Below are 141735 nucleotides of genomic sequence, written 5' to 3' on the forward strand. Positions count from 1 at the left end.
AGATGTTGAATACCACCAGCCCCAGGACCGACCCCTAGGGCACTCTGCTTGATACTGGCTGCCAACTAGACATCGAGCCGTTGATCACTACCCATTGAGCCTGACGATATAGCCAGCTTTCCATCCACCTTATAGTCCATTCATCCAATCCATACCTCTAACTTGCTGGCAAGAATAGTGTGGGAGGCCATCTCAAAGCTTTACTAAAGTCAAGATATATTACGTCAACTGTTTTCCCCATGTCCAGAGCCAGTTATCTCATCATAGAAGGCAATGACTTGCCCTTGGTGAATCCATGTTGACTGTTCCTGATCATCTTACTCTCCTCCACGTGTTTCAAAATGGTTTCCTTGAGGACCTGCTCCACAATTTTTCCAGGGACTGAGGTGAGGCTGACCAGTCTGTAGTGTTACCAGATTTGCCCGTTACTTTGGGGTATGCTTATTTATTAGGGTTATTCTTATTGGGGGGAGGTTCTGTAATTCTATTAATGTACTGCTTACAATCACTTGTGTGTTCATATGGAGCTCTATTCCTCCCTTCCGCAAGTCCCCTCCCAACCAGCTATCCTGGTTCCTCCAGCCCTAGAACCAGAAGCGCGCACGCACGCATGCACACACACACACAGATTTCAGAGTAGCAGCCATGTTAGTCTGTATACGCAAAAAGAAAAGGAGTACTTGTGGCACCTTAGAGACTAACAAATTTATTAGAGCATAAGCTTTCGTGAGCTACAGCTCACTTCATCGGATGCATTTGGTGGAAAAAACAGAGGAGCTCCTCTGTTTTTTCCACCAAATGCATCCGATGAAGTGAGCTGTAGCTCACGAAAGCTTATGCTCTAATAAATTTGTTAGTCTCTAAGGTGCCACAAGTACTCCTTTTCTTTTTACACTCTAACAGAGCAAGTCTGAGCGGACTGGGTCAATCAACACTTTCAAGCTGTCACCCTTATATACCCCTGGGCTTGACAGTGCTGCCTGGCCTAGCCTTTCAAGCTGCAAATCTTATATGCCACAGGTTTAGCATGTCCCTATCCCCACTTTCACGTCACAGTTGTACTGGTAATAACCCACTTGATGAGCAAACCCCACAGTATTTTAGGCACTACAGGGATCTTTAGCTTAGGTAAAAGAAGCGTTGCTGCAGAGTGAATGGGGAAGCTAAAAATCACAAAAAAGTAAAGTTCAGAGAGAGTGAGACACACAACCTGCTTAACCGTAAGTTATTTATTGAATAATAGTGATAACTACACAAGGAGAGCCTAAACCAACATAACAGTTACAGTAATAAAAGGTGAATACCTGAAGTAGAAAAGAAAATACAGAGAGAGAGAGATCTCACCCACTCCATGGATCTTGAACTGGTTGTGGTTCCCAGGTGATGGTGGTAGTTCAGGGTCCTGAGTGCTGGATACAGGCAGAGCCCCCAGCACGATCAGTCAGGAGAAGATGGAGTCCCACTGGAACTGAGGCAGAGTTTGAGTCCATGCATCAGAACACTGACTGGAACATAGGTAGGGGTTTTTGGAGAGAAACAACGATTTAAGGGAGAACACTAGATTTATTTATGCGTAAACTGATGACTCAAGGGTTTTCTTTAGGCTAGATAATAGGAGCTGATCACTCTTGGCTATGGGTGGTGTTTTCTTCCAGGGAGCTCACAATGCAATTAGACTGCTTCAGTATTTTGGCTATCAAAGATTCATTACTAGAATTGTCTGATAACTGCTGAGCTGGGTGTGTGCAGGCATAAGTTCATTAACATCAGGAGCAGAGATCCCCCATGATGTAGTGCTTCTCTGCTTTTCTGGTCCCAGAAAGTTCTCTGTTCTCCATTCTGTATGCTAATGCAGATGTCCCTCTGTCCCATCTTTCATGCAGATGAGGCTAGGGGAGTTGTCCCTTGTAGCAGGCTGATGACTCCCCAGTGCGGTGCCTCCTGCTGGTCATCCTGGGAATTAGCTCTTCCAGCCCAGAGCGCCCTCTACAGGCTGGTGTCTTGCCTGCTGCTGGCCCCCCATGTCTCTCCCAGACCCCAGTGCCCCTCTACATCAGGGTTCTGCCCCCAGCAGTAACCCACAACCTGGGTCTCCCCACCCAGGGGAACCCTGAACCCTCTATCCCCTCCTTGCCTCAGTGGCTACTGCCAGTCACCATCTAGCCCCTGCTCACTGGGGCAGACTGCAGTCTGTAAACCACTCATCATCGGCAAGGGGGTAGGACCTGCTGCCTTTGCCTATCCCCAGGCTGCCCCTCTGCAGCCCCAGTACCTTTCCTGGTCTTTAGCAAGGCCTACAGCCTGGGGGTTTTCCAGGCTGGAGCTCCCCAACCGCCCTCGCCCTTCTCTCTCTACTGCTAGAAAGAGACTCTGCCTGAGCTCCTGGCTCACAGCCCTTTTATAGGGCCAGCTGTGGCCTGATTAGGGCATGGCCCCAGCTGTGGCTGTTTCCCCAATCAGCCTAGGCTTTTCTCTAGGCCTGGCCCTCTCCAAGGGCTGGTTTTTAACCCCATCTGAGCCGGAGCGGGGTGATGGCCCAGCTACACCTCTGTTCTCCATTCTGTATGCTAACGGAGATGTCTTAACCTTGTCAGGAGGGGTCTAGGAATGTCTCCCAATGCCCTTCACTGCTCTCTGCAAGCCTTTTCTCTGATCGGTTTTGGTTCAAGCAGAGACTGGGGGGGGTGTCCTTCATGAGTCAGACAGGCTAGATACTGTGCCCTGGTTCCCCAAAAACACAGAGCTGACTGGTATCAGCAGTTCCCCAGGTTCTCCTTCTTCCTTTTTTAAAGATGGGCACTATATTTGCCTTTTTCCAGTTGTCCAGGACCTCCCCTGATTGCCACAAGTTTTCAAAGATAATGGTCAATGGCGCTGAAATCACATCAGCCAATTCCCTCAGCACACTCGGATGCATTAGATCTGGACTCATGGACTTGTGCATGTCCAGCTTTTCTAAATAGTACTTAACCTGTTCTTTCATCACTGAGGGCTGCTCACTTCCTCCCCATACTGTGCTGACCAGGACAGCAGTGTGGGAGCTGACCTCGTCTGTGAAGACCGAGGCAAAAAAATCATTGAATACTTCAGTTTTTTCCACATCTGTCACTAGGTTGCCTCCCCCATTCATTAAAGGTAGACAGAGGCCAGATCCAACTCTGAATTTTTGTGAAGTTTGCCAGGGACTACAATGGAGGCAGGATCAGGCTCTTACAAGTGCCTAGGGGCAGGGGCCATGCCTCCCCCTATGATCTGATCACACGGATGGGACTCAGAAGACAAGAGTTTGAGGCAATAACACATGGACCATAGATTCATAGATACTAAGGTCAGAAGGAACCATTCTGATCATCTAGTCCAACCTCCTGCACAGCGCAGGCCACAGAATCTCACCCACCCACTCCTACGAAAAACCTCACCTATGTCTGAGATATTGAAGTCCTCTAATTGTGGTTTAAAGCTTCAAGAAGCAGAGAAGCCTCCCTCAAGTGACCCGTGCCCCATGCTACACAGGAAGGCGAAAAACCTCCAGGGCCTCTCCAATCTGCCCTGGAGGAAAATTCCTTCCCGACCCCAAATATGGCGATCAGCTAAACCCTGAGCATATGGGCAAGATTCACCAGCCAGATACTACAGAAAAATCTTTCCTGGGTAACTCAGATCCCATCCATCTAATATCCCATCTCAGGGGAGTAGTCCTATTTACCCCGAATATTTAAAGATCAATTACTTACCAAAATCCCATTATCCCATCATACCATCTCCTCCATAAACTTATTGAGCAGAATCTTAAAGCCAGATAGATCTTTTGTCCCCACTGCTTCCCTTGGAAGGCTATTCCAAAACTTCACTCCTCTGATGCTTAGAAACCTTCGTCTAATTTCAAGTCTAAACTTCCTGGTGGCCAGTTTATACCCATTTGTTCTTGTGTCCACATTGGTGCTGAGCTAAAATAATTCCTCTCCCTCTCCTGTATTTAACCCTCTGATATATTTATAGAGAGCAATCATATCTCCCCTCAACCTTCTTTTAGTTAGGCTAAACAAGCCAAGCTCCTTAAGTCTCCTTTCATAAGACAAGTTTTCCATTCCTCGGATCATCCTAGTAGCCCTTTTCTGTACCTGCTCCAGTTTGAATTCATCCTTTTTAAAACATGGGAGACCAGAACTGCACCCAGTATTGTAGGTGAGGTCTCACCAGTGCTTTGTATAATGGTACTAAAACCTCCTTATCCCTACTGGAAATGCCTCTCCTGATGCATCCCAAAACCGCATTAGCTTTTTTCACAGCCATATCACATTGGCAGCTCATAGTCATCCTATGATCAACCAATACTCCAAGGTCCTTCTCCTCTTCTGTTACTTCTAATTGATGCGTCCCCAACTAATAACTAAAATTCTTGTTATTAATCCCTAAATGCATAACCTTACACTTCTCACTATTAAATTTCATCCTATTACTATTCCTCCAGTTTACAAGGTCATCCAGATCGTCCTGTATAATATCCCGATCCTTCTCTGAATTGGCAATACCTCCCAGCTTTGTATCATCCGCAAACTTTATTAGCACACTCCCACTTTTTGTGCCACGGTCAGGAATAAAAAGATTCAATAAGATTGGTCCCAAAACCGATCCCTGAGGAATTCCACTGGTAACCTCCCTCCAACCTGACAGTTCGCCTTTCAGTAGGACCCGTTGCAGTCTCCCCTTTAACCAATTCCTTATCCACCTTTTGATGTTCATATTGATCCCCATCTTCTCCAATTTAACTAATAATTCCCCATGTGGCACGGTATCAAATGCCTTACTGAAATCTAGGTAAATTAGATCCACTGCATTTCCTTTATCTAAAAAATCTGTTCCTTTTTCAAAAAAGGAGATTAGGTTGGTTTGGCACGATCTAACTTTTGTAAAACCATGTTGTATTTTGTCCCATTTACCATTGACTTCAATGTCCTTAACTAATTTCTCCTTCAAAATTTTTTCCAGGACCTTGCATACTACAGATGTCAAACTAACTGGCCTGTAGTTACCCAGATCACTTTTTTTTCTCCTTTCTTAAAAATAGGAACTATATTAGCAATTCTCCAATCATTCGGTACTACTCCTGAGTTTACAGATTCATTAAAAATTCTTGCTAATGGGCTTGCAATTTCAGGTGCCAATTCCTTTAAATATTCTTGGATGAAGATTATCTGGGCCCCCCGATTTGGTCCCATTAAGCTGTTTCAGTTTCGCTTCTACCTCAGATATGGTAATATCTGTCTCCATATCTTCATTCCCATTTGTCATGCTACCATTATCCCTAAGATCCTCTTTAGGCTTATTAAAGACTGAGGCAAAGTATTTGTTTAGATATTGGGCCATGCCTAGATTGTCTTTAACCTCCACTCCATCCTCAGTGTTTAGCGGCCCCACTTCTTCTTTCCTAGTTTTCTTCTTATTTAGAACCTTATTTATAGAACCTTTTACTATTGGTTTTAATTCTCTTTGCAAGGTCCAACTCTACTCGACTTTTAGCCTGTCTCATTTTATCCCTACATGTTCTGACCTCAATTAGGTAGCTTTCCTTGCTGATCCCTCCCGTCTTCCACTCCCTGTATGCTTTCTGCTTCTTCTTAATCACCTCTCTAAGATGCTTGCTCATCCAGCTTGGTCTACAACTCCTTCCTATGAATTTTTTCCCCTTTCTTGGGATACAGGCTTCCAATAGCTTCTGCAGCTTTGATTTAAAGTAATCCCAGGCCTCCTCTACCTTTAGAGCCATAAATTCTTCAGTCCAATCTACTTCCCTAACTAATTTCCTTAATTTTTGAAAGTCAGCCCTTTTGAAATCAAAAACTCTAGTTGCAGATTTATTTTTGTTAATCCTTCCGTTCAGTTTGAACTGAATTAGCTCATGATCACTTGAGCCAAGATTATCCCCTATAACCATTTCTTCTATGAGGTCCTCGCTACTCACCAAAATTAAATCTAAAATGGCATCCCCTCTAGTCGGTTCAGCAACTACTTGATGAAGGAATCCATCAGCTATGGCATCTAGGAAAATCTGAGCGCTATTATTATTACTAGCACTGGTCCTCCAGTCTATATCTGGGAAGTTAAAGTCTCCCATGATCACGCAGTTTCCATTAGTATTTACTTGATTAAAAACATTAAAAAGGGCTCTATCCATATCCGGATTAGATCCTGGAGGTCTATAGCACACCCCAAGCACTATCGTAGGAGAGGCTTTACTAGTTATCTTCCCCAATGTAATTTTTGCCCAGACGGACTCTGTCTTATCCATTGCATCGCTTCTTATTTCTTTACATTCTACCTCATTGATATACAATGCTACTCCACCACCTTTACCTTTGTTTCTGTCTTTCCTAAACAGCACATACCCTTCAATACCTAAAGGAGTACTTGTGGCACCTTAGAGACTAACAAATTTATTAGAGCATAAGCTTTCGTGAGCTACAGCTCACTTCATCGGATGCATTTGGTGGAAAAAACAGAGGAGAGATTTATATACACACACAGAGAACATGAAACAATGGGTTTATCATACACACTGTAAGGAGAGTGATCACTTAAGATAAGCCATCACCCACAGCAGGGGGGGGAAAGGAGGAAAACCTTCCATGGTGACAAGCAGGTAGGCTAATTCCAGCAGTTAACAAGAATATCAGAGGAACAGTGGGGGGTGGGGTGGGGGGGAGAAATACCATGGGGAAATAGTTTTACTTTGTGTAATGACTCATCCATTCCCAGTCTCTATTCAAGCCTAAGTTAATTGTATCCAGTTTGCAAATTAATTCCAATTCAGCAGTCTCTCGTTGGAGTCTGTTTTTGAAGCTTTTTTGTTGAAGTATAGCCACTCTTAGGTCTGTGATCGAGTGACCAGAGAGATTGAAGTGTTCTCCAACTGGTTTTTGAATGTTATAATTCTTGACGTCTGATTTGTGTCCATTCATTCTTTTACGTAGAGACTGTCCAGTTTGGCCAATGTACATGGCAGAGGGGCATTGCTGGCACATGATGGCATATATCACATTGGTAGATGAGCAGGTGAACGAGCCTCTGATAGTGTGGCTGATGTGATTAGGCCCTATGATGGTATCCCCTGAATAGATATGTGGACAGAGTTGGCAATATCCTCTGATATCCTCTGATATTCTTGTTAACTGCTGGAATTAGCCTACCTGCTTGTCACCATGGAAGGTTTTCCTCCTTTCCCCCCCCTGCTGTGGGTGATGGCTTATCTTAAGTGATCACTCTCCTTACAGTGTGTATGATAAACCCATTGTTTCATGTTCTCTGTGTGTGTGTATATAAATCTCTCCTCTGTTTTTTCCACCAAATGCATCCGATGAAGTGAGCTGTAGCTCACGAAAGCTTATGCTCTAATAAATTTGTTAGTCTCTAAGGTGCCACAAGTACTCCTTTTCTTTTTGCGAATACAGACTAACACGGCTGCTACTCTGAAACCTTCAATACCTGTAGTCCAGTCATGACGACTATTCCACCATGTTTCTGTTATCCCTATACTATCTGGTTTCACTTCCTGCACCATTATTTCTAGTTCCTCCATTTTGTTACCTAGGCTCCTTGCATTGGTGTACAAACATCTTCATTTTTGCTGTTTGGCCTCGCTCACATTTTGTACCCTATTAGGCACAGTCATTCTACAGCCAGTATAACCTATTAGACTAGTATCCACACCGCCCTCGCTCCTTATATACATTCTCCTACCCACGGCTGTATCCTTTCTTACTTCGTCTTCTTCCCTCTCAATGCTAAAATCTGGCGTGGAGATTACCTGGACATCTCCCAACCATCTCCCCCAGATTCCTAGTTTAAAGCTCTCTTTATCAGTTGTGCCAGCCTTGATCCTAGAAGTCTTTTTCCTTCCCTACTCAAATGAAGTCCATCCCGAGAGAACTGTCCTCTGTCCGTGAATGCCTCCCAGTGGCCGTACATCCCAAAGCACTCCTTATAGCACCACTGCCTAAGCCATCTGTTGACAGTCATAATCTTGTCACACCTTTGTTGCCCTTCTCTAGGAACAGGAAGGATCCCACTAAAGATCACCTGAGCCTCAATTTCCTTAAGCGTCTTCCCCAGCGTAGCATAATCTCCCTTAATACTTTCCAGCGAGAATGTAGCCGTATCATTTGTTCCCACATGAAGGATAATTAGGGGATTTTTTCCCACTCCCTTTAGGATCCTTTTCAACATCCCGTATCTTAGCACCCGAAAGACAGCACACCCTTCTATTCTCTGGATCAGCTCTAATTACAGGCCTGTCTATTCTTCTCAATAAAGAGTCCCCGATCACATAGACCTGCCTTTTCCTGGTGACGGTGCTATTCTCCAGTCTCTCCCCTGTTCCCTCTGGCTGCAAGTTCTTTCCATTCCTATTTTCCCTTATAATCCTCTTCAACCCATCCTGTATCCTCCTGGGGCTCATATTTGGTGTAGTGTCCCTTGACTCTTCTGCTTTTCTTATAGGACTAGCCTCTCTTCTCTTCTTCCTTACCCTTCCACCTTCAACAAGTACCTGCTGAGCCCCTTCTTCATTTTCCAACTCTGCAAACCTGTTCCTAAGCTCTATTTCTCCTTCACTAGCCCGTCTTTCCTCTGCCTGGTTCTTTTAGTCACATGCTTCCACTGACCACTTTCCTCACCCAGTCTCCCCTCAAAATTCCCCAGCCCTGCTTCCATCTGTGAGTCTGAGCTTTTCCCTTCAGATACCTCATATCTTTGCTCCATCATCTGCTCAAACCCCTTCCTAAACTCAACAAGACTTTCCACCTGCATCTCCAAACCTCGGATCTTTTCCTCCATCAGCTCTATCAGACGGCATTTCATGCAGACAAAACTCTTACCAGGTCCCCCCTCCAGGATCATGTACATACCACAGCTTCCACATCCAGTCATCCTCAATGTGTCTTCCACTACCGGAGTCACTCTCACAGCTGCCTCCGTATCTGTCATCGCCTTCCCACCTAAGTCCTGTTAATCTGGGAAACAAGCCACACCAAAAAGACCACCCCCCCCCAGCAAAAGCAAACCCCAAACAAGCACTACAATACAAACGCCCCTTACAAACTCCCCTGTTTACAGCTCTGTTTGCTAGCTCCTGTGCCGCTGCCTGACTGGCTGGCTACCAGGACCTCTAGTCAGAAAAGCCCCGAAGTCCGCGTGGCTGTAAAGGGATTAGTTTGGGCAGAACTGGGCCCTGCGTGTCCAGGCACAGCAAACAAACAACCCCTTGCCACTCGCCATTAGAAATGGCCCCCGCCTGCCTACGTACCCATCTGCATTGGGGCAGGGGAGCAGGGGGGTTAGGCACCCCCACCAAGCAGCATGTAGGGGAAGGGCCCGTGGGGGCTCATTACCTTGTGGACATGCTGCAGGCACCTTGTCAGCTGGGCGATCTCTGAATCCGTCGGTCCTGGGGAGAAAAGAAGCATGAGACCTCCATGCTGCCTCAGCCCCGTGCCTGGAAGTGGAGCAGGCACTGGGGTCGGGTCACACTGCAAAGACACCACATCCCCTGGCCTGGCATCAGCTTCCCAGGGATGAGCCCCACCCCAGCAGTTCAAGGGACCCTGCAGCGGGGAGCACCATGCTCCAAGTGTTGCATCTCTAGCCTGGCTCAGGTTGGCTTGTGGGGAGAGCAACAGGGGCTCTCGGGGGTGGGGGGGAGGTCTGGCATTGGGGAGCTGGGGTCAGGAGAGCTGCTATATCCCCCTCTCCATGCAGGAACCTCCTGCTTCTGTGTGGGATGTGGCTGGCAGCTCCCCCAAGGCTGCTCTCCTGAATGGTCCTGGAGCAGCCAGCCACAGGAACAGCACACACGAGGGGCAGGCAGCCCTACAGCCAGGGAGCAGCTGCCTCTTAGGCCTTACGGGCAGCAGGAGGATCAGGTGCTGTTCCTGGGGGGACCATGCTGGCCCTGCAAAGGGCCTGGTGGGGGTTGTTTGTAGAGTGTAAGGTCAGAAGACCATTAGATCATCTCAGCTGACTCCCCTGCATAGCACAGGCCATTAATTTTCACCCAGTTACCCCTGCCTGGAGCTCAATAACTAGTGTCTGGCTAACGTGCATCTTCCAGAAAGGCACCATCTGGTCAGGGGTTGAAGACATCCAAAGATGGAGGCTCCCCCACGTCCCATGGGAATGTAGCCACTGGAACAGTCGCCCTGCCTGGGGAAAAACTGGGCCCAATTTCCCATTGGAATGAGTCTGGACTCAGCTCCCAGCCCCTGGGTCTAATTCTGCCTTTCTCCACGTGCTCAAAGAGCCCCCTGGTACCCGTGTTGTCTCCCCGCATTGTAATCACGTCCCCTCTCAGTCGTCCTTCTGATGGAGCCTGATCGGTTCAGTTTATCTGGCTTCCACTGTCAGGCATTTTCTTCAGCCTGGGGCTCATGTTTGTGGCTCTTCTGCATCCTCTCCTGTTTCCTGTGGGGCGCACTGTGTGCCACGGCTTCCTTGGGTGGCTGTTTTGCTATTTCCGCCTGTTCCTGACCACAACACTCATCACATCTGGCCAAGAGCAGCCAGGAAGGGAGCAGCACAGTTAACGGACTGCACCTGTTTTTGCAGCCAGAGCCCCCCTAGCCCAGCCCAGCCTTTGGGAAGCCTCAGTCAGTGGAAACTGTGGGTAACCAGTTCCCACCCGCTGCCTGGGGCAGATGAATGCCACTGGGTTGAGATCACAGCCTAAGAGGGCCCAGAGCAAGGAGCAGAGACTCCTCCAGCATTTTGGCCCAGCTCTCGCTGCCCCATGGCCCTTTTGTACCAGCTATGCCAGTGTGACATGCCACCTCCTGTGCAGGGCTCCCCACGACCCGGCACAGGGCCAGGTCTGTCCCATCTCTGCAGGAGCTGGGGAAAATTGGCATGGAATGGCGCAAAGGTGGGCTAAAGAAGAGGAATGCTGGTCAAGGGGCCTGGCCGAGGTGGATCTGCACTCTTATGGGGGAGAGATGCAAACCAGCTCCCACAGCCATAAAATAGGGTAAGCCCAACCAACTGCCTTCTGTCCCTGCATGCTGCACCACCGATGAGGGTCCAGGCTCTGAAAGGTGTTGAGGCACCTCACTCCCCTTGAAATCAGCAAGAGCTGGGCACTTAACTACCTCTGAGACTCCGGACCAAACCAAGCTCAGAAAATTTAGCCAGCAATGATGATGCAGCAGCACCAGCAGAGACCCTGACTCAGTGAGACCACCTAGACTGGCTGTGCTATCATCAGCCTCCCAAGGGGGGTTAGGTACCCAGCTAGGAAGGAGGCTCCTGCATCCCATTGGCAGCCTAACAGGTTTGATCCTGGCTTTCAGCGCTCTGGTCCCTCCCAAACAAAGCGCTGCACTGCACAGGAAACCCAGGCTGTGTTAACACCGCAATGTGGGCTCCTGAGTCCCCCAAACACTTCAGGCTTTTCTTCCACCCCACCTCCTGGAGGCCCAGGAACGGCGGAGACTCTCAGCTCTCATTTTAAAAAGTGGCAAGTTTCCAGCCCTCATGGTCATGAGGCCATGCCTCAGAGGTGACCCCTGATGGCGCTGATAGCAGTAGGCCCATAAACAGAGCCCCACATTTCAATGCTCCGTAGCTCTGACGGCCAGACATGCTAGGCACTTCCCCACCCCTGGTGCATAGGAGCTGGGCCTTTGATACTCAGCGTGTCTGTGAGCTCATACCAACACACATCAAAGTAATCCAAACTTTTTCTCATCAGGCCATCACCCAAACACTTTTCTCCCAGCTCATGCTGCTTTACCCCCCACCACCATGAAGCATCAGAGAGACACTCAAAATACCTGCAATGCAGACACACAGCAACTTGACACCTGGGTTAGAGCAGAGAGAAGCAAACTTTCAGGGCCCGGGGAAGCTACCAGGACCCTGAACCAGCTAGCAGCTCTGGGACGGTTTACCTTCACACAGCAGCAGGAACTTTGTGGTTCCTCACTCCAGAGTCACATGACTGGAGACTAGCTGGGCAGCTCTATAGCCAGAAAATGGGAGAGCTTTAGAAGTCAGATTTTAACTTGGGCAGTGGGAGTCCCCTTAGGTTTAGGGGGGCAAACGCGCTTGAACTACAGCTGTACCAAGTGACTATTCCTAGACTCCTAAAGCCCTAAATCAAGGTTGGCTCGTGCACCTGTCTGGGTGCCTAACCCAAGCCCTGGGCCAGTGCAGGCTCTCCCCACTCAGTAAGATCACAGCTTTACCAAAGAGTAAAGCCACAACAAGTGAACTCTATTCACTATTGTTTAGATTTGTTGAATTCCCCAGCAAGGTCTGTCCCCAGGTGCAATGCTCTAGGCAGGTTTGCTGCAGGGTGAGGCTCCAGCAGAGTCCTAAAGCCAGCTGAGTATGAAGCTGGGACTCCAAGATGGACCAAGTACAACAACTCTCAGAGAAACTGAGCAGGGGAGGGGGCTGCAATGCTTCGGATTGCTGTCTGGTGCCCTTCTGTGGGCCTGTTCCCTGAGATGACATAGGGCCAACAGGCTGGATGTCTTCCGCTAATTGGAAAGCCAGATGTTAATACTGAAAGAGGTATGAAAACTAATGCAATCAGTAGAGCAGTTCCAGTGTTATTTATTTTGATGCTAACCTCCCCACCTGGGGAGGCGATTTCTGACTGTGGGATAAACCTATTAGCTGGATGCTCCTGATAAAGCTATCAGCAGGGAAATAGCCAAGTGCTGATATTTGAAATAATATTTAAATTTCAGAGTCAACCTCCCTTTGTGTTCAATGGAGCAGTTCACATGCCTCAGGCTGTTGTTTCAGACTGGCTGCCAACTCAGGAAGGACTCTATGTCCTTTGCTACATTCAGTTCATGTTGCTAAGGTTTCTTTTGCCAATATGAGAGACACAGCGAGGAACAGGTTACAGCTAGGCAGTGCTGCCTAGTGGATAGCTCACCAGACTGGGCCTCAGGAGAGCTAGGATCTAGACCCAGCTTTGTTACTGCCCTGCTGGGTGACCTTGGGCAAACCACTTCCCCCACTCTGTGCCTCAGTTTCCCATCAGTAAATGGGGATAATGGTACTAACCTCCTTTGTAAAGCCCTTTCAGACCTACTGATGAAAAGTCCATGTAAGAGCTGGGTATTTGGTGTGGTCCCCAACTGCAAACCTTTGTGTTGATCTTTATAACCCTGGGAGTGGGCCCAAGAAGTTCTTGCAGGCATGCACATGTAAACTGGGTTCTATTCATGCACATGAATGTTTCGTGGGATGTCGCTTTGGTTTGTTTTAATGAAAGCCGAGACGCCAAAGCACAATTCTGTGGACTATTCAGCAACGTGAATTTGCAGCAGACACAGTAAGATTATGAATTTAGACACAAGCCAGGTCTTGAAAGGTTAATGTTTTCAGTTCCATCATCCAGCTGGAGCATGTCATGGGCCAGGTAAAACTGGATAAACAGGAGCATGAGAAGGTTCTGTTGTCAAAGGATAATAGGAACAGAAAATGCACCATCCGCCCAATGTGGCCGAAGGGATATGACCCCAAGAACTGCAGCTTTAGTACCCTGGCATGGAGGGTTTGGCTTGTTGCTAGCCTGTCCCTGAAGGGCAATGTGGGTATTTCGCCTTCCCCTTCTAGAAGACAGTGAAAGGCAGCCTGGCTGAGCCCTCCAGCTGCCATAGCACTGTGTTTATGGAGGGTCACCACCCCAAGCCCTCAGCTGGCCTGTGGGCCAGGGCTATAAACGCATCCCTGAGCCAGCTCTGGGGAGCAAGGCAGTGAGGAGCCCTGCCATGGGCTGTGCGATCACCAGCTCTGTGCTGAGCGCAGGGGCCTTCAGGAACAGCACTTCCTGGGAAACAATCCCTCCAAAACCAGCCATTGGGAATTGCTGCCACTTTGGCTCTCCCTCAGTGGTGGACACCCCCCCCCCCACCAGGCTTCTCCCCTGCAGTGTCTTCACCCAGAGACACTCCCTTTTGGTCCCTTCCCCCCCATCCCCTTGGTATCTCCCTCACCAGGGGACACTACCCCTCATGCTGCCCCTTCATTACCTCTCCTCCCCCAACACCCCCCCACGCCCCGCAACCCAGCTTGGATTTCATTCCTTAGGAGCACCATGGAACAAGACTGGAGTAGGACAAAAATAGAGCTTTATTGAGGGTAAGAGCAGCCATTGTTTGGGTCTTGTGCTCCTGGCCCCGGGCAGGGCTCAGCCATTGGCATCGGCACCCCAAGTGCAACACCACAACTGGACTCTTCACCACAATGGTGCCAGACGTGACTGCTGCAACGGTGCTGGATGACCAGAGCCCAGCTGGGTGGCATTAAAGGCTGTGGAGAGGGTCTCTAAAAAGCAGTGTGCATGTTCACGTGTGCACACCTGGGAGAGTGTGTGTGAAGACAGGTTTCAGAGTAGCAGCTGTGTTAGTCTGTATCTGCAAAAAGAACAGGAGGACTTGTGGCACCTTAGAGACTAACAAATTTATTAGAGCATAAGCTTTCATGGGCTACAGCCCACTTCATCAGATGCATAGAATGGAACATATAGTTGTCCAAACTGGACTGTCTCTATGCAAAAGAATAAATGGACACAAATCTGACATCGGGAATCATAACATTCAAAAACTGGTATGAGAACACTTCAACCTCTCTGGCCACTCAGTAAAAGATTTAAGGGTGGCAATTTTGCAACAGAAAAGCTTCAAAAACAGACTCCAACGAGAAACTGCTGAGCTTGGATTAATATGCAAACTAGATACCAGTAACTCGGGTTTGAATAGAGACTGGGAGTGGCTGGGTCATTACACATATTTAATCTATTTCGCTAAGTTAAGTATCCTCAGACCTTCTTGTCAACTGTCTAAATGGGCCATCTTGATTATCACTACAAAAGTTTTTTTCTCCTGCTGATAATAGCTCATCTTAATTAATTAGCCTCTTACAGTTTGTATGGCAACTTCCACCATCTCTGTATGTGTGTGTGTGTGTGTGTATATATCTATCTATCTTCTTACTATATGTTCCATTCTAGGCATCCGATGAAGTGGGCTGTAGCCCACAAAAGCTTATGCTCTAATAAATTTGTTAGTCTCTAAGGTGCCACGAGTACTCCTGTTCTTTTTGTGTGTGTGTGGACACTGGACCCAATTTGCATCTCAGCTGGCAGCTCTGTGCTTACCAAGAAGCTACAGAGTCAGAATCTGAGGCACCCTGGGAGTCTGACGGCATCTCAAGCTCTTAGGCTGGGATCTTCATGGGGTGGGCTCTCTGGGGCAATTGCCACTGGGCCAGGAATGCAGCCTCCCTTACAGCATTTCAGGGGTTCTGCCTTGTCCCAGCCACATCCCAGAGCCAGGAAACCTGGAAGGCCAGACCGGGTGAATCAGTCATGTAAAAAGTTAACCAAACTTACGATTTCTTCTGAAGACTACAGAACCCCACCCACCGATCCTGGACACCGCGTTTCACCCAGACCAGCTTTTGAGGAGCATGATGCTGGCACCAACCCTGCCTGCAGGCTCATAGCAACAGAACGGACACTCACCCCCAACCCATGGCACTAGGCCTCTGTAACTTCCCTTAGGACAGTCTGTGGCTGTGCTCATCCGAGGGCTCCCCACAGATGGGGGACCTAGGAACCTGAACAAGGGGTAGCTCCAAACCAAGGCTGCTCCAAGGAGCTACTCTGGCCACAAGGGAGAACTGACAGACACTGGAAGGGGACTGAGCTATTCCATCCAATACAAGGTGTATACACACACACACACACACACACACACACACACACACACACACACACACACACACACCCTGACGCACATAAATGAGCAAGTCTAACACCTTCCCTCATCCATGCAGTCCCCGCCCCAACATACACCATCCAACAGAGGACAATAGTGATACACAAACACACACACAGATCTGATCTACACCATCCAACAGAGATCAGTAGCGAGAGCACAAATACACACTCTCAGAGGAGGAGGTCTGACATTTCCATCAGTAGAAAACCAGAGTACGTATACACACACACACACACACACACACACACACACACACACACACTGGGTCTGATACACATCATCCAGCGGAGGACAAGAGTGTGCACGCACACAAACGCATGCGCACGCACACACATGCACACACACTCACACAGAACACTGCAGTCTGTACTGTTCAAGGCTTGCACTGTGCCCTAGCACAGGACTCATTCTGGTTTCACCTGGCCCTGGCCCAGAGCCAGCCTGGAACCCCAGTAGCCAGCGACGAGGTCACAGTTGTGGTACAGGAACATCCCCGAGAGCGTGAGGCCAATGCCTGCGTAGCTGAGCCCGCTCAGGTGGCTGCCGAAGAGGAGGTGCGACAGCACCAGGTTTCCCACCACATTGAAGTTGCCCAGGACATGGATGGTGAGGGCAGAGGTCAGCGAGATGACACAGAAGCTGGCCAGGTTATAGAGGACAGAGCCCAGGCAGCTGAGCAGGACACAGGCCCAGAGGGCACTGCCGTAGTGCAGCATGCCCTCCCAGGCTGCCCCCACCTCCAGCACCAGAGCCGCCGTGAAGAGGATGCAGAAGCTGGGCAGGGATGTCAGGCAGAGCAAGATGACAGAGTCCAGCTTCTTGTCCTGCAGCAGGGTACCTGGAAGCAAGACAGACAGGTGAAACCTGTGCAGTGCATGCAGCAAGGGTAGTGAGGGTAGGGTTGCCAGGTGTCTGGCTTTCGATCAGAATGCCTGGTCGAAAAGGGACCCTGGCATCTCCAGTCAGCACTGCCGACCAGGCCATTAAAAGTCCGGTCAGTGGTGCTGTGGGTCTAAGGCAGGATAGTCCCTATCTGTCCTGGCACTGCACTGTGCCCCGGAAGCAGCCAGCAGGTCTGGCTCCTAGGCGGGAGGGCCAGGAGGCTCCGCATGCTGCCCCTGCTCCGAGCACTGGCTCCACGCTCCCACTGGCTGGGAACCATGGCCAATGGGAGCTGCAGGGGTGGTGCCTGTGTGTGAGATCAGTGCACAGAGCCTCCTGGCTCCCCTGCCTAGGAGCCGGACTTGCTGGCCACTTCCAGGGTGCAGCGCGGTGCCAGGACAGGTAGGGAGCCTGCCTTAGCCCCACTGCACCACTGACCGGGAGCCGCCTGAGGTAAGCCCCCACCCCAACCTGCAGCCCCAACCCCCTGCCCCAGCTCTGAGCCTCCCGCAAACCTGGAGCCCCCTCCTGAATCCCAAATCCCTCATCCCCGGCCCCACCCCCAAGCCTGCACCCCCAGCTGTAGCCCTCCCCCCCGCATTCCAACCTCCTGCCCCATACCAGTGAAAGTGAGTGAGGGTGGGGGAGAGCGAGCCACCCAAGGGAGAGGGAATGTAGTGAGCAGGGGTGGGGCCTTGGGGAAGGGGTGGGGCATAGGGCAGCGCTAGGGTGTTCAGTTTTGTGCAATTCAAAATTTGGCAACCCTAAGCGAGGCGGTGAGTGAGGGACGCCACCGCCAGGGCAGAAGGACCCTGGCAGAGGAGACTGCCCCAGGAGCAGGGAGCCCCTGGCCTTCAGGCCCATCCCAGTGGGGTGGTCAGACTAAAGAACACAAGCAATGGAGACTTGGTACCAGCTCAGGTCTATATCAGGACCTACATCCCTCCCTGCCCACAGCATCCCATAGACACTTCACACACGGTCAGACCCACACCCATACATCACACACATATTCATCTCATAATGCATCACACAGACACACAATCAACAACCCATGCATGACACTACCCACATCACACTACACACACACAGCTAGCTACACCCGTACATCCACTTGCACAGATACGCATGCATTCCTATCAGCTCACGCTGCAATTCACATCAAACACACTCACAACACAATCACATACACTAGCCTCAGGCCCCTACACACATGCCTGCATGCACACACGCACAAAGACACAAACATGTATAACGCCAACAGACCCCGGTCCATGGGCGGGATCAAACCAGGGACCTCTGGAGCTTAGTTCATGAGCCTCTACAGCAGCGGTGGGCAAACTTTTTGGCCCGAGGACTACATCAGGGTGGGGAAATTGCATGCAGGGTCATGGAGATAGGGCTGGGGCAGGGGGTTGGCGTGCAGGAGGGCTGCAGGGTGTACAAAGAGGCTCAGGGTAGGGGGTTGGGGTGCAGGCAGGGGGCTCAGGACAGGGAGTTGGTGCAGGAGAGGTGCAGGGTGCAGCAGGGGATTGGGGTGCAGGCAGAGGGCTCAGGGCAGGGAGTTGGGGTGTAAGGTGCAGGAGGGGTTCGGACTCCAGCCCGGCGCTGCTTACCTGGATAATCTCCGGAGCATCAGCAGCATGCACCGGGACCCTGGCCCTGCTGGTTCCCCATTCCCGGCCAATGGGAGCTTTGGAGGAGGTACCCACAGGCAAGAGCAGCATGCGGTGCCCTCTGCCCCCGCTCCTCCAGGGGCCGCAGGGACATGGTGCCGGCCACTTCCCAGAGCGGCGCAGGGCTCGTGGCACCACGGGGGTGGCAGTCCTGTGGGCCAGATCCAAATCCCTGAGGGGCTGGATCCAGCCTGTGGGCCATAGTTTGCCCACCCCTGCTCTACAGCATGAGCTAAAAGCCATCTGGCTGGGGTTGGGGCAGAAAAAGCCAAAAGCCAATTGGCTGTTAGCTAAGGCCGTAGAGCACACTCATTTAACTCTCTCTCTCTAAGTGGTCTCAGTGCCACTAGATGGGACAGAACACCACACCCAGAAGGTGTGTGGGTTACACATGTGCACACACACAGAGCAGGCCCAGCTGGATTACACACACACACACACACACACGTTCAAGGGCTCAGGAACCACAACTGGGGTCAGATTTCCAAGCCTGCTCAGTTCCCAACAGCCCTGCTGGGGTCATGGCCAGATGGGCTGAAATTTTGGAAACACAGGCTCATGCTGTCCGGCCACAATCCACAACATTCAATCCACCCACATCCCCTTGTTAAGTCAACACCCCAGCTGCCTGTGCCAATGATGGTTAACTGCCACCTGTGGTACCTCTACCCCATCCCCAGTGCTGCCCTTGGGGGAGCCGTTCTGTCCTGGGGAGACCAGCCAGGGAAGAGGGGGATGCAGCAAGAGAGACCTGGGCTCTCCTACTCTCAGTCTGTGGTGAAGGGGGTTAAGGAACATTAAAGAGTTGGTGTAACGGGAACATGGAAATGACGGGCAGTCCAGTGAGTCAGCCCTTTCATGCCTCTGCTGCCTGAGATAACAATGTAAATATAGAAACTGAATGGAGAGGGCGGGGAGGGGAGCCAGAGGTCTCAGGAGATTTCAGAGCCAGGAGGATTGGGAGGTCTCTGGGGGCACTGGGAGCCCTCTGATGGGGGAATAGAAGATGTGGCGCAATTGGGAGGCCTCTGGGGAGGAGGGGAAGATCCTGGGGAAGGATCAAGGCGGGGAAGCCCTTGCCTGGGGGATGCAATCTCTCTGACACAGAACGGTATCAGAGGATGCTCACTCTTCACTAGGTCCTCCCCTGCCTCCCCCCCTCCCCGCCCTCCGGCTCCCCCAGGCGCTTTGAGTGAATAACCTGTAAAAGCCCTCCTGATTTTCCAACTATTTCCACAGAGTGGGATTCCAAAGCATTTGGCAGAATTCCCCCTGTTCCGCAGCGCCTGGAACATGCACCTCGCCCTGTCCTGCTGCAACATGCCCTCAGCAGCACTAGGTCCAGTGTCTGCTCACACTGACACAGCACGTTCAGTGCACGGGGATGCAGTTCCCCCCAGGCGGGCGAGCAATGCAGCCGGAATCGCAGTCACTTTCCCAACCTGAAACAGACACTTGCTGCCCTGGAGCCAGAGCCCTTCGTGGGGCCGCAATTCTTTGCCGCTTTCCTTGGGGAGTTACCTGTGTCCTGAGCCCAGCTGTCAAGACCGATTCCCCACTCTGGCACCTTGAGTGCAGAAGGTGGGGGCTCGTATAGATTCTAAAAATTAATACTGGCCACTCCAGGCTGGTATTAAACTTCCAAGGTTACGGTTTTTCTCTGACCTTGAATGGGTAGATGCTGCCACTATCCAAGTGCAACAAACGTCCCCCCGCTTTTGAGAACCCAGGAAGAACACTTGGGAATTCCTTCCTGTGGGGTACCCTCAAGCCCTGTCATCTCCCCTCCAGGAAAGAGCTGACAAAGAAAACAAAGGAAATCAGCTGTTGCCACCAGCTAATTAAACAACATGTGTACAAACCTTTTAGGACACACAAAAAAACCCCAATCCTGTTCTTAAAAAAGGTAAATTTTATTAAAAACAAAAAAGAAAATACATCTGGAACTTAGGCTTTTGCTAGATTTTTAAAAACCCACTTACAAAAATTAAACATCAAGAATAACCTTCTTGAAGTCCAGCTTAATGGTTACAAGCAAAACAAAAGCATTTGGGGGTTAGCACAGAGGAGTCCACAAGCCAATAAGAAATAAAATAAATAAGCCTAATCGCGTCTTCCTAAACATTCCTTGATTTACTTACATATCTGGGGGTTCCAAATAAGTAGTCTCTAGGTATGATCTGAGGACTTTCATACCTGGCTTAAAGCTTCCTACTAAGACTAGTTCAGCCCGTTCCTGCTCTGTGTCTCCTCTCTCTGGAGAGCAACAACAGACAAAGGGGAAGTTTTTTCACAATTTTAAAAAGTTCTAGTCCTCCCATTGGCTCTTTTGGTCAGGTGCCAACTCCCTTCCTTTTACCTATGGGCTTTTTTTAACTCTTTACAGGTAAAGTAAGTAGGGAACAGCTACTAACAGGGATTTTATAGCTAACTGGCTGGCTGGGTGTCCATAAAAGCGAACTGCCCCCACCCCCTTCATTTTTCACACCAGCGAATTGGGTAAGGGGAACAGTGGGAACAAAAGAGAAAAATGGGAGGAGAAGCGACAGTGAGCAAAAGAGAGAGGGGAGAAGGGGGCACCCCTTAAAGCGAGCACTGTCCTGGGGGCAGGCCTGGGATAGAACACACACAGTCCCCTGGAATAACAGAACCTGAGACCTTTTCCCCAGAGTCTCAGTAACTGTGATGATCTCCCTTGCCCCACAGCCAAAATCAAGGGATGAGTGGTTGGTAAATTGCAGCTCCCCCTTGCAAACCAGTCAGGGTGTGGGGTTTGTTGACTAAAACTACCAAGGCCACATTGCTTAATATTTGAGGTGTGAGCTCTCATTCTGATTGCAAATCCTTTGGAGGCGGGGCCTGTTTCTGTGTTGTGTCTGTACAGTACCTGGCACAATGGGGCCCTGGGCCATGACTGGGCCTTAAAGGTGAAGTGGGATGATGTTTTATAAAAACTAATAGTTTTAAGAACCAGATCCTACACGCAATGGTAATACAGATAATGAATGATAACTGGGGTGCGGCTCATTAGCCAGGGGTTTGGTTGGGGTGCTAGGAGCTTTTGGCAGCTCTGATTTTCTCTCTGGAGTTAGGGCTGCGAAAGGGGTCCCATGTAGAACCCCACCCTCCAATCCACTCAAGCAGCAGGGCTTCCCTTTGGGGACTCGGGGAGCAGGATGTAACTTTGGAGCTCAGAGCCACGCTCTAACCACTAGGCCTCACACCAGGACATGTCTGGGCCCGTGTGTGACTAAACTGTTGTCCTGATAAGAGCGGGAACAATCCCTGAAGGGCAGGATGGGGCTGGAGCGAGATGGAAACGTTCCCTTTGGAACTGACGAACAAACAGTGGCATCTGCCCCCTGCTTGCTGCCAAGGACATTTCGGCCCAAGAGGCCCCAGGGAGGATGGTGCATGATGGGCTGTTTGTGCTCTCACACCGCCTCTTGAAGCAGCAGGGCCAGCAGCGTCCCTTCAAAGGTAGTGGGAAGGAAAGGCCTGTCTCAGGCGATCAGCAATGGGCTGCAGAGTCCTTCACTGCAGGTCACAAGCTCAAGCCCAGCCCTGGCTGACACCATCTGCTGTTGGATGAGAGGAGTTTGGGAGGGAGGGGGTGTCTCATGGCAGCCCCTGGTGGAGAGGAGTCCATGATGCAGTCAGCCCTGTGTTGTCCAAGAGGCTGAGGACTGAGTGGGGTGGGGAGCTAAGGAGATTCCCCCAGTTGTGGGGGGGATGTTGGCAGGGGACGGGGGGGGGGGGGGAGGGAGCTGGGCACTGCACCAATGCTACACACTATGTGGGATTTCAGTCTCCAGCACTAAATCCCCTTTTACACTAACTAGCACCCAAAGGGACCCCTGCAGCAACCAGAAGAAGGGTAAGGCCATGCTCATTATTATTCATATTACCCTAGCACCCAGGAACCCCCTGCGTGGCCTGGCACTCCACTGTGCTAGGCGCTGTACATTGTTGATTGGGCATATTACGGTAGTACCCAGGAGCCCTCATTGCGCCAGTTGCTGCACAGACACAGACCAGAAAGATGGTCCCATTAGGATCATTAATGCCATTTCAGTAGCACTTTTCCTCCAGGAGGATCCCAGAGTCACTTGCAGATGCTGATACACCAGCCACCTCTGGGCTAAAGCACAGCCACTGCTCGCAGCACTACACAGCCTTCTAGGACAGGAAGTGCTCCATCTGGCTGAATTTAGGTGACTGGAGGTAATTCCCAGAGCTGGAATTTGGCCAGGATGCTGGGGCTTGAAGATCCCCCAGCCAGAGTACAATGACCAGAGGAGGTGGAATCCTGGCCTCAGGATGACTAAGAGGAATGGGGTGAGATGTATAGGGGGTCACTTACTTTGCTGTAAGGACTTTAATCCACGGAGGAAGGTAGCAGCGAAGAGGAAGCAGCAGCCAGCCTGGTCGAAGTGCACCTCCCCGATGATGCTGAAGGAGGCACCCAAGCAGATGGGCCCCATGGCGACGTACTGCAGCAGGTGGTGGCGCTGGCCCAGCAGCACCTTGGACAGCATTAGGGTGAAGAGGGGCGTCGTGGTGTACACCATCTGGGCAAAGTCCAGCTGCACGTAGTTGAGGCCCAGGTTTCCGAAGGCCACGCTGGCGCAGAAGGTCAAGCTCAGCAGGTAGACTCTGGCCTTAGTGCTGGTACCCAGGGCCACGCCCCCCTCCCCGCATGCCCGCAGTCTGGCCAGTGGGTAGCCCACCAGCACGGCCGTGAGCATGTGCAGGGATGACAGCAGCATGGGGTACTGGAAATTGTGGATGGCGAAGATCCACTTGTTGAGGCTGGACATGGTGGTGCCAGTGGCCAGCCAGACAAACACGGTGAGCAGGAGTGGCAGAGCATGCACAGGCGGCCCAGGGTCTGGCTTCCAGGGGTGACGTGCCCAGCCTCCATCAGGAGAGTTCATTCCTGCTTCATCTCTGTGGCAGGAGGACAGACACATTTTGGAGGGCGGCTCAGCTCCTGGCCCAGCATGAGGAGAGGCTGGTCCCTTCCCAACCTGCCTGGGGGCTTGATGCTGGGGGTGCAGAGAAGAGAGGCAAGCTCCTTGGGGTTCTACCCCAGTGCCCATGGGTGCAGCAAGGTCTTGCCTTTCAGCACTCTCCCACTGCACAGCCCATGATGCTCTCTCAAATGCCCCAGCTGGCTGCAGTGAGTGGTAGTTTTGTAGCTTCTCCTCCTGTTTCCTGCCTTGGGGTACCAGCCCAGTCACTCCCGGTGACTCATCGGTTGGTTGAGTGTCCAGCTCTGCAACCTGAGCATCCAGACGCTGCCCGTAGGATTCCCCGGGGGAGAAGAGCTGGGGTTGGAAGATGGCAGGGAGGCAGAGCTGGAAAAAGCCTGATTACTGTTGGAGACAAGCTGCAATGGCAGATTGAGGCTCCACGGTCACGCCCGGCTGCGAGTCATCATCCCTGCCCTGGAGCTGGTTAAGTGAGTAGAGATGCTGCAAGCCCTCTGCAGCAGGAAGTGCCTGCTCTCACTCTCGCCTGTCAGGCTGCGGCTGCAAGGTGCCAAGGCCATCTGCAAACCAATCCCAGCTGGTGCCCAGGAGCAAGCAGAAAGTGTGTGTGCGGAGGGGGGGGGGTTGTGCAAGGCTCCTCCCCAGCAGGGCCGCAGGGGAGGGGGACTTGCAACAACAACAGTCATCTGTGCGTGCACGCGAGTTGGTAAGATGAACACGGCCAGACAGCTGGGGCCCTGCCCAGGCCTGCTCAGAGCCAGTCGCCAGCTGCTTCCCACCGCCACAGGGAGGGGGGCGAGGGGGGCACAGATTGTAACCAAAAAAACAACGTCCTAAACATCAATGGTCTCCATAGAAACACAGGAGCTGTTGTGAGGCTGCGTCAGGGTCCCAGGCTGAGTCACTGCAGGAAACTGACTCACTGCGCTGGGAGGAGAACCCCGGCTGGCAGCATGAGGGATCCTTAGTCTGAATGCTGGGCTGGGAGCCAGGAACTCTGCATGGAAACAGGCTCAAGGGAAAGCCAGGGGAGCTACCCGGGCAATGAGAAATAGGGGCTGAGAATGGCAGAGCCGGGGGAGGGGGGAATCAGACATTGTCAGAAGCCTTACAGCAGCAGAGCGTATTCAGGTAGGGGAAAAGGAACAAGCTGGACCAGTGTAAGGCTCCTGGTGTAACTGTGTCCACACTAGCATGCTTGTACTGCGTTTGTTCTACCCCAAGAAAAATCACACCCTATCCAAAATAGCTCTGTGGATATCAGATGTGTGGGGACCAGGCCTTCTTCACCAGGGTCCCAGGCACCAGATCAGAATCACTCCTCAGTTATTCAGTTTCTTTAGGGATGTCTAGTACACTAGGGCCTAGAGGTCCCAGAACTAAACCCCAATGTGCTAGTGCTGTGCAGCCAGAGGGAGGGGCAGGCCCTGAGGACATCTCCAAGAGCTCCCAATCTCAACAGACAATGGACCCAGTAGGTGGGGGCAGAGCTGGGAATAGAATGCAGGTCTCCTGGCTCCCAGTCAGTGCACTGTCCACTAGGCTTCATTGCTTCATGGAACACAGAAAGTGCCAGACTGGATCAGAGCTAGCACCAGCATCCTGTTGACAGTGGCCAGCATCATGTGCTGCAAAGGAAGGTGTCTGAGCCCCACCGTAGCAGATGGGGGATAGTCTGCCAGACTGCCCCCACATTAGGTCTCACCCTAGTGCATGCCCTGAAGCAGAAGATTTATTACCCCGCCCACAATGTAGCTCAGCAATAATGATGGTAACTCTGGATATTCTTGTGGCACCTTAGAGACTAACAAATTTATTAGAGCATAAGCTTTCGTGAGCTACAGCTCACTTCACGAAAGCTTATGCTCTAATAAATTTGTTAGTCTCTAAGGTGCCACAAGTACTCCTTTTCTTTTTGCGAATACAGACTAACACGGCTGCTACTCTGAAATCTGGGTATTCTTGTTATCCCTATAAATCAGGGATGGGAAACGCAAGGCCACATCCAGCTTGCCAGAACATGTGATTTGACTGGCCTGCCAGAGGAGACAATGACAGAATGAGGGAGGGGGTGAGCTGAGCGGCTCTTCCAGTGCGGAGCAGAGTATAGCAAAATGGGATGAGAGGCGGCTTTTCCCACTGCCTGGTGGAGGAGAAGATGTTGCACCCTGGAACCTGCTGGAGCATGGGTAGGAGATGGCAGTTCCCTGGTTTCAGCAGGCCCACTCCAGGATGACCCTGGTGGGTTAACAAAGAGGGGAGCAGGTACTGGGGCAGGGGTGGTGTCTGGGGGTGGAGGCTCATCTCCCTTCTGGGAGATTATGGAGCTAAATGTGGGCAGGCACGGGTGTGAGCCACAGCATGGAACGGAGGTTTCAGGGCAGAACTCGCTGTCCTGGCACATGTTCTTGCAGCATCCCAGGACAGCAAGGGCCACTTCTTCCTTCACCAAAACAGCCTGCCAGAGGGGTCAGTGGATTTTGTGGCTCTCTACTACCCTAAAGTTGCCCATCCCTGATAGAAATGCCCAATCCTTTTTCAAATCTTGCTAAATTTGTGACCTCACTGATACCATGGGCAGGGAGTTCCACAATTTAACCACCCATTGTGTGAAAAAAGCATTCCCTTTGAAGTTCCTACCTGTGACGGTCTTATCCACAGTTGGACTGACTGCCTCAGTTTCCCCATTCGGGCCAGCTCACTGTCTCACAGTTTGGTGGCCCCCTGGCTCCTGGCCCTTCCATCTCTCTAACTGGAGGTACTGATTCAAGTGCTTCTCAGTGATTTATCCCTCCACCCAAACCACAAAGTCTCAGGTAAACAAAAAGACCAACAAAACAGACATTCAGCAATTGTGTTGGCTCTTCCCTGTTATTGTTATTAGGTATTTGTATTGCAGTGGTACCCAGGAGCCCTGCTCACAGTCCAGGACCCCCTTGTGCTGGGTGCTGTACAGACACAGAGCGAAACGAGGGCCTATGCCCCAAGGAGCTCATAATCACAGTCAGTCAGGGCCACTCCATATCCTCCCCCTCCCTGGGCAATAGCTCCTCTTCGAGCCCCCTCCTGGGCACAGTGGCCCATTTTCCCTCATGGCACAAGACAATACAAAGGGGATTTCCTCCCACCCTGGATACAAGTCCCAAGCTTGACCCTTAAGAAAGTGTGCCAGCTCCTGTCCACACCCACTTGCACTGCCCTGTGCAGGCTACTTCCTTCTAGAGATACCCTTCCCTAGGGCCTCCAGATCCCCTCAGACACTGCTATGGGCCCTGCCCATCCCCCTCATCCCCCAGCTCTTTCCCTCTGAGACGGGGAGCTGAGCCGGGGAACTCCATCAGTCCCACCCCATGCCTCTTTGGAGAGATCTCCTCCAAGTCCTGGTCTTCCTCTTCCTCACCCCTTCCCTTCCCACTGAGCAGGCTCATTCTTCTAGGAAGCACTGACCCAACCACTAGCCCAAGCCCAACACCAGGGGTGCAGATAACTAGGTTCCCCTTAAAGGGTCAGACCACCCCCTAACACCTCACTGCAATGTCATTGTTCTGTATAATGAAACAGGAAGAAGAGAAGATCCTGCTCTCCCTGCTCTGTCCCATTTGTTACTGGGGGAACTTACATTCTTCTGGAGGCTTTCACTTGCTTCATAAGAACAGCCATACTGGGTCAGACCAAAGGTCCATCTAGCCCAGCATCCTGTCTTCCCACAGTGGCCAATGCCAGGTGCCCCAGAGGGAGTGAACAGAAAATTCTATCTACCCCTTTCTTAATGATTCCCAACTTTCTGTATGATTTTTTGACCACCAGGCCTGATGTTCTTGGTTTGAAATCAGAGTTCCCTCCTCCCAGGTGGGCGACCTGCCCCGGCCGATGAGCTCCCCCTGCCCAAGAGAGGTGCAGTGACTTACCCTGAGCACTCTGCAGGACAGTAACAGAATGCAGGTCCTGAGTTCCACTCCAACCCTCGCCACTATGCCATGCCACCTCCCCTCCAATGGAGTCATTTCCAGGGCCAAACTAAAGCAGGATTTGGCTTACAGGGCATTTCAGCATCTGGGGGAGGAAAACGCCTAGAGGAGACCAGCGAGGGGGGTTGCATTTGTCTCACTCATGGCTCCTTGAGGTACAAAGAAGCTGTCACAAATCCAAAGCCTGAGGGTCCAGTTTGAGCCCAGCACTGCAATGGTGCTCTGCTGAGTACTTACAATACAGGCCCAGGCAGAACAGAAATCCCAAGCTTTGTCTCTAGCCCATTGCTGACAAACCCACAGACAAAGGGAGCTTTTCATTGGATTCGGAGCAACAAAACCTTCTCCTTCAGAGACAAGACCCCAACGTGTCCTGCCAGACACCATGCGTTGCCATCTCACACAAGGGGAGCAGTTATCTTTGAAAACTCGTGGCGAACGGGGGAAGTCCCGGATGACTGGAAAAAGGCTAATGTAGTGCCCATCTTTAAAAAAGGGAAGAAGGAGGATCCTGGGAACTACAGGCCGGTCAGCCTCACCTCAGTCCCTGGAAAAATCATGGAGCAGGTCCTCAAAGAATCAATCCTGAAGCACTTAGAGGAGAGGAAAGTGATCAGGAACAGTCAGCATGGATTCACCAAGGGAAGGTCATGCCTGACTAATCTAATCGCCTTTTATGATGAGATTACTGGTTCTGTGGATGAAGGGAAAGCAGTGGATGTATTGTTTCTTGACTTTAGCAAAGCTTTTGACACGGTCTCCCACAGCATTCTTGTCAGCAAGTTAAGGAAGTATGGGCTGGATGAATGCACTATAAGGTGGGTAGAAAGCTGGCTAGATTGTCGGGCTCAACGGGTAGTGATCAATGGCTCCATGTCTAGTTGGCAGCCGGTGTCAAGTGGAGTGCCCCAGGGGTCGGTCCTGGGGCCCGTTTTGTTCAATATCTTCATAAATGATCTGGAGGATGGTGTGGATTGCACTCTCAGCAAATTTGCGGATGATACTAAACTGGGAGGAGTGGTAGATACGCTGGAGGGGAGGGATAGGATACAGAAGGACCTAGACAAATTGGAAGATTGGGCCAAAAGAAATCTAATGAGGTTCAATAAGGATAAGTGCAGGGTCCTGCACTTAGGATGGAAGAATCCAATGCACCGCTACAGACTAGGGACCGAATGGCTCGGCAGCAGTTCTGCGGAAAAGGACCTAGGGGTGACAGTGGACGAGAAGCTGGATATGAGTCAGCAGTGTGCCCTTGTTGCCAAGAAGGCCAATGGCATTTTGGGATGTATAAGTAGGGGCATAGCGAGCAGATCGAGGGACGTGATCGTTCCCCTCTATTCGACACTGGTGAGGCCTCATCTGGAGTACTGTGTCCAGTTTTGGGCCCCACACTACAAGAAGGATGTGGATAAATTGGAAAGAGTACAGCGAAGGGCAACAAAAATGATTAGGGGTCTAGAGCACATGACTTATGAGGAGAGGCTGAGGGAGCTGGGATTGTTTAGTCTGCAGAAGAGAAGAATGAGGGGGGATTTGATAGCTGCTTTCAACTACCTGAAAGGGGGTTTCAAAGAGGATGGCTCTAGACTGTTCTCAATGGTAGCAGATGACAGAACGAGGAGTAATGGTCTCAAGTTGCAATGGGGGAGGTTTAGATTGGATATTAGGAAAAACTTTTTCACTAAGAGGGTGGTGAAACACTGGAATGCGTTACCTAGGGAGGTGGTAGAATCTCCTTCCTTAGAGGTTTTTAAGGTCAGGCTTGACAAAGCCCTGGCTAGGATGATTTAACTGGGACTTGGTCCTGCTTTGAGCAGGGGGTTGGACTAGATGACCTTCTGGGGTCCCTTCCAACCCTGATATTCTATGATTCTATGATTCTATGACCCATTCACTGCAGCCCACTCCATGAAGTATGTGACCAGAGCACCGGAAGAGAAGCAGCGGGTGCTTTGATGGTGCCTCATGTCCAGGGATTAGGGTGCCCCAGCAATTCATATGTAAGCCGCAGGGCCAGCAGGACACACTGAACCCTGACCCTGGTGCTCCCACTGGCACCTGACAGAAGGGTCACATAAAAGCGAGGCCTGGACCCAGTTGGTGGTAAAAGGTGGTAAAATGCCAGTGCCCCAGGCATCAAACCCAACATTATGATGTCCAAAGTGCTGACCCCCGGCTCCCTGCCAAGGACTCAGTACTGACCGAGGTACTGTGCTCCACTCGGGTTTGCTGCCACCACACCTGGTAGGGCCAAGATCTGGAAATGTGACAACTGCATGCAAATGAGTCAATGCCCTGGTCTGCATATTGCAGAATATGCATTCTCTTGTTGGCACCCAGCTGCATATCTGTGATACAAAGGCACGATCCTACCTTTCAGTGCCATGGAGCAGGTGAGAGGGGGGCCGCACCAAGAGAAATGGGGCCAGCTCTGTGTGCTAACCGAACAATGCACATGGAGTACAGAGGTCTGGGGAAGAAGACACAAGCAATTTCAAACAACATACCAGGCTGTTGGGAGCATGTGCAGTGGGGAGAGGCATTGGCCCCAGAGCCTGCAGGGATCGGCTTTGCCCTCAGCCCTGGTAACCGCATTCCCCAGGCAAGTGCCCAGGGCCAGAGAGCCTCGCAGGGACGCCGACCACTGCAGCATTCTGTGTCTGTACCCAAGCAGTGCCTGACCATCTTCATCTGTTCTTGCTGTTGCCCCGCTGTGAACTGCATCCACCAATTCACTAAGCCAGCTGGCCCTCAGCATGGGGCTCCTGGCCCACTAGCGCTGCTCTGCTGGGTGGCACATGCTGTTCCTCAGTGCCAGGGCTGCCTAGCAAGTGGGGCTTTCTCTAGCCTGTTTTTCTTTGGTGTCCTGTTGTGACCAGCTTTCCCTGCAGTGCCAAGCCCCTGCCCCATCTCCGCCGGGGCTCACGACCCTTATGCTGTTGTGTTCATTTCCCTCTGGGCAGAAGATATGGCCCTGGGTATGCACCAGCCTTGGAGGGCAACTTTCCACTGGCACACTTCTGTGGCCAGTGCAGGGGCCTGTGCGGGGAGTTGTTCAAGGTAACAAAAGTCCAGCTCAGCCTGTCAGATAAAATTACTTAGGGAAGCCAGTACAAGCTGAAGACAAATAGACGGATACAAACTGGATTTGTTTGGGGTTAAGAGCTGTGATAAGGGGCTTCAAGGCTCCTGGGAAGGGCATGGGTTGGCATGGCAACAGGATGAAAGAGCATAGAAACAGGTTACAGTTGAAATCAGTGAAATGTGTTCTGTCTGGTTGTTAATGGAGTGAGGTTGCCCCGCCCCTTGGACACTGTTTGATTGGCATGAGGCTGCCCCATCCCTCGGACACTGTTTATTCCGAGGGTCAGAGGGATCCCCAAGGGGGGCATGAGGACTGAAAGGAGCGAGTTTCACCGTCAAGGCTGCCTCCCCACCCTCCAGGTAGCCATCATGACACTGTTAGGCCTTTGTCATCCTGATCCTGAGACAGGTCCAGGCCAGACAGAGCAAACCAACAGCATCGTGCTTTCTGCCGCCCAAACAGCACCTGAACTGTGAGACACGGGTTCCTGCTCTCCCCTGCTTCCCTGGGCGTCCTTTTCCTTCCCCACCTCAATGCTTCCCTCTTTTGCCTCTGCCTAATTAGAATCAGGCATAGCCAGCCAAGACAGCATCTTGTGCAATGCTGCTGTGAGCCCGGACCAGAGAGGCAGCTACAGGCAATTCTCTAAACAGGGAGATGCCGGTTCAAATTGCAGGGTCTCAGTGCAGCTGATCAGACCCCACGCTGGGCATGTGTGTCTCCAGCAGTGAGAGTTAGCACCAGTGACAGATGCTGCATTTTCTATCTTCACTGTTCTTTTCTGTCCCCTTTTGCACTTGTGTCATTTCGTCTTCAAGGCAACAGGCTCAGATGCCAATAACAACAGCTCCAGCCATCTTAACTAACTTTCTCTTCTGTCCCAAAGGATAGTTAACACCATCTAGACTGCAAAAACTCACAACAGCTAAAGGGAAAGAGAGTAACAGCTTTGGTTACAATAAAGGCCTTAATGCTTTTCATTTCAAATGCTTGAATCAATTTTCCTTCTTTTTCCTGTCTCTTCCCTTTTATAGAGCTCTTTCGTGGTGGTTTTTACAATGGGAATCGCCAGCGATAACTTGTTACCAAACCCTGGACCACAATGAACAAGAGTTTTACTAACATCTTGTCCCTTACTGGGCCTGAGACCTCCTGTTCTCAGCAAAGAGCTAGAAGAGGGATGGCTAGCATAGCGTATAGCCTCCCTCCAGGGGGAACATGGAAGTCTCCTTGGCCAAGGTGAAACACTGTCTGCTATCCCTATGCTAAGTCATGGGCACGGCTGGCTTATCCTGCATTCAGCGCCCCCGCCCCCAGGGTTACTCAGTGGGACCAATGTCTATTTAACAGCCACTCTCCCTTCATTTAGGATATGTTCCCATGGCAGAAAAACAACTAATAGCAATTAACATCATCAAACCATTGACCGTAAGGTGGTGTGATGGGGTGTGCTCCCCACACTCATCCTGAAATGTAGGCCAGACTGGCCAATTAACCTATTAGGCTGCAAGCTGGCAGATATTTTGGGGGAGAGCAGAGTCCTAATTCAGAGAAGCTCACCTGTGAATGAACAGGCATTGCTTCTATAAAACCAGGGAACTGGTAGCAGAAGGAGGACTGCTGGGAAGAAAGCTGCAGTTACTCCTTTGGGACAAGGGAAAGAAAGAGCTTGAGACCCAAGAGGAAGGATTTGCCTAGCAAACCCAAAGGAAAAGGGGTTTGGCTAGAGGGGTGGAGGGTGCAAGCCAGGGATAGGCAAGGTGGGAAGTAGTCCAGGGGAGTGGCAGGAAGGTTTGGAGTTGCCCATCCCTTCGCTGTTGGAGATAGGGCCCTGACTTTGAAGAGTGTCCAGAACCATTCATCCCAGTCACCGAGGCAGTGACTCAGCCAGGCCAGAGGATTAGGGTGACCAGATGTCCTGTTTTTAAAGGGATAGTCCCGTTTTTGGAGACTTTTTCTTATATAGGCGCCTATTACCCCTCACCCCGTCCCGTTTTTTCACAGTTACTATCTGGTCACTCTATAGAGGACTTAAGGACTGCCTGGGACACTGTGGAGACTTTGCTAGAACCTCAGAAGGCATGGACAATTGTGACTTAGGCAGAGGACTAAGCCATGAAGACAAGGTGCTGCAGCTCCTGAGGAGCAAGAGATGGGCTGCAGAGTGACGAAGCGAGACCCCAGGCCAAGGAACCGCAAGAAGAGGGTGTCAGGCTGAAAGATCTAATCCCCAGATTGGCTTTGAGGACACAGGCGCCAACATTCCAAAGTGCCGGGGAGTGCTCGATTCCCGGCTCTGCCACAGGCCCCGCCCCCACACCACCCCATTCCCCAAGGCCCCACTCCTGCTCTGCCTCTTCCTGCCCCTGCTCCACCCCTCCTCCACCTCTTTCCTCCCAGTTCCACCTCCTCCCCCGCGCGTGCCGTGTCCTCACTCCTCCGCCCTCCCTCCCAGCCTCCTGCATGCTGCAAAACAGCTGATTGTGGCAGGCGGGAGATCCAGGGAGGGAGGAGGAAGTGCTGATCTGCAGGGCCTGTGAATGGGCAGGAGCCACTGGGGGGAGCTGATATGGGGGCTGCCAGTGGGTGCTCAGCACCCACCATTTTTTCCCCATGGGTTCTCCAGCCCCAGAGCATCCTATGCTTGAGGAGGCGCAATGAGCCCCTGTGCCAGGTGGACCAGGACAGCTCTGTCCATTGCTCAGCAGGATCCAATAGTGCAGCTTGTTGCATGGGAGAGGTATCATTTTCACATGTCTGTTCCTTTACCGGATACCCGACTGACTGGAGACAAAGGTCACGTCTCGCACTGGGGAAGGGGAGAAAACAGGATAAAACCAGAGAACAATCCCATGTCCCCAATCCCTTCGACTTGCTCCTCAAACCCTCCATTTCCTGCCTCCACTTCTCCCTCTGCACAGGATCTCACCAACGTCTCCCAAGTGCAAACGGACAAAATACACTGTGACCTGCTCTCCTACAACGCTAGTCTCCTTCTCCCCTCTCATGGACTCAGGAGTTCTTTGTCTGCTCTCCTCATCTAATGCCTCCACTTGTCCCATGACCCCATCGCATCCTCTCCCCTAATCTCCCCCATGCCCATTCTCATCCTCTGCTTTACTCATCTCCGTAGCCTCTCGCTCTCCTCCCTCATGATACAAACATGCTTTAGTCTCTCATCTTAAAAATCCATCTTGGCCTGGCTTCTCCAGCTACTGCCCCATCTCCTGTCATCTCTACACTCATTGAACATGGTCTGCAATCCCTGCCTGGAATTCCTCTCCTCCAATCTCATCCTAGTCCCTCCCCCATCTGGCTTCTGCCCCTTGCACTCCACTGAAACTACTCTCACCGAAGTCTCTAATGACCTTTCTAGCCAAAGCTCAGACCCAGTCCTCCAGCCTCACCCTTCTTGATCTGTCAAGCAGCTTTGACACAGTCAGCCATGCTTTTCCTCTTGAAATAGTGTCCTCCCTTGGCTTCCGTGACTCTGTCCTCCCTGGTTCTCCTCCTGCCTCTCTAATCACTCCTGGAGGATCCTCCTCATCTCCTCTCCAGCTTTCTGTGGGGGTTCCACAGACTCTGTGTCACAGAGTCCCGGGGCGATGCTCTGGAACTGCTTCCTACGAAGCCAGTCAGGACTCTGGGGAAGTCTCCTTTCTGTGAGCAGACTGTCTTCAGGACACACAGCTCACCCGGCTTCCCCCTTCCTGGGTCTGACCTCGGGAGCATTCAGCATCCTCTGCCCCTCCGTATGCTTCCGACAGCGAGCCCGCCCAGGCGGGATCCTGGGGAAGCCAGAGGGTCCTGCCCCCCAACTTCGCAGTCAGACGTGACTCTCACCTGGGTCCATTTTGCGGGGGGCAGTGAGCCAGACAACCAGGTCTGCACTTCACTCCATGTCCCCAGCCAGCCCCAAACTGAAACTCTCTCCAGCCCCTCCTCCTCTGGGCTTTGTCCCTTTTCCAGGCCAGGAGGTCACCTGATTCCTTTGTTCTCCAACCCCTTTAGCTCTCACTTTGCAGGGGAGAAGGGCCAGGCCATCAGTTGCCCGGAAACAGGGTGTCGGCCATTCCGTGTCCAGACCTCTGCACACACCTGCCCTCTAGGGCTCTGCAACAATCATACACCCTTATCCCACCACCTAGATACTTAAGAACTGCATAGGGGAAACTGAGGCACCACCACACTATTCAGAGGAAACATTAAGAACAGTCCCGCTTCATCACACTCTGTCCTTGGCCCCCTTCTCCTCCTCCTCTGCACCGTACCTCTGGGTAATCTCATCACAAACACAAATTCAACAACCGTCCCTACGCTGACCACTTGCAGATCTACCTCTGCTCCAGACTTGTCTCCTTCTGGCCAAACTAATCTCTCAGCCTCTCTGTGACATCTCGTGAATGATTAGCTGTCAGCTCAAGCTCAACATGGCTAAAACAGAGCTCTGAATTTCCCCCAAACCCTCCTTGCCACCTTCTTTCTCCATCACTGGGAACAACACCATCATCCTACCTGTCACTCAGGCCCTGGGCCTCATCAACTCCAACCTCTCTCGAGGGCCTCAGATCCCAGGTAAGTCTAAATCTTCCTGATTTTTTCTGCAGAGCATCTGAGTTACAGCCTGTCAAGGTTCCCTCCTGTCATAACCATACAGCTAAGGATAGCCTAGAAGTCCTCCTTACCTGTAAGGGGTTAAGAAACTCAAATAACCTGGTTGGCACCTGACCAAAAGGACCAATGGGGAAAGAAGATATTTTCAAATCTTGGGTGGAGGGGAAGGCTTTGTTTGTGTGTGTTCTCTTAGGAAGCAGAGAAGCATCAGGTCAGAAAACTCCTTCTCCTATAACCCATCCTAAAAGTCTCTCATATTACAAAAATTTTAAGTAAAAGCCAGGCAAGGCGTGTTAGATTATCTTTTATTTTGCTTGTGAATTTTTCCTTTGCTGGAGGGAGGTTTATTCTTGTTTTTTGTAACTTTGAAACTAAGCCTAGAGGAAGTTCTGCTGTGTTTTTGAATCTTTTGTTACCTGTAAAGTTATTTTCCATCCTGATTTTACAGAGGTGATTTTTATCTTTTTTTAAAATAAAATCCTTCTGACTGATTTCTCTATTGTCCTAAGGCCCAGGGGTTTAGGTCTGTGATCACTTTGTAACCAATTGGTTAGGATATTATTCTCAAGCCTCCCCAGGAAAGGGGGTTTAAGGGTTTTTGGGGAATAAGAAAAGGAGTACTTGTGGCACCTTAGAGACTAACAAATTTATTAGAGCATAAGCTTTCGTGAGCTACAGCTCACTTCATCGGATGCATCCGATGAAGTGAGCTGTAGCTCACGAAAGCTTATGCTCTAATAAATTTGTTAGTCTCTAAGGTGCCACAAGTACTCCTTTTCTTTTTGCAAATACAGACTAACACGGCTGCTACTATGAAACCTGTCATTTGGGGGAATAGGAACTCCAAGTGGTCCTTTCCCTGATTCTTTGTTAAATCACTTAGTGGTGGCAGCGTACCCTCCAAGGGCAAAGAATTTGTGCCTTGGGGAAGTTTTAACCTAAGCTGGTAGAAATAAGCTTGGGGGGGGGGTCTTTCATGCGGGTCCCCACAAGTGTACCCTAGAGTTCAGAGTGGGGAGGTGTCAGCGTTCCCTCCCCCACTCTGAACTCCAAGGTACACAGGGGGTCTTTCATGCAGGTCCCCACATGTGTACCTTGGAGTTCAGAGTGGGGGAGGGAACGCTGACACCTCCCCACTCTGAACTCTAGGGTACACTTGTGGGGACCCGCATGAAAGACCCCCCCCCCCAAGCTTATTTCTACCAGCTTAGGTTAAAAACTTCCCCAAGGTACAAATCCTTCCTTGTCCTTGGATGGGTACTGCTGTCACTACCAAGTGAGTTAGACAAAGATTCAGGAAAAGGACCACTTGGAGTTCCTGTTTCCCTAAAATATCCCCCCCAAGCACTTTCACCCCTTTCCCAGGGAGGCTTGAGAATAATCTACCAAGCAAATAGGTAAATCAGGTGAGCACAGGCCAGACCCTTGGTTTTTAGGACACTAAAAACCAATCAGATTCTTAAAAAACAGAACTTTATTATAAAGAAAAAAAAGTAGAAGAAACACCTCTGTAAAATCAGGATGGAAGGTAATTTTACAGGGTAATATTCAAAACACAGAGGATTCCCCTCTAAGCAAAACTTTAAAGTTACAAAAAACAGAGATAAACCTCCCTCTTAGCACAGGGAAAATTCACAAGCTAAAACAAAAGATACTCTAACGCATTTTCTTGCTATTACTTACTATTTCTGTAAGTTAGATGTATCATTCAGTAGGAGCTAGATTATTTGCTTGGTCTCTCTCTTTGTCTCAGAAAGAGCACAGAGACAAAACAGGAACCTTTCCCCTCCACAGATTTGAAAGTATCTTCTCCCCTTATTGGTCCTTTTGGTCAGGTGCCAACCAGGTTATCTGAGCTTCCTAACCCTTTAGAGGTCAAAGCAAAAACCTTCCCCTTTATATTTATGACATGGCCTTTCTTCTGTAGTGCCACAGCTAAAAGTCTGATCAAGGGCCTCATCATCCTGTGCCTCATTAACTGTAACATCCTCCTCTCTGGCACTGCCAAATGCAATCTTGCCCCACTTATATCTGTCCAGAATGCAGCTGCAAAGATCATTCTTCTACCTTATTGCTTTGATCATGTCATTCCTTTCTTTGCATTCCTCCATTGGCTCCCCCTTCTCTAAGGCATCAAACACAAGCAGCTTGTCTTCTCTTTAAGTGTCCACCCCACCTATCATCTCTCATTTGCTATGAAACTGTCAACATTCCTCTCCAGTCGGTCCGTGATACCAGCTTCCTTTGCCCAGATTAAGTTTCTGAACAAGCATCTACGGGCTTTCTCTCAGGCCACTGTTCAAGCATGGGAAGAGGTCCCCATAAACATCCACAAAACTACTCATTATCTATCCCTTTCTGCGGTGCAATCGAGACCAGCAAGGGGCTGTGTCATCACATGCCCTGCAACCTTGGGTGCCTCACAGTGCTTTGCAGCTGTAGATCCCAACCTGGGCCCAACCAGCCTACCAGAAAGCAGGCCACACCCTGCGTGTCTGTGCTCTAGACAATCCTGGTTCAACAGCTGTGAGCCCCGCAGTCTTTCTACAGCCCCACTCTGACTTCCACCAGCCTTGGCTAGTACTTGGCTAGTACCAACACCCTCCCAGTCCCACTTTTCCCCAAATCATGTGCTCTGAAATGTCCAGACCTCCCCTGGACCGTTCAGAGAAATAATATGGTTTATGTGTTCCTTTAAAGACACAAAACTCATTGCACCTGATTAACTTAATGGGATAAATACATCCTTCCCTCTAAACAGTGCACTGAGTTGGTTTATAGTAAAATAAATCTGTTGACAACAGGACATAGCATAAGCGATGCCAAGTAACAGGAATAAAGTTAGGGCATGTTATAAGCAAATACAAGTGAAAGCATGTCAGACTGAGGTTGAGTGGCTGCATGGGGGCACCATCTCCCCTCGGCACAGGGCCTGGGTTCCCACCCACTGCTCTCCAGAGAACAAAGATATCAGCCACATCCTCTCCTCATAGCAGCAGTTCTGTCGCTTCAGGAACTGGGCGGGAGCAGGGAGGGGAGCCCTGGCCTGCGAGCCAGGCAGTGACTGCTATACAGAGGGATGCAATCTAGAGAATCTCCAGGACCCCAGTCATACCAGGGCACTGGTACAGTGTGTGTGTGTGTGGAGGGGGGGGGCAAAGTGTGTCCAGCAGGAGGATGCAGACACCTCCTCCCATGTACTCATTGGGTGGCAGTTTAGACAGCCACAGCATAGCAAGGGTTAAAGCTGCATTAGAAAATCAGAATTATGATGCGCTGAGTTGTCATATTGGAAGTTTTTCTTTCACACCAAATCTGCTGCTCCCCACCCCCTGACATGGTCAGTTTCCATCGAGTGGATGGTTGTGGGTGATCCACAGCAGAACAGGTCACCGGGGCAGGTGGGAATTTGCCCCTTTTGACAGACAGACATGCGCACGCACACACACACACACATCCTGCCAGGAGGGCCAGGGACTTGCATTATGGACTTCAGTCTGTGGGGAGGAAGATACCGCTCTGTGGGCACAGGGCTCACAGGTTGACAGATGCATGCTGTCCTTGCCAGCTGAGACCTCCTGCTTCCGGGGCAGAGAGAGATGCACACAGAGAGTTCACTGTGGATCGAGGTGGGGCAGGGAGCTGGAAGCAGACAGCAGGCGATCTACCACGGGCTAAACTTCAAGATGATGGACTCTCCATCCTGAGGCTGGTAATCAGAGATACCTACAAAACAAGATAGCAGAGCACAAGTCAAAGTTTTCCAATGTGCATTACTTTACATTTATCAGCATTGAATTTCATCACCTCTCGCATACAGTGATCTTATCCTGCTGTCACTCCTGCTTATCCCTGGGGTGAGAGGGCACCAGGCCCAGTGTCTTTACTCCTTTTTCTGCACTCTGTTGTTGGTCTCATTTAGGCCATGGGCTCAGACATATTAATCAGTCATTTAGTCCTTGATCAGTGGAAGCTTTGGGCTGGTCTTGGCCCTCTTGGCTCCCCAGAGGGGCTGCTATCCATGTCAAAGCGAGAGAAAGGCCCCAGCACCAGGAACCAGAAACAAATGTGTCTGCTAATTGGGAATAGAGAAGCCTGCAGCAAGAACAGTCCCAATTCCCCAGGGTCTTTTGGGACAGCACCATAGGATCAGTCAATGAGCATCTTCCCAATGCAGCAGAGGTCACCATTTTTTGTTTAAAAAAAATTTCAAAGGAAAAATGGCCTTTTTTCAAAACAAACTTTTTTGTTTATTTTGTTTTTTGGCAAAATGCCCACCTGAAACTCAGAAACTTGGGGGGGTTGCTTTTTTATTGGAAAAACTGGAAAATTTCCATGGATTTTTTTTAACGTTAAAGGTGAGTAATTGCTTATACACACCATTGACCTCACCCTGACTTCTGCAATCAAACAGAGACACTGCAGGTCCAGCACGTCACTGTGTGTGAAGTTCTGAGTGCTAGTGGCACCAAGGCCATCACACTGTGAATGCAAAACAGCCCCAACTCCAGCAGCTGGCAGCATCAGATCATCACAACCTTACACTAGTCATTACCCCCTGACCTTATCATGGCAGTCTGGAAACCTTAAAGGTGTAAAACAGCGGTTCTCAAAGTGTGAGTCAGAACCCCAAAGTGGGTTGCGACCCCATTTTAATGGGGTTGCCTTGGTGGGTGTTAGACTTGCTGGGGCCACAGGCCAAAGCCCAAGCCCAAGCTCAACTGCCCGGGACCAAAGTCTAACGTCTTGGGGCTCAGGGTTATAGGCCCCACCCCCTGCCTGAGGACTTCAGTCCTTGGTGGTGGGGCTCAGGGTTATAGGCCCTACCCCCTGCCTGAGGCTGAAGCTCTTGGGCTATGGCTTTGGCCCTCCAGCCAGGGGTGGTGGGGCTTGGGGTTTGACTGTGCCCACCTCCCACCCGCCCCCCGAAGGCGGGCTCAGGCTTCAGTCCCCTCTCCTGGGGTCATGTAGTAATTTTTGTTGTCAGAAAGGGGTCGCAATGCAATAATGTTTGAGAACCGCAGGTGTGAAACATTTAAACATTTCACTGTGCTAATGACAAATCCCAAACCAGCCAAAGTTGACAGAACCCTTGGGGATGCTGGGTTTATTTTCAAAGAAAAGCTGTTGTGCAACCTCTTATATAACGTACAACACCAGGAAGTGCGAGTGAAGCCACACAAATTCTCTGGGCTGCAACACAACCTGAACAACACACTTCTGTGGTTCCCAACTCACCAGGCCCCTGGCTTTGTGTATTCAGAGGGGTGTGGCCACGCTTAGCCTTACACTTCACACACTCACATTCCCTGTACAGTACCCTCCAGCCTACTCATATTGCTCCTACCCAGTTCTATTCCCCTTCCAATCGCAACCTGTCCCCCGACCTCTCCCATCACACTACGGATGTGCTGAGCATGGGGGGGCGGCGTCCTGGCTAAATTCATTCTGCTTGTTTCCTGAATGGGAAATGTGGATACTGGATGTTTCCCTTGGGATTTCCATAAAGGACCATGCCCCTGGGCTTAGCCGAATGTGTGGCACTACTGCTCCAGCAAAGACACTGCGAGTGCATTTCCCAGAGTGCCTTAGGGAAGGCCTCTCTTTGGACTGAGGTCTCAGTCAGCAGGCAGGCTTCTCTGCAGCACTGGGCTTCATCTGGGCAGGAGGCAGTGAGCTACTGCTGAGCCCACAGCCATGCTGAAGCTAAAGGCTAGCCAGTCTTGGCAATAGGGTGACTAGACATCCCGATTTTATCGGGACAGTCCCGATTTTAGGGGACTTGTCCAGCATCCCGACCTTACGTCGATATTGGGATAGCTCCCGGCGCTCGCCTGCCGGCAGGAGCACCACATGCTGCATGAGCGGGGCTTGCAGGCACCGGGAGTGGGCTGAGAGCCCTCCCCCTCCCCACCTGACCCGACCTGACCTGCGACTCTAGGAGCCAGAGGAACCTGCCTGCCGGATGCTTCCCGGGATGGGAGCCACCGCAGTTAAGCACCGCCAGGACTCCCCATCTCGCCCCCAGCAGGTCCCTCTGGCTCTTAGGATGGGGGGGCTCTGCAGGCTGCTCCCACCTGCAAGCCCCGCTCCGCGGCTCTGGCAGCTCCCATTGGTGCTTTTCCCAGCCAATGGGAGCCATGGGGCTCACACTTGTGGCGGGTGCAGCACATGGTGAGTCTGGAGACCCCCCCCCCGCTCTCACCCTAGGAGCCACAGACCTCCCAGCAGGGCTGGTGAGTGCAGCCAGGGAAGGGGGCAGGGTGTGATGATGAATGTCTGGGAGGTATGTGTGGGGGGCATGCTGGGCTGTGAGGGTGTGGAGGGCGCTGGGCAGTGGGTGAGGTTTGTATGTTTTGGGGTGCTAGACAGTGGGGGCCTGTTGGTGGGTGCTGGGAAGTGGGGGAGATCTGTGTGTGTCAGGGCACTGGGGGGTCTGTGTGGGGCATTGTGTATTTGTGGTGGTGGGGCTGTGGGGAAGGGCACTGGGAGAGAGGAAGGGAGGTAGGGGAAATCTGTGTGTAGTGGGAAACTAGTGAGTGGGGGGTTCTGTGTGGGGTGCTGGGCAGCAGTGGTGGGGCTGTGGGCAGGGGGGCGCTGGGTGGGGCGTGTGTGTGCACAGCACTGTGCATTTGTGGTGGAAGGGTTGTAGGGGGCCCTGGGCATATTGGATCCAGGGGGCGCTGGGCAGGGGAGCTGTGTGGCGCAGCATGGGCCCACCCCCAACAGGAAGGGGCACGCTGGTAGCACAGGGCCAGGCGGACCAGTTTGCCTCTGGCTCTGGTCGGGGCTGTGCACCTGTGTCTGTCTCTTCCCCCCCACACCCCCACTCACCCAATGTGTCCTGATATTTCTCTCTTGCGATCTGGTTACCCTACTCGGCAATGAGGCTAGATGAGGTCTAGGATTGGCAAGTGGGGCCCATGCTAATTAGGACCTTAGTCCCCCAGTTACAGGGACTGTGGACAGCAGCTGCCTCCCTCTTCCCACTGTAGGGTGGAGGCCTTATATGATGCTTGCTGGGCGGGAGGCTCTGCGGGGCTCGACCCTATGTCTGTGGGATGGCCAATATCTCCATGCCACTACTCAGCAGCTATGATAGAGCTCTCACAGCAGGCCAGACTGACAGCTTCTTTTGTGGCCTTTGATTGGTCCGGGTCCCCCAGATAAGCCCAGGAGGAGTTCCAGGAAGTGTCTATGCAACAAGGTGGGCTCCCCTGCCAGCGGTAGTGACAGATCTGCCCCTTGGCTTGCTCTCGGACTCCTGCCCCTTGGCTCTGACTCCTGCTCTGGTTTCTGACACCAGCTCTGACTTTTGGTGCGGTTCCTGGATGCTGACCACCCTGCTCCAACCACTAGGCCTGAATGCCCGAGCCCCAGTCGTGACACCAGGGCCCTCACCAAGGACACCCATGTGCTCCTTTATCTTCCCCCAGGCCCTTCCTGTGCCTCCAGCCTAGAGTGAGTCTGGCCCACCTTGCTGAGATGCATTCAGCCTATTTAGGTTCCTTTAAGAAGTATTATTGCGTCTCAAGCCACCTGCATAGCTACCTGTCCCTACACGCCCAGTCTGCTTCATGTCTGCCCCTGGGATATAAGTCACTGGTGATGTCAGGCATTATATACAGAATGGGTGGGCTTAAGGAGCCCCCTGAAAAGAGCCAATGGTGTGCTCTGTAACTGTCTTCAGTGGGGCAGCCCAGGGGTCACTGAGGGTGGGATTTGTTGATGATGCATGAGCCAGAATGGAACCCACCTCCCTCTCCAGTGCCAGGTGTGCTGCAGTGCTAACAGCAGTAACAAAGCAACCACACGCATCTCTAAAGTGGGCTGATCTGGCTGGGACACAGGGCAGGTCTAGCTTGCAATCCAAGGTGTGACAGCGGCTCAGGCAGACCTATCCTTGCTAGTTTTACCTGCACTAGCATTGCTACAAACAGTGCAGTGTAGATGCGGTGGCATGGGCTTCAGCACAGACTCGCTAAGCCAGCCTGGATCCCTGGGTGCCTACTCACAGTGCTGCTGCCCATGGCACTGCATCTACATGGCTCTGTGTAGCAATGCTGCCACGGCTATGTCTACCTGAGCTGCAGACAGCACAGACCTACCCACACACGAGCTATTTTCCCCATTGCCTGGCACCTCATGTAGCCCTATAACAGCTGTGCACAAAGCCACCAAACCAGATGGCTCAACTTGTCTCCAGCAGCAACTGTGCAGAGGGGTAGGTGACAGCACAAGGTGCTGGACAGTGGGACATCAGACCCACAGGGAGCAGCTCTGCCAAGCAAGAGTGTGCCACTTTAAAGCCACATTTTAGGCTAGAACTGCACTTTATTAGTGTGATCCCTTTGGCAGCTGCACATAATCCCTCCACAGGCTTTATGCACCATCTGGAGATATGGGACCAAATCCAGCCCTGGGGGATGCAGCTCTCACTGAAGTAATGGGAATTGCACCCACTTACACCAGCCTGAATTTGGCCCCTACGGTTTGGGTGATGCATGGAAAAGCCTTTCTTGAAGCAGGTCTATCCCTGGAAGAATCCTGAGGCCTGGGAAGAGGGGTGGAACCAGGCCAGCAGGTCCATTTCTTACAGCACTCTCCCTTTCAATGCCCAAAGCTGTACCCCTCTGCCAGGAATTCATTGCCCTTCATAGCCATGTGAGCAAACAGCCCCTGCCTGTGTTCTTTAGAGCAGCTTTTGGTGCATCGCAGCAGCAGCAGCTAGACAGAAAATTCCAGGCGTGCCTGGGGGGGCTGCAAGGGGTACTGAGGGGGCCCCAAGCACACACTGACCACATGAGGTGCCAGGCTGCACTGTTTCCCATGTGCTATTTCCCTCACCTTTCTGAAGACTGGTGTCTGGGGCCTGGAGGAGCTGCCAGTATCTCCGCTCTCCATTGCTGGCTTTCACCCCCATCACTGCAGTTAAAAATGGCCCATGCAGGGTGTTCTGGGTTTCAAACCTAGAGTTGAAGGGGAAGGAGAAGAGGGGATGTGACCTCCAGGCAGAGCAGAGAACAGGTTGTTTCCACTTTGGTTCCACTCAGGCAGCAGCAGCAGCGTGTCCCCACATCAGGGCCCTTGCACAGGGACTGATGGGCTAGGAGCACAGTCCTGACGACACATAGCTGCACCTGGAGCCAAACCTCCTGTCACAGGGAAGTGCTGGGTGTAGCCCCCACCTATGACTAACTAGCTGCCTTCCCGCTGGTGGGATAAAAGACCGACAAGCAGCACTGCAGACAGGCTCCTGAAGGAGACCCTGGGCCAGAGAATGGAGCTGGAAGGGAACTTGACACACCAGCCAGGGGAGAGACCTGTTGGGAATCCCTGGCGTGCTGGCAGCAGCAGAAGCCTCAGAGGCAGAGGCCTTAGGAGGCATCAGATAGAATCATAGAATATCAGGGCTGGAAGGGACCTCAGGAGGTCACCCTGTCTGACCCCCTGCTCAAAGCAGGACCAATCCCCAACTAAATCATCCCAGCCAGGGCTTTGTCAAGCCTGACCTTAAAAACTTCTAAGGATGGAGATTCCACCACCTCCCTAGGTAATGCATTCCAGTGCTTCACTACCCTCCTAGTGAAATAGTGTTTCCTAATATCCAACCTAAACCTCCCCCACTGCAACTTGAGACCATTACTCCTTGGCTCTGCCATCTGGTACCACTGAGAACAGCCTACATCCATCCTCTTTGGAACCCCCTTTCAGGTAGTTGAAAGCAGCTATCAAATCCCCCCTCATTCTTCTCTTCCGCAGACTAAACAATCCCAGTTCCCTCAGCCTCTCCTCATAAGTCATGTGTTCCAGTTCCCTAATCATTTTTGTTGCCCTCCGCTGGACGTTTTCCATTTTTTCACATCCTTCTTGTAGTGTGGGGCCCAAAACTGGACACAGTACTCCAGATGAGCCTCACCAATGTCGAATAGAGGGGAACGATCACGTCCCTCAATCTGCTGGCAATACCCCTACTTATACAGCCCAAAATGCCATTGGTCTTCTTGGCAACAAGGGCACACTGTTGACTTATATCCAGCTTCTCGTCCACTGTAACCCCTAGGTCCTTTTCTGCACAACTGCTGCCTAGCCATTCAGTCCCTAGTCTGTAGCGGTGCATGGGATTTTTCCGTCCTAAGTGCAAGACTCTGCACTTGTCCTTGTTGAACACCCCTCATCAGATTTCTTTTGGCCCAATCCTCTAATTTGTCTAGGTCCCTCTGTATCCTATCCCTATCCTCCAGCGTATCTACCTCTCCTCCCAGTTTAGTCTCATCTGCAAACTTGCTGAGGGTGCAATCCACACCATCCTCCAGATCATTAATGAAGATATTGAACAAAACCGGCCCGAGGACTGACCCTTGGGGCACTCCACTTGAAACTAGCTGCCAACTAGACATGGAGCCATTGATCACTACCCGTTGAGCCTGACAATCTACCCAGCTTTCTCTCCACCTTATAGTCTATTTATCCAGCCCATACTTCTTTAACTTGCTGGCAAGAATACTGTGGGAGACCATGTCAAAAGCTTTGCTAAAGTCAAGGAATAACACATCCACTGCTTTCCCCTCATCTACAGAGCCAGCAATTGAATTAGTCAGGCATGACTTGCCCTTGGTGAATCCATGCTGACTGTTCCTGATCACTTTCCTCTCTTCTAAGTGCTTCAGAATTGATTCCTTGAGGACCTGCTCCATGATTTTTCCAGGGACTGAGGTGAGGCTGACTGGCCTGTAGTTCCCCAGATCCTCCTTCTTCCCTTTTTTAAAGATGGGCGCTACATTAGCCTTTTTCCAGTCTTCTGGGACCTCCCCCAATCGACATGAGTTTTCAAAGATAATGGCCAATGGCTCTGCAATCACATCCGCCAACTCCTTTAGTACTCTCGGATGCAGCACATCCGGCCCCATGGACTTGTGCTCATCCAGCTTTTCTAAATAGTCCCGAACCACTTCTTTCTCCACAGAGGGCTGGTCACCTCCTCCCCATTCTGTGCTGCCCAGTGCAGCAGTCTGGGAGCTGACCTTGTTCATGAAGACAGAGGCAAAAAAAGCATTGAGTACATTAGCTTTTTCCACATCCTCTGTCACTAGGTTGCCTCCCTCATTCAGTAAAGGGCCCACACTTTCCTTGACTTTCTTCTTGTTGCTAACATACCTGAATAAACCCTTCCTGTTACTCTTAACATCTCTTGCTAGCTGCAACTCCAAGTGTGATTTGGCCTTCCTGATTGCACTCCTGCATGCCTGAGCAATATTTTTATACTCTTTCCTCGTCATTTGTCCAATCTTCCACTTCTTGTAAGCTTCTTACAAAATGGCAGGGCCTGATTCACCTGTCTGGACTAATGTCGCACTGAGTTTATGTGAACAATAAATCCCCCCCTTGGAGAAGGGAATGAAATGCTGACGCTGGAGGAAGCTTCCCCAATGTGCTGGCCAGTGAGCTGGTCTGTACAAGAGTGGGGAAACTGAGGCAGATGCCAGGTTTGGGGAGACCCTGTTAATCTCCCTTCAGGATCATCCCACTTGTACAGACCTTCCTCACATACCCATTAGATCCCTGCAGAAACTACAGCCTATTCGAACACAGAATGGTTGTTTCATAGTGATGGATGTCCCAGAACTGTCATAAGAATCTGACATCTGGTAACTGTCTGGAATCCCTGAGGGAGCCCGGAAAACCCAGACAAGGTCCAGGAGGAGGACGGGACACTCGTGTTGTTACTGAACTAATGGCACGTTACACTGAAGGGTCTTACGGCACTTCACAGCAGGTTGGTGGGTGTGATCATCCCCATGTTACGGTGTGGGGCGGGGGGAACTGAGGCACAGAGAGGGGCAGCAACTTATCCAAGGACATGCAGAGAATGAGTGTCAGAGCCAGGAATAGAACCCAGGAGCTCTGCCTTACAGGCCTAGGCCCGGGGCCACTCTTCCTAGCATTAGTCCTGGGGCTAGCATTGTGGGTGGGCATGCCCTGGACTGCTTCCCCTGCAGATTAGGAGACAGCACGCTCCTCTTTCTAGGCCTGCCCTGCAGCCAGGCTTCCCCATCAGTCTGTTCCCAGCACAAGCAGGAGGCTCTCACGTGAACTGCCCAGGGCCCTGCTCTGCAGCGGTTCTCAGCACGTCCAGGAGGGAGGACCCAGAGGGCATCTGGATGGAGTGGTTGTACAGTGTCTCAGGGCTCCGAGGGTGCTCCACAGCCAGCTGAACGGTGATCATCTTGGTCCCCAGAATTACTGTCCTGGATTCCTGGCACCTGGTGTCTAGCTCCAAAGTGTCTGAGAAAGAGGGAGAGGCTGTCAGAAGCACCAATAGTCATGCAGACCCCTGTGGGGAGCCCTAGCATGACAACTTGCTGTCCTAGTCCTCCCTCCTTCTCGGGGCATGTTTGCTGGGCTCCTGGGATTTTTCCACCCTAGCCTTTCCTCAGTGGCCCCCATTGCAGTGACTGTAACTCCAGGCTCCCCCCTTCCCTTTCTCTTGGTGGGATCTGCCACTAGGCATGGGAGCCAGGGCCCCCAAGCCCTGCCCCTCACTCTAGCATCCCTGTCCTTCCTGTTACCTCGCTCTGCCCGGCACTCCATGGTGGCGATGTCCAGGTAGCTCTTGCCATCCAGCACAGGAAGCAGCTGGGACATGATCATGGGGTTCTGGAAGTGACCCTGTTCCAGGCTCCCCAGCAGGGCATCCATGCCTTTGGGACACTCTGGCTTCTTGCTCATCCCGGTGGCAATCAAGAGCTAACATGAAGGGTTCAAAGGAAGGGAGAGAAGTCTCATTTCAAACATCTGACCCCCCGCTTCAAAGCCAATTGCAGGGGAAAGTGAACCATCTGGTGGGCAGGATGAGGTCCAGCTGCCACAGAGCCCCTCCCTCTGCACTCTTTATTCAACCCTGGCACAGGACTCGGTGCTGCAGGAGAAACGGTCCCCCACATGACATCCCCTGCAAGGCAGCTACTTTCCTTCATGCGAGTTGGGTGGACCGACACCTGCTCGGTTTGCTCCCACCCAGGGCAGAATGTGGGGCCAGGATAAAATGGAGCATATTTCTGTAAGAGGAAGGGAAGGGTAGTAACACCTGCAGGGGTGAAGTGTCAGCAGCCTGACACAGCTTAACATGTGGGGGCAGAGAGTTGGGGGCCTGGGGTGGTGGTGTCCCTGGGGTCAGTGACTGGCCCACGTGCGCCAAACACGCTTACAGCTAAATAACCCTGCTGATCATTAAGGCTATGATTTAGTCACGGGTATTTTTTGTAAAAGTCATGGACAGGTCACGGGCAATAAACAAAAATTCACAGCCCATGACCTCTCCATGACTTGTGCTATAAATACTCCTGACTAAATCTTAGCTGACGGCCGGCGGAGGAGAGGGGGGCAGGCACTGCTCTGGATGGGGAGGCTGGGGGCCCACTGCTGGGTGGGGGACTCAGGGGCCAGTGGCACCAGCACCAGCTGCAGCTGCTCCCACAGCCCCTGGGATCACTGTTCAGGTGGTCCCTGGGGCCAGCTGCACTGGCCGCTGCTCAGGTGGTCCCTGGGGCCAGCTGCTTGGGCAGCCCTGGTTTCTGCCACACCAGCCGCTGCAGAAGTCACAGAGGTTGCGGAAAGTCATGGAATCCATGACTTCTGCAACCTCTGTGAAAGACACAGAGCCCTACTCATCATCATTCTGAGGAGTGCTTTCCCTTAAAGGAGCAATGCCAAATAATGTTGGCCTGGCACTCAGAAAAGATTCAAATAAACCAGGTTTTCAATTTCACCCCTTCTCACCCTATGTTAGAAACTCAGAGAGGCTGGCCATGCGCTAGTGCAGGAGAACCAGGAACAACAACCGACCAACTAGTTTTTCTATCTGAGATGAGCCAAGTACAAAAAGCAAATGAACGGATAAGACATAAAACCAAGGCCTTTTCTGCTTGTAGCCCTCACGCATTGACTGGCACTTTTTCTCAGATCAGCACCCGAGTCCTGCTGCGACTTGGGTCCAACCCCTGACACTTTGCAGTGTGGATGGAGCTCAAGCCATAGACACCAGTCAGAAGGTCTGTGTAGTGCAGCATGGACGCATTAGCACAGCTGAGATCCAAGTCCTGGGAAGCTGGCAATGCTGGGATCCTGCAAACCATGCAGGAGGAGGATGTGCTCCAGAGACCCGCTCTGCCCACCTGCACAGCCAGTGGACTACTGAAGATGTTGCCAAAGGTGCCCTTGGGGGTCTGAGCCTGGAGAATCCTGTCCGTCACTCTCCGGATAGCCAGGCTGATTGCTGCCACTAGCCTGGGCTCATAGAAGTTGGCTTTCTCCAGGCAAGCGAAGGCCAAGCCTGCCATGGCCTTGGTGTCTGTGTGAGGAAAAGCAGGAGAAGGGATTACAAGGAGAACCACCCCTGCCCAAGTTACTTCAGTGGAGCTATGGCCTTGTGTGGATGGAGTGCAGAGGTGAGAATGGGAGAACCCAAACCCCTCTCGGGGGAAGATGACTTGCATGTACCTCCCAAGAGAGATGCAAAGGCTGTGCTGTCTCCAGACATAGCAGGAAGGCCAGAGAGCCTGGGGAGCTGGCACGGAGGACCATTCTGACAAGTACGTACCCATGGAGAGCTTGATGCCATGCATGAACATGTTGTGCTTCTCAGCATTCAGGAGCTTCTGGATCACATGGGTGTCGATCTTCTTGCCATGGACACACAGGGCCAAGACCCCCAGGCTGTACTGGTAGTAACTGGTGATGGGGTGGCCATTTCCTTTGAAAGCTGTGAGCAGGAGAAAGGAGTTCCTCAGGGATCAGTTTGGGGACCAATCTTATTTAATCTTTTTATTACTGACCTCGGCACAAAAAGTGGGAGTGTGCTAATAAAGTTTGCAGATGATACAAAGCTGGGAGGTATTGCCAATTCAGAGAAGGATCGGGATATTATACAGGAGGATCTGGATGACCTTGTAAACTGGAGGAATAGTAATAGGATGAAATTTAATAGTGAGAAGTGTAAGGTTATGCATTTAGGGATTAATAACAAGAATTTTAGTTATAAGCTGGGGACGCATCAATTAGAAGTAACGGAAGAGGAGAAGGACCTTGGAGTATTGGTGATCATAGGATGACTATGACCTGCCAATGTGATATGGCTGTGAAAAAAGCTAATGCGGTTTTGGGATGCATCAGGAGAGGTATTTCCAGGAGGGATAAGGAGGTTTTAGTACCATTATACAAGGCACTGGTGAGACCTCACCTAGAATACTGTGTGCAGTTCTGGTCTCCCATGTTTAAATAAATAAATGAAATAAATTAAATGAATACAAACTGGAGCAGGTACAGAGAAAGGCTACTAGGATGATCGGAGGAATGGAAAACTTGTCTTATAAAAGGAGACTCAAGGAGCTTGGCTTGTTTAGCCTAACTAAAAGAAGGTTGAGGGGAGATAGGATTGCACTCTATAAATATATCAGAGGGATAAATACCGGAGAGGGAGAGGAATTATTTAAGCTCAGCACCAATGTTGACACAAGAACAAATGGGTATAAACCAGCCACCAGGAACTTTAGACTTGAAATTAGACGAAGGTTTCTAACCATCAGAGGAGTGAAGATTTGGAATAGCCTTCCAAGGGAAGCAGTGGGGGCAAAAGATCTATCTGGCTTTAAGATTCTACTTGATAAGTTTATGGAGGAGATGGTATGATGTGAAAATGTGATTTTGGTAATTAATTGATCTTTAAATATTCAGGGTAAATAAGCCTAATCCCCTGAGATGGGATATTAGATGGGTGGGATCTGAGTTACCCAGGAAAGAATTTTCTGTAATATCTGGCTGGTGAATCTTGCCCATATGCTCAGGGTCACCATATTTGGGGTTGGGAAGGAATTTTCCTCCAGGGCAGATTGGAAGAGGCCCTGGAGGTTTTTCGCCTTCCTCTGTAGCATGGGGCACGGGTCACTTGAGGAAGGATTCTCTGCTCTTTGAAGTCTTTAAACCATGATTTGAAGACTTCAGTAGCTCAGACATAGGTGAGGTTTTTCGTAGGAGTGGGTGGGTGAGATTCTGTGGCCTGCGTTGCGCAGGAGGTTGGACTAGATGATCAGAATGGTCCCTTCTGACCTTAGTATCTATGAATCTATGAATCAGGAGGAAGAAAGCAGCTTGTGCTCCCCTCCCCACAGCACAAGCCATCCCTCCCCTTCTGTGCCCCAGGACTCTGCACCAGGGACTCTCCTCATCGCACCCTATTGGATGGAACCAACACAGCAAGCTTGTAATCCAAGCCACTGCCCCCCTTCAACTCCCCACTCAGTGCATACAGAGTTGAAGGTGGGGCTGCGGATTGGATGGACAGATGCTTCCAGGGTGTTCTCAGCGTGGCTCTTTGTTATGAATGGCTCAGGAGGGGTATTGCCGCTGAGCCTGAGCTGTGAGCAGAGAATGAGGGTTCCACTGACAGCCATTCTCTGGTAGGGACACTGAGCTAGGAAGCGGCCCAGAGATGCTGCACGCCACCCCAGGCAGCTTCCTGCCACGCTCTGCAGTAACCCTCGGTGCAAGCCCCGAGCAGCACCCTCTTACCTATCTGCTCCTTCTCCTTGTGCAGATGGTACTTCAGCCGGGTCACCAGCTGCCTCGCCAGGAGCGTGTCCATGTCCTGGCAGGCAGCCCGCAGTGCTAGGAGGTACAGAGCCACGTGGCCCATGTTGGGTTGTTTCTGCTGGCCACCTGCTACAGAGCTGAGGTGACAACACAAGCCAAATACTCACCACATGGCTCCTCCTTCCCACATGTCCCCCTCCCTGTCCTCCCCCTCCCCCAGCTGAGGGGAACTGCATCCCCAGGGGCAGCAAACACCAGCTCTGGGACAGCTCTTAAGATCCTTAGCAGAGTTTGGGGCCTGACTGACCATAGCCTTGTGCTTTTGTGTACCTGACAGGAGCTTGTAAATGCATCCAGCCCCACGCCAACTGTAAATCAGCAGAGAGTTATGCCTACCCTCATACTGTCCGGGTACCTCCCCTGCCGCATCAATGCAGCCGGGACACTGGATCCTGGGGCAAGCCTGGGAGGTCAACACACACAAGTGAGCAGGAAGCCAGCCCCTTTGAGAGGAGTCCATGACAGGAAGAAGATGGGCTTTGCAGAGGGCAGGGGGAAAGCTTGTTCATCTGGGATGCCTTTGCCCCTAGGGTGCTCCTGCAAGTGGCAAGATACAGAGGGGCTCTGCTCCTTGCGCCACTCCTAATGGTGGGATTTGGGCTCCATTGGCCGTACCTGCTGGTGCTGGGCTGGAAGACATTCTTCAGCCTCTGGAGGTACTGGGCTTCTTTCTTCAGGCTGTGGTCAGCAGAAAGACGAAGGGCCACATACACACTGGGGTTCAACTCCTCTGACAGATCCTGGCTGAGTCTCAAGAGCTCCATGTTCAGGCATTTGATCAGAGCAGAATTTCCCCTGGGGATTTCTTGGATAAAAACAACGGAAGGAAGAATGGAAGGAGAGAATGAATGCCATGGAACAGAGAGTAAAAGGAAGGCAGCTGTGTGAGAAAAACAGCAAGTCTGTAACACTCAGAGAGTACCATCCGTAGATCTCAAATCGCTTCACAAAGCAAAGTCCCCCTTTAGGAAACTGAGGCACAGAGAAGGGGAAATGACTTGTCTGAAGTCCCACAACAAATCATGCAGAGCCAGGAAGAATCATAGAATCATAGCATATCAGGGTTGGAAAGGACCTCAGGAGGTCACCTAGTCCAACCCCCTGCTCAAAGCAGGACCAATCCCCAACTAAATCATCCCAGCCAGGGTTTTGTCAAGCCTGACCTTAAAGAGAACTGAGGTCTCCCAGCAAGGAGACCAGTGCCTGTCCATTGCTTCCCATATACCGTGATTAATAAAAACAGCCTTATAGGAGATGAGATGTTGCTATATTTTCCACTAGATGCAATTTGGATAATGTGACACGAGGCCAGAAAGGGTCAAGCAGTTCATAGGCTAAATGATCCTAATTTAACCTTTAGAGACATGTTTAAAAAGTATGTAAATGGTATTTAGAGCCATTTCATATTAAATAGACTAGCGCTTTGAAATGCAAACCTGTATGGTTAGAGCATTAGAGGTAAAACTAATTGTATATGTTTACTTATATCTTGTTAGATGTTAACCATATAAACAGATGGTTCAGGTCTGTTACTATATCTATTGATTCAGAGATCAAAAGGGAATATTAGCATTTAGATGAAACCTGAATATAATAATTTCATTGTCTATATTTCTCTTTAAAGTTTGTAGTAAACTGTCTATGCACAGCTTAATGGATAATTACCTTATGCTTATGAATGCAACTAGTTACCTGTGTATACATAGGAAATAGGTAATTCTATTTCTAAGCAACTATTCTTCATCCAAGGAATATCACCTATCGAGAGACTATCATAGCCTGCCAGTGGTTTATAAAAGAATGCTTGGGCCCTGATCCTGTTACCTTAGATCTACTTAAGTTTCATCAGGGGAAGTTTGACTCGTAAGTCTGTGGTCTTCAGTTCCATTCTGGATTGCCCTAATGTTGGATATTGGACATTGGACTATAACCTGATGAACTGATTCTGGAACAAACTCTTTGCAACTCGAAAGCTCACCATCTCTACTATAAAACTGATCTATGAACTTTATTCATATCTGTATGTGTAATGATCTTTTATGCATCCGATGAAATGAGCTGTAGCTCACGAAAGCTTATGCTCAAATAAATTTGTTAGTCTCTAAGGTGCCACAAGTACGCCTTTTCTTTTTGCGAATACAGACTAACACGGTTGCTACTCTGAAACTTAACCTATATTCTCTCTCTCTCTCTCTCTTCTTTTTTATATAAATTTTAGTTTAGTTAAGAAGAACTGGCTGTAAGTGTATATTTGAGTAAGATCTGAAATATTCATTTACCTGGGGGGTAATGTGTCTGATCCTTTGGGATTGGTAGAACTTTATATATGATGAACAAGATTTTCAATAATCCTCATCATATTTGACTTGGCTGTCTGGGTGAGAGCTCAAGGCTGGGTTGCTTTAAGAGAACTGTGTTTTGGCTTCTGGGTAACCAGGAAGGTATTGTAGCTGTTTTGTTGCTGACTTGGTGAATCTAAGTATTAGAATAACCACCAGTTTTGGGGATTTTCTGCCCCATTCTTTGCAGTTTGCCCTAATTGAGCAATCTCAGCATGGCCCCCTGGCACCGATAATAATGTTGAGCAGCTACAGGAATTGAACTAGACTCAGCATTAGAAAGTTTCCATGACACCAAATGGAATTTGCTTGGGAACTGGATGGTGCAGAGGGTTTAGAACAAAAAGGCTGCTAAATTGTCCACATCTAGGTCACTGGTCCAAATTCATCCGAGGTCAGTCATGACTGATGGCTGCTGCTGCTAGGAGTTAATGAGGCTTAGATCGTCCCTCAGTGGGTGGGTGGCTAGGTTTTCATAGATTCATAGATATTAAGGTCAGAATGGACCATTCTGATCATCTAATCCGACCTCCTGCACAGCGCAGGCCACAGAATCTCACCCACCCACTCCTATGAAAAACCTCACCTATGTCTGAGCTATTGAAGTCCTTAAATCATGGTTTAAAGACTTCAAGGAGCAGAGAAGCCTCCCTCAAGTCAAACATGCCCCATGCTACAGAGGAAGGCGAAAAATCTCCAGGGCCTCTCCAATCTGCCCTGGAGGAAAATTCCTTCCCGACCCCAAATATGGTGATCAGCTAAACCCTGAGCATATGGGCAAGATTCACCAGCCAGATACTACAGAAAATTCTTTCCTGGGTAACTCAGATCCCATCCATCTAATATCCTATCTCAGGGGATTAGTCCTATTTACCCTGAATATTTAAAGATCAATTACTTACCAAAATCCCATTATCCCATCATACCATCTCCTCCATAAACTTACAAGTAGAATCTTAAAACCAGATAGATCTTTTGCCCCCACTGCTTCCCTTGGAAGGCTATTCCAAAACTTCACTCCTCTGATGGTTAAAAACCTTTGTCTGATTTCAAGTCTAAACTTCCTGGTGGCCAGTTTATACCCATTTGTTCTTGTGTCCACATTGGTGCTGAGCTGAAATAATTCCTCTCCCTCTCCTGTATTTGTCCCTCTGATATATTTATAGAGAGCAATCCTATCTCCCCTCAACCTTCTTTTAGTTAGGCTAAACAAGCCAAGCTCCTTAAGTCTGCTTTCATAAGACAAGTTTTCCATTCCTCGGATCATCCTAGTAGCCCTTCTCTGTACCTGCTCCAGTTTGAATTCATCCTTTTTAAACACGGGAGACCAGAACTGCACACAGTATTCTAGGTGAGGTCTCACCAGTGCCTTGTATAATGGTACTAAAACCTCCTTATCCCTACTGGAAATGCCTCTCCTGATGCATCCCAAAACCGCATTAGCTTTTTTCACAGCCATATCACATTGGCAGCTCATAGTCATCCTATGATCAACCAATACTCCAAGGTCCTTCTCCTCTTCCATTCCTTCTAATTGATGCGTCCCCAACTTATAACTAAAATTCTTGTTATTAATCCCTAAACGCATAACCTTACACTTCTCACTATTAAATTTCATCCTATTACTATTCCTCCAGTTTACAAGGTCATCCAGATCCTCCTGTATGATATCCCGATCCTTCTCTGAATTGGCAATACCTCCCAGCTTTGTATCATCTGCAAACTTTATTAGCACACTCCCACTTTTTGTGCCGTGGTCAGTAATAAAAAGATTAAATAAGATTGGTCCCAAAACCGATCCCTGAGGAACTCCACTGGTAACCTCCCTCCAACCTGACAGTTCGCCTTGCAGTAGGACCTGTTGCAGTCTCCCCTTTAACCAATTCCTTATCCACCTTTTGATGTTCATATTGATCCCCATCTTCTCCAATTTAACTAATAATTCCCCATGTGGCCCGGTATCAAATGCCTTACTGAAATCTAGGTAAATTAAATCCACTGCATTTCCTTTATCTAAAAAATCTGTTACTTTTTCAAAAAAGGAGATTAGGTTGGTTTGGCACGATCTACCTTTTGTAAAACCATGTTGTATTTTGTCCCATTTACCATTGACTTCAATGTCCTTAACTAATTTCTCCTTCAAATTTTTTTCCAGGACCTTGCATACTACAAATGTCAAACTAACTGGCCTGTAGTTACCCGGATCACTTTTTTTTCCTTTCTTAAAAATAGGAACTATATTAGCAATTCTCCAATCATTCGGTACTACTCCTGAGTTTACAGATTCATTAAAAATTCTTGCTAATGGGCTTGCAATTTCAGGTGACAATTCCTTTAATATTCTTGGATGAAGATTATCTGGGCCCCCCGATTTAGTCCCATTAAGCTGTTTCAGTTTCGCTTCTACCTCAGATATGGTAATATCTACCTCCATATCCTCATTCCCATTTGTCATGCTACCATTATCCCCAAGATCCTCTTTAGCCGTATTAAAGACTGAGGCAAAGTATTTGTTTAGATATTGTGCCATGCCTAGATTATCTTTAACCTCCACTCCATCCTCAGTGTTAAGCGGCCCCACTTCTTCTTTCTTAGTTCTCTTCTTATTTATATGGCTATAGAACCTTTTACTATTGGTTTTAATTCCCTTTGCAAGGTCCAACTCTACTCAACTTTTAGCCTATCTCACTTTATCCCTACATGTTCTGACCTCAATTAGGTAGCTTTCCTTGCTGATCCCTCCCATCTTCCACTCCCTGTATGCTTAATGCTTCTTCTTAATCACCTCTCTAAGATGCTTGCTCATCTAGCTTGGTCTACAACTCCTTCCTATGAATTTTTTCCCCTTTCTTGGCATACAGGCTTCCGATAGCTTCTGCAGCTTTGATTTAAAGTAATCCCAGGCCTCCTCGACCTTTAGATCCATAAGTTCTTCAGTCCAATCCACTTCCCTAACTAATATCCTTAATTTTTGAAAGTCAGCCCTTTTGAAATCAAAAACTCTAGTTGCAGATTTATTTTTGTTAATCCTTCCATTTAGTTTGAACTGAATTAGCTCATGATCACTTGAGCCAAGATTGTCCCCTACAACCATTTCTTCTATGAGGTCCTCGCTACTCACCAAAATTAAATCTAAAATGGCATCCCCTCTAGTCGGTTCAGCAACTACTTGATGAAGGAATCCATCAGTTATCGCATCTAGGAAAATCTGAGCCCTATTATTATTACTAGCACTGGTCCTCCAGTCTATATCTGGGAAGTTAAAGTCTCCCATGATCACGCAGTTTCCATTAGTATTTACTTCATTAAAGACATTAAAAAGGGCTCTATCCATATCCAAATTAGATCCCGGAGGTCTATAGCACACCTCAAGCACTATCGTAGGAGAGGCTTTACTAGTTTTCTTCCCCAATGTAATTTTTGCCCAGACGGACTCTGTCTTATCGCTTCTTATTTCTTTACATTATGTACTCTTAAATTTTCATAGAATCATAGAATATCAGGGTTGGAAGGGACCTCAGGAGGTCATCTAGTCCAACCCCTGCTCAAAGCAGGACCAATCCCCAACTAAGTCATCCCAGCCAGGGCTTTGTCAAGCCTGACCTTAAAAACGTCAAAGGAAGGAGATTCCACCACCTCCCTAGGTAACCCATTCCAGTGCTTCACCACGCTCCTAGTGAAATAGTGTTTCCTAATATCTAACCTAAACCTCCCCCACTGCAACTTGAGACCATTACTCCTTGTTCTGTCATCTGCTACCACTGAGAACAGTCTAGATCCATCCTCTTTGGAACCCCCTTTCAGGTAGCTGAAAGCAGCTATCAAATCCCCCCTCATTCTTCTCTTCTGCAGACTAAACAATCCCAGTTCCCTCAGCCTCTCCTCATAAGTCATGTGTTCCAGTTCCCTAATCATTTTTGTTGCCCTCCGCTGGACATTTTCCAATTTTTTCACATCCTTCTTGTAGTGTGGGGCCCAAAACTGGACACAGTACTCCAGATGAGGCTTCATCAATGTCAAATAGAGGGGAACAATCACGTCCCTCGATCTGCTGGCAATGCCCCTCTTATACAGCCCAAAATGCCATTGGTCTTCTTGGCAACAAGGGCACACTGTTGACTCATATCCAGCTTCTCATCCACTGTAACCCCTAGGTCCTTTTCTGCACAACTGCTGCCTAACAATTCAGTCCCTAGTCTGTAGCGGTGCATGGAATTCTTCCGTCCTAAGTGCAGGACTCTGCACTTGTCCTTGTTGAACCTCATCAGATTTCTTTTGGCCCAATCCTCTAATTTGTCTAGGTCCCTCTGTATCATATCCCTACCCTCCAGCATATGTACCTCTCCTCCCAGTTTAGTCTCTTCTGCAAACTTGCTGAGGGTGCAATCCACGCCATCCTCCAGATCATGAATATACTGAACAAAACTGGCCCGAGGACCAACCCTTGGGGCACTCCACTTGATACCAGCTGCCAACTAGACATGGAGCAATTGATCACTACCCCTTGAGACGGACAATCTAGCCAGCTTTCTATCCACCTTATAGTCCATTCATCCAGCCCATACTTCTTTAACTTCCTGGCAAGAATACTGTGGGAGACCGTGTCAAAAGCTTTGCTAAAGTCAAGGAACAACACGTTCACTGCTTTCCCCTCATCCACAGAGCCAGTTCTCTTGTCATAGCCCTGGTCTACACTAGGCGTTGAGGTCGAATTTAGCAGCGTTAAATCGATGTAACCCTGCACCCATCCACATGACGAAGCCCTTTTTTCCGACTTAAAGGGCTCTTAAAATCGATTTCCTTACTCCACCCCCGACAAGGGGATTAGTGCTGAAATCGGTTTTGCTGGGTCGAATTTGGGGTACTGTGGATGCAATTAGATGGTATTGGCCTCCGGGAGCTATCCCAGAGTGCTCTATTGTGACTGCTCTGGACAGCACTCTCAACTCAGATGCACTGACCAGGTAGACAGGAAAAGGCCCGTGAACTTTTGAATTTCAATTTCCTGTTTGGCCAGCGTGGCAAGATGCAGGTGACCATGCAGAGCTCATCAGCAGAGGTGACCACGCAGAGCTCATCAGCAGAGGTGACCATAATGGAGTCCCAGAATCGCAAAAGAGCTCCAGCATAGACCGAACGGGAGGTACAGGATCTGATCGCTGTATGGGGAGAGGAATCCGTGTTATCAGAACTACGTTCCAGTTTTCGAAATGCCAAAACATTTGTCAAAATCTCACAGGGCATGAAGGACAGAGGCCATAACAGGGACCTGAAGCAGTGCCGCGTGAAACTTAAGGAGCTGAGGCAAGCCTACCAGAAAACCAGAGAGGCGAACAGCCGCTCCGGGTCAGAGCCCAAAACATGCCGCTTCTATGATGAGCTGCATGCCATTTTAGGGGGCTCAGCCACCACTACCCCAGCCGTGTTGTTTGACTCCTTCAATGGAGATGGAGGCAACACGGAAGCAGGTTTTGGGGACGAGGAAGACGATGATGATGAGGCTGTAGATAGCTCACAGCAAACAAGCGGAGAAACCGGTTTTCCCGACAGCCAGGAACTGTTTCTCACCCTGGACCTGGAGCCAGTAACCCCCGAACCCACCCAAGGCTGCCTCCCAAACCCATCAGGCGGAGAAGGGACCTCTGGTGAGTGTATCTTTTAAAATACTATACAAGGTTTAAAAGCCAGCATGTTTAATGATTAATTTGCCCTGGCATTCGTGGCTCTCCTGGATATACTCCCAAAGCCTTTGCAAAAGGTTTCTGGGCAGCCTTATTCCATCCACCATGGTAGGACACTTTACCACTCCAGACCAGTAGCACGTACTCGGGAATCATTGTAGAACAAAGCATTGCAGTGTATGTTTGCTGGTGTTCAAACAACATCCGTTCTTTATCTTCTGTGTTATCCTCAGGAGAGTGATATCATTCATGGTCACCTGGTTGAAATAGGGTGCTTTTCTTAAGGGGACATTCAGAGGTGCCCATTCCTGCTGGGTTGTTTGCCTATGGCTGAACAGAAATGTTCCCCGCTGTTAGCCACACGGCGGGGGGGGAGGCAAAATGCGACCTTGTAATGAAAGCACATGTGCTATGTATGTAATGTTAACAGCAAGGTTTACCGTGAAAGAGTGTATCCATTGTTCTATAAAATGTGTCTTTTCAAATACCACTGTCCCTTTTTTTTTCTCCACCAGCTGCATGTGTTTCAAGGATCACAGGATCTTCTCCTTCCCAGAGGCTAGCGAAGACCAGAAGGCGAAAAAACGCACTTGCGATGAAATGTTCTCTGAGCTCATGCTGTCCTCCCACACTGACAGAGCACAGACGAATGCATGGAGGCAGACAATGTCAGAGTGCAGGAAAGCACAAAATGACTGGGAGGAGAGGTGGCGGGCTGAAGAGAGTAAGTGGTGGGCTGAAGAGAGGGCTGAAGCTGAAAGGTGGCGGCAGCATGATGAGAGGAGGCAGGATTCAATGCTGAGGCTGCTGGAGGATCAAACTAATATGCTCCAGCGTATGGTTGAGCTCCAGGAAAGGCAGCAGGAGCACAGACTGCCACTACAGCCCCTGTGTAACCAACCACCCTCCTCCCCAAGTTCCATAGCCTCCTCACCCAGAAGCCCAAAAACACGTTGTGGGGGCCTCCGGCCACCCAACCATTCCACCCCAGAGGATTGCCCAAGTAACAGAAGGCTGGCATTCAATAAGTTTTAAAATTTTAAAGTGCTGTGTGGCCTTGTCCTTCCCTCCTCCATCACTCCTCCTCGGCTACCTTGGTAATTATCCCCCTATTTGTGTGATGAATTAATAAAGAATGCATGAATTTGAAGCAACAATAACTTTATTGCCTCTGCAAGCGGTGATCAAAGGGAGGTGGGGAGGGTGGTTAGCTTACAGGGAAGTAGAGTGAACCAAGGGGTGGGGGATTTCATCAAGGAGAAACAAACAGAACTTTCACACAGTAGCCTGGCCAGTAATGAAACTGGTTTTCAAAGCTTCTCTGATGCGCACCATGCCCTCCTGTGCTCTTCTAACCGCCCAGGTGTCTGGCTGTGCGTAACCAGCAGCCAGGCGATTTGCCTCAACCTCCCACCCTGCCATAAACGTCTCCCCCTTACTCTCACACATATTGTGGAACGCATAGCAAGCAGTAATAACAGTGGGAATATTGGTTTCGCTGAGGTCTAACCGAGTCAGTAAACTGCGCCAGCGCGCTTTTAAACGTCCAAATGCACATTCTACCACCATTCGGCACTTGCTCAGCCTGCAGTTGAACAGCTCCCGACTACTCTCCAGGCTGCCTATGTATGGCTTCATGAGCCATGGCATTAAGGGGTAGGCTGGGTCCCCAAGGATAACTATAGGCATTTCAACATCCCCAACGGTTATTTTCTGGTCTGGGAAGAAAGTCTCTTGCTGCAGCTGTTGAAACAGACCAGAGTTCCTGAAGATGCGAGCGTCATGTACCTTTCCCAGCCATCCCACGTTGATGTTGGTGAAACGTCCCTTGTGATCCACCAGTGCTTGCAGCACCATTGAAAAGTACCCCTTTCGGTTTATGTACTAGCTGCCTTGATGCTCCGGTGCCAAGATAGGGATATGGGTTCCGTCTATGGCCCCACCACAGTTAGGGAATCCCATTGCAGCAAAGCCATCCACTGTGACCTGCACATTTCCCAGAGTCACTACCCTTGGTAACAGCAGCTCAGTGATTGCGGTTGGCTACTTGCATCACAGCAGCCCCCACAGTAGATTTGCCCACTCCAAATTGATTCCCGACTGACCGGTAGCTGACTGGCATTGCAAGCTTCCACAGGGCTATTGCCACTCGCTTCTCAATTGTGAGGGCTGCTCTCATCTTGGTATTCTTGCGCCTCAGGGCAGGAGAAAGCAAGTAACAAAGTTCCATGAAAATGCCCTTACGCATGCAAAAGTTTTGCAGCCCCTGGGAATCGTCCCAGACCTGCAACACTATGTGGTCCCATCAGTCTGTGCTTGTTTCCTGGGCCCAGAATCGGCGTTCCACCGCATGAACCTGCCCCATTAGCACCATGATGCCCGCGTTGCCAGGGCACGTGCTTTGAGAGAAGTCTGTGTCCATGTCCTCATCACTCTCGTCACTGTGCTGATGTCGCCTACTTGCCCGGTTTCACTTTGCCAGGTTCTGGTGCTGCATATACTGCTGGATAATGCGTGTGGTGTTTAATGTGCTCCTAATTGCCAAAGTGATCTGAGCGGGCTCCATGCTTGCCGTGGTATGGCGTCTGCACAGGTAACTCAAGAAAAAAGGTGCAAAACGATTGTCTGCCCTTGCTTTTACGGAGGGAGGGAGGGAACGGGGGCCTGACGATATGTACCCAGAACCACCCGCGACAATGTTTTAGCCCCATCAGGCACTGGGATTTCTACCCAGAATTCAAATGGGTGGTGGAGACTGCGGGAACTGTGGGATAGCTACCCACAGTGCAAAGCTCCGGAAGTCAACGGTTGCCTCGGTACTGTGGACACAGTCCGCCGACTACATGCACTTAGAGCATTTGTGTGGGGACACACACACTCGACTGTATAAAAACACTTTCTACAAAACTGACTTCTATAAATTTGACCTAATTTCATAGTGTAGACATACCCATAGAAGGCAATTAGGTTAGTCAGGCATGACATGCCCTTGGTGAATCCATGCTGACTGTTTCTGATCACTTTCCTCTCCTCTAAGTGCTTCAGAATTGATTCAGAAAGTAATCATTCCAGATTGCTACCTATTTAACTCACTTGAAACAAAGACATTATTTTAAATTAATCAGTCACAGAGGTTTAGTGTGTTCATAACAATGTTCATTGCTTTTAGAAAAAGGGAACACTCATTTACTTTGTGTGATCTCCATAACGATAGATGTGTTTATGAAATTTCACAAACTTTAAATATGTTTCCAAAGATTTTAGGCATAACAAAGGATTTTACCTCTTACTAAGGTACTGATTTTGCTGGAGGGTTCTCTTAAAACTAGTTCATCAAAAAGTCAGAAGTAAAGAAAGGGAAACTTATTTGTCCAGCTATCTGGAAGGATAGGGGTGTTGTCCCTCTAAGGCAGAGGTGGGCAAACTATAGCCCGTGGGCCACATCTGGCCCACGGGACCCTCCCACCCGGCTCCTGAGCTCCGGCTCAGTAGGCTCACCCCCCTGGCCCCTCCCCTGCTGTTCCCCTGCAGCTTCAGCTCACCATGCCGCCGGCGCAACACTCTGGGTGGCAAGGGGGGCGAGCTCCTGGGGCAACACAGCTGCAGAGCCCAGCCTGACCCAGTCTCTGGGCTGCAATGTTCGTGGCTGGCTCCAGCCACCGGTGCTCCAGACAGTGCGGTAAGGGGACAGGGAGCGGGGGGGTTGTATAGAGGGCAGGGGAGTTTGGGGTGCTGATCAGGGGGTGTGGGGGTGTGGATAGAGGTCGGGGTGGTCAGAGGGCGGGGAACAGAGGGGTTAAATGGGGGCAGCAGTCCTGGGGGGGCAGTCAGGAAGGAGTGGGGGTTGGATGGAGTGGCGGGGGGGCAGTCAGGGCAGGAGTTCTGGGGGAAGTCAGGGAGAAGGGGTGGTTGGATGGGGCAGAAGTCCCAGGGGGGCAGTCAGGAATGAGAGGAGGGGTTGGATGGGGCAGCGGGGGGCAGTCAGGGGCTGGGGTTCCGGGGGCGGTGAGGGGACAGGGAGCAGGGGGGGTGGATGGGGCAGGGGTCCCAGGGGGGCCGTCAGGGGGCCAGAAGCGGGGGGAGGAGGATGGGGGTGGGGGCCGGGCCACGCCCCCCTCCCCTAACCAGCCCTTCATACAATTTTCAAAACCCAATGGGGCCCTCAGGCCAAAAAGTTTGCCTGCCCCTGCTCTAAGGGCTCTCTTCAACAGGGAGGTGAAGGGAGAAAGGAATGGACGGAAAGGACAGGAAGACTTTGGAAGCAAGTTTTTTGTACCACAGTAATTAAAATTAACATGTGTATTTTTGATAAGGGTGGTCTTTTGAAGGATTTATTTAAAAAACTATATATCTGAAGATCCAAGCATTTAAGGCTAAAGATGAATACTCAGATTGTGCATCTAAAAAATCTATGCAAGGATTTTTTAGAGATGTGATTTTATAATCTTCAGTAACACTAATGAAATATTTTTAAAGCAAATTTTAAACTAAGGTCCTGAAGACTTACATGTTCTGAGTAAATATTACAGTAAATGCACAACTGTTTTTGTCAGTAAATTCAGAAACGGACTGTATATACCTGGGGGTTGGGGTCTATAGAATCATAGAATCATAGAATATCAGGGTTGGAAGGGACCTCAGGAGGTCATCTAGTCCAACCCCGTACTCAAAGCAGGACCAATCCCCAACTAAATCATCCCAGCCAGGGCTTTGTCAAGCCTGACCTTAAAAACTTCTAAGGAAGGAGAATCCACCACCTCCCTTGGTAACCCATTCCAGTGTTTCACAACCCTCCTAGTGAAAAAGTTTTTCCTAATATCTAACCTAAACCTCCTCCACTGCAACTGGAGACCATTACTCCTTGTTCTGTCATCTGCTACCACTGAGAACAGTCTAGATCTATCTTCTTTGGAACCCCCTTTCAGGTAGTTGAAAGCAGCTATCAAATCCCCCCTCATTCTTCTCTTCTGCAGACTAAACAATCCCAGTTCCCTCAGCCTCTCCTCATAAGTCATGTGTTCCAGTCCCCTAATCATTTTTGTTGCCCTCCGCTGGATGTTTTCCAATTTTTCCACATCCTTCTTGTAGTGTGGGGCCCAAAACTGGACACAGTACTCCAGATGAGGTCTCACGAACGTCGAATAGAGGGGAACGAACACGTCCCTCGATCTGCTGGCAATGCCCCTACTTATACAACCCAAAATGCCATTGGCCTTCTTGTCAACAAGGGCACACTGTTGACTCATATCCAGCTTCTCGTCCACTGTAACCCCTAGGTCCTTTTCTGCACAACTGCTGCAGAGCCGTTCCTGATTACATGCCTGTAAAATGGCTTCATTACCACTTGAATGGCTCTTTAACAGTTTCAGTGTTGTGCTAATAGGTCTGGCAGGCTGGAGGCTTTTTCACTTATTTTACTTTTAAGTTACTAGATCCCCTCCGGAGGAAGACTCACCAGGCTGCAGCAGCCAGCAGTGGAAGCCTGCCTGTGGGAGCCTGCAGGAAGGGTCAGAAAGAGATAGTAAGAGGCAGAAGGGTGGACACTATGGCTATGTCTACACTATGAAATTAGGTCAAATTTATAGAAGTTGTTTTTTTAGAAATCGATTTTATACAGTCAATTGTGTGTGTCCCCACTTAAGACCATTAAGTCGGTGGAGTGTGTCCACAGTACTGAGGCTAGTATCAACTTCAAGAGCATGGCACTGTGGGTAGCTATCTCACAGTTCCCGCAGTCTCCGCCGCCCATTGGAATTCTGAGTTGAGATCCCAGTGCCTGATGGGGCAAAAAACATTGTTGTGGGTTGTTCTGGGTACATGTCATCAGCCCCCCCACCCGTGAAAGCAAAGGCAGACAATCATTTCACACCTTTTTTCCTGGGTTACCTGTGCAGATGGCAAGCATGGAGCCCGCTCAGATCACCGCAGCAGTTATGACCATTCTAAACACCATGCGCATTATCCAGCACTATATGCAGAACCAGAACCAGAACCTGCAAAAGCAGGCGAGTAGACGGCAGCAGCACGGTGAGGAGAGTGATGAGGACATGGTCACAGACTTCTCTCAAAGTATGGGCCCTGGCAAAGTGGACATCATGGTGGTAATGGGGCAGGTTCATACCGAGGAACACCAATTCTGAGCCTGGGAAACAAGCACAGACTGGTGGGACCGCATAGTGTTGCAGGTCTGGGACGATTCCCAATGGCTGCGAAACTTTCGCATGCATAAGGGCACTTTCATGGAACTTTGTAACTTGCTTTCCCCTACCCTGAGGCGCAAGAATACCAAGATGAGAGCAGCCCTCACAGTTCACAAGCGAGTGGCGATGGCCCTGTGGAAGCTTGCAACACCAGACAGCTACCGGTCAGTCGGGAACCAATTTGGAGTGGGCAAATCTACTGTGGGGGCTGCTGTGATGCAAGTAGCCAACCGCAATCACTGAGCTGCTGTTACCAAGGGTAGTGACTCTGGGAAATGTGCAGGTCACAGTGGATGGCTTTGCTGCAATGGGATTCCCTAACTGTGGTGGGGCCATAGACGGAACCCATATCCCTATCTTGGCACCGGAGCATCAAGGCAGCTAGTACATAAACCGAAAGGGGTACTTTTCAATGGTGCTGCAAGCACTGGTGGATCACAAGGGACGTTTCACCAACATCAACGTGGGATGGCTGGGAAAGGTACATGACGCTCGCATCTTCAGGAACTCTGGTCTGTTTCAACAGCTGCAGCAAGAGACTTTCTTCCCAGACCAGAAAATAACCGTTGGGGATGTTGAAATGCCTACAGTTATCCTTGGGGACCCAGCCTACCCCTTAATGCCATGGCTCATGAAGCCATACATAGGCAGCCTGGAGAGTAGTCGGGAGCTGTTCAACTACAGGCTGAGCAAGTGCCGAATGGTGGTAGAATGTGCCTTTGGACATTTAAAAGTGTGCTGTTGCAGTTTACTGACTCGGTTAGTTGTCAGCGAAACCAATATTCCCATTCTTATTACTGCTTGCTGTGTGCTCTACAATATCTGTGAGAGTAAGGGGGAGACGTTTATGGTGGGGTAGGAGGTTGAGGCAAATCGCCTGGCCGCTGATTACGCACAGGCAGACACCTGGGTGGTTAGAAGAGCACAGGAGGATGCGGTGCGCATCAGAGAAGCTTTGAAAACCAGTTTCATGACTGGCCAGGCTACGGTGTGAAAGGTCTGTTTGTTTCTCCTTGATGGAACCCCCCACCCCTTGGTTCACTCTACTTCCCTGTAAGCTAACCACCCTCCCCACCTCCCTTTGATCACCGCTTGCAGAGGCAATAAAGTCATTGCTGTTTCAAATTTATGCATTCTTTATTAATTCATCACTCAAATAGGGGGAATAACTGCCAAGGTAGCCCGGGAGGGGTGTGGGAGGAGGGAAGGACAAGGCCACACAGCACTTTAAAACTTATTGAATGACAGCTTTCTGTTGCTTGGGCAGTCCTCTGGCGTGGAGTGGTTGGGTACCCAGAGGCCGTTCCACCGCATTCTTGGGCTTCTGGGTGAGGAGGCTATGGAACTTGGGGAGGAGGGCGGTTGGTTACACAGGGGCTGTAGCGGCGGTCTGTGCACATGCTGCCTTTCCTGCACCTCAGCCATACGCCGGAGCATATCAGTTTGATCCTCCAGTAGCCTCAGCATTGACTCCTGCCTTCTGTCAGCAAGCTGACTCCACCTATCATCTTCAATCCACCACTTATTATCTTCAACCCGCCACCTGTCCTTGCGTTCATATTGCGCTTTCCTGGACTCTAATATTGTCTGCCTCCACGCATTCTGCGGGGCTCTTTCAGTGTGGGAGGACTGAATGAGCTCCGAGAACATTTCATCGCAAGTGCGGTGTTTTTGCCTTCTAATCTTCTCTAGCCTCTGGGAAGGAGATGATAGGGGGAGCGTTGAAACATTTGCAGCTGCGGGAGGGAAAAAAAGGGAGAGTAGTAGTTAAAAAGACACATTTTAGAGAACAATGGGTAGACTCTTTCAGGGTGAACCTTGCTGTTAACATTGCATAGCACATGTGTATTTGGTACAAGGTCACATTTTGCCTCTTACATTGAGTGTCTGCCGGTTTGGTGTGAGAGATCACATACACAGGGCCGGCGGGCAACATAATTCGGCTTGCAGACAGCCATGGTAAGTCACAGTCTTTTGGCTTCTTTAACCTTCATAACATATGGGGATGGTTTCAAATAGCAGCGCCCCCATTTCCCATATGAAACAGCCGTTGGGTTGGCCATTTAAAATGGGCTGGCAATTTAAAAGGAGGGGCTGCGATTTTTGAGTTAACATGCAGCACAAACCCAACTAAACCCCCCCACACACAACCAATTCTCTGGGATGATCACTTCACCCCTCCCCGCACCATGTGGCTAACAGCGGAGAAGATTTCTGTTCTGCCACAGACAAACAGCCCAGCAGGAACAGCCACCTCTGAATATCGCCTTAATAAAATTGCTCTATTTCAACCAGGTGACCATGAATGATATCACTGTCCTGAGGATAACACAGAGAGATAAAGAACGGATGTTGCTTGAATGCCAGCAAACACTGCCATGCTTTGTTATGCAATGACTCCAGACTACATGCTACTGGCCTGGCGTGGTAAAGTGTCCTACCATGGAGGATGGAATAAGGCTGCCCTCCCCAGAAACCTTTTGCAAAGGCTTTGGGAGTACATCTGGGAGAGCTTTATAGAGATGTCCCTGGAGGATTTCCACTCCATCCCCAGACATGTTAACAGACTTTTCCAGTAGCTGTACTGGCTGCAAATTAATCATTAAACACACTTGCTTTTAAACCATGTATTATATTTACAAAGGTACACTCACCAGAGGTCTCTTCTCCATCTGGCGGGTCCAGGAGTCCCACCTTGGCTGGGTTCAGGGGGTACTGGCTCCAGGTCCAGGGTGAGAAATAGTTCCTGGCTCTCAGGGAAAACGGTTTCTCCGCTTGCTTGCTGTGTGCTATCTTCAACCTCCTCCTCATCATCATCATCTTCCTCGTCCCCAAAATGTGCATCCCTGTTGCGTGATAATCCATTGACGGAGTCAAAGCACAGGGGTGGGATAGTGGTGGCTGCACACCCTAGAATGGCATGCAGCTCATCATAGAAGCAGCATGTCCGGGGCTCTGACCCGAGCGGCCATTTGCCTCTCTGTTTTTTTGGTAGGCTTGCCTGAGTTCCTTAAGTTTCATGTGGCACTGTTGCGGGTCCCTGTTATAGTCTCTGTCCTTCATGTCCTTGGAGATTTTTTCAAATGTTTGGGCATCTCATTTTTTGGAATGGAGTTCTGATAGCATGGATTCGTCTCCCCATACGGCGATCACATCCCGTACCTCCCATTCGGTCCATGCTGGAGCTGTTTTGCGATTCTGGGACTCCATCATGGTCACCTCTGCTGATGAGATCTGCACTCACCTGCAGCTTGCCACGCTGGCCAAACAGGAAATGAGATTCAAAAGTTCACGGGCCTTTTCCTATCTACCTGGCCAGTACATCTGAGTTGAGAGCACTGTCCAGAGCGGTCACAATGGAGCACTTTGGGATAGCTCCCGGAGGTCAATACTGTTGAATTGTGACCACACTGCCCCAAATTCGATCCGGCAAGGTCGATTTCAGCGCTAATCCCCTTGTCGGGGGAAGAGTACAGAAATTGATTTTAAGAGCCCTTTAAGTCAAAGTAAATGGATTCATCGTGTGGACGGGTGCAAGGGTTAAATCGATCTAACGCTGCTAAATTTGACCTAAACTCGTAGTGTAGACCAGGGCTAAGATCCAGGGGTGCCCCAAATTTTCGTGCCCTATGCAGCCTCGTATGCTGCGTATGCTTAAGGACAGCTCTGGGTGGTAGCTGTGTCATCGGGAGAAGCCTTCTTGTCAGCATAGTGCTGCCTACACCAAGAGTTAGATCGGTGCTCCTGTGTCGCTCAAGGTATGGATTTTTGTAATTATACAAACACTAGTTTGCAGCATAGACCAGGGCTAAGCTTTCATGTAAATGTAACCCAGGCTCATGCAATAGGGCTCTCGCTAGTGGCTGAGCCACAGAGAGATTTAAGAGCCTGATTCACACTCACAGATCTGGGTTTAACACAGGCAAGAGGCATTCATGCTTCTAGCTCTGAAGGGTGCTGGTTCAGTCCCTGCTAACACTAACACCCTAAGGGTTGTGTTTTTTACATAAAAATATTAAGAGCTTAGTCCTTAGGCTGTAATCCAACATTCTGGGTTCAAACTTTTCAAATTCAGAATTGTGCCCTTACCTTAAATTTGAGGCCAAACTCATGGATGGCCTGGAAGGGATGGAGTACAGATGATGGTGCTTTATACAGTCTATGTTAAATCTCATTTAGTAAGCCAGCCTCGCTAACAACCCATCTCCTGCAGGTGCTGGAGGCTGTTAACATGAGAGGGAAGGAAACAATGGCTTACTGACAGGGAAAACTGGTTGCCCCCCTCTGGTCTGGGTTGGGAAGGTCAGTTGCTTTGGTTTCAGGGAGGCTGGAAGGTGCTTTGGGGGAGAACAAGAAGATAGGTTCCCTCATAAAGAGATGCAGCAGCAGCTCTGGCTGCACATGGGGCTTTCCTGGGACACACAGAGCTGAGATGGATGACTTTGCCGTGGCTGAATCTGATCAGCGCTTTCTGTGCTATGTCACATTCTTCAGGGATCTCCAGCAAAGTCTTGGAACTAAAGCCTTGGGTCTACTTGACACAGATCCCTGCAATACCCATCTAGGGGACCCTTATTTCTCTAGTGCCTCTCTCCAGTAGCTGGTGAGAGAGCAGTCTTATTTTAGACAGCCTGATTTGAGCCTTGGAAAGCAGGAATCGTGGTTCCTCCCAGAGAGACTCTGACCTTGGGGCAGCAGGGAGAGAAGACGGCAGTCATGGCCCATGTACAATTAAAAGAATAACTGAAGGGATGAATGCACCCAAGGAATGTGCCTGCTATGTGACCTCATGGGTATGAAACTAGCATGTTACTAATCTAGAGGACCATATGGCTGAGGGGACTGGGAAGGAGATATGGAGCCTTTCGACTTTAAGCCACCCCTTGGAATCTGGTCCCAAAGTTGGTTCCATCTGGCTGATGGTCTGCATGAAATACATTGGGAGTCTTGGACAACTCTGTAGGGGACAGGTGTCCTCACCCCCAGGGGGGGCATCATAACTGGCACAACTAGGCACCCTGGCTGGCACTCTCAGCAGAGGGGCCAAGGATCAAGAAGACATCAAAACCAAAGGTGAAACCCTGGCCCCTGTTCAGTAACAAAACCCACAATGACTTCTGTGGGACTCGGCTTTCACCCTACATTCCACTAGAGGAAGGAGGTCCCTCCAGGTCAGGATTTAGGCACTCGGAAGGGGGAGACTTCCATCGCCACTGCCCATGCTGCATCTGCTCTGGACACAGATAGAGATGGGTGGTCTCCAGGGACCTCAGAGCATTAAATTAACTTTAAAAAACGTAGGGTGTGGGAAGCAGGAGAGCAGTGCACTGGGATGCTGGCTCTCTTCCAATTCAACAGAAGCTATTTGTTCACACCAAGAGCAGAGCTTGCTCCCACAGGCGGCCTTAACGTTAGCTATAAAATGCTCTGCACTCCAGTGAAAAAAGGAATGCAACATTGAGCTTATCATCTGCACCTTTTCTATCCAGGGCCGTAAACAGTGCCCATTGCCATGGTGTCTGAAGGCCTTTTACCTCTTAGAGCTCAGAGGAAAACCGTCAACACTCCAAGAAATGGAGAGGAAATAAAAACCAAGTGAGCCAGACACAAGCAGAAACAAGTATAATTTGGCACTTTCCTTTCATATGCAATACTCCCCCAGTGACTGCAAGACATGCAGAAACTTTGGGTTGCTCACAGGCAGACCTGGGCTCTCTCAGGGAGTTCAAGCTCGTTCTTAGCCAAGAGAAAAACACCTAGCATTTATACAATGCTTTCCATCCTGAAGAATCTCAGAAAATGCAAATCATGCCACCTACTAGTAAAAAGCAGCCACCTCTGGAGAGGAAGGCACAAGGCAGCATCTGCTTCCCAGCATACAGCAAAGCTACACAACAGTTTAAAGCAGGAAGTGATGAATCCTGGCTTAAAACCACAAGGGGATTTGGTCAAGAGGATATCAGGGCTAACACCCACGATCTCAACAAAACCGCCTGAACTCTTTAATGCTCACGAACAGTCAGGAGCTCTGTCATGTCTTGTGACATATGTTCAGCAGCACAAGGACTTCCTAGCACCATGCTGGGGCATTGCTTCAGTACTGACTTACAGGGCAGAGCACCCCCTACTGCAGCACCAATACTCAGCAGTGGTTTATTTTTAATGGGAAGAAGAGAGGTGCCTCCATTTACCCTGGTGGGGATCTGCATGTGTTAATCGATGCATGCATGGGAGTGGAAGTGGGGAGAAGCAGCGAGGTTCCTTTAAAAGTCCCTCATGGTACAGGAAGAATGTGTGTAGAAAGCTTCTGTACTCACCACAGAGCTGGACCGGGAGGGCCAAGACATGGAGGATGAGAAGGAGCTGCAACACCCTGGGCTCCATATCTGCAGTAGGAAGGAAGGGAGTGGGGAGAGGTGGTGATCAGAGCCCTGACAGGGAGACCACACACTGATCGGCAGAGCGTGGTGGCTGCAGTGCTGTGCCGATTCCTATGAGGTCACTGATTAAATCAGGGAAGTGTCGCAACAGGATCCTCTGCTCGGGTTCAGGGGCTAAGTCAGCAGAAAGAGAAAGGACTTTGTCTGAGTGTGAAATGAAGAGAAACCCAGAGAGCCAAAGCTGCAAGGAGCTAGGAGCAGAGATAAGGAGGCCCAACTGATTTTCTTTCCTGCTTCTTTTTGTGCCCTCCTGGTCATCCGCCCTAAGGGGCAGTCTCCTGTCCTCATACAGATAGTATCTTGGACGTCTTAACCAGGCAGGCTGGGGCTTTCAGCCCCTTCTCCTGAGTAAACAACATCAGAACAATGCAGGGTCTGACAGCCCTGACAAGCGAGACAGTTTCATGCTCCTGTAATCCACCAGCTTCACGGGAAGAAAAGGAGTACTTGTGGCACCTTAGAGACTAACAAATTTATTAGAGCATAAGCTTTCGTGAGCTACAGCTCACTTCATCAGCTACAGCTACAGCTTCATCGGCATTCAGCTACAGCCGCGCCGCCCAGACCACTGCCCAGCCTCCCAGAGCGTTGTGCCGGTGTAGTGTAGTAAATTGTTCTCCAAAAAAGAAAAGGAGTACTTGTGGCACCTTAGAGACTAACAAATTTATTTGAGCATAAGCTTTCATGAGCTAAAGTGAGCTGTAGCTCACGAAAGCTTATGCTCAAATAAATTTGTTAGTCTCTAAGGTGCCACAAGTACTCCTTTTCTTTTTGCCAATACAGACTAACATGGCTGCTACTCTGAAAATTGCTCTCCATAACTGCTACCATAGCACATTCCTACGTGAAGCAGTTTAATACACTACACTGGCAGCATGGTGCGCTGAGGCTGCAGAGGAGGGGAGATGGCGAGGGAGGGGCCGGGGACTAGCCTCCCGGGCCAGGAGCTCAGGGACAGGCAGGAGGGTCCTGTGGGCAGGATATGACCCGCGGGCCATACTTTGCTCACCTCTGTGCTAAGGAATATGTAGGGACAGTGGGCTGAATCCTGGCCTCAGTTATGGGATAGAACTTCAGTTACCAAGGTCCAGGGAACATCTCTGGGTCAGGTGTAACTGACTGCAGCATTTGGTTCACTATTTATGGTTATTAACCCAATAAACCCAAAGTTCAGCTCCACTGACTGTGAATCTCTCGGGTAGCATTAAATGCAATCTCTACCCAGATGCACACCCTCCCCGGCCCTCCTGAACAGTAGCCATTCCTCTCACTGGCTTCAGAGCTCACGAGCTGCTGGCAGCTCCGGCAGGTGTCATGGACACAGAAGGTTCCTTTTACCATCCTTACATCTAGACCCCTAAATAAAGCAGCAGCACAGATTGTGCAGACACAGCTGATGACTCATGTTCCAGCACCTAGAGCTACAGAACTGCAAACACTTGTAACAGTCAGGCCCGGACAGTATTCAGCAAGTGATGAGTATTGGTGCATTTTAATTGTTTTTAAGGGATTCACTCTTCTTTGAGGCAATGTCTGCCCTTCTCCAGGCCATGCAAACATTGTGTGGTGGGGGTGATCAAGGGTGGGGGATGGCCAGGAAGAAACAGTGGACTGACAGGTGTCAGCACTAATTCCACTATACCAGTTATCACTATTGTGTCCTGCTCTGTTCTGTCTGCCCACTAGGAGCGGCTGCATGGGTTTCTTGACTGCTTTTGCAACCTGTACAGCACAATTCCCCATAAAGGGAAGGCTCGGATGTGTTCTCAAAGGGCTGGCCTGCTGCATGGATTCTCCAGGGCTCCCCCAAACTCACAGGATCTGGGAACACTCTCCTTGTAGGGAAGCCAGGTCCCCTTCCCGTTCTGTGGGCCAGAAAATTCCTGCACCAGATGCTATGGTGCCACAGAGACTTGGAGAGCTTCAACGTCTAGAGCTCCCTACTATTCTCCTACTGCAGGTTTCCCTACAAGACGGGACAAGAGATCCCCAACCACTAGTGCCAATAAGAGAGGTTCATAGAAGCAGCCATACAACTTTTAATCACCTCTGCTGGGTTTCATCCTGCTGGAACAAAGCCAGAAGACGTGCTAAATGTTTAACAACAGCATGTGCACTGCAAACACCAGCCCGCATCAGACAGGTGGTCTTTAGGACCCAGAAAGGGACAGAAATCTGCCTGTCTTGCTACTAAACAAAACGAGCAGGGGACAAAAATTACACTCGATAATAGGATAATCCCTGAAAGTCCTGGCTGCCTGGAGCTCAGACTAAAACCTAGGGTCTTTTGACCTGGAACTAGTCTGCTAGCCTGAGTGGCTCTAAAACTAGTTGCAATAATGACAGGTTTCAGAGTAGCAGCCCTGTTAGTCTGTATTCGCAAAAAGAAAAGGAGGACTTGTGGCACCGTCTCTAAGGTGCCACAAGTACTCCTTTTCTAGTTGCAATAAGACAGCAGTCCCCATTGTGTCTGGGGGTCTTTCTGCTCTGGAATGCTTCAATCTTAGGATTTTGGACAGGGGGACCCAACACTAGCTGTTATAAAAGGAGGCTGGTTTACGTCCTTACCCTATTTACTTGCTCGGTTGCCTGGCTGCAGCACAGAGAGGTCCCGGAGGCAGAACAAAGGCTGCCCAAGGAATTGTTTTTCACTCGTTTTTCTCTTATGGTCATGTGACCTCTCCTGCGCTAGTGCAACTGCTGGAGTCAGCTGTTTGCTGTAGTTTGCTTCAGAAACAGTAGTGTAAGTAGGGTGGTACTCTCCAGTTAGCAGTACCGTCAGGGGATTTTTAGGGGGCACGGAGTACCGGAAAGACTTGGGGCTAGCCCCCACACCCTTAAAGGAGCAGATCACGGCTAGGGCGGGCATTCATTCTTTATATGGCTTTAACAGCACAATGCATATACTAACAAACTTAAACAAAGGCTTTGTTTAAGTTTGTTGGCATATGTATTATGCTGTTAAATTGGTCAGGAGTCCTCAAGAGGGGAGGGGGCGGGATGGAAGGTGTTTAAACAGTGTTTTTGATTCGGTTTCTCCCCATTGGTCTGAATTATACATAACAGTCATATTGCATCACATCAAGTCCAAATCATTCGAGGAATGTCCCTGCCTGCACTGACCAGAGGATGTTTGGATTCTGATGTCAGCCCAGTTCTGCAGCCTGAAGGTATCAGGTGTTGTCCCCAGTGTACATAGAATTCTTCTTTGCAGCCAAACTAGTCTAACATGCATTTTGCTAACTGGAGCAGCAAAGAAAAAAGAAAACAAATGCCTCATTTTCCAGCTTTGTGGGTGAGAGAACTATAAGTGAAGATTATATTGACGACCTTAAACCAGCTGCCTCAGAAATCTGCCAAGAACTTTGCTGCAAATATGTTCCCCATCTTAGCAACAGAGCTAAGACTTATCACACATCTGCCCACCTTTATTCGAATGAAGCTCCTTCTGATCTGACAGCTCAGGCACTGTCAGTTTTATCTGGAACAATTTACAAACTTGGAATCTAATCCTGCAAACCCTTAATCATATGATCAATTCCATTGAAGACAATGGGACTATTTGCATGTCTATGGACCATCTTTGTGGTAAGAGTTTCAGGAGTCTGTTCTGTTCCTATAAAGGAAGTTGAATCTCCCATTGAAATGCAATGTTTGGATTCAATATCATAATGAAGTTTAGGATACAGATCTGCTTAAAATTTGTCTTTTAATAAGTCATATGTATGCTGAAATGGCTCCTCACCCAACTCCCATATTCTATATAAACAGACTGAAATACTACATATTTTGGGGGAAGTGAGCAGTTAAGCATCGCTGTACTGGAAAATATATCTGAACTTAATTTTTGATGGAATTTGAAGAAAGTTTAACAGCCCCTATTATTTTCTGTGTTAATCACTGTGAACCTGAAAAAATTACATGCCTTCTAAGAGAAAAAAATCAGTCCACGCTTACTGAAAAAAAAATTCCTTCCAACTGGTGTTCAGGAGAGTGCTACAAGACACGTACATAACTTCATGAGCAGAGGGCAGAGAGGATACCTTCCCACATTATGACCAGCAAAATAATAAAAATTAATAATAAAATCTCAAAGAGGCAGAAGTTCACAGATTTGCAAACCTAAAAACCTGTGTTATGCTTTAAAGCACCCCAGCACATACCAGGTTTATGAATATTAAAAAGTTAACTGCAAAGGAACACTGAAGTGCATTAACCTGAATGTGTGCCAGCTAGTATGCCCTCATTGACTAAATCACACCTGAACAGCTAAAAATTAACCTTGCCCTTTTAAGCTAAATGGAGTCATGTCACTGGCTCCATCTCTGTTGTTACATAACAGATAACAAAACTCCAGTGGGGCATAGTGCTGGCACATAGGGTCTCTGGTACATGGTGTGATTTTTCAGAATCTCTTTTGGGAATAGTCATGTAGGTGAAATAGCTGGTACTTATGATAATGCTATTTGTATGCATGTATATTCATCTTGGTATCTGAAGTTATGAATATTAGCTATGTTTACTACATGTTTGCTCCTGTGGTAATGCCCACAAGGTATTTAGCCAGCACATGACCAGCGGAGGGCAACAAAAATGATTAGGGTGCTGGAGCACATGACTTATGAGGAAAGGCTGAGGGAACTGGGGTTATTTAATCTGCAGAAGAGAAGAATGAGGGGGGATTTGATAGCTGCTTTCAACTACCTGAAAGGGGGTTCCAAAGAGGATGGATCTGGACTGTTCTCAGTGGTAGCAGATGACAGAACGAGGAGTAATGGTCTCAAGTTGCAGTGGGGGAGGTCTAGGTTGGATATTAGGAAAAACATTTTCACTAGGAGGGTGGTGAAGCACTGGAATGCATTACCTAGGGAGGTGGTGGAATCTCCTTCTGTCATAAATATAAAGGGAAGGGTAACCACCTTTCTGTATACAGTGTTATAAAATCCCTCCTGGCCAGAGGCAAAGTCCTTTTACCTGTAAAGGGTTAAGAAGCTCAGGTAACCTGGCAGGCACCTGACCCAAAATGACCAATGAGGGGACAAGATACTTTCAAATCTGGAGGAGGGGAAAGGCTTTTGTCTGTCTGTGTGATACCTTTGCCAGAAACGGATCAAGGATGTAAGCCCTCCAACTCCTGTAAAGTTAGTAAGTAATCTAGCTAGAAAATGTATTAGGTTTTCTTTGTTTTGGCTTGTAAAATTCACTGTGCTGGAGGAAATATGTATTTCTGTTTTTGTGTCTTTTTGTAACTTAAGGTTTTGCCTAGAGGGATTCTCTATGTTTTAAATCTAACTGCCTGCAAGATTATCTTCCATTCCGATCTTACAGAGTTGTTCTCTTATCTTTTTTTGTTCTTCTAATAAAGTTCTGTTTTTTAAGAATCTGATTGGGTTTTTAGAGACTTAAAAATCCAAGGCTGGTTTGTGCTCATCTTGTTTATTCTCAAGCCTCCCCAGAAAAGGGGGTGTAAGGGCTTGGGGGGATATTTTGGGAAATAGGAACTCCAAGTGGACCTTTCCCTGATTGTTTGTTAAATCAGTTGGTGGTGGCAGCATTTACCCAATCCAAAGGCAAAAACTTTGTGCCTTGGGGAAGTTTTTAACCTAAGCTGGTAAAAATAAGCTTAGGGGATCTTTCATGCAGGTCCCCACATCTGTACCTTAGAGTTCAGAGTGGGGAATAAACCCTGACATGGTGGCAGAGGGGTGGGATCATTTTGAACCAGGGATCATTTTGAAACAAAAGCACAGACATGAAGAGGCTTTTAACTGAAAGCAGCTAGAGCTTTTTCTGTCTCTTTGCCTGGAGGCAGAGGTGTTAGTTTTTTTAAACAAAAGGATTTTTCTGTAGGCTGGGAACAGCTATCAGAGGCCCAGGTATCAAGTTACAGCACAGTGAATTGAGAATTCACAAGCAGGGTTTTTTTTTTCTTTCTAACTCTCATGTATAGCTAGGTTAAAAAGAGAAGTGCTAGGATGACAGAAAGCAACGTCCGACAGAAACTGGATTTAGCCAGACTGGAAGCAGAAGAGAAAGTTGAATTAAAATGACTCCATATAGAGGCAGCAAGACAGAGGAGGCCGCCCAAGAGGCAGCCCACAGGAGAGCTATGGAGACAAAAGAAAAAGAAATGGAGGAAAGGGAAAAAGAGAGGAAGCATGCACTGGAGATAGAGAAGGCAAGGGCTCAGCAGAATATACTGAATAACCCTAACAATCCTTCCCCAACAATCCACAAATGGGAGCGCCTATGTTCACAGTATGATGAATCCAGTGATATTGCTGAATATTTTCTCACCTTTGAGAGACTGTGCATACTCCATAAAATTCCTGATGGTCACAAGATGACCACATTGGTCACAAAATTGACTGGAAGAGCTCTGGACATATTCAACATGATGCCTATTGATGAGGCTTCTGACTATGATATATTCAAGGATTTGGTTTTAAAACAATTTCAAGTTACACCTGAAACTTACAGAGTAAAGTTTTGAACCCTTAAGAGAGGGCCTGGACTAAGTAATGTGGCTTATGTAAACCAGATAAAGGATCTGTTAGCTAAATGGGTCAAAGGAAGGGGTGTCACTGGCTTTGAAGGAGTGTGTGATTTGATGACTCAGGAACAATTCCTGAATATGTCTGATGATGATATAAAACAGTGTTTATGGGATTAAAAAAAGGGACTCAGCAGAAAATCTTGCTTCTTATGCTGATCAATAGAAGCAGTCCCAGACCACCAAAGAGGCGGGGCAAACCAGAACAAAATGGCTGGAGGGAGGAGAGAGGAACAACCCTGGTCACAGTTTGAGCGGATACCAGAAGGGACACCCTCAGACCACACCCTACTACTGGGGGCAGCCCAAGGACACAACTTCAGCCCAAGGAAAATCCCAGACACCTTATCGTCCCACCACACCATTCTCCAGCAATTCACCTCGCCCCAGTGACCAGTCAGCTGGGCGATGTTTTAAATGTAACCAGGCGGGGCATGTAAAGGCCAACTGCCCCAAGAACCTCAACAGATTACATTTCATTGCACCGGGGTCACACCAAAGGTCTTCAGGCCCAGATGCCTCCCAGATACCCTCAGAGCAGAGGGAAACTGTGAGTGTGGGTGGGAAGAAGGTTACAGCGTGGAGGGACACCGGAGCACAAGAGTCGGCTATCCACCAATCCTTAGTGGATCCCAAATTCATCGACCCAGAGGTCCAAGTGACGATTCAACCCTTCAAGTCAAACTCTTTTTTCACTTCCCTACAGCCAAGTTGCCAGTCCAGTACAAGGGCTGGTCAGAAACGTGGACTTTTGCAGTCTATCATGATTATCTCATCCCCATGCTGCTGGGGGAAGACTTGGCCAGTCATGTGAAGCTAGTCAAGAGGGTGGGAATGGTCACCTGCAGCCAGGCTAAGCAAGCTGTCACACCTAGCTCTGTTCCAAACACTTCTACCAGGGCCCAGTCAGAGGTGATGGAACCAGACTCCATGCCAACATCTGCAACAGCAGCAGTGGATCCAGTCACAGAGACCCAGAGAGAGCAAGTCCCAGAACTGGAACCGGTGGAACAACCAGCACCAGAACCATTGCCACCACTGAATCTAGTGCTTGCAACCCCAACACCAGAGGGCCCCACCAAACCTGCACTGGCAGCAGCAAATAACCCTACACAAGAGGCTCAGCTGGAGCCTGAACCCCAACATAGTGCACCAGCGGAGAGCGGTTCACAGTCAATGGAAACTGCCCCATCACTTGCATCGCTTCCAGACGGACCAAGCACAGGTCCACAATCCAATGAGGAACTGATGTCTCCAGCATCAAGGGAACAGTTGCAGACCAAACAAGAAGCAGATAAAATCCTCCAGAGAGCTTGGATGGCAGCACGGAGCAACCCACCGCCTCTCAGCTCTTCTAATCGATCCAGGTTTGTTGTAGAAAGAGGACTTTTATACAAGGAAACTCTTTCTGGTGGACACCAGGAAAACTGACATCGTCAGAGACAGTTGGTAGTTCCAACTAAGTACCAGGTAAAGCTCTTGAACTTAGCCTACAATCATCCTAATGGCCATGCTGGGGTGAACAGAACCAAAGACCATCTGGGAAAGTTGTTCCACTGGGAGGGAATGGGCAAGGATGTTTCTACCTATGTCCAGTCTTGTGAGGTGTGCCAAAAAGTGGGAAAACCCCAAGACCAGCTCAAAGCCCCTCTCCAGCCACTCCCCATCGTTGAGGTTCCATTTCAGTGAGTAGCTGTGGATATTCTGGGTCCTTTTTCGAAAAAGACACCCAGAGGAAAGCAGTACAAATGGACTTTCATGGATTTTGCCACCCGATGGCCAGAAGCAGTAGCTCTAAGCAACACCAGGGGTAAAAATGTGTGCCAGGCACTAACAGACATTTTTGCCCGGGTAGGTTGGCCCTCCGACATCCTTACAGATGCAGGAACTAATTTCCTGGCAGGAACCATGGAAAGCTGTTGGGAAGCTCATGGGGTGAATCACTTGGTTGCCACTCCTTACCACCATCAAACAAATGGCCTGGTGGAGAAGTTTAATAGAACTCTGGGGGCCATGATACGTAAATTTGTAAATGAGCACTCCAGTGATTGGGACCTAATGTTGCAGCAGCTGCTCTTTGCCTACAGAGCTGTACCACATCCCAGTTTAGGGTTTTCACCATTTGAACTTGTATATGGCTGCGAGATTAAGGGGCCGTCACAGTTGGTGAAGCAGCAATGGGAGGGATTTACACCTTCTCCAGGAACTAACATTCTGGATTTTGTAATCAACCTACAAAACACCCTCCGAACCTGTTTAGCCCTTGCTAAAGAAAACCTACAGGATGCTCAAAAAGAGCAAAAAGCCTGGTATGATAAACATGTCGGAGAGCGTTCCTTCAAAGTAGGGGACCAGGTCATGGTCTTAAAGGTGCTCCAGGCCCATAATGGAAGTGTTGTGGGAAGGGCCATTCACGGTCCAGGAGCGCCTGGGAGCTGTTAATTATCTCAAAGCATTCCCCATCTCCAACTGAAAGCCTAGGGTGTACCATATTAATTCTCTAAAGCCCTTTTATTCCAGAGAATTAAAGGTTTGTCAGTTTACAGCCCAGGGAGGAGACGATGCTGAGTGGCCTGAAGGTGTCTGCTATGAAGGGAAAAGTGATGGTGGCATGGAAGAGGTGAACCTCTCCATGACCCTTTGGCGTAAGCAGCGACAGCAGATCAAGGAGCTGTGCCGATGTTCTCAGCCACCCCAGGACTGACTGACCAGGCATACCACTCCATTGACACGGGTAATGCTCACCCAATTAGACCCCAACCTTACCAGGTGTCTCCTCTAGCTAAAACTGCTATAGAACAGGAGATCCAGGATATGCTACAGATGGGAGTAATCCACCCCTCTGGCAGTGGATGGGCATCTTCAGTGGTTCTAGTTCCCAAACCAGATGGGGAGATACGTTTTTTGCATGGACTACCATGAGCTAAATGCTGTAACTCACCCAGACAACTATCCAATGCCACGCACAGGTGAACTATTGGAGAAACTGGGAAGGGCCCAATTCATCTCTACCTTGGACTTAAACAAGGGGTACTGTCAGGTACCACTAGATGAATCTACCAAGGAAAGGTCAACCTTCATCACACATGTCGGGCTGTATGAATTTAATGTGCTCCCTTTCAGGGTGCGGAATGCACCCGCCACCTTCCAAAAACTTGTAGATGGTCTCCTAACAGGATTGGGAGAATATGCAGTCACCTACCTTGATGATGTGGCCATATTTTCGGATCCCTGGGCAGAACACCTGGAACATCTACAAAAAGTCTTCGAGTGAATAAGGGAGGCAGGACTAACTGTTAAGGCTAAGAAGGGTCAAATAGGCCTAAACAGAGTGACTTACCTTGGACACCAGGTGGGTCAAGGAACTATCAACCCCGTACAGGCCAAAGTGGATGCTATCCGAAAGTGGCCTGTCCCAAAGTCAAAGAAACAGGTCCAATCCTTCTTAGACTTGGCTGGATATTACAGGTGATTTGTACCGCAATACAGCCAAATTGCCACCCCATTGACAGAGCTAACCAAAAAGAAACAGCCAAATGCAGTTCAGTGGACTGAAAAGTGTCGGAAGCCCTTTAACCAGCTTAAAGCGACACTCATGTCTGACCCTGTGCTAAGAGCCCCAGGCTTTGACAAACCGTTCCTAGTAACCACAGATGCATCCAAGCATGGTGTGGGAGCAGTCTTAATGCAGGAAGAACCAAAGTAAGAATTCCACCCTGTAGTGTTTCTCAGCAAGAAGCTGTCTGAGAGGGAAAGCCATTGGTCAATCAGTGAAAAGGAATGTTATGCCATTGTCTACACTCTAGAAAAGCTATGTCCATACGTTTGGGTACAGCATTTCCACCTGCCAACCGACTATGCTGCGCTACAGTGGCTTCATACCACCAAGAGAAATAACAAAAAATCTTATTCGGTGGAGTTTAGCTCACCAAGATTTTGATTTTGACATCCAACACATTTCAGGAGCTTCTAACAAAGTGACTGATGCACTCTCCCATGAAAGTTTCCCAGAATCAACTGGTTAAAATCATCCTTGAGATGTGGAAAATATTGTTAGTCTTTATACAGTTAGTAGTATATTTAGAGATGCATGTGTCTTATTAACTCTGTTTTCTCCTAGAGCTCCCAGAAGAAATCACAGCCAGTGTTTCACCCTATCTGTGATTTGGGGGGCATGTCATAAATATAAAGGGAACGGTAACCACCTTTCTGTATACAGTGCTATAAAATCCCTCCTGGCCAGAGGAAAAATCCTTTCACCTGTAAAGAGTTAAGAAGCTAAGGTAACCTCGCTGGCACCTGACCCAAAATGACCAATGAGGGGACAAGATGCTTTCAAATCTGGAAATGGGGGGGGGGGGGAAGGCTGTCTGTGTGATACCTTTGCTGGGAACAGATCAAGGATGCAAGCCCTCCAACTCCTGTAAAGTTAGTAAGTAATCTAGCTAGAAAATACATTAGGTTTTCTTTGTTTTGGCTTGTAAATTTGCTGTGTGGAGGGAATGTGTATTCCTGTTTTTGTGTCATTTTGTAATTTAAGATTTTGCCTAATTCTCTCTGCTTTGAATCTGACTGCCTGTGAGATTATCTTCCATTCTGATTTTACAGAGTTGTTCTCTTATGTTTTTTTTTTGTTCTTCTAATAAAGTTCTGTTTTTTAAGAATCTGATTGGGTTTTTTAGGGTCTTTTAGGGATGGTTTGTGCTCATCTTTTTATTCTCAAGCCTCCCCAGGAAAGGGGGTGTAAGGGCTTGGGGGGATATTTTTGGGGAAGACATCTCCAAATGGTCTCTTCCCGGATTCTTTGTTAAATCGCTTGGTGGTGGTAGCATACTGTTCAAGAACAAGGTAAAGTTTGTGCCTTGGGGAAGTTTTTAACCTAAGCTGCTAAAAATAAGCTTAGGGGGTCTTTCATGCAGGTCCCCACATCTGTACCCCAAAGTTCAGAGTGGGGAAGGAACCCTTGACAAAAGCCCATTCAAGGATGTGAGTTCCACTGAGCCACAGAGAGGGGAGCAACTTGCCCAAAGTCCCACAGATTAATAGGAAAACCAGCAATGGAACCCAGGAGTCCTGACTCCCAATCCCCTGGTCCAGACACCACAGCAGACTCCGAGCACCCTCCCTCTCAAAGGCAGGGGGACTGGACATGAGGGCTTGGTTGTAATTGCTAGCTGTGGGAGGGAGTGTGCAGCAGTGGTTAGTGAAGAGCCTTGGAAATAAGGACTGCTGGGTCCCATTCCTGGCTCTGACATGTGGAGTGACCCTGAGCCAGTAGCTTCCCTCCCAAGGCCTGTTTCCCATCAGAAGGGTTGGGGTCCCAGTCCCCACAGCCCAAGGGGGTGGGAGGCTTCATGCAGGTGTGTAAAGTGGCATGATGACAGGAGCTAGGAGGCGCTAGGGCACTCACTCTCTAGGGCAGTGTTCTGCACCCCTGCTGCTGGCTGAGTTTCTCCGTCCCATGGCAATAAGACAGACTCTTGTTTTCACAGCCAGTCGATTGCCCAGGGCAAACTCTCCTGCCTGGGCAGGGTAACTGCAGGTCACCACCCTCTCCAGCCTGCCTTGGGCTTGGGGACTGAGGAGAAGGGTGAGGGGCAGCTGGTGACAGTGAACATCCATCGCTCCATCACCTAGAGCAAGTGAGTGGCATTAGGTTTCCTCCGTGGCTTCCCCTGTCTGTCTGCGGAGAGGCAGAAACAGGGGGAGAGAATCTCTCCCAAAGGAGATTGGATTTCAAACAGCCCCCTCACTCTCAGACTGGGCAGGGGCTTCTCCAGAGCCGTCTCTAGTGTGTTTGGAAATGTCCTAGCCATGGGGCTCCCAGCCATTTCCTTGTGAGAGACTGTTCTCCAGGCTGACAGTCTCTAAACTGGGCCAGACCCTGTGAGCTGCTGAGCATGGAAATCAATGGGAAACAAGGATGCCATGGGCTTCCTATGCCTTGGAACTTTTTGAGTTTGAGGTGAGGAATGGTTCCCAGGAGAAGTCCGGACTCATGGGTTCTGTTCCTTCTCTCGCCTGAGCAGGAGAGTGTCCTGGGATGGCACGAGGGGGCTGCTTGTTCAAAGTGAGGGATGGTCTTTGTGACTGACCCACTGCTCTAAAAGGAGGAGATTTCCTGGGCATTGCAGCACCAGGGATGATGAGAGGGAACCTTGGGAGCAGATCATGCAGTGAACTCCCTGCACCATTGTGGGGGGAGGAGGAGCTGCTCTGGCTGGGGCAGGGACAGGGAGAGACCAAAAAGGCCCATTAGTGAGAGTCTGCCTTGACCCCAGACTCACATCTGCTCCCCGCTCAGTTCCAGGATGGCCAGGCTCCTGAGGATGTTCAGGAAGAAGACTCTCCAGGTGGCCCCAGAGCCTGAGGGAAGCAGCAGCCATCTTCCCCAGGAGCAGAGCAGCCCCTCCGTCCCTGCTGGTGGGGAAGCAGCTCCTGGCAAAGCCAGGAGGTGGAAGTGCCCAGCCTTCTGGCAGAGGAAACCCACTCCCGGCGCAGACACCGAGGCGGGAGAGGCACCAGCCAGGCCCAAATGGAGCTGGTCCAGGTTGCGGCAGGGCAGGCAGGAGCCCAGCCCTGATTCCCGGCAGGAGGCATCACTCTGCCCAGTTACTGAAGACCTTTCAGCATCCCCAGGGCAAGAGGTGGACAATCCCTGTCCCAGCACCAGCAGCTCAGTCCACTCCCCATGGGACAGCAGCAGCTCTGGGACTTGGGCAGCAGCAAGGCTGATGGGTGCCACTGCTTTGTTCCAGGTGAGGAGCCAGGCTGGACTCAGGAAGGGGTGAGGACAGGGCTGTGAACATCCTGGGCCCAGGCGCTATACCAGTGCTATGAGAGGGTGGGTCCCCAACCCAGATGTCTGGCCTGAGCCACGCGAACCCCACTGTCATCATCAGCAGTCACACAGCTGCCCCTGCAGCAAGGGAACCTGGGGGTGGAGGCAGCAGGAGCTGCTGCCTCTTGGGTCCCTGAGACTCTGGGGGGAGGGACCTCCCAGGGAGTCCAGCACAGTGTGGGGGGCTCTCTGCTAGAGGCTCCTGAAGCTGTTGGGGGCTGATGGCACATCCCTGAGAGGGGGGAGTGTGGGGCCTGCTCTGCTTTGGGTCCCTGAGGGAGATAGCGGGGACATTTCCCTGAGTGCCAGCAGGAGGACCCCCAGGGACTCAGAGGATGAGGAGGAGGAATGGGTGGACACTGTCACAGAGGAAGCTGCTCTCAAGGACATCCAAAAGCAGCTCTAGGGCAGAGAAAAGGCACAAACATTCCCCAGCTGGACTGGAACCTAAATTGTCCTGCCCCTTCCCAGCATCCCCACCCCCTGCACAGGGTCTTGTCCCTGGTGATCCACCAATCCTAATAGGGACCTTTCTCCTCAATGATCTGGGACCCCCAAGATGGGGGTGTTTGTATACACCAGCCTGGGTCTTCTCCCCCCACAGGTACTGTCCTAGTTCCTGACCCTGCTTGTGTAGGTGTTGTGGGTGATTTGGATAATGGGCGGGTCCCCACTATCCCCCATTGAGGCCTGAACCCTGGAGCTGGTGTGGCTGGGCAGGGAGGTCCCTGGCTAACAGGCTCTCTCTCCCCTAACCCCACTCCTGGTGGGTGCAGGATGAGACCCAGCAGCTCAGGTTCCTGCGCACCATCCACCCTTTGTGTCTCGCTGCACAACAGAGAGGGCAGGATACACTGGAGCCGCCCTGCTGCAAGGTGGCTGTGGTGGAGAGGACTGTGGTGAGTGAGACATGGTGGCTGAAGAAAGGAGAGAAACATGGGACAGGCAGGGGTCTCCCCAGGCCAAAGGGTGAGGCTGAGTGGGGCTGGAGGTGGCAGCAGAGGGTAGGGATTGTTGGGACCGAGAATTGGGGCAATTGGGAGAAATTCTGAGATTGTTTACTAGTGGGCAGTGAGGGAATCATGGGGCTGGAGGGGCAGCTGAGGCTGGGGGACAAGGAATCACATGGTCCCAGCTTGGTAGTCAGGATGGGGTTGGATGGGGGCAGTTCTGACAGGGAGGAGGGAAGAAGGGGAGTGGGAGTGAGCTGGGCAGGAATCCTGGGAGGGGGCCAAGTTGGATGCACAGGAGGGAATTGGAGGAGCAGGAGGCAGATGGGGGTATCCTGCTGGCCGTGTGGGGCGCTGGGTGTGTAATCTCTATACTGGGAAGTGTCGGTTGGGCCTGAATCGCACACACTCCTTTGTCTCCTTCGGGTCTCACAGGAGCTCATTGAGGAGCTGCCTGATGACTCTCCACCCAGCACTGTCCTCTCCAACTCCCTGATCGCTGTGGGAAACCTCAGGTACCGAGACCCTCCCGCCTGGCTCCCCTAACCCCGGTGCTGCTCAGGCCCAGGGTTGGGAGTCACTGCCCCTCCCACTCCCTGGTCACCTCCCAAGGGTGGCTCCTCTAGCAGAGGTGGCGGGGAAGGTTCACTCTCTCCTGGCTGGGCTGTTTTTTTTTCACTCCAGTAACATTACGGGGGCCTTGGGGAGAGGCTCACTCCCAGCGTCAGATACAGGAGGGGCAGCAGGATCCAGGGAACAGGCGCTATTCCTGACCTGCCGCTGTCTGTTTGAGAGGCCTTAGCCTTGTCATTCCCTGGCTTGGTGCCTCAGTTTCAGTTCTCACCAGCCTGTGCCTATTTCCTGCAGTTTCACATCCATGTTGGTGCCAGTCCCACCCCCGCACTGCACAGTCCAATACCAGCTTCTCTCTCTTGCCAGCACCATGAAACCTGCCCTGGAACTGGAGCTGGAGACCCACCTCCTGCGAGTGCCCTGAACTCTGTCTTCACCCTGGACACAAAGAAGGCCACCACCCAAGTCCAGGTAGATCATCCTCCTACTCCTCCCTGCCAGGAGCAGGAGTGGCTTCTGGTCCCTGCTCCTGTGATTTGCTGGAGCTCCAGATATAGGGCAAGATAAAGGAGGGCACAGATGGAACAAGCTGCAGGGTTGGATCTTTTTCTCCAGGGGAATGATGTAACCCCTTCATGGAGAAAACTTTCCTTCCTTCTTTCCACATGCCATGTTTTGCCCAGCAGCCCAGCTTCCATCCATAGCAGCTTGGCTGTTCCATACTCTGCTGCCTACGAGGCCCTCCACAGAGACCCCTCTTTCCATCCTACCATGGATCGAAGAGCCTGCTGTCATACTGCCATGAATCCTTGCTAATTGCCTGCAGTAGGATGTGAATGAGAGAGGCCAAGTTATGTGTTTGGAGGTCTCACCAGTGCTTCCCAGAGACCCCTCTTCCCATCCTGTGGCAGGTATAGCCTCAGTTTCCCTAACTGTGACCCATGGCTCTCCCTTGCCTTGCAGGCTCTGCAGAAGGTCTTGCCAGAGCTTCTGGATGCCATGCTGGGGAACCTGCTGGTAGAGTCCCCAGCCACAGACAGGCTCCACTACATCTTAGAGGTGAGCCTGAGGAGAAGGGGCAGGGGTCAATTTTACCTTAACTCTTAGGAGGACTGGTAAGGAGAGACTGGAAGATCCATTTTCTGGTCTGTCCTCCTAGCTGGGCCCCCAGTGGGCCATCCTTGGTCAGGGCAGTTGGTGCAATGCAGTGTCAGGGGTTTCCTCCTTGAAGGACAGAGGAAGGAGCTGGGACTTCAAGCCAGAGCTCTGGTTCTGTTGAGCACTAACCACAGGGCCTCTGGCTGGCTTGGGGAGTGAGAGTCTGAACCCCTCCTGTGAGATTCAGGAGATGGTCCTCTGAGAAGAGGCACAGGCTCCTTCCTAGAGAAACAGGAGGACCCCAGGCAATCAGCCCTTCTCTCCGATGTGCCCTGAGATTCCTGGGGGAATTGCGCTCACGGTCACTCCCTTCATCCAACCGAAAACTTGAGAGCCAAGGAAGCGCGAGGGGTCTGTCTCCTTCCTGGTGAGCTGTTCAGGAATCAGGAGTTCTGGGATTGGACCAGCCCCGACACTAAACATTGTCCCAATCTAGAGAGACACTGACAATTTGTGACCTGTAGGTTACAAGCATCATCCTGGGTGCAACAATCCCCTACTAAAGCTCTGTGATCAATGACTCAGATATTCCCCTCTGCGCACAATGTCTCAGACCCCTGGAAATGAGGAGGGGCTCATTTGCACAGCACATGCACCTGCCCATTGATCCTGACCTGCACAGCACATCAACTTCTGGATTGTATCCAGGGTGTCCCAGAAGAGAGCCAGGGCCATTAGGAGGATCACAGTCCTGCTCAGATTCATTATCACCCTCCCTGAGTTTGATGTAAGTGACCTCTGACCATGCTCCAGCCAGGTTCATGTCTGGTCTTGGGTCCCTTCTTAGAATCCTGGAGCAGCTCTAGGCTCCCTTGTCGGCAGAGATGAAGGGTCTAGTTCTAGCTTCTCTCCCCCAGCATCTCCTGCAGAGGGGCTGAGGGGAAGGAGACTCCTGGTCCAGAGGGGACTGGGAGCTGACAGGAAAATGCTGATAGAGTCCCCTCTCCTCTCCCTTCCGTTAGAACTCAGCAGAGTTCCCTAGTATGGGTCACCATGTGGCACAGCTGGGTCTGTTTGTCAATGACCCAGCCAAGGACATCAGCTGGCAGGCCAGGGAGGGGATTTACTGTCTCTACCAGTTGCTGCTGCACCAGAGGGGTAAGGAACTCAGCTGGGAAATGGGACCCAATAGGAGACTGAGACAGACTGCAGCTGGGTAATGGGACCCCAGCCAATTTCTCTGACTGACCCCAGCTGGAGGATGTCTCTCTCTATCTTGTTCTCTGTTCTTCTCCACCCCTGCAATTCTACTGGGCCAGGGATGCAGCAACGACTCCGCCCACTGTGCAGCCAGCAATGGGGTTCGAAGGACACAGACACTGAAACGAGAATGACAAATGTGTGTGTGTGTCTCTCTCTCTCCCCGGGCTGACCATCCATGAGGGGGAAGATCTGTGGTGCTGGGACTGGCACCAGCACAGCAGGCTCCTGGGCTACAGGAACACAGCCAGGGTGGGGGAGGTAAGAACACTTTGCCAGGGCATGACACAGCTCACGGAGTGGGGCTGGCTAGGTTCCTTGCAGTAGCTACCTCCTGGAGACAGGACAAGAGCCCACTCCTTATTTCCAGCTCAGAGTTCCCTATCCAGCACCCAGTAGGGAGGCTAGTACTAAAGGTTCCACGTTGGAACCTCGCTAGTTGCCATGATTTGTGGATCCATTGCTACGTGACATAAGAAGAATCCCTGGGTGGGTGAGTTAATATAGGATTATGGCTCTGAGTCTCTCTCTGCTCCTTGTCCCCCGGCTGATACCCGAGGGTCTGAGAGGAGAGCACTGGGTCAGTGAGTCACTATTGCCTTCCTAGATTCCCTGCTCCCTGTAGAAGCAGAGAAAGGAGGTGGGGTTTGCCCAATGCCATCGCCAGTCAGGAAATAAAATGCCCCAACCTGGGAACTGGGTAGGTGACACAGTGAGCTCCAAAACCACTATGGACCACGTGCACCCACCTCACATCTCCGGCCCCGGCCAGGGAATGGCAGAGTGTCTGGACATCAGCCACTGTTCCAAAGCAGCACATTGTCACTGACCCAAGTTGCAGCTACTTGATTCACAAGTAGAAAATCAAAGACTCCCCTTCTCACAACTGCAGTGAGAACATCCAAACCCTTGAACACCCCATAACACAGTGCCCCAGAATTGGAGTCCAAGGTGAAATGGGGGATCTGCACAATGTCATGGAGGAGGCCTTGTAATGGCTCCTGGACCTATAAGTTCATCTTGAGACTGTGAGCTTCCTGCCCCCACCCCAACCCCCCACAGGCTGAATTGCTGCACCAGAACAAAAGGTTCATAGGAGTGTCTGTGTGGTGGGGGCTGGAACCTGAGTCTCCTTGTCCTTGTCATGTTGCAATTTGGATTCCCCTTGGAAGAAGGTCAGGAGCTTCAGACACCAGACGCAGCTACTAGAGAAATCACTTGGTTGGGGGGAATAGACATTTGGTTTATAAGCTCCAAACCCCCACCCCTTCCCATGCCTTGAGCCACTGAGGTGCAGGAGATCTATCTGCTGGAGCAATGCAGGGTCCCATGTCATCTCTGTGAGCTGCACACGCAGAGCGTCCCTGCTTCCATGCACCGAGAGCCATTTCCAGTCCACCCCAGCCCCTCCAGAAAGAATTTTCTGTAGTATCTGGCTGGTGAATCTTGCCCATATGCTCAGGGTTTAACTGATCGCCATATTTGGGGTTGGGAAGGAATTTTCCTCCAGGGCAGATTGGAGAGGCCCTGGAGGTTTTTCGCCTTCCTCTGTAGCATGGGGCACGGGTCACTTGAGGGAGGCTTCTCTGCTCCTTGAAGTCTTTAAACCATGATTTAAGGACTTCAATAGCTCAGACATAGGTGAGGTTTTTCGTAGGAGTGGATGGGTGAGATTCTGTGGCCTGCGCTGTGCAGGAGGTCAGACTAGATGATCAGAATGGTCCCTTCTGATCTTAGTATCTATGAATCTAAGAGCCACTGAAGACTTTGGGTCCCTAAGTGCCTGACACCTTTTAATACAGGGGCTTCCCTGAGCCAGGGGCCCCTGAAAGCCTGGACTACAGCAGCTCTCTTACTCAGCCCCTGGGCCACTAGAGGGTGATGCCGTTCTCGCCCCAGGACATGGAGCCTGGCTCTGGGCAACCTGCTGAAGCTTCACATCCTGTTGGTTTTAGGTCTTTGGAAAGTTCTTCTCAGAGGGGCAGAGAAGATTCTTCCTCCAGATGCCAGTGCTGATGCGGGACACGGTAAGCAACTGCATTGGACCCAGAAGATTGGGGCAGGGCCCGGGGCCTCATTCCCATCTATCACCATTTGCTGGCCTGGCAGCAAGGAGCCTGGTGGGGAATTAGAATCAGAGAAGGTGCTACTGGGAAGGGAGATGAATTCACCTCCATGAATTGTCCCCTGTGCAGTTCCAACCCAGCTCTTTAGCAAGGCTAATTAATTACAAGCGTTACCTCATCCTGGACTTATGTTCTTAGGACACTGGCCACCTCAGCTAAGGGTCCACTCAGCTGCGGCCTCAGCTTTACCATGAATTGGTCTGTAGAGATGCTGTACCCAAAGCAGGCCCTTTCAAAGTTTTCTAAGAAGGCCTCGGTATCATCGCCTGCCTTGTAGGTGGGAAACTTTCTGGGATGGGAAGTGGTACCTGGAGAAGGATTGCTAGGGTTTGTTGGTATATTCTGCTGAGCCTTTGTCTTCTCCATCTCTAGTGCATGAAAGTATCTTGTCTCCTCATTGCTCATTTTGGTCAGGTGCCAGCAAGGTTATCCTAGCTTCTTTTTTAACCCTTTACTGGTGAAAGGGTTTTTCCTCTGGCCAGGAGGGATTTTAAAGGTGTTTACCCTTCCCTTTATATTTATGACAGACACAGTGCTATCACTCCCGCTAGGTGCCCTCTGCGAGCCTTTCCTGCTTGCCCCACAGGGCCACACCCAATTCCCAGTGGCCTAGGGTCTGTGTCACCCGAGCCACCATCCAGAGCTGCTCCCAACACTGGCTGCCTGGGAGGCCAAGGACAGACTGGTGATGGCGACTGACCAGGCAGGGCTGAGGCACATGGGTGGAGGAAGCTTGTCCTGTTGCTGGCAGGGCTGTACCCGCTCTAGAGAGAACAGGAGATTCAGTCACCCCTGGGTGGGGGTGGGGGGGAGAGGTTCTGAGAACTTGAGCTGTGTCCCAGGTGGGTTGGAGGTGGAACAGCTGTCAAGGGCACTGAGGGGGAGCTCACCCTACAAGGACAGGGGGGTTGGCACTGGAAGTCACTAGACTCCATCTTGGGCGTCAGGAGGGTGAATCCATCCCTCAGAGGTGGGCAGGTGATGGGTGGAAATGCTGCTGGTTCCAGGGGCCGTTAATCCCCCCTGATTCCTGGGGGCATTTGAGTCTTTGACAGGTTCTCGTTCCCTTGCAGTAGGAGGACATCATGGCCAACATGATGCGTCAGCTCCACATCATCTGGGACTTGTGCCAGGTGCCCGAGGTGCTGCAGGGGCTGTGCCTCATCAGATGCCCTTAAAGGTTCCTCTCCCATGTTCAGCAACTCCCGCTCCCTGCTGCAGGTACTGCTCTGTCTCAATGTAAAGGGAGGGCTAGTGGAAGGGGAAATGGAGCCCCCTGGCACTGACAGAAACTCTCTCCCCTCTCTGTGGAGCCGGGTCCTTCCTCCTTCCCCCAAACTTCCTTCATCTGGGGCAAGAGCTCTTCCCCTCCCTCCAATTCTCCTTTCCTTGGCCTGATCCCCATCCCGTTCCCCCTGCTCCCAGGCAGAGCTCTCCCTGCTCCATATGGTGCAGAAGGGCCTTTGTGTCAGGGCTACAGCCTGTCTGCCCAACTGAAGCTCAGAAATCTCCACTTTTGAGGAAGTTGGGATGGGACAGAGGCTCAGGGCTAGCTTCACCTCTTGCCCTTTATTCTCCCCTTGGCCCTTCTGTGGGGTCTCTGAGTATGAACTGAATAGAAGCCTCCTCTCCAGCTGTCTGCCAGGCCCTGGGATCTGTCACAGCCTCCTAGATGGGCGCAGCCTGCAGCTGAACTACCTCAGGGAGCAAAGGGGACATGTCACCTCGTCCTAGCAAACCGAGCAGTACTGGGCTTAGATGGAAGCCCCCACTCCTTCAAGGAAATAAGAGCTATTTATTCCTCAGGACATGTGGGTCTCTTGGGGGAGAAATGGGATCCCTGATGTATAGCCTGGTTGGGAGCTTCATAGAATCAGAATATCAGAGATGGAAGGGACCTCAGGAGGTCATCTAGTCCAATCCCCTGCTCAAAGCAGGACCAATCCCCAACTAAATCATCCCAGCCAGGGCTTTGTCAAGCCTGACCTTAAAAACCTCTAAGGAAGGAGATTCCACCAGCTCCCTAGGTAACTCATTCCAGTGCTTCACCACCCTTCTAGTGAAAAAGTTTTTCCTAAAATCCAACCTAAACCTCCCCCATTGCAACTTGAAACCATTACTCCTTGTTTTGTCATGTGCTACCACTGAGAACAGTCTAGTTCTAGTTTCAGGTAGTTGAAAGCAACTATTAAATTCCCCCTCATTCTTCTCTTCTGCAGACTAAATAACCCCAGTTCCCTCAGCCTCTCCTCATAAGTCATGTGTTCCAGCCCCCTAATCATTTTTGTTGCCCTCCGCTGGACTTTTTCCAATTTTTCCACATCCTTCTTGTAGCGTGGGGCCCAAAACTGGACACAATACTCCAGATGAGCCGTCACCAATGCTGAATAGAGGTCTCACCAATGATGATCACGTCCCTCAATCTGCTGGCAATGCTCCTACTTATACAGCCCAAAATACCATTAGGCTTCTTGGCACCAAGGGCACACTGTTGATTCATATCCAGCTTCTCGTCCACTGTAACCCCTAGGTCCCTTTCTGCAGAATTGTTGCCTAGCCACTTGGTCCTGTGACGAGGTAAGGCCAGATGGCTATAGAAAAGTAGTGGGAGATAGATATATTAGCTCCAGGATAAGTTAAATGGCAGCTACTCCAGGCCAGTTAAGACACCTGGGGCCAATTAAGAACATTCCAGAAGGCAGGGAGAAGGCTAGGTTGAATGGGACACCTGAAGCCAATCAGGGGATGGCTGAAACTAGTTAAAAGCCTCCAAGCCAGTCAGGTGGGTGCGGATATAAGGAGCTGTGGGAGGAAGTTGTGCTGTTGGAGAGACTGAGCAGTACACACCATATCAGGCACAAGGAAGGAGGCCCTGAGGTAAGGATGAAGTGGAGCTTGAGGAAGTGAGGGCTGCTGTGAGGAAGTAGCCCAGGGAATTGTATATGTCATGTTTCTAAAAGGTCAGCTACCATAGCTGATACTATTAGGGTCCCTGGACTGGAGCCCTGAGTACAGGGTGGGCCCGGGCTCCCCCCCGCCCCCCGATTAATCACTGAGACTGGGAGACAACAGAGACTGTGCAAGGGAGGATAACTTCTCCTCACCTCCCTCACTGGCTTATGATGAAAACGGCTCAGTAGACTGTGACCCTTGTCTCTAGAGAGAGAAGAGTTACGTGGAGGGTCACAGTGAGCCTCTGAGGCTAGCAAAATCCACCAGGAAACATAGGACCCACAGAGACAAGGACAGAGCTTTGTCACAGTCCCTAGTCTGTAGCAGTGCAAGGGAGTCTTCTGTCCTAAGTGCAGGACTCTGCTCTTGTCCTTCTTGAACCTCATCAGATTTATTTCGGTCCAATCCTCTAATTTGTCTAGGTCCCTCTGTATCCTATCCCTACCCTCCAGCGTATCTACCTCTCCTCCCAGTTTAGTGTCATCTGCAAATTTGCTGAGGGTGCAATCCATGCCATCCTCCAGATCATTAATGAAGATATTGAACGAAACCTACCCCAGAACCAACCCTTGGGGCACTCCACTTGATACCAGCTGCCAACTAGACATGGAGCCATTGATCACTACCCGTTGAGCCCGACAATCTAGCCAGCTTTCTACCCACCTTATAGTGCATTCATCCAGCCCATACTTCCTTAACTTGCTGACAAGAATGCTGTGGGAGACCGTGTCAAAAGCTTTGCTAAAGTCAAGGAGTAACACGTGCACTGCTTTCCCCTCATCCACAGAGCCAGTTATCTCATCATAGAAGGCAATTAGATTAGTCAGGCATGACTTGCCCTTGGTAAATCCATGCTGACTGTTCCTGATCACTTTCCTCTCCTCTAAGTGCTTCAAAATTGATTCCTTGACGACCTGCTCCATGATTTTTCCAGGGATTGAGGTGAGGCTGACTGGCCTGTAGTTCCCCGGATCCTCCTCCTTCCCCTGTCCCTGGCTCCCAGCTCTGGGACAGAGACATCTCCATCATCGTACCACCCTTGTTTGTTCCAAGGTATAGGTTCCCCAGAGATGTCCTCAAATCTGGACTCCTGAGAGCATTTTTGGCAGGAGGCCACTCAGGCATAAAGAGAGCATCATGCAATCTCGTTCATGTGGCATCTCCACTCTCCAGCTCCACTTCCTGCAGCAGGACAAATGAACCCTCCAGCTCCCAGACTACCAACTCTTTGACAACTTGTGGTCAGCTGAGGGTTTCTCCAGCCTCCTCACCCCACCTGGCTGCCTCTGAGTGATGAGGGGCCTGAATGTCAGTCACAAGAACAAGCAAAACTCCAGTTCCAGCCAGTGGAACCTGTGTGTACTCAGCCCCTCTGGAAACCAGGTCTGAAATGGGGAGCAAGGACCTCAACCCAGTAACAGCAGGACTGGGCAGAGCAGGCCTGTAACAGGGAGCTTTCTCCTGGGCTGCAGAGCCTGGGGTTTAGCCAAGCTGATTACACAATGAGCCCTACCTGAAAGGAACCTGTGATGGTGCACTCCATATGATGTTATGAAAATATGTTAATGTGTGAATATAATGTAACTGGAATATGCTTCATGCAAAAGGAGTCTTGTAAGGTATCATTACAAAGCTTATAAGCTACTGAGTGTGTTCATCCTATTTGTATAAATGTATCATTCTTTTATCTGAAACTAGAAATATGAAATATAACTCTGAGGTCCTATTGTAATTATGCAAAGTGTGGACCATTAATGGTGGTTTGGAATCTTGATGGCTCCCATCAACTAGGACAATTGACTGTAGATGGCTCTGTTTACTTGCAGGCCTTCCTGTGAGTCAGGCTGGGAAGAATGAAGGCTTGAGGTCTCACAGGACATGTGACCATGTCACCTGGTACTGGAATCCATCTTAAACCTGGGCCTTTTACATTTATAAGAAGGGTGGGGACCCAAAGAAACAAAAGATTCCCGCCTTATGCCAAAGCTATATAAGGGGGCGGAACAGAACAAAGGAGGTGGGAGTCATGAGAAATCCCCTAACTACCACCTGAGCTGGAACAAGGACTGTACCAGGGGAAAGGATTGGGCCCTGACTAGGAAGGCGTCCAGTCTGTGAAAGAAGCGTATTGAAACATCTCTTAAATTCTACTTTTTGTATTTAATAAAATCACTTTTTACTTATTAATTAACCCAGAGTAAGTATTAATACCTGGGGGGGGTCAAACAGCTGTGCATATCTCTCTATCAGTGTTATAGAGGGCGAACAATTTATGAGTTTACCCTGTGTAAGCTTTATACAGGATAAAATGGTTTTATTTGGAGTTTGGACCACATTGGGAGCTGGGTATTTGAGTGCTGGAGACAGGAGCACTTCTTAAGCTGTTTCAGTTAAACTTGCAGCTTGTGGGGTACTTGGTTCAAACTTGGATCTGTGTTTGCAGCAGGCAAGCGTGTCTGGCTCAAACAAGGCAAGGTACTGAAGTCCTAAGCTGGCAGGGAAAACGGGCTCGGAGGTAGTCTAGGCACATCAGGTGGCAGTCCCAAAGGGGTTTCTGTGATCCAGACTATCTCAGAATCATGTACCTCCCCCGAAAGAGACAAACTTCAGTGGTGATAAAACCCAGCTGGGCTATGGTGACAGTGTAAATAAAAACAGTCAGCATTATCTCCCGTAAATGTAAACAAACTTGTTTGTCTTAGCAAGTGGCTGAACAAGAAGTAGGACTGAGTGGACTTGTAGGCTCTAAAGTTTTACATTGTTTTGTTTTTGAGTGTAGTTATGTAACAAAAAAAATCTACATTTGTAAGTTACACTTTCACGATAAAGAAATTGCACTACAGTACTTGTATGAGGTGAATTGAAAAATAGTATTTCTTTTGTTTATCATTTTTACAGTGCAAATATTTGTAATAAAAAATAATATAAAGTGAGCACTGTACACTTTATATTCTGTGTTGTAATAGAAATCAATATATTTGAAAATGTAGAAAAACATCCAAAATATTTAAGGTTTCAGAGTAGTAGCCGTATTGGTCTGTATTCACAAAAAGAAAAGGAGTACTTGTGGCACCTTTAGAGACTCACATTTATTTGAACATAAGCTTTCGTGAGCTACAGCTCACTTCATCAGATGCATTCAGTGGAAAATACAGTGGGGAGATTTATATACACAGAGAACATGAACCCATGAAACAATGGGTGTTACCATACACACTGTAAGGAGAGTGATCACTTAAGATGAGCTATTACCAGCGGGGGGGGGGGGGAGGAAGAAAACTTTTTGTAGTGATAATCAAGGTGGGCCATTTCCAGCAGTTAAAAAGAACGTCTGAGGAACAGTGGGGAGTGGGGGTGGGGAAATAAACATGGAGAAATTGTTTTACTTTGTGTAATGACCCATCCACTCCCAGTCTCTATTCAAGCCTAAGTTAATTGTATCCAGTTTGCAAATTAATTCCAATTCAGTAGTCTCTCATTGGAGTCTGTTTTTGAAGTTTTTTTGTTGAAGGATAGCCAGTAATCTTAGGTCAGTAATCAAGTGACCAGAGAGATTGAAGTGTTCTCCAACTGGTTTTTGAATGTTATAATTCTTGACGTCTGATTTGTGTCCATTTATGCTTTTACGTAGAGACTGTCCAGTTTGACCAATGTACAATGTACAAAGCCCGTTGCCAACTGTGTCCACATATCTATTCAGGGGACACCATCATAGGGCCTAATCACATCAGCCACACTATCAGGGGCTCGTTCACCTGCACATCTACCAATGTGATGTATGCCATCATGTGCCAGCAATGCCCCTTTGCCATGTACAGTAAGTGATCACTCTCCTTACAGTGTGTATGATAAAACCCATTGTTTCATGTTCTCTGTGTATATAAATCTCCTCACTGTATTTTCCACTGAATGCATCCAATGAAGTGAGCTGTAGCTCACGAAAGCTTATGCTCAAATAAATGTTAGTCTCTAAAGTGCCACAAGTTCTCCTTTTCTTTTTGCAAAATATTTAATAAATTTCAGTTGGTATTCTATTAACAGTGCAATAATCACAATAAATTTTTTTAATCATAGTTGTTTTTTTTGAGTTAATCGCGTGAATTAACTGTGATTAATCAACAGCCCTAGTGATCTTACATAAATATAATCTGTGGGCTCAACAGTGCCATCTGTATGCTATTCCAGTGATAAGTGGTGAGGCACAAGTCGTTAGCTGTGGAGAGAGGGGTAGTCTAAAATTCATAACTTTGCAATGCTTGGATAGAAGGAGATAGAGATGAATAGACATCAGTTCATGATCCCTCCCATGTCTTTTGTTTGTGAATGTGGGTGGAGACTGTGACCCCTGCCAGCCCTCAGAGGTGGGTCAGTAGTATCCACATTACCAGGGACAGAAAGTGACTGGCTGCAAGGTCACCCACAACGTCACTGACAGAGGCAGGTTTGAAGCATGGTACTGTGTAGTGGGGTGGCTACCCTGTGCCTAAAATAAGAGGAGTGAAAGCAGCAAAGCTAGGCTGATTGAGGACGCCACCACAGCTGTGGACAGCTCAATCAGGGCCCAGCTGGCCCTTATAAGAGGGCTGGGGGCCAAAAGCTGGAGGAGTCTTGCTCTAGCCCGGGAGTGGGAAGGGCTAGCTGCCTGAGAGTGAGGTACCTGAAGTGGAGCAGTGCTGGGGAAGGGCAAAGGGAGCTGGGGAGCTCCAGCCTGGTGAACCCCTAGGCTGCTGGCCTTGGTGAAGGCCTACAAAAGGTACTGGGGCTCCAGAGAGGCAGCCCGGGGATAGGCAAAGGCAGCAGGCCCTAACCCCTTGCCAGTGATAAGTGATTTACAGACTTCAGTCTGCCCCAGTGAGTGGGGGCTAGATGATGACTGGCAGTAGCCACTGAGGCAAGGTGGGGATAGAGGGTTTGGGGCTCCCCTGAGAGGGGAGACCCAGAGAGTGGAGGTACTGCTGGGGCACAACCCTGAGGTAAAGGGGCACCGGGGTCCGGGAGGGACATGGGGCTAGCGGCAGGCGAGCTACTGGCCTGCAGAGGGTGCTCCAGAGCTGGTGAAGAACTAATTCCAAAGACGATCAGCAGGAGGTGCTGCACCAGTGAGTCATCACTTCACGACATACTGATACCCGTCTAGCTCCAACCACTAGACCACACCCACTTCCAAAGCCAGAGAACCCAGAAGCCCTGACTCTGACAGCCAAATGACAAGACCAAACTCCCTCCCATTCAGGAAGCCATAGAAGGGACCGGCTGCTGAGTCCCCCTCTAAATTCCCACTGTCAGAGCCCATTGCTAGTGGGTGCTAAGTGACTGACCAGGAAACTTCTCTGAGAGACTCCTAGGTGTTGCCAGCCAGGTTGCACTTTTTGTGATGGGCTGGAGGTTTCACCATGTAGGTGGCAGCAGCTGCAGCACCTGGAGTCCCCATGGGCCAAACACTGGAGTCCTGACACCCCAGGCTAACCTCCCACTGCTCTGTGTGACTTTGGGAAACTAGCTGCTGGTGCCATGCGCATAGACAGAGAACTCTGCTATTGACATGTGGCTGAGCAATGGCAAATCCAGCTCTGTACAATGAAGTGAAATGAAAAAGCAAAGCTGGGGAATCTGCAGAACTGCTGCAATGAATGACCACAGCAGGAGAGAGAAGATGGAAACCTAAGGCTGCTGCTGGCAGTAGTGAGGAAAAGCAGTTGGGCAGCTAGGAGATTATAAACAAACATGAAATGAACACCGAGGACTTTTTTCTTTGGGGCAAAGGGTTTAAAAGGTATCTCTTTATTGTCAAACTAAACTTTCTCTCCAATATTCCATCTACACTGGGCAAGCTTCAGCTCACAGGTGAGCAGAACCTTCCCTGCAATTGATGGAGGGCAAGTCATTTAAACCAAACTTTTCACTGGTGGATACTAATTTTGTGTTCCTCATATTTTGGGTCTCTGACTGAAGTGGGAATTTTCTGTAATATTTTTATGAAGCCTATGAGTTCCTCAGTTTTCCCTCTGCTGCATTGTTACCTAGTGGAAGGTAGAGATGTCTGTTTGCTCTCTGGGCAGGCTAACTCACAAGTGTGAATGGTGCCTAGCTGTCTAGGGTCTTAGGTCCATATCAATGGAGCTCTTGAGAAGACAATGGCAAATCCTATTTCCCAGACACAGACTCCTAGCAACCAACAACCCAGAGAAAAATGGACTTCCCCACCTCTCAGCAGGGATGCTGAGCCATATCTCCCCAGCTCCAGAACAAAGGAATGAGGGGAGTGAGGTGGAAGTGGGGAGCACTCAGAGGCATACCTGAACTGGGACAAAGGGAGGTCAGAGGAACAGGGCTGTGGGTTTTGTGCTGACTGGGATGCTGTAACTTTCTTTTCTCTGAGCTATCCAAGATGTCCTATGCTGTGTTTCAGTTAACTGATAAACTCTTCTGTTTTACAGCATTGGCTGAGTGTCATTGCAAATGCTGACAGAGGAGGTGTGGTGCTCCCTAAGATTGTACAAGTCTCCTTCAGTGTCTGTCTCAGTGGGACTTGCTCGGAACTCCTGGTGGGAAGCAGGGTGCTCACGTCCCAGAGGTCCAGCCTAATGAGGCGGTGAAGCCGTGTGGCTTACCCTAGGGAAGAGTGAGACTTCTAGGGAGTCTGGCCTGCTGAAGGGGTCCTCCCAGAGACTGTTCCAAAGCTGGGGCCATAGCACCAATCCTGTGGAGTCATGACACAGACTCTCTCATTTGCAGAAGTGCCAAGCATTCACTGCCGCAGCTGAAGTTAATGGGAGCTCTACTTTGAACATAACACGTATTAGGTAACACTACCTACCGTGAAAAATTAGGTCCTAGGTGGTTCAAAGTTTGCATTTAAAATGAGTGGATTTTTTTACCGTAGGCTCGCTGGCCCTCAATTTCCCATTATAAAATAGGGATAATAGATTCATTAAAGTTTTTTAAGCACTTAGATACTATAATGATTTCCATAGACAAGCCTAGGCTGCAGTAAATCTGTGTTCAAGGCTAGGTTTAATAATGTGCAGTAAATACAGCATGGGGCCACATACTGAATAATGGAAATAAAATATTGAATTGTTGCTTTTAATTTAGCACCATCCATTCTGTTCACTGAATGAACAAGAGATCCTACTGGGGTAAAAATATCTGAATATTTTTCAGGACAGGTGCAGGTTGTGCCACAGTTCCCCACCGCTACTCTTGTGGCTTTATCATAAGCTAGAGTTGCCAATTTTGGTTGGATGTATTCCTGGAGGTTTCATCACATGACAATCTTTAAATAAAGATTAATCTTTAATTCCTGGAGACTCCAGGCCAATTCTGGAGGGTTGCAACCTTAGTCATCACCAGGCTGTGGCTCCGAGACCCCGCTCCCCAGCCGGAGCTGAGAGAGGGAGCCATGCGGGCAGCTGTGGGGAGCCTAGGTCCCTCCACCTGCCCTGGGCAGAGGGCCTGGGGGACAGGGACATGGGAAGGGGGCTGCTTTCAGCTTCCCCCATCCCAGATGAGGTGGGTGGTTGGCTCCCCAGCTCCATTCCAGCTTGGCCAGGGGCAGGGTCTCGGGGGGGGGGAGGGGAGAGAAGAGGAGGGATCCTCCCCACACTTTTGGAAGGCTCTGACACCCTTGGTTTTAGAGTGCTTGAATTTAGAACTTAACTATTCTTTTAAAATAGTTTTGTTTGTAATTAACATTGTACATCCACCATAAAATGAATAGACTGCTACATATCTATTTAATAAATTAGATATAACTAAAGGCTATTATTTAGTTACGGAGGTCGTGGAAATCATGGAATCTGTGACTTCCAGTGACCTTCGTGACTTCAGGAGTGGGGAGCCACGGGCGGTGGGGGAAGCCTGAGCTCCCAGCCACTGTAGGCAGCGAGAGAACCCCGAGCTCCCTGGTGATAGTGGCAGAACTCCTGACAGGCCCTCTCAGAGGTCTAGAGATGCCCAGGCCACTTCCAGCTTTTGAGGCCCATAGCCATAATAAAAATAGACAACAACACCTGAAAATAAAATAAGGCAGCAAAAAAAAAAAAAAAAGATCTCATTTGAATATTTTTTTATTTAACAAATGCTTTTCTAGCCCTTTTCTGTGCAAATGCACTAATTACTGAGGGGAAAAAAAAATCTTTTGTGCAATGTCACAGTCGATATTAAGCATGGTGAGCCCATTCAAACGCTTGTGTCTCATAGATGAATGGTGATAGTTCTTTACCTGCTTCAACATGTTGAAGGTTCGTTCACCTGAAGCCACTGATGCAGGCAAACTGACAAAAATACACAATGCAATTGTGATATTAGGAAACACCCCAAAAGTCCAAGTTCTTGTATTTCTTGAAGCCATTCCTTTGGCTTGCAATCCAATTTAAAGTTCATGGAATATATTCATTTGAGGAAGATGACTTCATCACTGAGATCTTTTGAGATTTCTTTGTTGTACTGTTGCTGAAATTGTTCAGCTGCAGAAAGTAGATCTTCATTAGTCAATCTGTTAAACTGCCAAAGAAACCCAGAAAGGGTACAAATTAGTTGCAGTGCCTCAAATCGACGTGTAAGACCTGATTGAGTAGAGGCAATGACGACAAGGGAGACATTGACCCTATAATGCTGCTCGGCATCAGATTCAGTAGGCAAGTTTCAGAGTAGCAGCCATGTTAGTCTGTAGTCGCAAAAAGAAAAGGAGTACTTGTGGCACCTTAGAGACTAACAAATTTATTTGAGCATAAGCTTTCGTGAGCTACAGCTCACTTCATCGGATGCATTTGGTGGAAAAAACAGAGGGGAGATTGATATAGACACAGAGAACATGAAACAATGGGTTTATCATACACACTGTAAGGAGAGTGATCACTTAAGATAAGCCATCACCAGCAGCAGGGCGGGGGTGGGGGGAAGGAGGAAAACCTTTCATGGTGACAAGAATATCTGAGGAACAGTGGGAGGGGGGGGGAGAAACAACATGGGGAAAGTTTTACTTTGTGTAATGACTCATCCATTCCCAGTCTCTATTCAAGCCTAAATTAATTGTATCCAGTTTGCAAATTAATTCCAATTCAGCAGTCTCTCATTGGAGTCTGTTTTTGAAGCTTTTTTGTTGAATAGCCACTCTTACGTCTGTAATGGAGTGACCAGAGAGATTGAAGTGTTCTCCGACTGGTTTTTGAATGTTATAATTCTTGACGTCTGATTTGTGACAATTTATTCTTTTACGTAGAGACTGTCCAGTTTGACCAATGTACATGGCAGAGGGGCATTGCTGGCACATGATGGCATATATCACATTGGTAGATGCGCAGGTAAACGAGCCTCTGATAGTGTGGCTGATGTGATTAGGCCCTATGATGGATCCCCTGAATAGATATGTGGACAGAGTGGGCAACGGGCTTTGTTGCAAGGATAGGTTCCTGGGTTAGTGGTTCTGTTGTGTGGTGTGTGGTTGCTGGTGAGTATTTGCTTCAGGTTGGGGGGCTGTCTGTAAGCAAGGACTGGCCTGTCTCCCAAGATCTGTGAGAGTGATGGGTTGTCCTTCAGGATAGGTTGTAGATCCTTGATGATGCACTGGAGAGGTTTTAGTTGGGGGCTGAAGGTGATGGCTAGTGGCATTCTGTTGTTTTCTTTGTTGGGCCTGTCCCGTAGTAGGTGACTTCTGGGTACTCTTCTGGCTCTGTAGGCAAGTTGCGATCAGTGGAGAATTCGGATGAAATGCCGATATTCTGTGCTACTAATTTGGATTCAATCAGAATCGCATCCCATTGTTCACGAATCTGTTGAATGTCATTGATAAGACTTTCAGTGTTATCCCTCTCACCATCAAAAGTAGAATTGCATGCTTCATTACCAGATTAGTTTGGTGGATCATTGTAAGTAGCTTCATCCACAAAGATGACATCAGAATGCATTCAAATTTGGACATGTGCCTCTGAATAGACTGATTTCAGAGTAGCAGCCGTGTTAGTCTGTATCTTCAAAAAGAACAGGAGTACTTATGGCACCTTAGAGACTAACAAATGTATTTGAGCATAAGGGCTGTAGCCCACGAAAGCTTATGCTCAAATAAATTTGTTAGTCTCTAAGGTGCCATAAGTACTCTTGAATAGACTGAAGTTCAGTTTGAGCCTGTGCAGTGAGATTGAGAGATTCAGGCTCATTTAAAGCCTTTCTCACTGAATTCAAATGCTGTGCAATTGGATGATTACCATCAATCCGTGCAGACCATCTAGTTTTGGGTATCCCATGCAGTGAAATAGGAAGATATTGCTTCAGAATTTTCCACCTTTGTGGACTGCTGCTGAAGAGATTGTACATTTGCTGAACAGTTCCAAAATAAGTAATTGCCTCCTTGCATGATTCAGCACAGTCAACACCTACAAGGTTTAGTGTGTGGTTTCCAAAGCTGGAGAAAATACAGTTTGAATTATGCTCAAGCAGAACCGCTTGTACACCTGCAGACTAAATAACCCTAGTTCCCCCAGCCTCTCCTCGTAATTCATGTGCTCCAGTCCCCTAATCATTTTCATTGCCCTCCGCTGGACTCTTTCCAATTTGTCCACATCCCTTTTGTAGTGGGGGGGACCAAAACTGGATGCAATACTCCAGGTTTGGCATCACCAGTGCTGAACAGAGGGGAATAATCATTTCCCTTGATCTGCTGGCAATGCTCCTAATACAGCCCAATATGACGTTGGCCTTCTTGGCAACAAGGGCACACTGCTGACTCATTCAGCTTCAAGAGCTGTGCAACACACTGCCTGGGTCATCCCTGGGGTTTGAACCTGGGATCCTGAACAGGGAAATCATGATCTCTCTCTCTTAAACTAACATAGTAACTCTTATCTGGGTGCAGTAATAGGCTCTTATCCCCTTATGTAGGCCAGCAAACATTACAAGTGGACACAGGAAAGACTGTGCCAATCCATAACACAGCCTAGCCCACTGTGGTCTTGGTCTCACTTGAGGCCCCTACGTTTTGTGTAATACCCAAAAAAAAAAAAAAAGCCACCAATGAAATGTTTTCTCTTTCAGTATGCGTACTTGATAAAATTTATTGTATGTTTGATTTTTGGTGTTTTTTTTTTTTTTAAGATACTGGGAATTTTGGCCCAAATTCTGCCCTTTGACCTGCAGGTAACTACATTGGCCTAAATAAGATTGTAGAAAGGAGAATGAAGGCAGAACTTTGGGCCAGCACATTCAAAGTTTTCAACTTTCACCCCTGTAAGACCTGGTACAGATCCCACCAAGCTTAGTAGAAGCCACATGAATGTATCAAAAAGGGCAGAATCTGGCTCTGTGAATGAGACAGAAATAACCAATTAAGACTTCATTGTATAAGACACTAACATTCAAAATTGCAGTACTTGTATAGCACAAAGATCCTGATGTACAATTGATTCCTTTATGGATATGATTTAAAATTCATTCATTCTTCAGACTCATTCCCATTATTAGCAGCAAACCAGTGATATGGAATTACTTACTTCTAAGCCATATGGTCTTTCCAGGACAGCTAGGTTAAACTCTAAGGAGGTATTCTAATTAATACATTTTCTATACCAGAAGTTCATTCTGAATCTTAATTTTATGTTAACTAAACTGTACAAATACAAAAAGGAAAGTAGAATTTACAGTTAGATATTATTTTTGCTTTTTTGTTGTCGGGTGTCAAATATAAAAGGAAGGGTAAACACCTTTAAAACCCTCCTGGCCAGAGGAAAAATCCTTTCATCTGTAAAGGGTTAAGAAACTAGGATACAGAGTAGCAGCCGTGTTAGTCTGTATTCGCAAAAAGAAAAAAGGAGTACTTGTGGCACCTTAGAGATTAACAAATTTATTAGAGCATAAGCTTTCGTGAGCTACAGCTCACTTCATCCGCTCACGAAAGCTTATGCTCTAATAAATTTGTTAGTCTCTAAGGTGCCACAAGTACTGCTTTTCTTTTTGCGAAACTAGGATAATCTCACTGGCACCTGACCACAATGACCAATGAGGAGACAAGATACTTTCAAAGCTGGAGGGGGGGGAGAAACAAAGGGTCTGTCTGTGTGATGCTTTTGCCGGGGACAGAACAGGAATAGAGTCTTAGAATTTAGTAAATAATCTAGCTAGATATGCGTTAGATTACGATTTCTTTAAATGACTGAGAAATTAGACTGTGCTGAATAGAATGAATATTCTTGTCTTTGTGTCTTTCTCATAATTTAAGGTTTGCCTAGAGGGATTCTCTATGTTTTGAATCTAATTACCCTGTAAGGTATTTACCATCCTGATTTTACAGAGGTGATTTTTTACCTTTTCTTATATTAGAATTCTTCTTGTAAGAAACAATGTTTTTTTTCATTGTTCTTAAGATCCAAGAGTTTGGGTCTGTGGTCACCTATGCAAATTGGTGAGGATTTATATCAAGCCTTCCCCAGGCAGGGGTTGCAAGGTTTTGGTGAGAATTTTGGGGGGGGAAGACATTTCCAAACAACTCTTTCTCAAAAAAATAAACCCAGGTGTTTGGTGGTGGCAGTGGAAGTCCAAGGGCAAAGGGTAAAATAGTTTGTACCTTGGGAAAGTTTTAACCTAAACTGGTAAAAGTAAGCTTAGGAGGTTTTCATGCAGGTCCCCACATCTGTACCCTAGAGTTCAGAGTGGGGAAGGAACCTTGACAGTGGGTTTTGTTTGTTTTAATATCAAAGAGGTTTCCACTCTGTTGTGGGGCAGTATTTCAAGGTTCTGTATTAGGAAATCTTTTGGAGTGGAGTAACGTGTTATAAACCATCCAGGTTAATTTTAGATTTTCATGCTTCTAACAAAAATGTTATCTGTTTTCAGAGTTAATTGCAACAGAAAAGCAAATTGGACACTTGCTTGAAAAAGAGAAAAAACACCCTCCCATGGTGACTCATTGATGTCACAGGAGAAAAAAAAACTGCTGACTCACAGCAGCTTTTTTTTGGTATTATTAGCAGGAGGTCTTTTTCCCCTTGGGTTTTTTCAAAGTGTCAGGATGACAGAGAAAAGGTGGGTCACCAAGTCTGATTAATTCTGCAGACAGTTAAACAAATATAGGGAAGGGCAAATAATTAGCTTGGAAAGGTCATCTGGAAAGTTTTCAAATGCCAGGTGAAATGTCCTGAATTACAGAAGATTAAAGACAGTTAATAACAAAGCTTTTATGAAAAAAAAAAATATCTACTTATTTCCCTGGAAAACATACCAGTGGAAAGAGTTGTTAAAATACCAACATGCAAACTAAAAACCTCACACAATCATTAAAAACCTATGGCAAATGCCAGAGCATAACATGGTTAAAAATTAAAAAAAAAAAAAAAAATCATCTAACACAGAACTAAAGCCACCCATCTCCTCCCTATCCACTAAAAAGGAAAGGAGTACTTGTGGCACCTTAGAGACTAACAAATTTATTTGAGCATAAGCTTTCGTGAGCTACAGCTCACTTCATCGGATGCATTTGGTGGAAAAATACAATGGGGAGATTTACACACACAGAGAGAACATGAAACAATGGGTTTTTAATCATACACACTGTAAGGAGAGTGATCACTTAAGATGAGCCAACACCAGCAGTGGGGGGGGGGGGAGGGAAAGAGAGGAAAACCTTTCATGGTGACAAGCAGGTAGGCTATTTCCAGCAGTTAACAAGAATATCTGAGGAACAGTGCGGGGGGGGGGGGGGAGAAATAACATGGGAAAATCATTTTACTTTGTGTAATGACCCATCCACTCCCAGTCTCTATTCAAGCCTAAGTTAATTGTACCCAGGTTGCAAATTAATTCCAATTCAGCAGTCTCTCGTTGGAGTCTGTTTCTGAAGTTTTTTTTTGTTGAAGGATAGCCACCCTCAGGTCTGTAATCGAGTGACCGGAGAGATTGAAGTGTTCTCCGACTGGTTTTTGAATGTTATAATTCTTGATGTCTGATTTGTGTCCATTTATTCTTTTACGTAGAGACTGTCCAGTTTGACCAATGCACATGGCAGAGGGGCATTGCTGGCACATGCTGGCATATATCACATTGGTAGATGCGCAGGTGAACGAGCCTCTGATAGTGTGGCTGATGTGATTAGGCCCCATGATGGTGTCCCCTGAAGAGATATGTGGGCAGAGTTGGCAACGGGCTTTGTTGCAAGGATACGTTCCTGGGTTGGTTGTTCTGTTGTGTGGTGTGTGGTTGCTGGTGAGTATTTGCTTCAGGTTAGGGGGCTCTCTGTAAGCAAGGACTGGCCTGTCTCCCAAGATCTGTGAGAGTGATGGGTCGTCCTTCAGGATAGGTTGTAGATCCTTGATGATGCATTGGAGAGGTTTTAGTTGGGGGCTGAAGGTGATGGCTAGTGGCGTTCTGTTATTTTCTTTGTTGGGCCTGTCCTAGAGTAGGCAACTTCTGGGTACTCTTCTGGCTCTGTCAATCTGTTTCTTCACTTCAGCAGGTGGATATTGTAGTTATAAGAATGCATGATAGAGATCTTGTAGGTGTTTGTCTCTGTCTGAGGGGTTGGAGCAAATGCGGTTATATCGTAGCGCTTGGCTGTAGACAATGGATTGTGTGGCGTGATCTGGATGAAAGCTAGAGGCATGTAGGTAGGAATAGCGGTCAGTCGGTTTCCGGTATAGGGTGGTGTTTTTGTGACCATTGCTTATTAGCACTGTAGTGTCCAGGAAGTGGATCTTTTGTGTAGACTGGTCCAGGCTGAGGTTGATGGTGGGATGGAAATTGTTGAAATCATAGTGGAATTCCTCAAGGACTTCTTTTCCATGGGTCCAGATGATGAAGATGTCATCAATGCTGCACAATTCTGCATATTTTATTTGTCAAAATAACACAATATAATCACACCAGTTTCAATTAATTTAGTAATTTATTTCAAAGTACCTGTCAGCAAGTATGTCTGTACCAATGTTCCTTCTAATTTTTTCCATCCATGTGTGGAATGAATTTTGTTATGTGCAGAAGTGCACCACCAGTAAAAACCAAAAACCTAGATATAATATATATTTTTTAAAAAAGTTACCATAGGGATAATTACTCCAGCCAGGACAAGTTAGGCATTTTAGAACTCATTATTCAAAGAATTAAATTTAAGCATCAGAGAGAAATAAAATTATGAAATGCATAGATCAGTCAAAAAATTAAAACAGCACTTTGAAAGTAGTATCAAGTAGTAACAACACCACAAGTATGTGTTGGGAGGTGAGTGTGAAAGATTGTGTGTGTGTGTGTGTGTGTGTGTGTGTGTGTGTGTGTGTGAGAGAGAGAGAGAGAGAGAGAGAGAGAGACAAACAGTCTGGTGGGGAGGGGGGGCATGTGTTGCCCCTTTAAGTATGCTGCCCTTTTATGTAGATGGGCACTCACCAGTCTGAAGCCTGCTTGTTCAGATACAGCAACAGCTGCCAGCAAGCTCCATCCCACGTCCCACTCCTAAGTCCAGTCGTGTCCCACCCACCCCCGACCCCACTCTGCACAGCAAGGCTCCCGGAAGCAGCTGGACAGGGGCTCCAAGGCAGAGGGCAGGAGCAGCGCGGCAGTGGGGAGAGGGGCACCTGAACCGTGTGGCACTTGATAGACTGCTGGGTGGCCGCCTGGCCACACGGCGTAGAGGAACTTAGGTCTGTACCAATACAGACAACAAAAAAAGATTCAGGAATGTTTTTGACAGATTCTTTACTAAGCATATTAATACAGGACTTTGAGTAATAATTCCTTTAAACTACAATACAGAACTTGACAGATTTCCACTCTATACGGCTAAATTCAGTGCCTTGCATAATGACAGGTTTCAGAGTAGCAGCCGTGTTAGTCTGTATTCGCAAAAAGAAAAGGAGGACTTGTGGCACCTTAGAGACTAACAAATTTATTTGAGCATAAGCTTTCGTGAGCTACAGCTCACTTCATCGGATGCATTTGGTGGAAAAAACCACCAAATGCATCCGATGAAGTGAGCTGTAGCTCACGAAAGCTTATGCTCAAATAAATTTGTTAGTCTCTAAGGTGCCACAAGTACTCCTTTTCTTTTTGCGAATACAGAACTGTATTTCCTGCACCCCTCAGGAGCAGTGCAATGGCTTGGGGAAGTCAGGGATAACGTAGGAGCTGAGGGAGAGGGAAGTAATTGCTGGGAAGGAATCTGGGAGGTTCACACCTGGAGGGTTGTTGAGTGTGGATGGGAGAAGTATGGAATGGGGGGGGGGGAGAGAGGTTGGGAGAGGAAGAATGATTGTTAGGGAACTGGGGATCCTCCCCCATGCAGACCCTGGCTGACCCCTGTGACAGGTCCTAATGGGGAGCCAGCTATGGTCACTCAATTAGGGTGAACTGCAAAGAATAGGGCAGCCAAACCCAAAAAAGCTGGCAGATATTCCAATACTTAATTTACCAAGCCAGAAAAAAAAAAAAAACCCACACAACACCTTCTTTATTACCTTATTGGTTACTCAGAAGTACCAACACCACAGTTCTCTTAAATGATCCAGCCTCAGGTCTCCATCCAGGTACCCACGTCAAATATGATGAAAATTTCTGTAAATCTTATTTCATCATGTGAAAGAAAAGGTTCTACCAATCCCAAAGGATTGGGCGCATTACCGCCCAGGTTAATGAATGTTTCAGATCTTACGCAAATACATGCTACAGCCAATTCTTATTAACTAAACTAAGATTTATTAAAAGACAAAGGAGAGTATAGTTAAAAGATCAATATACTGTGACAAAGTCCCTCCTCTGCCTTGGTGGGTCCTGCGCTTACTAGCAGATTTGCTCACCTCAGAGGTTCATGTCAGCCCTTAATTTGGCTACTTTCATGGCTCAAATCTGCCATTCACTCAGCCTCATCACTGGCCAGCATACAGAAAAGGAAGAACAATCCCCGCAGATCTACTTAGTGGATTGGGGAATAGGCCAGAGACCTTCCCCTTTGGTGGAACCCACAGTCCAGGTCAACTCCTCTGGTATCAAATAGGGAGTTGGGGGGAATGGAGGGAACCCAGGCCCACCCTCTACTCCAGGTTCCAGCCCAAGGTCCTGTGGATTGCAGCTGTCTACAGTAGCTCCTGTAACAGCTACAACTCCCTGGGCTACTTCCCCATGGCCTCCTCCCAACACCTTCTTTATTTTCACCACAGGACCTTCCTCCTGATGTCTGATAATACTTGTACTTCTCACTCTCAGCTTCTTATTCCCAGCTCCACACACACACACACCTCATTGACTGGAGTGACAGCCTTTTTAAACCAGGTGTCCTGATTAGTCTTAATTAATTCTAGCAGCTTCCCAATTAGCTACAGGTGTCCTAATTAGCCTGCCTGCCTGCCTTAATTAGTTCTAGAAAATTCCTGAGTGTTCTGAAATAGTCCCTGTTATCTTACCCAGGGAAAAGGGACCTGCTTATCCTGGAACTAATATATCAACCTTTGACCACTTTTCTGTAGCCCTCTAGCCTGGAGGAAGGAAGGAAGGAAGGAAGGAGAGGACTCCTACTGCTGGTACTGTTGCTGCTAGGCCCTGGGCTCTCCCTACTGCTCCCCAGCTGTCTCAGACATCACCCCCTCTCTTCTCTGCTACCAGGTTGCTGGACCGCCCACCCTCAGGTGCTGCTACTGCTCTAACTACAGCCCCTTGGGGCAGAGCCTGCTGGCCCGCTCCCTAGAGGAGGGGAGTGAGGGACCCCAGGCGTTGCTCCTCTGGACACCACCACCACCTGAGATGGGTTCTTTCTGTCTGCCTGGACCACCACCTTGAGTTCCTGGAGCTGCCGAAGCCCTTATGAGTAGAAGAGGACCATCTACCAGTGGGGGAGCACCTAGAGGCTCTGCAGACCACCGTGGAGGGGGCTTTGGAACTGAGTAACTTTCAAACTATGCTCTTGTGGTGGGGGACTTGACTGTGTTTGTGGGAATACAGGGGGTGTGGTGTGGAGCCTGCCCCCCCAATCCATCTATCCCTCCATCACCCCCACTGGCTGTATACCATCTGCCTCAGCTCCTGCCTCTGGACTCAGCTGCTTGCTTGGCTTGCCATGCCCTGATTCCACCATTTGGGCCAGAAGCAGCAACCAGCCCACACTGACTTTGTACAGGCACACGTGCCCCCCCCCCCCCGACTGGCCACCCCACCGCTTTACCCCTTGCTACCTACCCATTTGCCTCTTGCAGACTCTTGCCCCTCCCCTTTGCCCCAGTCCCCTTACTAGCTTCAGTCTGTTTGCCTGCCCCGCCTGTTTCCCTCTGCAGCTTTTGTTTGTTTGCCCTGCCCCAGCCTCTGAAGCTAGCCCCTTGGTTTCCCTGCCCTACCTCCAGCCCGCTTAGCGTCTTCCTCCGTGCACCCATGCCCCCTCCCATGCGCTTGTGCTACTCCCCATTTTAGTTTACACCCTCTTCACTGCACCCCCAATGCTGTTGTATCCCCCCCAGGCAGCTAGAGGAGCTAGAATTCCATCCTGTGTCGGCAACTGACCCTAGCCCCGATTTCCCCCCCCCCCCGTCCAGACCACCCCTTTTGGCGCCCTCCTCCCCTGCCTGCGGCCTAGTGGGGAGGAGTGGTCGACCTGCTTCCCCTTTCCCCTCCTCTTTCTGGTCTCTCCCCATATCCCCCCCCCGCCCATTATGGCGGGGGACAAGGTGGGTGGGGCCCCTCTGGAAAACTCAGCAACCACTCCCCTACCTGCCACCCCGTTGCCCCCCCCCCCCGAGCCTCTACATCTGCTGCTGCAGCTGAACCACCTGCTACTGCCCCCGTTGGAGCGCCGGCAGCGGTGGGCACCAGGGTGACTTCCGCTGCTGCCACGTCCTTCCCCCCCGACTCTGGGGAAGCCCCCCCAGCTGGCGGGAAGGGCCAGGGTAAGAAGAAGGGTAAGGGCCCTGCAAAAAAGACCAAGCCCTCCATGGCGGGGCTGTCCCCACTGCCGCGGCTCCACCACTGGCCACGGGGTCCCTCCCTGCTGTTCCCTCCACCAGCTCTGCGGGTGCCCAGCCCTCAGGCTGTACGCCAAGGTGGCGGCAGCCCCCCCATCTGCCACTACATCATCTCTCCCGCCCACCGCCTCCACTACCATCTATAGCGGCCGGGGCCCCTTCCCGACCTTGACCAGGAAGCACGGCATCCGTTGCCTCCTGGTGCCTGCCTCACCCCATGTGGAGACCTACATGTGGGCATTGGTGAGGGTGGTGGGGCCACGGCCATCGTGACGGCCTCCAAAATGTACAGAAAAGTCTTCTTCCTAGTATCGGATGCCACTGCTCAGGAGGCGGTAGAGAAGGGCCTGGCAGTGGGGGAGGTGTTCATCTTCCTAGAGCTGCTAGAGGACCTGGGCGTCCGTTTGGTCCTGACCTCCGTCTCTCCCTTTCTTCCCAATGGCGCCGTTACCTGTCCTCTTTACCCTGGGGAAACCTATCTCCGTGGTCGGCCCTCTCCCATGGGGCTCTAAAGATCCCACCCTCCGTCACGTCCTCTCGTTCCGCCGGCAGGTGCAGCTTCAACTGCCACTGGTGGCGCATGGTGGAGAGGTGCTCAAAGGGTCATTCCTGGTTCCCTATCAGGGGGCTCATTACTGGGTGCACTACTCCACGGGGGAGGCCCGATGCTACCTCTGCCGGGCGATGGGGCACGTCCAGAAGGACTGTCCCTTGGCCTGGCAAGGAGGGACATCCGGGACCCCCGAGCCTCAGCAGGGCGCCGGCACCGTCATCGAGGGTGCAGGAACAAACCATCCCGAAGTGCAGGAAGAATAGCAAATATGGAAGGCGACCAGCTTGACTTAACAGTGAAATGTTTGGTGAGCTTAAACTCAAAAAGGAAGCTTACAAGAAGTGGAAATTTGGACAGATGACTAGGGAGGACTGAGAGAATAAAAATATTGCTAGAGCATGCAGGGGTGTAATCAGGAAGGCCAAGGCACAACTGGAGTTGCAGCTAGCAAGGATTTGAAGGGTTTCTACAGGTATGTTAGCAACAAGAAGAAGGTCAGGGAAAGTGTGGGACCCTTACTGAATGAGGAGGCAACATAGTGACAGATGTGGAAAAAGTTGAAGTAGTCAATGCTTTTTTTTTTTTTTTTTTTTTTCTTTGGTCTTCACAGACAAGGTCAGCTTCCAGACTGCTGCACTGGAGAACGCGGTATGGGGAGGAAGTGAGCAGCCCACAGTGATGAAAGAACAGGTTAAGGACTATTTAGAAAAGCTGGACATGAATAAGTCCATGGGTCCAGATCTAATGCATCCAAGAATGCTGAGGGAGTTGCCTGATGTGATTCCAGAACTATGGGCCATTATCAATGAAAATTTGTGGCGATCGGGGGAGGCCCCAGACAAATTGGAAAAAGGCAAATAGTGCCCATATTTTAAAAAGGGAAGAAAGAGAACCTAGGAAACTACAGACAAGTCAGCCTCACTTCAGTCCCTGGCAAAGTCATGGAGCAAGTCCTCAAGGAATCCATTTTGAAGCACTTGGAGGAGAGGAAGGTGATCAGGAACAGTCCACATGGATTCACCAAGGGCAAGTCATGCCTGACCAACCTGATTGCTTTCTATGATGAGATAACTGGCTCTGTGGATATGGGGAAAGCGGTGGATGTGATATATCTTGACTTTAGCAAAGCTTTTGATACAGTCTCCCACAGTATTCTTGCCAGCAAATTAAAAAAGTATGGATTGGATGAATGGACTATAAGGTGGATAGAAAGCTGGCTAGATTGTCAGGCTCAACGGGTAGTGATCAATGGCTCGATGTCTAGTTGGCAGCCGGTATCAAGTGGAGTGCCCCAGGGGTCGGTCCTGAGGCCAGTTTTGTTCAACATCTTTATCAATGATCTGGATGATGGGATTAATTGCACCCTCAGCAAGTTCACAGATGACACTAAACTGGGGGGAGAGGTAGATATGCTGGAGGGTAGGGATAGGGTCCAGAATGACCTAGACAAATTGGAGGATTGGGCCAAAAGATAGCTGATGAGGTTCAACAAGGACAAGTGCAGAGTCCTGCACTTAGGAAGGAAGAATCCCATGTACTGCTATGGGCTGCAGAATGATGGGCTAAGCAGCAGTTCTGCAGAAAAGGATCTGGGGATTACAGTGGACGAGAAGCTGGATATGAGTCAGCAGTGTGCCCTTGCTGCTAAGAAGGCCAATGGCATATTGGGCTGTATTAGTAGGAGCATTGCCAGCAGATTGAGGGAAGTGATTATTCCCCTTTATTCGGCACTGTTGAGGCTGCACCTTAAGTATTGTGTCCAGTTTTGGACTCCCCACTACAGAAGGGATGTGGACAAATTTGGAGAGTCCAGTGGAGGACAACAACAATGATTAGGGGGCTGGGGCACAGGACTTATAAGGAGAGGCTGAGGGAACTGGGGTTATTTAGTCTGCAGAAGGAAAGAGTGAGGGGGGATTTGATAGCTGCTTTCAACTACCTGAAGGGGGCTCCAAAGAGGATGGAGCTTGGCTGTTCTCAGGGGTGGCAGATGACAGAACAAGAAGCAATGGTCTTAAGTTGCAGAGGGTGGCCAGAGGCAATGGGGCTGTCTAGGTTGGATATTAGGAAACACTATTTCATGAGGAGGGTGGTGAAGCACTGGAACAGGTTACCTAGGGAGGTGGTGGAACCTCCCTCCTTAGAGGTTTCTAAGGCCTGTCTTGACAAAGCCCTGGCTGGGATGATTTAGGTGGTGTTGGTCCTGCATTGGATTAGATGACCTCCTGAGATCTCTTCCAACCCTAATACTCTATGATCATAACTCATATGATTCTTAGAATAGGAAAACATAACAGAGACAAGTTCCTAAAACCCTTAGGTCTACTTAAAGAATATGTTAATACCCTTCTAGCATCTAAAGTAGGCAACTCAGATGGCCCTTTATTAGCATGCAGCTTTGGAAAAAAAATAGTGGTAAATTAACTGATTGAGGTGAAACTATTTTTGGTAAAAACCTGGGGTCAGGTGTAAGGACCCACCTTGTCCTTATGGAAAATAGCAAGCAGCTGATCTGCCATCCAAGCGTGTAATTCTCTGATCCTTCTGGCTGCTGCACAGCACCACCAGAGCCATGAAATCCAGCGTAGGCTGCTGCCTGACCAACGTCCCCCGTGACACGGGGCAGGCCAGGGCGGAGAGCCGCCCGCACAGCCCCTCCTTCTAAAGTGCTGCCACGCAAGTTCCGTGCCTGGGATGCCCGCAGGAGCTTCCCCAGCCCTTGGGCGAGAGGTAACTTGGGGGCAGGGGGGCCAGGCAGCAAGAACTTCAGGCTCCTGTTCCCCGAACTCGGGGCGCCCCCTGCAAGCTCAGGGCAGCGGGTCCCGCGAAAGGGGTCGGCTCTGTCCGCATCAACCCGGCTCAACGCCCCGCCCCTTTCCCGGCATGCCCCGCGCAACCCCAGCATGTTCTGCGCAGTCTCTGGACCCCTTTCCCAGCAGGCCCCGCGAGTCCAGGGTCTGCCCGACTCATGCCTGAGGGGCCGCGCGGGCGCCCCTCGCCGCCTTCCTGAGGCTCTCCCCGCCCCGGGCCGGCGGCGCTGCAGGCTCCGCGCCGGGAGAGAGGCGGGCGGCCGGGCGCGGTGCCGCTCGGGTGGTGCCGTCCGCGCAGGCAGCGAGTGGCAGCCCCGGCCCGTGGGGTCCTCGGCGGGGCGAGCCGTGCGTTGCGCGCCGCGTGGGAGCAGCCGCCTCGAGACTCAGCGCGGGGAGCGCGGCCGCTGCTGAGCCGGAGCCATGGGCGGCCTGGAGAAGAAGAAGGTACCGGCGCCGGCCCCGCGGGGCTGCTGCCTGGGGCTCGTTCCCCCGCGCTGGGCGGCGGCTCCCGAGCTCGCTTCTCCCCGGTGCTGCCGCTCGGGGAACCAGCGGAGCGTGGGCCGCGTGTCCCCGCGGGGCCGTGGGCTGCACTCGGTCTCCTCCCGGGCGGGCCGGGGCTCCGCTCGCTGCCCGCAGCGCGTCGGCCCCGCTCTCCGGCGGGCCCGCCCGGCCGCCCCTTTCTGTGCAGGCAGGAGCGAGGTGGAGCGCAGGGCACGTGCTGGCTCCCCTTAGCCATCGGGAGCGTCACCCCCCCTTGCTTTAGTGCCCTTCGTGGTATCTGCTTCCAGTTCTTAAGATGCCCACAAATCGCTCTCAGCTGGGTGTCAGGGCACCTCGTGTAAATCCCTTCTTGCCTCAGCTGCTGTGGGTTCCTCCTGCATGTCCTGCACTCGGTAGTAATCCAGAGAACGTTATTGCTATCGATAGATTCCTGAGATCTCAGGTAGCTGTTCTCTAAAGGATCCCCAATTTGGAGGTGAGCATCTTTTTCTGTATCTCGGATCCTGTGTGAGGTAGACTGCTTAATATTTATACTGAGTTACTCATCTCACCGTCTCTGAATCAGTCACTAGTTTTCCTTGTGCTCGGTGATCCCAATTCAAGGAAACTTCTGTCCCCTATGCTGCTAGTGAATCTGTGTCCTTGTTTTTTCCAAAGTACGAGAGGGGATCTGCCACAAACTACATCACTAGAAACAAGGCCAGGAAGAAACTACAGCTGAGCCTCGCAGACTTCAGGTAAGGAATGGTTTAAGGTTTCAAAGTGAGGTGAGAGAAGCTGAAAAATGTTGAATTGTCAACCTTGGGTATTGACTTGTTCTGTTCATGTATAATGTGACTTACAGTGCAAGAGCTGTCCAGCCTCCTTTTGCTAATCTGTGATAGTCCTGCCCTGCAGGGTTCCTCTTCTAGAGGCGAAAGGGGATTCTATTTGCTTATGTATATATATGTTGCTCCTCTGAGCCAGTTCAGTCTGTTTTCTGTGTTAAGGCTGCTAGTAAGCATATAAAGAGGTGTGAGCATCTGGTCTTAGGGCTTGTCCACGCTGACACTTTACAGCGCTGCAACTTTCTCACTTAGGGATGTGAAAAAACGAAGCCCAAGTGCTGCAAGTTTCAGCGCTGTAACGTGCCCGTATAGACAGTGCACCAGCACTGGGAGCTACGCCCCGTGTGGAGTTGATTTATTTAGAGTGCTGGGAGAGCTCTCTCCCATTGCTTGCTGCGACTACCCAAGCCACATTAAAGCGCTGCCAGTGTAGACAAGCCCGTAGTGAACTGTTTACAAAATCACAGTTTTTCTACCCTTTTTTGCACATACCTGGGGCTCAAACTTTAGATCCTCCCCAAGTTGAACTCAGTTCCTCAGACTCTATCTCAGCTAGTACATGATACTCACTCTCTCTCCACGGAAACCATATTGGAAAGTTATCAAGGGTAAAACTTGTAACTCCAGGTTGGCCAAGCCCAACTGATGCACCAAAGAGATTCAGATCCTCATGTGTTGCATTGGAAAGCATGTAGAAGTGTACAGTGTGGTGTACCATGGGTGTCCAGTAGCACTGTTTCTTGGGAAGCTTTGGCAATGCATGGTGAAGCAGAAACAAGTTGCCCAGGGGTGGCTGGCAGCAAGGGTCATCTTCACAGTGTGCAACTCTCTCCTTCCCATAATGTTATCTAACTCCCATAATTTTTTGTCTTTTTAAAAAATATATATCCCACACATCTGTACAGCCCTCTTCCTTGCTGTTTGTCACCTTTGACAGAATCACGGAACCTGTACAGCTCTGCCCTATTGGTACGAGTGTTGCAAGCACAGGACGCATGCTCCTTCAGTATTTACAGAGCCTGAAGAAGAACTGAAGTACATTAACTCCTCACTTAAAGTTGTCCCTGTTAACGTATTCGCAAAAAGAAAAGGAGTACTTGTGGCACCTTAGAGACTAACAAATTTATTAGAGCATAAGCTTTCGTGAGCTACAGCTCACTTCATCGGATGCATCTGATACATCGGATGCTGTAGCTCACGAAAGCTTATGCTCTAATAAATTTGTTAGTCTCTAAGGTGCCACAAGTACTCCTTTTCTTTTTGCGAATACAGACTAACACGGCTGCTACTCTGAAACCTGTTAACGTATTGTTGCTGATCAATTAGAGAACATGTTTGTTGCTCAATGCTCCCTTATAACCTTGTTTATAAGGGACCGCCTGCTTTGTCCGCTGTTTGCAGAAAGAGCAGTCCGTTAGAGCAAGCTGGTGGGGGCTTGAAACAAGGGTGGGCCAGCAGCCCCCCATCAGCTCCCCTAAGTTTCCTGTGCGGCAGCCGCCCAGCAGGCTATCAATTGCCAGCAGTTCAGCTGTCCCTCTCCCCACTGCCCTGTGCTGCTCCTGCCCTTTGCCCTGGAGCTGCTCCCGAGTGCCCCCTGCTTGCTGTGCAGTGGGAGAAAAGGGGTGCTAATGTCAGGGTGTCCCCCTTCCTGCCGCTCCTGACCCCCATCTCCTCAGAACAGGGGAGACAGGATGGGGCTCAGAACAGAGAGAGCTTGCTGGCAGCAGCTGCTCTCTTCTTTTTGCCTTTTTAAGTAGATCGGCAAGTTGAGACGAGTACTTGTGGCACCTTAGAGACCAACAAATTTATTTGAGCTTAAGCTTTTGTGAGCTACAGCAAAGACAGTGTACTTAAAGTGGGGTCAGTGTACTTAAAGGGGCAGTGCGCATCTCTCTCTCTCACACACACATGGTGTGTGTCTCTGTCTCTCTCTTCCATGCTGTCTCCCCTCCCTCCATTCGTGCTGCCTTGTAGTGTGTGAGGCTTGTAGTATGTGGAGGGCTCAGCCAAGTGCTAGTTCATCATTTAGCAGTAAGGCATTCCCTGGGAAATATGCCACCCTCTGACTCCCCCCCCCCCCCCCAGCTTCACATCACTGCTGTGTACAGTATTAAATTTTTATTTAAAACTTAGACTGTGTGTATGTATAATAAATATAAAAATAGTCTTTTCTCTGGCAAAAAAAAAATTCCCTGGAACCTAAACCCCCCCCCCCCCCGCACCTTTACATTAATTCTTATGGGGAAGTTGAATTCACTTAACATTGTTTCACTTAAGGTAGCCTTTTTCAGGAACATAAGTACAACGTTATGCAAGGAGTTATTGTAGCGGGGAACAAGATGACTTCTTGGAGGGCAGATTGCTGTGGGACGTAGCGAGAACCCATTCAGAGTTGTTGATGATGTTCACAGAGCAGCTGTACGTGGTGGAGTGCCTATTCTGGGACTGAGAAATGAGCACTTACTGGTGGGATCGCATCAAAATGCAGGCTTATGTTGACAAGCAGTGGCTGCAGCACTTTCATGTGTACAAGGCCACATTCGTAGAACTGTGTTGAGCTCACCCCAGCCCTTCAGCGCAGGGACACCAAACTAAGAGCTGTGCTGGCAGTGGAGAAGCGAGTGGAGATTGCACTGTTGAAATTTGTAATGCAGGATTGCTACTGGTCAGGTCATTCTCAGCAATGTGCAGGACATAGTGGATAGCTTTGCAGCAATGGGGTTCCTGACCTGTGGTGGAGGCATAGGGTTATATGCGTGCCATCTGTTTTGGCACTAGACCACCTTGCCACAGAGTACATCAACAGAAAGGACTACTTTTCTATGGTCGTGCAAGCGCTGTGGATCACTGGGCACACTTCACTGACATCAGTGTAGGCTGGTTCAGGGAAAGGGCATGATACTTACGTCTTTAAGAACACAGGACTGTTCATAAAGTCACAAGCATGACTATTTCCTGCCATTGGTGATGTTAAAATGCCAATGGTGATCCTAGGTGACCCAGCCTACCCTTTACTCCCCTGGCTTATGAAGCTGTACACCGGCCACCTCAACAGCACCAAGGAGAGATTCAGCTACCGGCTCAGCAGGTGGAGAATGACACTTGAATGTGCTTTTTGGTTGATTGAAGGGACATTGGTGGTGGTTACTCACAAGATTAGATCTGTGGGGAGGAAATTCCAAATGATGGTAGCTGCCTACCATGTCCTGCATGATATCTGTGAAGTAAAGGGGAGGAAATTGCTGCTGAGATGGAGGGCAGAAGTGGACTTCTGTCTGCTGAGATTGAACAAGGGCTATTGGAGCTTAACAGGGAGCTATATGGCTCAGGGAGGATTTGAAAGTGCACTTTACTCCTGGGGGAATTCTGCACTGTTGTGCATGTGCAGAATATATGGGCCCTGCATAATTTTTTTTTTTTTCTCTGCAGAAAATACATTCTGCTGGAGATGTGCTGCAGTTACACTTTTCACCCACTAGGGGCTGCTGTGGCACCAGGACAGAGAGCTCACACTCAACAACCCTCCAGTTCATATCCAGGTCCCTTCCCAGCAATTACTTCCCTCTCCCTTAGCTCCTCCCTTATCCCTGACTCCCTCAAGCCTTTGCACTGCTTCTGAGGGGTGTGGGAAATATGGGTCTGTATTGTTGTTTACTCCAAGTTCTCTATTAATATACCTAGTAAGAAATCTATTTGTCAAAAAACATTTCCTGAATCTTTTTGTTGTCTGTATTGTTAGACATACTTGCTGACATATATTTTTGAAATTAATTACCAAATTAATTGAAACTGATGTGATTATCTTGTGTTATTCTGACAAATAAAATTGTCAGAATTTTCCATTTTTTGCTGCCAAATTCCCCCAGGAGTAGCACTTTAACAGTGAGCCACAGTAATGCATTGTGGTATAACGTGCTCTCCCTGACCCTGCTATTTTGGAGCCTGTTACAAACTGTGTGGTGCTTGATGTACATCAAAGAATATAATACTGACAGTGCACCTATTAATTTTGTGGTGCTTGGTGTACATTTCTGGTTATTACAGTGTGTGTCACTGACCTTATGGGTTGTGTCCCACTGTGTACGGTAACAAGTAAGTGGGTGCTTTCAGAACTGCTAGGCACTCTGCAGCATATGCTGTGAACAAAGAAAGATGAATTAGTTTTCCAAATAATATAAAGTTATTCAGTAACAATACCAATGCAAACAAAGGCTGTGTGATTTAAAAGCAAATACAATTAAAAACTTGTTACATTCTGTTTTTTTAATATATTAAGGGGAAAGAACATTCATATCCATTTTAGTTGCACACACTGATATGTGAGAGCTATGGCTGCTATATATGTGAAGCTGTTGTCCTTAATGTCCCTTGGAGTAGAGTAGCAGTGTTTATTTTCCTCCCTACTGTTCCATGACAGTGGTTTGTGGGGTGTTAGTATCTCTGTCAAGTGTAGATTCATAGATACTACGGTCAGAAGGGACCATTCTGATCATCTAGTCCGACCTCCTGCACAGCGCAGGCCACAGAATCTCACCCACCTACTCCTACGAAAAATCTCACCTATGTCTGAGCTATTGAAGTCCTCAAATCGTGGTTTAAAGACTTCAAGGAGCAGAGAGGCCTCCCTCAAGTGACCCATGCTACAGAGGAAGGTGAAAAACCGCCAGGGCCTCTCCAATCTGCCCTGGAGGAAAATTCCTTCCCGACCCCAAAAATATGGCGATCAGCTAAACCCTGAGCATATGGGCAAGATTCACCAGCCAGATACTACAGAAAATTCTTTCCTGGGTAACTCAGATCCCATCCATCTAATATCCCATCTCAGGGGATTAGTCCTATTTACCCTGAATATTTAAAGATCAATTCCTTACCAAAATCCCATTATCCCATCACACCATCTCCTCCATAAACTTAACGAGTAGAATCTTAAAACCAGATAGATCTTTTGCCCCCACTGCTTCCCTTGGAAGGCTATTCCAAAACTTCACTCCTCTGATGGTTAGAAACCTTCATCTAATTTCAAGTCTAAACTTCCTGGTGGCCAGTTTATACCCATTTGTTCTTGTGTCCACATTGGTGCTGAGCTGAAATAATTCCTCTCCCTCTCCTGTATTTATCCCTCTGATATATTTATAGAGAGCAAGTGTAGAATGAAGCTCTTCAGGTCTGTGGCATGGCATAGATTGATTGTTGTCCTCTTTGGCTTTCTGGTATGCCTAACACAATTCCTTTGCTTTCACTTGGCGCTGCTGCTGGTCCCTGTTGTACCTTTTCTCCTGCATCTCCCATGCAATCTGCTCGTAGGTATTTACGTTTTTATGGCTGGTCCTTGTCTGTGGCTGTGCCACTGTAAGGCTTCTAGTATAGACATAGCTTCAGCCTGTGATACAGGTATGTTATATTCTTAGGAAAGTGCCTTGAGTAGCACAGCTGTCTTAGAAGGGGCTTGAATCTATATTCTGAAAGACTGCACATGATGACTTAGGCAGTACTTTATAGATCGTGCTATAAACAGTTGAGAGAATGACTGCTGGGCCCAGTGCTGCTTTACGCTGTTTGGAACGTAGCCTTGAATAGTAGGTTCCAAACTCTGCTACTGCTCTGTATGCCGCAATGCTGTGTATGGCGACTTAGCACAGATCCTGCAAAGTCTGTTGCAGGGAGTGTCCCAAACCACTTTCCAAGCAAACATTAGACCCATGCAGGGGGTGGGCTTGAGTATTTCCTGGTTTTCAAAGGTTTGTTTACCACCCACTGTCCACCTTGTAGAAGGGCACTAGGCCACCTTAACTCTCTATTAATGAAGTTCAGGGGCATCCCGTTACCAATGCCTTGAGCCACTAATGTCTTTGTATGGTTTCTCATCTCCTCTGTGTCTGTGTTACAGGCGTCTGTGTATCCTGAAGGGGATCTACCCCCACGAGCCCAAACACAAGAAAAAGGTGAACAAAGGCTCCACTGCTGCCCGGACCTTTTACCTCCTCAAAGACATCAAGTTCCTCCTTCATGAGCCCATCGTCAACAAGTTTCGGGAGTATAAGGTAGGCTGGAAGGCCCAGGGCCAGCTGAGCCCTGTGAGTTATATTAGCTCTGTTCCATTTGAAAAATACATTCCCCTACCACCCCTCTACATACAGGCTCTGGAGCTCCTGGCCTCCCTTGCCTGGGCTGCTGTCCACTTCCCATTAGATTGTGTGTGTTCCTAACGTGCCATGGCTCTTGGGGCTGCTTTTGTCATGGGCAGTCTGGGCTTTGGAAATTGAAGGAGGCAGGCACCAGCTGCTCTGTGTGACTTCTTAGGCTGGTGACCTGGTAGAGTGGGAAGCTGCAGATCTGAAGCCTGCCTGGGAGTCTGTCACTGCTGGTGCAGATGATCTGTTGCTGTAGATCCAGCTGTGCTTGTTAACATGCCACAGGACCTTTGCTTAGGATTTTAGGCCTGTGTGAAGAGACGCAGGCCTAGTGGTGGGGCACTTATATCGGCACTAGAGAGCAATAGTGGGCTTTAATTCTGAGTGGGTGGAGTGCCTAGTTTATTACTATGTGTGAAGGGCAGAGCAGCATGATCCTGCTAAGAGAGTAGTGGACTGGGAGCCAGGACTCCGGGGTTCTTTCCCCTGCTCTGCTCCTGACTTTCTGGGTGACCTTAGACAAGTCCCCTTAGTCCTCTCTGCCACTGCGTGATGTGCTGGTGTGCTGTGAGAAGGCAGGTTTTGAGGCCTGTTTCCTGTTGGGTCTGTTAATCGAGCCCTTGGCCGTGATGGGAATGTGCTGTATGCCTTGACCTGAAGTGTGATAGGTGCTGGAGATGGTCACATGATTGCATTCCCTTGTATCAACCCCCTGGCCTTTGTCTCTGCTCAGGTATTTGTCCGGAAGCTCCGGAAAGCGTACGGGAAAAGCGAGTGGAACACCGTGGAGCGGCTGAAAGATAACAAGCCCAGCTACAAGCTTGACCACATCATCAAGGAGAGGTGAGGTGGAGATTGCCAGGGTTGGGACACTGATAGCACAGTGTGAAGCAGCCCTGTTCTTGTATAGCAGATAAGGTAACCACATAGGCTGGCTGGAACTTAGAAGGCTTAGTCTGATTAGTGAGAATCCATCCGAGCAAGCAGCTGGACCAGGGACTGTCACGCAGTAGGACTTGTACCTGGGACACTGCTTGGGCTTGATCTCAGGCAGCCTCTTCCAAGCATCGAATCCCACGACTGCAGCTCATGTAACTGACTCATTCCAAGATAGAATCATAGAACTGGAAGGGACCTCAAGAGGTCATCTAGTCCAGGCCCCTGCACTCAAGGCAGGACTAAGTATTATCTAGACCATCCTTGACTGGTGTTTCTCCAACCCCCAATGATGGAGATTCCATAACCTCCCTAGGCAATTTATTCCAGTGCTTAAACACCCTGACAGTTAGGAAGTTGTTTCTAATGTCCAACCTTGCTGCAATTTAAGCCCATTGCTTCTTGTCCTAGCCTCAGAGGTTAAGAAGAGAAATATTTTTCACTCTTCCTTGTAACAACTTCTATGTACTTGAAAACTCTTATGTCCCCTTTCAATCTTCTTCTCCAGACTAAACAAACCCATTTTTTTCAGTCTTCCCTCACAGGTCATGTTTTCTAGACCTTTAATAATTTTTGTTGCTCGTCTCTGGACTTTCTCCAATTTGTCCATATCTTTCCTGAAATGTGGTGCCCAGAACTGGACACAATACTCCATTTGAAGCCTAATCAGTGTGGAGTAGAGCAAAAGAATTACTTCTCGTGCCTTGCTTACAACACTACTGCTAATACATCCCAGAATGATGCTTGCTTTTTTTTGCAACAGCGAAACACTGTTGACTCGTATTTAGTTTGTGATCCCCAGATCCCTTTCCGCAGTACTCCTTCTTAAGCAGTCATTTCCCATTTTGTATGTGTGCAACTGATTGTTCCTTCCTAAGTGGAGTACTTTGGATTTGTCCTTATTGAATTTCATCCTGTTTACTTTAGACTGTTTCTCCAGTTTCTCCAGATCATTTTGAATTTTAATCCTATCCTCCAAAGTACTTGCAACCTCTCCCAGCTTGATATCGTCCACAACCTTTATAAGTATACTCTCTATGCCATTAACTAAATCACTGATGAAGATATTGAACAGAAGCGGACCCAGAACCGATCCATGCAGGACCCCACTCATTATGCCCTTCCAGCATGAATATGAACCACTGATATCTACTCTCTGGGAACGATTTTCCAACCAGTTATGCACCCACCTTGTAGTAGTTCCATCTAGGTTGTATTTCCCTAATTTGTTTATGAGAAGGTCATGAAAGACAGTGTCAAAAGTCTTACTAAAGTCAAGATATACCACATCTACCACTCCCCCCCCCCCCCCCCAATCCACAAGACTTGTTACCGTGTCAAAGAAAGCTATCAGGTTGGTTTGGCACAATTTCATAGAATATCAGGGTTGGAAGGGACCTCAGGAGGTCATCTAGTCCAACCCTCTTCTCAAAGCAGGACCAATCCCCAATTTTTGCTCCAAATCCCTAAATGGCCTCCTCAAGAATTGAACTTACAACCCTGTGTTTAGCAGGCCAGTGCTCAAACCGCTGGGCTATCCCTCCCCTCAAATCCATGCTGACTGTTACTTATCACCTTATTATCTTCTAGGTGTCTGCAAATTGATTGCTTAATTATTTTCTCCATTATCTTTCCAGGTACAGAAGTTAAGCTGACTGGTCTGTAATTCTCCTGGGTTGTCTTTATTTCCCTTTCTATAGATGACTATAATTGCCCTTTCCAGTCTTCTGGAATGTCTCCCATCTTCCATGACTTTTCAAAGATAATTGCTAATGCCTCAGATATCTCCTCAGTCAGCTCCTTGAGTATTCTAGGATGCATTTCATCAGGCCCTGGTGATTTGAAGACATCCAACTTGTCTAAGTAATTTTTGATGTGTTCTTTTCCTATTTTAGACTCTGATCCTACCTCATTTTCACTGGCATTCACTATGTTAAACGTCCAGTCACCACCAACCTTCTTGGTGAAAACCAAAACAAAGAAGTCATTAAGCACCTTGCAATTTCCACATTTTCTATTATTGTCTTCTCCCCTCTTTGAGTAACAGGCCTACTCTGTCCTCGGTCTTCCTCTTGCTTCTAATGTATTTTTAGAATGTTTTCTTGTTACCTTTTATGCTCCTAGCTGGTTTGATCTTGTTTTGTGCCATGGCTTTTCTAATTTTGTCTATACGTTCTTGTGTTTTTTGTTTATATTCATCCTTTGTAATTTGGCTGAGTTTCCACTTTTTGTAGATGTGTTTTAGACCATTGAGGATCTCCTGGTTAAGCCACGGCGGTCTCTTGCCATACTTCCTATCTTTCCTACACACTAGGATAGTTTGCTGTTCCTGTGAGCTGCATCGTTGCCTTTAAAATGTTTATAAACTGTTGCTTATGAGCTGAAGAGACAACGGGGCAAAGCAGGGTTGAGCCTGCACAACCTTAGTACAAGTTCCAGGCCCCAGGGGCCTGTGTGACACCTAGCAGGATGTCATGGGTTCCCCTTCTCTCCCTGAATGGTGATTTCAAAGGTGATGCTCGGAGTCGCTCCTAGAGAAGTGTGAATCATGCAGATCTGCCCAGTCACGTGGTGACTGCAGTGAAACATGAAGGATGTACCCACCAACGTGCCGTAATCCGCAGAGCTGATCTGTGTTCCAGTGGTGCCTGGAGGCCTCGGCTGAGGTCAGGGCACCATTGTGCTAGGTGCTGTACAAACACCTCATAAGAGACGGAGAGCTGACAGTCTACATAGACAAGACAGTGGCTGGGAGGGAAAACAGCCAGAGAAGGGAAGATGCATGGCAGAGCCAGGAGTAGAACCTAGGTCTTGTGGCTCCCAGATCAGCAGCCTAGCCCAAGCCCATGCTGCCTCCCATCTCTTTTGGTAAGAGCTTTGTTGCAGGGCTTGTTCTATGTGTGTAAAGCACCATGTTGTCTGACAGCGCTATGGGGCAGACTTTCAAAGGTCACTGGCACCAAACAATGCAGTGAGGCGCCTACTTTTGAAAACTGCCCTAGGTGCCTAAATACCTTTTGAGACTCTGTCTCTCTTCTCCTGCTGATTGTAAAGCTAAGGTATTGGGGTATGGCCAATCACAGTAACACCAGTAGCAGTGCAGACCAGCTGGACACTGGAATCCATAGTAGGTGTGGTGGTACCAAAAACAGACCAAAGGGAGTGTTCACAAGTTAATGTGGTGTGGGTTGGTGAAATGTGCATTGTACACAATGCAAACACATGCAGCATACAAGCCAGGGAGCCACAGGTGATTGCACAAGTCAGGCAGCAGGAACATGATTTATTCTTGCACTAGTGAGCTTCCCAGGCTGTCTCGATCTTGTTCCTCCCCACTGTGTATTTCCTCTTTGCCACAAGTGTAGGTGTCCTTGGTGTGGCTTGTTATTCAGTACCAGCCTGAATGGCACCAAAGTGGGTCTGGACTCCGACCCCACACTAGGGGGAGCGGGGTGTCTGCAGATTCCCTGGCTTTGTTCGCATCTGGTGCCAGCTGTGGTAGTGAGGAGCTCAGGGATGAGAGAGCCTGCTCTCTAGAACTGGTTTGAGATGTCCCCAAACTTGGTTCACAGGGGCCACCCAACAGCTGTTGGAAGGCTCCAGTTTTTGGCCACTTCTGGGCTGAGTGCGAGTGCCGGCCTATTAGCGGTGTGGGAGGATGCTGCTATTTGGAGCCCCCTCCTGCTTTCACCGGGATTCTCTCCTGTGTTGGATGCAGGTACCCGACCTTCATTGATGCCCTGCGAGACCTGGATGACGCACTGTCCATGTGCTTCCTCTTTGCCACCTTCCCGCGCACTGGCAAGTGTCACGTGCAGACCATCCAGCTGTGCCGCCGCCTCACCGTGGAGTTCCTCAACTACATCATTGCCTCCCGCTCCCTGCGAAAGGTGAGAGTCCCCTGCCAGCGCAGGCCCTTCACCTGACTGGGCAGTGCGGTGAAGGCATCGGCGAGAGGCACCCTGGTGTGGCTGGCTGGGCAGTTGGGCTCAGAGATGCCTTTGGTTCCAGAGCATCTAGTCACCAACTAATGCTTGCCCTGAGAGTTCCTGGGGAGAAGCGAGCGAGAGGCCTTCTGCAGAAGGGCAATGCTATGCTGTTGTCAGCATGTGCTCTGGAAAAAATTCACACTCTGGATAGCGAGGGGTTAACGGATGTCAGTCTCCTGCCTAGTACAGATCTGAGAGCCCTGCTTATGCTGCTGGAGGGGGCCTGAATACATGTAGGATTCACAGTGCGCTAGCCAGGCTGTCTCCTTTCCTGCCAGTGGCCATGCCCCCGCCCCGCGCCCCTTCTTTAGCTCCTCTCCCTTTGCTCTCCCGCCAGGTGTTCCTGTCCATCAAAGGGATCTATTACCAGGCCGAGGTGCTGGGGCAGCCCATTACCTGGATTGCTCCATATGCCTTTGCCCACGATGTGAGTACCGTGCGCTCTGCTCCTGTGTCTGTCTGTCCATCCCCCAACCTCAGTAAGGCCTGTGAATAAGATGGGGTGGGGGAGCTCTAGTATCCTCCATCAGTTTTGGGGTGGGGGAGTCCCAGGAGAGGGCAGGGTGGCTCCTCGAAGCTGCTGTAGCTGAGCTGCCCCCCAGGGCCTGCATGGCGCATGGTGCTCAGGATATTATGGGGCCTAATGCCCCGGGAACCGTCTGAAACAGCCTCTTACCTGCCCCTCTGGGGAGCCCCTGCCTCTGGGTCAGTCACCACCCTGCATGCACTAGTCAGCAACCCTGGTGCATGGCTGTACCAGCCCAGCCGGCTCATTGTTCTCCTCTTGGGCTGAAAATAATTAACTTTAAATACTTCTCTGAACTTTATTAAAGATTAACGGGCTGGGTGGCTGTGAGTGGGACGGAAAGAGGGACGGAGCCTTCCCTAGCGAGCTCCCAGACAGCTCTGATTGGAAACTCAAAGCTGGTCCCATCAGAGAGGGTGGGGTCTCAGCCCTTGTCCTGGGGTCAGGGTCCCTCATTAGCTGCTAATTGACTCTACACAGGCCAGGTCGGAGCAGACTCAGGGCAGTGTGGGGGTCCTTTGCTGCCGTGGGGGAAGTCTGTTGTGATCATCTTGACAAAGAAGGTGGGATTTGTTTCCAGTTCAATCATGCTGGAGCTGGGACTTGGAGAGCAGATGGGGATGCTAGTGTCTGAGCTTCAGGAGGGGAGCCAGGCTTAGACTACAAATGTCATCTTCTGTAAACTCTCCTTTATATGAAGACTGTGACGTGCCACAAACAGGACTGTCCTTTGCTGCGCAGGTTAGAAGTGATATGAGAGTGCGATGGACAGCGAACAGAGCAGGGTCCTGCAGGGACAACGGGGTGATCATGTTGTGATGGACTTTTGATGCACATGCACAAGGGGGCAGAGTTAAGATTGAATGGCCCCTTCTGTCCCTGCTCGTCAGCATTTCACTTCACTAGCTGTCTCTCTCTCCCTCTCTCTCTCTCCATACTTATCTGGCCCCCTGCTACCATGGCATCTGAGTCCCACAGCACTGCTAAGAGGGCTGTCCACCCCATTGTACAGGTGGGCAGTGGAGGCACAGAGACTAAGTGACTTGCCTTAAGTCACAGGATATTTGTTACAGAGCAGGAATCGAACTCGGGTCTTCCCAACACCAGGCTAGAACGCTGGCCACTGGGTCTTCTCTCTGGGTTTGGTCTAGTTATAGATTCATAGAGTGAAAGTCAGACAGGACCACTATGATCATGTAGTCTGACCTGCTGTATGACACAGGCCGGAGAACTTCACGCCACGATTCCTGTATCAGGCTCAGAACTTCTGGCTGAGCTAGAGTATCTCTTTGAAGATCCTGCTCTCCTCCCCTTCTGACATGTCTTATTGACCTCAAATTCTAGTTTCCACTGCTCCAGGAATGTCTTCTCTTCTCTTTTTCTCTCTTCGTGGCCCCCCCCCCATGTCTCTGCTGGGTTATTCACTTACTGGCTGGGGATCTGCATTGTGCCCCTCCAGTTGACTAGAAATCAGTGACCTTTGCTGACCTTTAAGACACTCTGGGGCCTCTCCTGAGATCTGCCAGACCTCTGCAGACTGAGCAGCAGACCGTCCCAGAGATGCTGTACAGCCATCTCCAGCTGAATCTGCCCATCCAAGGCTTTGGCCACAGGTGGCACCCTGTGCATTTTTCTTTCTCTTGGTGATCCCTTGGAGGGTCTCCACGGGTCATTGAACTGAGTCTCACAGGCAGGACCCAGGAGCCCTCTCTGTTAATTGTGTGCTTTAAGACCAACCTCCCATCCTCTTGTGACTGCGGTTGCAGGTCTGCCATGCTCTGGGGAACCTCTCTTGCGTGGGTTGATCTTCGCTTCAGGGTTGACAGAAACGTTCCCTTGTTCCTTGGCTGTCCTGGGGTTCCCAGGGCAGAGTGTGGGGGACGTGCAGCCAGTGCCATGTAGGGACCTACTCTGCTGCTAACACATCATACCCTGCCCTGCTAGGGGACTGGGTGGGCAGGACTCTGCAGGCTCCCTCCCGTCAGCCCTCAAGGACCTTTTCCCAAGGTTGTTACCTCCCAGCAGCGCCTGCTGAGAGTGCTTAATGAGCAGCCTGGAAATGGCTGGCCTGGGGCATGGAGGCAGCTCCTGTGAATGCTGGGTGGGTAACTGTGCGAGATGGGGCTGGGGCGAGGGGGGTGAGTCTTAAATGCAGAGTCGGTGAGTTTCTTCCTGCCGTTGCCTGGAAATTGAGTTCTCCCTGGCTTACTGCACATGGGGCTGCTACCACTGCAGAGGGCTGAACAGCACCTTGTCCCCTGCTTGGGGGGAAACAGCCCTGTTCAGCTCTGTGCTCCGGCTCTTGGAGCTGAGCATTTACCAGGCAGACAGTTCCCAGGCTTGTTTGGGAGGCAGTATAGTGGTGGGCTCTGAGTGAAACTGAGGGGGATATAGGAGCGGGAACTAGGGTTGTGGGGAGTGCTGCAGCTCCCCCAGGTTTCACTGAGAAGTTGCTTACAGCAGAGGTCCCCCAGTCTGTGCTGCATGCCCCTCTAGGGGGTGCTGAGGAACATTTTGGGGGCGTGTAGCACAGCCACTCTTGGTCCCAGCTCTGCAGGGGGGGAAAGGTGCTGGTTATCACTTTCTCCCTAAGCTCTGTTGATGCCTCTGGTTGACCTCCCACCGTCTCTTCCAGCACCCAACGGATGTGGACTACAGGGTCATGGCAACCTTCACGGAGTTCTACACCACGCTGCTGGGCTTCGTGAACTTCCGCCTCTACCAGTCCCTCAACCTGCATTACCCCCCCAAGGTGATGGGCAGAGGGCACTACCGGGGTTTATGATCCCAGGCCCCTGGTAGCAAGTGGAGAGGTGACTCTTGCAGCAGGCCTGAGGGACTGCAGTGTGATCCAGGTTCTTCCCCTTGCCCGGGTGCTTAGTGTTGGGGAGCCAGCCTGCCCCTACTGGTGGGGAGGGAGTGCTGTGGATGGGCTCAGCAGGGTTGGATCCTGCTGGAAGGGTGGTGACTGCCTGAGGGGCTGGGGAAGGGAGCAGCAGGATTGTGCCAGACTCTGTCCCTGCCTTCACCCCTCTCCCCTCTGTAGATTGAAGGCCAGGCTGTGGCAGAGCAGAAGCCGGAGGAGGGGGAGGCGTACGCCATGGACTCAGAGAGCCACATGGAGGTGAGAGGCCCTGCCTGCCATGCAGACCCCACATGACACTCTGGAGCTAGTTAATGGGCCATGGGCACAGACCCTGCCATTCTTGGCCGCCCTGGCTGGGGGGCTGGGCCCCTCTCCCTGGTGCACTCGGTAACGTTTGTAGCCATGCAAACAAAAGGGACCTTGATCTCCGAGGCAGGGGCTAGAGGGGAGCCATTCCCCGGTGCCATGCAATGGACCAGGTGCATTATGGGGCTTCCTTTGAGCCCTTGGGTATTGGCTGCAGCTGGAGGTGGGATAAGAAAGAGGACCCTCGTAGGACCTACAGCCTGCTATTTCTGGGTCCTGCCCTGGGATCGTAACCACCTTTCCGAGCAGCCTCCCCCATATGAGGAGCTGTTGAGTAACACATTGCTGCTTTTTCCCACTGCAGAAGCTGTCAGCTCTGAGTGCCAGCCTAGCCCGAGTGGTAGCGCCAAACCCAGAGGATGAAGTGCAGGTGGATGAGTTCCCAGTGGATGGGGTAAGAGCTCAGCAGGTTGAATTTATCACTGCTCCAAGTCTCCACACACCTCGAAGGAGGCTGGCAGGGAAGGGACAGCCACAAGGGAGGGAGCTCCGCGCTGTACCTCTCCTTGTCTAGGTTTGGCATGTGGGGAGGGGAGGGCATGGCAGAGGAGCCTCTCATAGTGCCTTGCTCTGGCCAGGAGAGTGCGGAGCAGGAGGCGGCGAGGAAGGAGGAGCAGGAGGCAGTAGAGAAGCAGAAGAAGCTGTTTGAGGGGCTGCGGTTCTTCCTGAACAGAGAGGTGCCTCGGGAGCCCATAGCCTTCATCATCCGGTATGTGATGATCGCACTCTTCCTCCCTCAGGGCGAGGCCTGGGGAGGGGGCAAGGGACCTGGTCTGAACTGGGTGGGTGCCAAGTCCGGAAGCAAGGGCAATATTAGTGATGGAGGAAGCCCATGAGCCGTCTGGAGAACCTCTAGCCATGAGAGCAGGATTAACCCAGGCGTGATGCTCTGGGGAGCCCAGCCAGTGTCCCTGCCTGCGAGAGCTACCCAGCGAGGCTGGGGTAAAGTGCCTGGAGCAGCCTTGAAGCCTGGCTGTGGCTGTGAGAAGGTGCTGTGGGCCCAGGGGCCTAGGCACATTCCCCTGGGCCCCTTGACAAGGTTGAGGGAGGGGATCTGCATTCCTGATCCTCTTGACAATCCAGGCTTCTCCAGTCTTAGCCTCCTGTCCCTGCAAGTTTCCACTGCAAACAGTGAGGCCCCTGTGTGTCCCGCATGGGACTCTGTTCCCTGCCCCTCGGCTGGTGCTGGGCCCTCCCCGCCCAGCCTGATTCACGGGCATTTCTCATTGGGCAGGTGTTTTGGAGGCGAAGTGTCTTGGGACAAGTCCATGTGCATCAGTGCCACCTACGATGTGAGGAACCCAACCATCACCCACCAGATTGTCGACCGGCCCAGCCTGGGAAAGCAGGTCATAGGCAGGTGAGCTCTGCACCTTTGCCTGGGTGAGATCTGATCCTCTGCACAAGCGGCCGGAGAGGCCAACTGACTATCCTGCTCTGGAGCCATCCAGCCCTGCTCTTTGCCCTCAGTGTTTCTGCCCTGGGCGCCTGTCTGCTGGCTTCAGTGCACTTTGAACCAGGCCTCAGTGAGGTGTCTGCCCCAATCCCCTTCTGGTGTGCAAGTGGCCTGCTCCATGTTCTAGGGACCCTGCTGGGGGTGGGGGCCATCCATCCACATCCACTTCTTCTTGGCTCTTCCTTCCCTCCATCCCTCTTGCTCACTCCAGCCCTCTCCCCACCCTCCTAGGTATTACCTCCAGCCACAGTGGGTGTTCGACTCAGTCAATGCCAAGATGTGCCTCCCGGTGGCTGATTATTTCCCTGGAGTGCTGCTGCCCCCGCACCTCTCGCCCTTCGTTTTGGAGAAGGATGGGGACTACATCCCACCTGAGAAGCTGAAGCTACTGGCTCTGCAGAAGGGCGAGAACCCAGGTAATGGGGAGGCCAGGTCCCTAGGATCCAGCCAGCTTTCTCACCTTGGGCATCCTTTGCCTCCCTCTTGGCATTGGTCCCTCTCTCCTTTTGCCTTCCCGTCCCAGGTTATCGACAGGTCCTTTAGGAGCACAGACCTGGGAAACATTTACCTGGGTTCTCTGCCATCCTATGCCAGACTGGTTCTTCCTGCTCTGCTTAGGGGTTAGAATCCTGAATGGTAACTCTGCTCTCTTGCCTTCTCTAACAGAAGAGAGCAGAGAGGAGGAGGAGGATGAAAGTGTTGATGATGATGATGATGATGAAGGTTCAGAAGGAGAACAACACTCTGAAAAGGAAGATGAAGGGAAACTGAAGAAGCTGGAAGAGCAGCGATCCCAGGGAAAGGTACCATGCATAGCCATGGAGCCAGCATCCCCATTGTGGTGCAGCTCTGGTCAAGCTCCATGCCTCCCCGTCTCAGCCCTCCACTGGGGGCAGGTTGCTGAATGGCTTCTGTTCTAAGCCCTCTGCTCAGCTGTGCAGAACACTCCCCTTTGAGCCAAATGCTTCCGGACTTGGTCTCTGCAGGTGATGTCCCTTTCTGAGAGAGCAGGGGTTGGGCAAAGGACTTGGAGCTTAAGGTTTCTATTATTTAAAAAAAAAAAAATTCGCTCCTTAATCTTTGATGGGGCTCCTGCAGAATGGGCTGGGACCTCAGCCTGGCCAGTCCAGTCTTTATCCAAGGCTAGTACCTGCCCTTAAATCCAGACCACGCTTCTCCAGCCTCTGAAATCTGCATAGTGATCATGCACATCAAAAACCATTGCTACACTCACAAGTGAAAAGTCGAGACACTGTGTATACTCATGGGAGGTTGGAGGGGACAGGTCCCCCTCTTTGCCAGTACACAGAGGACAGGAGTCTGCACAGCCCCAGCTAGGTAATGTTGGCTCAAGCAGTAGCTGCTCATGCTCTTGGCTCTGGAGGTCCCCGGTTCAATCCCTGGCGCGTTGGGCGAGTTGGCAGCTGTCACATACACATGTTCTAGGGACATGTGTACACATGAAAGTTCCCCCAAGCCAAATAGTGCCATGCTTTCTTCCCTACTTTTTCCTAAAAAAAATAGAAAGGAAACAAATTGCAAAAGCATGAGGGAGCACAGCTAAAGTTCCTGCCGCTGGTGGTGCTGGGCACATGCCCTCTTTCCCATCACAGTCTCTGCCTTAATTTCTGTGTGGGTAGCTCTGAGGACATCCAGGAGGGACCTTGGTGCATTCTCTGCCATGACATTAATGGCACCTTGTTAGTGGGGGTGCTAGCTCAGCGCTCTGCCTTACCTGCAGGCAGTTCTAGCTCATGCTGCCCTGGCTGCTCCAGGCTCAGAGGTGGGGTCCCCTCAGAATAGGGCCAGGGAATGGGCAGTGCCATCTGCAGGGCGGGGGGTGGAGTCCCTTGCAGTGGATGCAGCAGGGGGCTTCTAAGGTCACTGGCTCTCTTGTGCCCTCTCCAGAAGCTGCCAGTGAAGGTGTCGGCGGGCATTGTGCGGCTGGAGGACAAGCAGCAAGCAGCCCAAGAGGAGGAGAGCGAGGAGAAGCGTCTCGCCATCATGATGATGAAGAAGAGGGAGAAGTACCTCTACCAGAAAATCATGTTTGGGAAGAAGCGCAAAATTAGAGAGGTATTGTGGCCGGCGCTCCCTCCCCAGCATGGGGATGAACCCCCTGGTCGCTAGAGCAGGACTATAGGCCTTAATACTCAGCCTGCTCCCACCACAAAGTGCACACTGCTGAAGAGAGGTGGGTTGCCCTAATGGAGCCAGGCTGCAGCGAGTTCTAACTGGATGGGGATGACACAGTACTGGGGGAGTGCTAGGCCAGAAACCGTCCCCACGCTGTGTAAAATACTGAGTGAGGCAGAAACTGACCAGTCCCCCACTTCTGGGAGGTAGGTGGGCATCATCCCTGCTTAACAAATGGGGAAACTGAGGCACAGAGACAGTGACTTGCTCAGTGTCCCAGGGAGGGTTGGAGCCAGTGATGAGCTGCCAAAAATCTTAACAACGGGTTCCCTCTTCACCCCACGAGGTGGTCGTTGCCCACCCCTCCCCCCCATCCACTGACTGTCCCCAGAACCGGGCAGGAGGGTCTTGTGGGCCACTGTAATGGGTGCCCACCCCTAAGAGCCAGAGGGACCTGCCGGGGGGCGAGGTGGGGAGTCCCGGCGATGCTTACCTGGGCAGCTCCCAGGAAGCATCCAGCAGGTCCCTCTGGCTCCTAGGGGCGGGGGAGCATAGCTGGGGTGGAGCAGGAGGAGCAGCTGCTCCCCACCACTGATCACATCAAAAGTGGCGCCTTAGGCGCAGACTTCCTGGGTGCTCCGGAGCTGGAGCCCCCACGGGGAAAATTAGTGGGTGCAGAGCCCCTACCGACAGCTCCCCACCCCACGCCCGGCCCCAGCCCACCTCACCTCCTCTCCGCCTCCGCCCCGAACGCACCGCCCCGCTCAGCTTCTCCATGCCCCCCCCTTCCCGCGAATCAGCTGTTTGGCGGGAAGCCGGGGAGGACTGAGAAGCAGGCTGAGGGTGGCGGAGGTGAGCTGGGGCGGGGAGCAGTTCCCCTGCGCGCCCCCCCCAACCCTCTGGGTTACCTGCTGTGGCGCGAGCGGCCCTCTTCGCGTCCCCCCCCAGCCCAAGCTCACCTCTGCCTCCCTGGGCCTGAGTGGGAAGCCGCCGCTTGCTTCTCAGCCCGCCCCATCTTCCTGTGCCAACAGTTGATTCTCCGCCCCCGCCCCAGGCTTCCCGCGAAGCAGAGCGGGGCGGTGCGTTCAGGGGAGGAGGCAGAGCAGAGGTGAGCTGGGGCCGTGGGTGGGGCAGGGAGCTGCCAGTAGGTGCTCTGCACCCACCAAATTTTCCCCTTGGGTTCTCCAGGGCTGGAGCACCTGTGGAGTCGGCGCCTAAGGTGGCCGGTTAAATTTAGAAGCCCTTTTAGAACCGGCTGTCTCTCGCGGAACAACCAGTTCTAAAAGGACTTTTAAATTTAACAACCGGTTCTAGCAAACCGGTGCGAACCGGCTCCAGCTCAACACTGGTTGGAGCCTCCATAGTGATTAGAACAGAGTTACTGACTCCCAGCCCTATGCTCAGTCCATTAGGCAATGCTGCCTTTCTATGGTGTATACAGAACAGGAGAAGCCACTGAGGGAGGATTGTGCAGTTGGAGACTTTGGCCTGGGTTCAGCAATGATGGAAATGATTGTGTAAACTTCTTGGGGGGGAGGGGGGCTTTTTCTATAACAATTCCCCTGGCCCACTTGGTCTGTAATGTATACCCCTCCCCTCCCCCCCCCGCCCGTACCTTGCCTCTGGACTTGGCCCTGGGGCTTTCCCCTGGCGCTTGCTGACATTCAGTAAATGGGAGCAAGGCTGAGCCTTTTGCTACTGGAGGCACCTTCACCCCCTCCACTCCCCAGGGCATCTGAGTTTCCCCCAGCTCTTGCTGCTTGCCAGGGTGGGTGGAAGTTTAAGCCTGGTGCAGAGCTCTGGCCTGGGAGTCAGCAAGGTTAGGTCCCTGAGGTGGTCCTGGGGTGTCCCGGGGGGCCTGTGTCCATAGCAGTGATGTGTACCATGATTCAGCACCCCCCCCCCCCCCAAAAAAAAAACTAGAGCTAGTGCATGACTTCACTAACCAGCCTGATCCAGCAGCAGGCCCAGAGTTTAGGGGTGGGTGGGCCTGGCCCAGAGGCTAAGATCAGGGTTTGATCTCCTCCAGTGTTGGAGGGGGTTCGAATCTGGCTCTGGCATGACTGTAACAGGCAGGGGGAAGAACTATTGTCAGCGTTCAGTGGTTAATCTGGGCGGTTTCTCCCCCCGCAGGCGACCAGACTTGCTGAGAAGAGGAAAGCTCATGATGCTGCCACAAAATCAGAGAAGAAGAAAACCAAGAAGGTGCGACGGGAGTGATGGGGCTGTCAGGCTCTGCCCTTCCTTCAGGACTGGAGCTACCCCTTGGCCTGGGAGACCTACTTTCTAGGCTGTACCTTGGGCCTCCTCCAGGACAGGCCACACTGAACGGAAGCCAACAGCATCTGGCTGGCCGTGATTTTCAGCTCTGTCGATGCTCTGGGGACACCCCCAATTACCACTTATCCCCTCTATTTAAAACAAAACCAGCCTCTTCCCCATCCCCCGGGACCCCATCCAAGGCTCCTCCATGGGGAGGCTCCGGGAGCGTTCTTTGTCTGCTTCACCCACACCAATGCCAACAGGTCATGGGTGGGAGAGAGCAGTGGATTCCCCCACCTGGTCTCTCCTAGCAGAGCCTCCAGGTAGGCAGATAAGGGGTGTGGAAAGGGAAGAATCCTCCCCATGGCTGCAGCAGATCATGGATGCAGCCAAAGGTCCCCAGACAAGCCAAATGGCTGCTAAGTGTCAGCAGTTCTCCCCGGGTCCTGAGAGAGGAGGCTGTGCCTGGTACAGGCGAACGTCTTGGGGCTCTGGGTCGTACAGAACTAACGGTAAAAACGGGGCCCAGGGTGAGCTGGCCCAGGCCCCGAGCTGGGGCTCCTCCAGCAGGCTGGGTCCCTTGGCGCTTGCGGCAGCTGCTGCTCTCAGAAGGAGGGTCCCTTTGCTGTTTGCAGGCTGGGGATCTGCACAGTCCCTTGCAGGCAGGTTGTGGAGCCTCCCAGGAAAAGCTGCCTCAGCCCTCCCCTCTGCACAGGGGCTGGGGCCTGTAAATGGCTGTGATTTTACTGTACTTTAGTAAAGTCAACTTTCACAGCTGGCCTCCCGTGTGGTCTATTGCCCCCTGTGAGCTACGGTAGCTCAGCCCTCTGTGACAGCTACTGCCCTCCCAGCCTCAGGGCTCTGCTCAGTAGCCTCCAGCTCCTTTTATTTGACTGTAATTCTTCTGAGAGGGAAAAGGTCACCATTCAGAGTGAGCTCAGTGAACTTTGGGTGAATGCAGGAAATCCACTGGGTGCGGATGTCCCACTTGGGTGTCTGTAGCTATATGCAAAAAAACCAAGGAGTACTTGTGGCACCTTAGAGACTAACAAATTTATTTGGGCATAAGCTTTTGTGGGCTAAAACCCCCTTCACTGGATGCATGCAGAGGAAAATACAGTAGGAAGATGCGTATACATATGTGCTAATCCATTGTATACAGCCATAGATCCAATGTCTACAGCTAAACTCTAAGATACAACCACGTTTGCTCCACTAGTGCTAGTAAGCGATGAGCACATAAACACCACCCTATGCCAGAAACCTACTGACCGCTATGCTTACCTACATGCCTCCAGCTTTCATTCAGACCACACCACACGATCCATTGTCTACAGCCAAGCTCTAAGATACAACTGCATTTGCTCCAATGCCTCAGACAGAGACAAACACCTACAAGATCTCTATCAAGTGTTCTTAAAACTACACTACCCAGCTGCTGACGTGTAGAAACAGATTGACAGAGGCAGAAGAATACCCAGAAGTCACCTACTCCAGGACAGGCCCAACAAAGAAAGTAACATAACGCCACTAGCCATCACCTTCAGCCCACAACTAAAACCTCTCTAGCGCATCATCAAGGATCTACAACCTATCCTGAAGGACGACCCATCACTCTCACAGATCTTAGGAGACAGGCCAGTCCTCGCTTACAGACAGCCCCCCCCCCCAACCTGAAGCAAATACTCACCAGCAAAAACACTAACCCAGGAACCTATCCTTGCAATAAAGCCTGTTGTCAACTCTGTCCACATATCTACTCAAGGGATACCATCATAGGACCTAATCACATCAGCCACACTATCAGAGGCTCGTTCACCTGCACATCTAACAATGTGATATGTGCCAGCAAGGCCCCCTGCCATGTACATTGGCCATACCGGACAGCCTCTACGCAAAAGAATAAATGGACACAAATCAGATGTCAAGAATTATAACAATCAAAAACCAGTTGGAGAACACTTCAACCTTCCTGGTCACTCGATTACAGACCTAAAAGTCACAATTCTCCAACAAAAATACTTCAAAAACAGACTCCAATGAGATGCTGCAGAATTGGAATTAATTTGCAAACTGGACACCATTAAATTAGGTTTGAATAAAAACTGGGAGTGGATGGGTCATTACACAAAGTAAAACTTTCTCCATGCTAATTTTTTTCTCCTACTATTATTCACACCTTCTTGTCAACTGTTTGAAATGGGCCATCCTGATTATCACTACAAAAGGGTTTTTTTTCTCCTGCTGATAACAGCCTACCTTGATTGGTCTCGTTACAGTTGGTATGGCAACACCTATTGTTTCATGTTCTGTGGATATACATCTTCCTACTGTATTTTCCAATGCATGCATTCGGTGAAGTGGGTTTCAGACCACGAAAACTTATGCCCAAAAAATTTGTTAGTCTCTAAGGTGCCACAAGTACTGCGCAGTTTTTTTGCTGATACAGACTAACAGGGCTACCACTCTGAAACCTGAGCTATATGGTCACTGCTGGGCAGGGAGATGCTCCAGTGCCATCTCCAAGGATGGTGTGAACAGGTCTGATTGTGTGTCTCACTGTTCCCACGAGCCACAGCTGCATCCCTTGAACTCAGTCCCAGGGCACCTGTAGCGTGTTTTGGCTATGATCTGACTCTTTCTACCCCCCCACTCCCTTTGGCCCCGGCGTATAGGCGAGGTGGGGGGGTTGGGCTGTCAGTGGTGCTGCGTGAATTGAGTGCTCAGCATTCCTTGTCAGGCTGGGAACCCGCTGAGCTGGGACGGGAATGCTTGCGTTGCCGGGC

General features: G+C 49.9%; 3 protein-coding genes and 1 long non-coding RNA gene across 7 annotated transcripts; 1 reads left to right on the top strand and 3 right to left on the bottom strand.

Annotated features, from left to right (window-relative positions):
- Positions 1-14121: 14121 nt before the first annotated feature.
- SLC35E4 (solute carrier family 35 member E4) lies at positions 14122-24110 on the bottom strand. Its single transcript, XM_038374060.2, has 2 exons — positions 22713-24110; positions 14122-16629 (listed from the first exon to the last, which is right to left on the bottom strand). Exons 1-2 carry the CDS (start codon positions 23449-23451, stop codon positions 16196-16198), a joined length of 1173 nt encoding a protein of 390 aa, XP_038229988.1. The 5' UTR covers positions 23452-24110; the 3' UTR covers positions 14122-16195.
- A 13659-nt stretch (positions 24111-37769) lies between these two features.
- TCN2 (transcobalamin 2) lies at positions 37770-74996 on the bottom strand. Of its 3 annotated transcripts, XM_038374010.1 has the most exons (10): positions 74889-74996; positions 72198-72266; positions 52276-52465; positions 51580-51737; positions 49613-49774; positions 49188-49363; positions 47583-47760; positions 47103-47298; positions 43861-43982; positions 37770-38739 (listed from the first exon to the last, which is right to left on the bottom strand). In XM_038374010.1, the coding sequence occupies exons 2-10, from the start codon at positions 72262-72264 to the stop codon at positions 38678-38680; spliced, it is 1311 nt and encodes a 436-aa protein (XP_038229938.1). In that variant the 5' UTR covers positions 72265-72266; positions 74889-74996; the 3' UTR covers positions 37770-38677. The 3 variants fall into 3 exon arrangements, with proteins under 3 accessions (XP_038229938.1, XP_038229939.1, XP_043354138.1); XM_038374011.2 differs by lacking the exon at positions 74889-74996 and having other exon boundaries at positions 72198-72391; XM_043498203.1 differs by lacking the exons at positions 43861-43982; positions 74889-74996 and having other exon boundaries at positions 72198-72398.
- A 42169-nt stretch (positions 74997-117165) lies between these two features.
- PES1 (pescadillo ribosomal biogenesis factor 1) lies at positions 117166-139801 on the top strand. Of its 2 annotated transcripts, none has more exons than XM_038373368.2 (15): positions 117166-117397; positions 118112-118191; positions 124169-124322; positions 125146-125255; positions 129067-129238; positions 129675-129764; positions 132499-132615; positions 132910-132987; positions 133400-133489; positions 133674-133804; positions 134330-134455; positions 134783-134967; positions 135218-135354; positions 136460-136627; positions 138821-139801. In XM_038373368.2, the coding sequence occupies exons 1-15, from the start codon at positions 117374-117376 to the stop codon at positions 138905-138907; spliced, it is 1749 nt and encodes a 582-aa protein (XP_038229296.1). In that variant the 5' UTR covers positions 117166-117373; the 3' UTR covers positions 138908-139801. The 2 variants fall into 2 exon arrangements, with proteins under 2 accessions (XP_038229296.1, XP_043354044.1); XM_043498109.1 differs by having other exon boundaries at positions 117171-117397; positions 135215-135354.
- Positions 119175-119818, bottom strand: LOC122456803. Its single transcript, XR_006275878.1, has 2 exons — positions 119579-119818; positions 119175-119345 (listed from the first exon to the last, which is right to left on the bottom strand). It is a non-coding gene; the product is annotated as an uncharacterized LOC122456803 (long non-coding RNA).
- Positions 139802-141735: the final 1934 nt, after the last annotated feature.

The sequence above is a fragment of the Dermochelys coriacea genome, chromosome 15 (assembly GCF_009764565.3).
Source record: "Dermochelys coriacea isolate rDerCor1 chromosome 15, rDerCor1.pri.v4, whole genome shotgun sequence".
Classification (NCBI taxonomy): Eukaryota; Metazoa; Chordata; order Testudines; family Dermochelyidae; genus Dermochelys; species Dermochelys coriacea.

Excerpts from the sequence above, each read along its gene's own strand:
- SLC35E4 (XM_038374060.2), bottom strand. The coding sequence starts at position 23,451 with ATGGGCACTGGGGTAGAACCCCAAGGAGCTTGCCTCTCTTCTCTGCAC. Across the intron at positions 16,630-22,712 it reads ATTAAAGTCCTTACAGCAAA|GTACCCTGCTGCAGGACAAG; the intron begins GTAAGTGACCCC and ends TCTTGCTTCCAG.
- TCN2 (XM_038374010.1), bottom strand. The coding sequence starts at position 72,264 with ATGGAGCCCAGGGTGTTGCAGCTCCTTCTCATCCTCCATGTCTTGGCC. Across the intron at positions 47,761-49,187 it reads GTAGTCCACTGGCTGTGCAG|CTCTTGATTGCCACCGGGAT; the intron begins GTGGGCAGAGCG and ends CCTTCATGTTAG. Across the intron at positions 47,299-47,582 it reads GGAGTGCCGGGCAGAGCGAG|ACACTTTGGAGCTAGACACC; the intron begins GTAACAGGAAGG and ends CCTCTTTCTCAG.
- PES1 (XM_043498109.1), top strand. The coding sequence starts at position 117,374 with ATGGGCGGCCTGGAGAAGAAGAAG. Across the intron at positions 124,323-125,145 it reads ACAAGTTTCGGGAGTATAAG|GTATTTGTCCGGAAGCTCCG; the intron begins GTAGGCTGGAAG and ends GTCTCTGCTCAG. Across the intron at positions 129,765-132,498 it reads CATATGCCTTTGCCCACGAT|CACCCAACGGATGTGGACTA; the intron begins GTGAGTACCGTG and ends CGTCTCTTCCAG.